This window comes from Episyrphus balteatus, chromosome 4, assembly GCF_945859705.1.
Source record: "Episyrphus balteatus chromosome 4, idEpiBalt1.1, whole genome shotgun sequence".
Taxonomy (NCBI): Eukaryota; Metazoa; Arthropoda; class Insecta; order Diptera; family Syrphidae; genus Episyrphus; species Episyrphus balteatus.
In genome coordinates this window covers 4,880,515-5,024,693 of record NC_079137.1, presented here as the reverse complement: position 1 = coordinate 5,024,693, position 144,179 = coordinate 4,880,515, and the positions used below count along the sequence as shown (strand labels likewise).

At 32.6% G+C, this 144,179-nt stretch overlaps 3 protein-coding genes across 3 annotated transcripts in view; 2 read left to right on the top strand and 1 right to left on the bottom strand.

The window, feature by feature from the left end:
• Positions 1 to 16,549, top strand: part of LOC129919500 (serine proteinase stubble-like) — a 33,264-nt gene extending 16,715 nt beyond the window's left edge. The window contains exons 2-10 of the mRNA XM_056000395.1: positions 6,801 to 6,848; positions 12,751 to 13,384; positions 13,447 to 13,718; positions 13,775 to 13,980; positions 14,895 to 15,249; positions 15,316 to 15,505; positions 15,565 to 15,862; positions 15,928 to 16,077; positions 16,398 to 16,549. Of these exons, the coding sequence (XP_055856370.1) occupies positions 6,836 to 6,848; positions 12,751 to 13,384; positions 13,447 to 13,718; positions 13,775 to 13,980; positions 14,895 to 15,249; positions 15,316 to 15,505; positions 15,565 to 15,862; positions 15,928 to 16,077; positions 16,398 to 16,532 (2,253 nt within the window). The 5' untranslated portion in view covers positions 6,801 to 6,835 and the 3' untranslated portion in view covers positions 16,533 to 16,549. The remainder of the gene's footprint in view (positions 1 to 6,800; positions 6,849 to 12,750; positions 13,385 to 13,446; positions 13,719 to 13,774; positions 13,981 to 14,894; positions 15,250 to 15,315; positions 15,506 to 15,564; positions 15,863 to 15,927; positions 16,078 to 16,397) is intronic.
• Positions 16,550 to 22,783: 6,234 nt separating this feature from the next.
• LOC129918468 (UDP-glucosyltransferase 2-like) lies at positions 22,784 to 48,975 on the bottom strand. The gene is made up of 4 exons (XM_055999052.1): positions 48,120 to 48,975; positions 38,373 to 38,881; positions 26,443 to 26,662; positions 22,784 to 23,096 (listed from the first exon to the last, which is right to left on the bottom strand). Exons 1-4 carry the CDS (start codon positions 48,779 to 48,781, stop codon positions 22,796 to 22,798), a joined length of 1,692 nt encoding a protein of 563 aa, XP_055855027.1. The 5' UTR covers positions 48,782 to 48,975; the 3' UTR covers positions 22,784 to 22,795.
• A 19,856-nt stretch (positions 48,976 to 68,831) lies between these two features.
• On the top strand, positions 68,832 to 141,775 carry LOC129917815 (trophoblast glycoprotein). The gene is made up of 3 exons (XM_055997989.1): positions 68,832 to 69,540; positions 108,978 to 109,005; positions 140,510 to 141,775. The coding sequence occupies exon 3, from the start codon at positions 140,522 to 140,524 to the stop codon at positions 141,704 to 141,706; it is 1,185 nt and encodes a 394-aa protein (XP_055853964.1). The 5' UTR covers positions 68,832 to 69,540; positions 108,978 to 109,005; positions 140,510 to 140,521; the 3' UTR covers positions 141,707 to 141,775.
• The last annotated feature ends 2,404 nt before the right edge of the window (positions 141,776 to 144,179 follow it).

Genomic DNA, 144,179 nt, shown 5'->3' with positions numbered 1-144,179 from the left:
ATATTAATTTAATGGTGGTTGAGCATTTTGTATTTTGTATTTTGTGATGAAGTGTGGTAATATCAATTTTTATCTTCTCTTCTCAAGTCAAAACGATTAAAAGCAAGTAAGATAATTGATTTCGTTTAGACGCTTCTTAACAACTTTTACCCAAATAATTGAAACATGGTAGAAGGCATTTGCTCGAACATACGTAAAACGGCTCTGATGCATGTTAATAGCTTTTGAAGCCAATTATTGGTTATTATTTTAATTTGAATCTAACAGAAAAATATATAATTTCGAAAAGTGCAGAAGAATATGTGTTAATTGAATTGAGTTACTAAAATATGTTAATTACTTGCATTTCCATAAAAATCAATTAAATGATGAGGTTAATAGATTTGATTTTCTAGAAGCCCAAACGTTTACAATTTTTAACCGCTTTGATTTTGTTTCTTTTTTTTTTTTAATTCATTTATTTTCCATTGCAAGCAAAAAAAAATTGTTGCATTAAAAAAATGTTATTGCAAATGAAAAATATTTGCATTGAAAATGAAATTTTTATTGCAAATAAAACCAATTTTGCCATTAAGAAAGAAATTATTGCAAACTCAAAATTTTCTGCATTAAAAAAAAAATAAACGCAAAATGTGTGCCTTAAATATTATTTTAAATATTCGACAAAATGTTCAATATTATAGTTTAAACTCTTAAATATCTAATGTATTGTCAAATAGCTAAAAATGTAAGAAATTCGACGAATTAAAAAAAAAAAAAATATTTAAGACACACATCTTGTGTTGATTTTTTTTTCTCGATGCAGAAAATTTTGTATTTGCAAAAAATTCGTTCTGCCCTATGTGGGTCATGCCCCATGACATTTGAAATGACCCTTATGGGTCATGCCCCACGTGGGGCATTTGAAATGCCCCATACGGGTCATGCCCCACGTCGGTCATGCCCCATATGGGTCATGCCCCACGTGGGGCATTTGAAATGCCCCATACGGGTCATAACCGACGTGGGGCATTTGAAATGCCCCATACGGGTCATGCCCGACGTGGGGCATTTGAAATGCCCCATATGGGTCATGCCCCACGTGGGTCATACCCGACGTGGGGCATTTGAAATGCCCTATATGGGTCATGCCCCACGTGGGGCATTTGAAATGCCCCATATGGGTCATGCGCCACGTGGGGCATTTGAAATGCCCCATATGGGTCATGCCCCATGTGGGTCATGCCCCATGTGGGTCATGCCCCACGTCGGTCATGCCCTACGTGGGGCATTTGAAATGCCCCATATGGGTCATGCCCCACGTGGGGCATTTGAAATGCCCCATAAGGGTCATGCCCCACGTGGGGAATTTGAAATGCCCCATATGGGTCATGCCCCATGTGGGTCATGCCCCACGTCGGTCATGCCCCATATGGGTCATGCCCCACGTGGGGAATTTGAAATGCCCCATATGGTTCATGCCCCACGTGGGTCATGCCCCATGTATGTCATGCCCCACGTCGGTCATGCCCCATATGGGTCATGCCCCACGTGGGGCATTTGAAATGCCCCATATGGGTCATGCCCCACGTGGGGCATTTGAAATGCCCCATACGGGTCATGCCCCACGTGGGTCATGCCCCATGTGGGGCATTTGAAATGCCTCATATTGGTCATGCCCCACGTGGGTCATGCCCCATGTGGGTCATACCCCATATGGGTCATGCCCCACGAGGGCCATTTGAAATGCCCCATACGGGTCATGCCCCACGTTGGTCATGCCCCATGTGGGGCATTTGAAATGCTCCATATGGGTCATGCCCCACGTGGGGCATTTGAAATGCCCCATACGGGTCATGCCCCACGTGGGGCATTTGAAATGCCCCATATGGGTCATGCCCCACATGGGGCATTAGTAATGCCCCATATGGGTCATGCCCCACGTGGGGCATTTGAAATGCCCCATATGGGTCATGCCCCACGAGGGCCATTTGAAATGCCCCATACGGGTCATGCCCCACGTTGGTCATGCCCCATGTGGGGCATTTGAAATGCTTCATATGGGTCATGCCCCACGTGGGGCATTTGAAATGCCCCATACGGGTCATGCCCCACGTGGGTCATGCCCCATGTGGGGCATTTGAAATGCCTCATATTGGTCATGCCCCACGTGGGTCATGCCCCATGTGGGTCATACCCCTTATGGGTCATGCCCCACGAGGGGCATTTGAAATGCCCCATACGGGTCATGCCCCACGTTGGTCATGCCCCATGTGGGGCATTTGAAATGCTTCATATGGGTCATGCCCCACGTGGGGCATTTGAAATGCCCCATAAGGGTCATGCCCCACGTGGGGAATTTGAAATGCCCCATATGGGTCATGCCCCATGTGGGTCATGCCCCACGTCGGTCATGCCCCATATGGGTCATGCCCCACGTGGGGAATTTGAAATGCCCCATATGGTTCATGCCCCACGTGGGTCATGCCCCATGTATGTCATGCCCCACGTCGGTCATGCCCCATATGGGTCATGCCCCACGTGGGGCATTTGAAATGCCCCATATGGGTCATGCCCCACGTGGGGCATTTGAAATGCCCCATACGGGTCATGCCCCACGTGGGTCATGCCCCATGTGGGGCATTTGAAATGCCTCATATTGGTCATGCCCCACGTGGGTCATGCCCCATGTGGGTCATACCCCATATGGGTCATGCCCCACGAGGGCCATTTGAAATGCCCCATACGGGTCATGCCCCACGTTGGTCATGCCCCATGTGGGGCATTTGAAATGCTTCATATGGGTCATGCCCCACGTGGGGCATTTGAAATGCCCCATACGGGTCATGCCCCACGTGGGGCATTTGAAATGCCCCATATGGGTCATGCCCCACATGGGGCATTAGTAATGCCCCATATGGGTCATGCCCCACGTGGGGCATTTGAAATGCCCCATATGGGTCATGCCCCACGTTGCGCATTTGAAATGCCCCATATGGGTCATGCCCCACGTGGGGCATTTGAAATGCCCCATATGGGTCATGCCCCACGAGGGGCATTTGAAATGCCCAATACGGGTCATGCCCCACGTTGGTCATGCCCCATGTGGGGCATTTCAAATGCGCAACGTGGGGCATGACCCGTATGGGGCATTTCAAATGACCCACGTGGGGCATGACCCATATGGGGCATTACTAATGCCCCACGTGGGGCATGACCCATATGGGGCATTTCAAATGCCCCACGTGGTGCATGACCCATATGAAGCATTTCAAATGCCCCACATGGGGCATGACCAACGTGGGGCATGACCCGTATTGGGCATTTCAAATGCGCAACGTGGGGCATGACCCGTATGGGGCATTTCAAATGACCCACGTGGGGCATGACCCATATGGGGCATTACTAATGCCCCACGTGGGGCATGACCCATATGGGGCATTTCAAATGCCCCACGTGGTGCATGACCCATATGAAGCATTTCAAATGCCCCACATGGGGCATGACCAACGTGGGGCATGACCCGTATTGGGCATTTCAAATGCCCCACGTGGGGCATGACCCATATGGGGCATTTCAAATGCGCAACGTGGGGCATGACCCATATGGGGCATTTCAAATGCCCCACGTGGGGCATGACCCATATGGGGCATTACTAATGCCCCATGTGGGGCATGACCCATATGGGGCATTTCAAATGCCCCACGTGGGGCATGACCCGTATGGGGCATTTCAAATGCCCCACGTGGGGCATGACCCATATGAAGCATTTCAAATGCCCCACATGGGGCATGACCAACGTGGGGCATGACCCGTATGGGGCATTTCAAATGGCCCTCGTGGGGCATGACCCATATGGGGTATGACCCACATGGGGCATGACCCACGTGGGGCATGACCAATATGAGGCATTTCAAATGCCCCACATGGGGCATGACCCACGTGGGGCATGACCCGTATGGGGCATTTCAAATGCCCCACGTGGGGCATGACCCATATGGGGCATTTCAAATGCCCCACGTGGGGCATGACCCATATGGGGCATGACCGACGTGGGGCATGACATACATGGGGCATGACCCACGTGGGGCATGAACCATATGGGGCATTTCAAATTCCCCACGTGGGGCATGACCCATATGGGGCATGACCGACGTGGGGCATGACCCACATGGGGCATGACCCATATGGGGCATTTCAAATTCCCCACGTGGGGCATGACCCTTATGGGGCATTTCAAATGCCCCACGTGGGGCATGAACCATATGAAGCATTTCAAATGCCCCACATGGGGCATGACCAACGTGGGGCATGACCCGTATGGGGCATTTCAAATGCCCCTCGTGGGGCATGACCCATAAGGGGTATGACCCACATGGGGCATGACCCACGTGGGGCATGACCAATATGAGGCATTTCAAATGCCCCACATGGGGCATGACCCACGTGGGGCATGACCCGTATGGGGCATTTCAAATGCCCCACGTGGGGCATGACCCATATGGGGCATTTCAAATGCCCCACGTGGGGCATGACCCATATGGGGCATGACCGACGTGGGGCATGACATACATGGGGCATGACCCACGTGGGGCATGAACCATATGGGGCATTTCAAATTCCCCACGTGGGGCATGACCCATATGGGGCATGACCGACGTGGGGCATGACCCACATGGGGCATGACCCATATGGGGCATTTCAAATTCCCCACGTGGGGCATGACCCTTATGGGGCATTTCAAATGCCCCACGTGGGGCATGACCCATATGGGGCATTTCAAATGCCCCACGTGGGGCATGACCGACGTGGGGCATGACCCACATGGGGCATGACCCACATGGGGCATGACCCATATGGGGCATTTCAAATGCCCCACGTGGCGCATGACCCATATGGGGCATTTCAAATGCCCCACGTGGGGCATGACCCATATAGGGCATTTCAAATGCCCCATATGGGTCATGCCCCACGTGGGGCATTTGAAATGCCCCATATGGGTCATGCCCCACGAGGGGCATTTGAAATGCCCAATACGGGTCATGCCCCACGTTGGTCATGCCCCATGTGGGGCATTTGAAATGCTTCATATGGGTCATGCACCACGTGGGGCATTTGAAATGCCCCATATGGGTCATGCCCCACGTGGGGCATTAGTAATGCCCCATATGGGTCATGCCCCACGTGGGTCATTTGAAATGCCCCATACGGGTCATGCCCCACGTTGCGCATTTGAAATGCCCCATATGGGTCATGCCCCACGTGGGTCATGCCCCATGTATGTCATGCCCCACGTCGGTCATGCCCCATATGGGCCATGCCCCACGTGGGGCATTTGAAATGCCCCATAAGGGTCATGCCCCACGTGGGGAATTTGAAATGCCCCATATGGGTCATGCCCCATGTGGGTCATGCCCCACGTCGGTCATGCCCCATATCGGTCATGCCCCACGTGGGGAATTTGAAATGCCCCATATGGTTCATGCCCCACGTGGGTCATGCCCCATGTATGTCATGCCCCACGTCGGTCATGCCCCATATGGGTCATGCCCCACGTGGGGCATTTGAAATGCCCCATATGGGTCATGCCCCACGTCGGTCATGCCCCATATGGGTCATGCCCCACGTGGGGAATTTGAAATGCCCCATATGGTTCATGCCCCACGTGGGTCATGCCCCATGTATGTCATGCCCCACGTCGGTCATGCCCCATATGGGTCATGCCCCACGTGGGGCATTTGAAATGCCCCATATGGGTCATGCCCTACGTGGGGCATTTGAAATGCCCCATAAGGGTCATGCCCCACGTGGGGAATTTGAAATGCCCCATATGGGTCATGCCCCATGTGGGTCATGCCCCACGTCGGTCATGCCCCATATGGGTCATGCCCCACGTGGGGAATTTGAAATGCCCCATATGGTTCATGCCCCACGTGGGTCATGCCCCATATGGGTCATGCCCCACGTGGGGCATTTGAAATGCCCCATATGGGTCATGCCCCACGTGGGGCATTTGAAATGCCCCATAAGGGTTATGCCCCACGTGGGGCATTTGAAATGCCCCATGTGGGTCATGCCCCACGTCGGTCATGCCCCATATGGGTCATGCCCCACGTGGGGAATTTGAAATGCCCCATATGGTTCATGCCCCACGTGGGTCATGCCCCATATGGGTCATGCCCCACGTGGGGCATTTGAAATGCCCCATATGGGTCATGCCCCACGTGGGGCATTTGAAATGCCCCATGTGGGTCATGCCCCACGTCGGTCATGCCCCATATGGGTCATGCCCCACGTGGGGAATTTGAAATGCCCCATATGGTTCATGCCCCACGTGGGTCATGCCCCATATGGGTCATGCCCCACGTGGGGCATTTGAAATGCCCCATATGGGTCATGCCCCACGTGGGGCATTTGAAATGCCCCATGTGGGTCATGCCCCACGTCGGTCATGCCCCATATGGGTCATGCCCCACGTGGGGCATTTGAAATGCCCCATATGGGTCATGACCCATGGGGCATGACCCACGTGGGGCATGACCACTTTTTTTTTCTGTGCAAAACATTGTTGAAAAACTTCAAAAGTAAGCAGTAAGAACCTTCATATTGACTGCAATATAAAGATTTTCTACAAGATAAGTTCTTCTCAAGCTCTTTTTAGGTCATGAACTTTTTATCCAGGGGTTGCCTTATTAAAAAACTTATGTTGGGCTGATTTATAGACGCATTCTGATATTCCATACAAATTTAGACAAAATTGTACCTTTATTATAATATGCATTGTAAAATAACTTTATTTTGTATTTCTCTTTTTCTTTCAGTTATGCGCCCTAAACTGGATTAATGTTTGACACGCATGCCGGTCATAGGTGAGTTTTTATTTTTTATCAAAACTTGTTAAACTTTTTTTTTCAACCTGTTGTAAAAATGATTTCTAAAAATCTTGACACACTACTTAAGCTTCCTCTTATCTTTCATCTTCAATTTAACTTTTTCTTTCTAAAAGCCTTTAAAAAAGAATAACAACTATTAACCTAAAGAACACTTTCATCATCACAATCAAAACATTAAGCTACTCTCAGTTCTTTCAAGTCTCATAGTAAATCACTGTACAAATAGAAAAAAAATAAAACCTCTGAATACTGATCAATCAGCAGCATTCGGCCCTTTCTGGGAAAAGTAAAAGTATTTAAATCGCTCACTGATGGATCGCTAACATAACATTGCCGATCGCATATCACACAGAGCACTCGCGTGTATATTTCCGATCATTATTACATCCATAAAAGGGTTATAATCAAATCGGCAAGTCAGCAATCGATCAGAGACGAGACGAGACGAGACGATCGGATCGCATCCGATTGTTTCGATTTTCAGTTTCACTTTTCCCATCAACCTTGTCTAGATGGTGGAATTGGAATCTTGAAAAGTTCTTTTTGACTTTAGCCGACACACGTCAAGATCGTTAAATTAACATTCAAAGTGAATCAACCAGCCAACAAAAAAAAGGGAAAACAATAATTTAATTGACAGCGCGCGAGACATTCTTGGTATTCCCTTTGAGGGCTTAATGAACATAAAGTTAAGGTACTACAGTAAAATGCATTAAACTTTTAAGCAAATAAAAAAAAGGAAAGTAGTTTAATAAAAAGGTTGCTGACTGCAGCTTTTTTGATATGAATCAATAAAATGTCAGAATTGATGTGTACACTCTTCATAACTGTTGGCATAATTAAAAATTTTAACTTCCTAAACACGGGCTTATGTCCAAAAATATAAAAAGAAGAGTAAAGTAATTTGTAATGCAAAGACTGTTTAGACCTTGATGTCAATAAAATTTAACCATCACTTTTTTGATCATGTAACGTAGGTAATAAGTTTTCAGGTGTTGGACGTTGGAATTTAGTGTCGCAAAGTGGATTATTTTTATTAAGCGGAGACATATTATGTAATAAGTTTTTGTCTTCCTAGCAAATTTTATGACATTTATTCTGAGGTGAAGAACGTGTTTAGGTTTTTTTTAAGACAGAAACTCGAATAAATGAAAACATTTACACTTAACATTCTTCTCAAAAAACGGAAGACATGAAAATTATAATTTTAAAGTAAAACTTCTTTAACCGGAATCAAGATAATAAAAAAAATCGCTTGCGTTACGCAACAAATTGACATAAAACCAGTTTGAAGACTCTTGACAACCCAACTCACGGTTTTGCTTCTATAAAGCTTTACGGAACCTACCGTTGCGAAGCAAAATTGTTTGTAGCGCTTTTGATAGTTTGTTTAGTAACTCGCTATGTTTACTTAGTGTAACAAGAATCATTTGGACCTAAAAATATCAAGAATATCCTCTAGGGTTAGTTTATTGCATATTCAGTGATTGCGGAAATTAATAACGCGTTCTTACTCCTGAACACTGATTGAAAAACATAGCGACATGGGGGCATTGCGACGTTCGTTTTTCGAAACACCTATGATTCCGCAAAATGAGTTCGAATACGGAATACTCGGTAGAAAATAGAATTCGAATGAAAATCAGAGCAGTCGTGAAGTTTTTAAGAAAAAAAGATTTGCAGAGTGGAAAATTTTTCTCCCGAAGTATTTTTGATCGCTCGCAATTTTTAAAGCTGTTGCAAGTTTACCTAGAAGCAAATATACTGAAATAAACTGAGATAAGTTTTGCCAAAAACAATTGAACACCGAAGGTACAACATTTTATAAAATCCCATTCTCTTATCATTTTTACTCATTGGTTATTCCATACTTCTAAAACATTCAAAGCTTTACCAAATAGTAAATCACATTAAAGTTACTACCACCTCGAAGTCATGTCCAAACAGACTTGGTATCTGCCAGACAACACATTTTTCCACGTTATACAAAAATTGAACGATTTAACAAAGTAAATTGTTCCAAATTTGGTATGGAATTCAAATAAAACTGCAAAGCAATTTGTCAGCTCGTATACACCTCTCTATTTTTTTAAATTGAATGAATTTTCAAAAAAAACCTAAAACAACAAGCAGAAAAAAAAGTGAAAGACACACCACCACCATGTTGCAAAAAACTAGAGCACATCAACCAACATGGCGCGCAGAAAAATTTAATTTAATTTCCTCTTCGTTTTGTTGTGTCGTTGTGATGATGTTGATGGTGATCGTTGTGGTTTGGTCGTGCAACTCGTGTTTGGTGTGCTAATGAATTGTGTTTTAAGTCCATCTCGCGCGACCAAACGCTCACACTATTCCTATCCTATTGCCTATTCTGTATGCTTGCTTTGTGTTGTCTCTCTATCCGCCTTGAAAAAAGTAGCACCAAAAGACTTTGACCATAAATCACACCAATATGCCATTGTAACTCTCTTATATTCCAACTCCCGTCCACACCTTCTTTCCTCCTTCTCCTATTCTAATGCATGCTGGGCGACTTAAAGGCTTTTACAAGTTTGCCGGTGAAATTCACTTGCGCGCACCTCCCGAACAGAAGCAGACAGCTAGACTATGCCTCCCATCTTCCACCAAACAAAACTTTATGCCACATACAAAATAAGATCGTGTCGGACAAATTTGTGATCTGAGATCCAACAAAATGTGCAACAGGCAGCAGCAGCTGGTATTCACAAACGCCCCGACAACAATTCGCCGCACCAAGCACAGTCACACAACCAAGCTATCACCAATCCAAGAAAGTGTAGAAAAGGCGGATTTCTTAACGCGTTGTGTCAGACTTGGACACAACACACGCCAATTGAACTTTTGTTGCTGCCACAAATAATGGTTGTTCCCTCTGTGACTATACGATCTTACCCCGCTTATAACATCGAATTGAGACTTTTTTTTGTCTTGCCACTGATTTCGGCCAAAATAGGCGAAATTCTCTGTTTTCTGCATGGTTGATTAGATGCAATTTGCAACAACAACAATGAAGTGTAGTTGCCGGCGTGGTCGCGTGCGTTGTCCGTCTGAATCTGAATCTATGCCTCCCACTTGGCCATAGTCTCAAGTACTTCACTCACCTGCTCTTCGTTGATGGTTCAACTTGTATCCGCGCTTAATTAGTGTTCGATATGTTTTGTGTATAGCAATTAGGTGGAAGTATGGAAATACCTCACTAACTCGTAACTATGGGAGTTGTTTTGATGTCCACCAAAACCGGGTAAGCAATTAGGTCAATTATCTTGTCGTTTTTTTTTTTTTTTTGTCGTCAATAAGTGGGTTTGGAATATGTAACGATCAGAAACTAGGTAAAGGCTTTTAAACTCCCACATCTTGCAAATGAGAGGTTGGTAAAGTTGTTGAAAAATTGTAGAAATTCAAGAAAAGTGACAACACTTTTTATTTTAGAAGCACTATATATAATATTTTTAAACATATAGAAAATAAAGCGGGATGGAAGCCGCTGTACAATTATTTTTTTATATAAGGCGTTTACAAAACAAAGAAAAACTCGCTGACATTGATTTTCTGTTGAATATATTTATCCAACACGTTCATTTAACAAATTATTGAAATTTCCCATAAAGAAATTGTTCGTTCTTGTTGATTCTCATGGAATTGAGTCACCTACGATTTTTTATATTTTTTCGACGAAAAAAATCCCAGATTACGTGGTAGAGTTTGATGGCGGTTCGATAGCCTGAAGAACGCCGTGATTCACATCCCTTACTTTGGCGGACACTTTGTGGTGGAATAAAAAAAATTATTCGCATTAATTGAAGCTAATTAAATGCTAATTTGTTGCGCAAACCAAAAATGTGTACCTAGCTCGCATATTTTTTGAATTATTGGATTTTCCCTTAAAATAAGTCTGAAGTTAGCGGACAAAATCTGAAATGATTAAAAACAATGAGTTTAGTTGACCTCCAAATTTGTAGCTTTTAAAATGCTTTTCATAAACTTTTTGCAGCCTCAACAGTTTTTTTGATATTTGAAGTTCCACTAAAATAAGATTGAGTTTAGCAGACAAAAGTAGGAAAATTAATATTTTTTGATGCCTAGAACTGTAGCTCCACCCAGTAATGTTTTCTTTCAACTTAAAGTTTTAGAAGTGTTCTTCCGGTTTGATCAGGCCAGTGGAGACATTTTTAAAAAATCACATTTTTAAGTTTTTTCTTTTAAATACATTCTTTTTGATATAAACCCCAATTTTGTAGCTAAAACCGTTTTTAAAATATTCAAATTTTTCTTTAAAAAAGATACATAGCTCAAAAGTAACTTTTCAAAATCCAAAAAAAATGCGAAATTCAAAAATATTTTTTTTGCAGAAATTTGAAGTAACCTAGACTAAGACGAAACGCAAAAACCTTGATTTTGTAGCTCGATTATTTTCTTGTTATTCAAGATTCCGCTTAAATAAGACTTATTACATACATATGTAACGGTCAAAATTTTCAGAATAATTTAATTTAATTTGTTTTTTTCTTTTCTAGAAAATGTAGCTTTGCAAAACAAAATTTGTTGCGCAAAAATTTATTTTGCAACTCATCTCAGTCATTTTCTATTCCAATTTGCCTTTTTATTTATTCAAATTGGAATAGAAAATGACTGAGAGGAGCGCAACAATTTTTACAACAAAGCTACAATTTTTTGAAAATTTTGACCGGGACGTCTGTGATTCCGTGAAATTTTCAGTAAATGTTCGTTCTTGCTAATTTTCATAGGGTTGTAATTTGAAAAAATAAATATTGCAAATGAAAAACAAAAAAAATTGTATACAGGTAAAAATGTTTATTTAAACTTAAAAAAAATTGCATTAATTAAAACATTTTTATTGCAAATGAATCGTATATGCTCCAAAAAAAAAAATTACTGCACCTAAAACTATTTGTTATTAAAAAAAAACAAATCTGCATTAATTTTTTTTTCAACGCTGAAAATTTGTAATAAGCAATAACATTTTTTTATTGCATATATTTTTATTTCGATAAAAATTGTATTTTCAATACAAATAAATAATTTTCAGTTGCAATAATTTTGTTTAATGCAATTTTTTTTTTCAGTATCAACACAATTTTTTTAATGGAAATTTCTTTTATTTGAAATTAATATTTTTTTTATTTGCAATGAAAAACAACTGCATTAAAAAAATGATCCCGGTTATGAAATTTTGAAATGAACAAATATTCTCAGCTTCAAACTTTTAAAAATGTCTAAATTTTTTCACATGCTAGGCCCTAAGTAAATAAATTTAATTTATATTTTAAAAGTAAAAGTTTAAATAAAGGACAGAAAAGCAAGTTTACAATGGTTTATTAATATAACCTTTTCTATGCATTTTCTAAAAATATTCTTCTGATCTATTGGTTTGCAATAATTTAATGATTATTTAGCCATTTCGACTGCATTAAAGTTCCACGAACTTCTTCTAGTCCAACACTTCCGAGTTCCGTTTGTTAGCAAAAGTCAGAATTTTAGAAAAATTTAGTTTTGAATCACTTTTTCGAAAATAAATTTACATTACCGACTTCTTTTGTTTTGGTTATAAAAAATCTTCAGTAAACTGCTCCTCTAGCTTTAAGTTTCGGTTTTATTAAACAGAGCTTGCACTTTAAATGATCAAAACTTACAAAATAAATATCAGTTTGAGGTTAAAAGAACCAGTTCCATTCAAATTTCAAACGAAAACATGGTAAGGTAGTGCAGATTTTAGGGCGCCTTATATTGAAAATATTAGATACATGGTGACTGAAAATATATCTTAAGTGTCGGTTATTTTATTTACATTCAAGTGATGCCAAATACTAATTTTTACATTTTTCTCTTTCTTTTCTAGGAAATCATATCTTCTCCACAATGTGGAGTAGATGGCTAGTCAGCGCTCCAGTCATATTACTCTATTACCAAATAGTATTAACAATAATAAATTGCCTTAGCACAGTGCCACTGGCAGCTGAAGCTGCCTACAATAGTGGTCGTGGTGGTGGTGATTTCATCAGTGGCAGTAGTGGTAGTAGCAGTGGTATTAGCAGCACTGGAATAAGTAATAATAGGCATCTTCGCTATAGCGACAGCCTTAGTGATACATATAGCAATAGTTACGATAGCATAAGTGATAATAGTTATGATGATCATCTACCTGCCCCCGAACCCCTGCTACCATCCTTATCCGCCCCCTATCAGCATCGCAGTCAAAGTTATAAAATCAGTCCGAAACCATGTCAGATTGGTAACATTGACGGAACCTGCATGTTCGTCTGGGAGTGCATCAAGTCCGAGGGTCAACACGTTGGCATGTGTGTTGACACATTTATGTTTGGATCGTGTTGTGCGCACAATCTTACCCAAAATGTTGTGTTGCCTCAGACTTTCTCGTTCACACGACCACCACCATCGCTTACCTCGTCGGCCTATCAGCCGTCATCGTCGGGGGGACATCATCATAAACCCAGACCACCATCGAGTATAAGGTAAGGTATAGTTGAACTTTTGAGAAAAAAAACCTTCAAATTGTACAAATTTGTCTTCAAAGTGGAGTAACAACAATCGAACGACCGCATGGTGCTGGCACTCTTGTGGTCCGTCATCCGCCTGGACCCCATCATCAAACTGTCATCACCCATCACCATGGTAGTAGCAATTACTATCAACCGCAATATCAAAAGCCAGTCACAACTTCATCATCATCAACATCGTCTCCATTATCGGGTCCAACGTCGACCCTCACATTTGTGTCAACAACGAAGAATCCTAGTCTTACCAATTCATTAGTTGATATGGAAACATCTGCCAGTATTTCTTCAAGTAAGTTCTTTTAGATTTATACCTTGTAAGTTTCTTCATCGAACTCTTTTTGGTAGGTCTTTGGAATACATCACCGCAGACAGTACAATGGCATATGACGACCGAACCGAATTTCATAACGAAACCAAGGCCTCCGATATGGGAGAAGCCATCGAAACCAATCAAACCTTCGAAGAAGCCTATTCAAACGCAGGCTTCGTTTATGACGACACGAAGACCAATCGTCACATCGGGCAATTTCCCAACCAAAACGAAACCTCAGGTAGGTCTCTGAAAAAGGCTTAGGCCTAGTTTAATAAAATTGAGTAAGTGTCTAAAACGAGGTCTATAGGTATTGTTGAACTGTCTTCCCACTTATATATGTCAAACTCGCTCTAAGAAACTTAACACGTGGTAGAAGTGAAACCTTAAAAAATCCATTTTTTTTTTTTGAAAAAAAATCTAACTTTTTTTTTCTTCCATGACCTTTAAAATCATTTTTTTATATTACAGCCTATAACAAATTTTATATCATATGAAAGCTTATTATTTCACCTCAAAACATTTACCTAAATCATGTCTGTACGACATCTATACAAAAAGAATTTGAAGATTTTTGGAATGCAATCAGTTTTCATCAAAAAAAAAAGCAATAAAAACAAATAAACTAAATAGAGGCTTCCGAATACTAAAAAAATAATGTGTGGTAGAAGTGAAACCTTAAAAACCATTTTTTTTTTATTGAAAAAAAAAAATCTAAAAAATCTAACTTCCATCACCTTTAAATCCATTTTCTTATATTACAATCTGTAGTAAATTTTATATCATATGAAAGCTGATTATTTCACCTCAAAATATTTACCTAAATCATGTCTGTACATTTACAAAGAGAAATTTGAAATTAGAAATTTTTGGAATGCAATCAATTTTCATTAAAAAAAACAATAAAAACAAACTTTCTTTTCTTCCATTACCTTAAAGTCCATTTTCATACATGACATCCTTCAATAAATTTTATATCATTAAAAAGCTTATTATATCAATTTTAATTATTCATCTCAATCATATCTGTACTACGTCTAAAAGAAAAGAAATAATTTTTCAAAGCCAACCATGACGAAATTTCACTTTTTCGTTTCATCGTATTTCAAATCACTACGATACTAAAGAATCTCTCACTCTTCCAACTTCTTTTAGACTCTTGGAACAAAACCAACAAAACCTGTGACAACAACTCGACCCTATTCACCATACTCCAGCAGTTCGACCATTTCCGCCATTTCTTCTACGACCTCCCGACCGATTTCCTCATCAACCCAATACAACCCATCAACTTATCATTCATCCCCATATTCCTATCCAACTTATGCCTCACCTCTAACCTTCAAACCAACAAAAGCTCCCATCAAACTTACCACAACCACGTCAAGTATTTTCCCCGTTCGACTAACTCCACCACCTCTAAACCTCACAACCATCGAATCCAATGAAATCCTAAACCATGTCACAACGAATGACAATCCCATAAAGACAATTTCTGCAGCTCGAAGTGGTAAGTCTTTAAACACCGAGAAAAAACTCCTGACATAATTAACCATATTTTCGCACACATCATCAGAATGTGGTGTCCCATCTTTAGCTAGACCGGAAACCCGGATTGTTGGTGGCAAGAGTGCTCCATTTGGACGATGGCCTTGGCAGGTGTCAGTTCGGCGGACATCATTCTTTGGCTTTTCCAGTACACATCGTTGCGGTGGAGCGTTGATTAATGAAAACTGGATCGCAACCGCTGGCCATTGTGTCGATGAGTAAGTTGTCTCCAAATTTGGTCTTCATTGAACAATTTTTTCATCTGTTTTTTCTTCAGTCTTTTAACATCACAAATCCGCATTCGTGTTGGAGAATATGATTTCTCTCACGTCCAAGAACAACTGCCATACATTGAACGTGGTGTTTCGAAAAAAGTTGTCCATCCAAAGTATAACTTTTTTACGTACGAGTATGATTTGGCGTTGGTGAAACTGGAGCAGCCGCTAGAGTTTGCTCCGCATGTTAGCCCAATTTGTTTGCCGTCGACGGAAAGTCTGCTGATTGGAATGAATGCAACTGTTACAGGTTGGGGTCGATTAAGTGAGGGTGGCACATTGCCATCAGTTTTGCAAGAGGTGAGTTTGTTGTTAAGATGGAGAAGGAAAGTAAAGATATTGATGGTTCTCGTTTTTTTTTTAAGGTATCGGTACCGATTGTTAGCAATGATCGTTGCAAGTCGATGTTTCTGCGAGCCGGACGACAGGAATTCATTCCGGATATATTCCTTTGTGCTGGCTATGAAACTGGCGGACAAGATTCATGTCAGGGTGATTCTGGTGGACCATTGCAGGTAAGAGGATTTTTAGAAACTTCATTTGGTTTGCTGGAAACTAGTTTGTAGGTTTGCCGAAAGAATTTTATCGGTTTTAGCGAATTTAAAGGAATTTTGTAAGACAAGCAACCAGTTCTTGTTGGGGAAAAAAGTTTTGTTGTCCAGTTTGTGACCCTTAAGTGGCCACTTTTTGAAACTTGGTTGTAAATTTTTCCGCTAAACCATGAATTTTTTTTAAAGGTATTTATTTTAAGTTGTCGATTAGAATTAATTACAAAATTTTAGCTTATTCCTTTAAAAATGCATTTTTAACGATTTTTCTATGTGTTTTTTTTTAGGTTAAATCACAAGATGGTAGATTTTTCCTGGCTGGAATTATATCATGGGGTATTGGATGTGCTGAAGCAAACTTGCCTGGTGTCTGTACGAGGATATCAAAATTTGTTCCTTGGATTATGGAAAATGTTGTATAATGGACTGAACAGAAAAACATGAAATATTGTGTAAATAAAATTTTATTTAAATATTTTTATTTAATTAATGAAAAACAGAAAGTTAAAAAAAAAAACAAAAGCAAAAACAGTTGCTTTGAAAAATGTGTGATTTTATTTCTTCTCATTAAAAATGAATATCTTGCTACCACAATGTCCCATAACTTAATTATTTTTTACTTACCTAATCTTGTTTTGTAAATAAATTTTTAATATGTATCTTAAGTTAAAAAATAAAAAAATAAAAAAATAAAAATAATTTAATAAATAAATTATTTAATTCTGTTGTTATATATTTTTATATTTTAAATTAATTATAAAAGTATGCAATTAAATGAAATAAGAAAAAAAAATATAAATGAATATTAAGAAAATGAATTTGTAATGTAAAATATTTATTTAGTTAAATAATAAAATAAATATTATTTAGAAATATGTGTAAAATAATTTAAATAATATTTAATAATTATTATAAATAATAAATAAAATAAATAAATATTATGTAATTTTCTTGCCCAAAGATGCAAAATTAGAGAAAAAAAAAATAACAAAAAAGAAATTTTATAAAAAAATGTTTTGTAATTGCAATTTATAAATAAAAATAAATTAAAAAAAAAAAATAAATAGAATTAAAAATTATTTACTTTGAAAATTGATGTAGATGTAGTTTTTTTTTTTTTTTGTAAAAAATAAATAATTTAAACAAAATGTTAAGAAAACTTAATTATTTTTTACTTTTGGGACTCATTATCCCACAACTTTTTTTATTTAAATTTTTTTTTTCTTTATTTGATTTGAAGTAATCGGTTAGTCTAATCTAAAAAAAAATTTTTTTTTTTAATTTTTACAGTGTTATCAGAATCCCCATTATTCCGCTACCAAAATTGAAGTATTTAGCAACGTAATAGAAAGCGAGCGCAAATTTTAATAGTTTAACATTTTTTTGTGCTTCACCCAAACTCAGAACATCTTGTGGAAAATGGAGAAATTTAAGTTTATTTTAACCCTCTGTAGGCACACCTCTTTTTTGTGACGTGATAGGCACACAGGTGCGAATTTGGTTCGAAAAAAGTTGTAGCGACATGAAAAAGTATTTCATGTCGCTACAACTTTTTTAGGTCTCAATATTTTATAGAGAATCTAATATGAAATTGATGTAGAATCTTCCGAGGAATTCGAATATTGTTTTCACAATTCCAAAAAAAAATATTTTCACCCTAATAAAGAGACTTTTTGTGACCACTTTTTTTTTTAAATCGTAATTTTTTATTTTTGTCTTGCCAAATTCGCACCCGTGCGCCGACAGAGGGTTAACTTTCCAAGAAAAAACAGCATGAAAACAGCATGAAAATGACTCTTGCACCAGGCGATCATGATATCTAGCAGGGATCTCCACTTTTGAACGAAAAGGGGCGTTAAAAAAAAAACAGGTTTTCTTCATGAAATTTGTCAACGTTGCATTATTCAATTTAGTTTTAACTAGAAATGGGATCCGCCCCTTTTAACGGAAAGATTTCGTTCGTTCAAAAGTGGAGATCTATGCTAGATATCACGATCACCTGTTGCATGAGTCGTGTTTATGCAGTTTTGCCTTATTTGTTCGAAGGGGCAGGTCAATGCTAGAAATCATGATCGCCTGATACGTGTTTTATTCTTATGATGTTTTTATGCTGTTTTTCTTGTTTTCTTAAAACAAAATACCAGAAAAAGTTCATAGACAGTTGTAATAGAAAATGGGGACATCCTGCGTTATAATCATTAAGTAAAACCAGTTTTGCTCGTGAAATTTGTCAACGTGTGGAAATTGCGAATGATTTTTTTTTTTTAAAGAGGAGAATGGGCGTGGTCAAATTTCGAATTAGGTGTGGTGAAATTTTCGAACTGCGAATAGAAGTTTGTTACAATATCCTTCTTTCTTAAACATGAGATCCTGATAAATTGTTGAAAATTTTGTTTGACATTCTAGGTATTTCGTTATGTTTGGGGTTAAGAAGAATTTATTTTGTATGGCTTTCGGATGAAGTTCATCTTTTTTGGGGAGTTCTTTCAGAACTTCAATAAAATTTTAAGCAATATTGAACAAGGGAATTTATCTTGATAAAATAAAGTTTTTCGGAGTTGGATTACTTAGAAAAGAAATAATTTTTTTTGTTTATTGAAATTAAAGTAGGTACTCACTATTTCGCTACCAAAATTGAAGAAATTAAAAACATAATAGAAAGCGATCGCAAATTTTAATGGTTTAACTGTTTTTTGTGCTCCACCCAAACTAAGGACATTTTGTTAGGCGTTTAACAAAAAAAAAACAGGTTTTCCTCATGAAATTTGTCAACGTGGCATTATTCAATTTTGTTTTAAATAGAATTGGGATCCTCCCCTTTCAACGGAAAGATTTCTTTCGTTCAAAAGTGGAGATCCCTGCTAGATATCATGATCGCCTGTTGCATGGGTCATTTTTATGCTGTTCATATATTTTTTTTTTCCTTAAAACAAAATAGTGAAAAGTTAAAATTTACTTGAATTTCTAAAACAAACAATCGTCGGCAATCATTAAGTTAAAGCTATGTAGTTTTCCCCGTGAAATTTGTCAACGTGGCAGTTATGATTATGTTGTTTTATTTTAAAAGAGGGGAATGGGCGTGGTCAAACTTTGATCAAGGAATGGTAAAATCTTGGAAAGATTAGTAGATTTTTACCATACATCCTTCTCCAACATGAGCTCCTGGTAAAGCGGTGGGAATTTTGTATGAGTTAATATTTTTTTTTTTGCAATTTGTCTTGCTCTTCACGAGTCCAGCGAGTGAGATATCAAAAGAAAGTTCTCTTTAAGATCTTTTCAAAACCGAAAACTTAAAGTTTCTTGGAAGTCTGGTTACTGAAACAAAACATTTTTTTCTTTATTTTCTGTACATTCCAGCCGATATATTTTGACCAAAATCAAGGTTAACCCCTTGCCAAAAAAAATTCTATTTTTATAAATTTGTTCCAAATTCGTCGAGTGAGACATCAATAGAAAGGTCTTTTTAAGCTCTATCCACAAATGAAATCCAAAAGTTTCTTAAAGGTTTGGGCACTGAGTAATGTGCGATCGAATTTTTTTTTTAAGTCTTAGCCAACAGTGCATTCTCAATTAAATCGACGCGACGATCGAACGTAAAGATAAAAAAAAAAAAAAAACAAATACATTTTGACTTCCTTCGAATCTTATTTCTGACCGAAACCCTTAGGGCATTAGAGATAGAAAGGTAACATTACACCTATTTCTCCCCCTTCTTGAAAGCAATCTTTTCTCCTTCAAGTGTCTATAGAAGAACCATTAATTTCGAAACCGATATTTGATCATGGTAATCACTTCAAATTGCTTTAGCAAATGCGTAGAAAAAAGTTTATGTGCATGTTCATGTTCATTTCTAATGAAAACATCAAAGAATAAACAGTTGTGTGTCCCTGGAGGCGATGATGATGGCTTTGCACCAGCTTGCAATGTGTTGCTGCACGCTCTTTGGACTTTTTAAGTGGCTTAGAATTGATCAAGTAAAAAAAAAAAAAAATTAAAAAAAAAGTTTAAACTCTCCCACACGTTAGATCTATTGCAACAGAAAGTGTACACAATTGATTCTTTAACTTTGAGAAAGTAAAATTTTGTTGAGACACTTTTTCTACTTAGCATTCTAACTGTGACAAATTCGTGAGAAATACTAATTAAGACTGCAATCGATAATATATTTCTATTTGCTTAAACAACTGTTTACAATATTTGTGTTAAATATTCAAAGAATACAATTTGACCTATTGCAAAAGGGCATTATTCGGCTTAAAAAAAATAAAGACTTCTCCCAACATGCTTGTGATCCCATTTTTTGATGAGTTCTGTATGTTTTCCATCCAAAAGCCATTATGATGTGGGTGTCAAATAGTTAGAGACAAAATTGATTTATAGGTGGAGCTCAAGTGGTGATGATCGTAAAAAAAAAGAGAAACAAAAACTGATCTTTATTTATTCAAAGAGGCCAAGAATTTTTTTAGTTTTTTTTTTTTTCTTTAGCCAATAGAAGATATAAATACGTCCTGTGACTCCTCTAACCAGAAGATACATTTATTGCAACATGCTTGTTCAATTTCAATTTGAAGCTCAACTTTATTCATCACAATAATAAATTGTTCTAAGAACTCAAACAAAAGAGTTGATGCACGAACCCTAAAAATTTCGTTCGATCAAAAAGTAGCTAATTGAATGCTAATAAAGTTTTAACAAAATATTGACATCAGATTAATAGAAAAAACTGAAAAATGCAACACATTTGAGATGAGAAGAACAAAAAAAAAAGATTTCATGGCAGACAACACACGAATCTACAAATTCTTTTGCATTTCTATTTTAACACCCAAACACTCAATTGTATCTACTGAAATTTCCTTGGCAGCATTTTAATCAAAGCATCATTTGAGAAGTAAAGTTATTAATAGATGAAAGTGGTCTGTCTTTGGCTCAGTGGATTTATGATATATGTATTCAGTGTTAAATCTAGTCAAAGTGTTGATTTACTTCGGTAAGCCCTTTCCATGAATTCCCTTTGGTTTGACACGCTAACCTGGATAGATAGATTCAAATTGTGTCATGAAAGATTAATCACTTTTGAATTCATGGCATAAATCGATTGATATCTCAATTGGATATTGAATTGGGGCTGCATAATATAAGGGACAGCTGTTTGAATTATTGCGAGGGTTAAGCTACTTGAGCTTTGAGATGTGGCGGTATAAAAGAGACAACAAAACATTTTTTTGTTTGAATTGTAAGTTTTGGAGCTCATGAGTAGGTACTGAAAAAAATCATTGTTTAAATCCGTAATTTCTAATAAAAAAATTGTACTACTGTACTTTGTATCAGTAATTGAATTTTCAATTTTGTATCTGAGCCACGAAAGGGGAAATGGAGGAAGTTTTAAAAAACGGATTTTTTGTACCAGCTATGGGTTTCGACAAAATTTTTAAAAATGGAATTTTTTTTCTCAAAAATCTGAATAAATAAATTTGTAATTTTTTTACCGTAATGCATACACCAATCCAGTTTACTGTGAACTCAAGACTTTGGTCAAAAGATATCGGTAAGAAAAAAAAAAGACAAACAAAAATTGGTTGGAAATATTTCAGGAACCAGACCTCCAAGAAACTTTTAGTTTTCAGTTATGCATAGAGCTTAAAAAGGAATTTCTTTTGATATCTCGCTCGATGGATTTAAGGAAATTTTTGAAAATAGATTTTTTTTTTGCAAGGGGTTTGATTTTTTCTCAAAAATCTGAAAAAAAAAATTAATTTGTAAATTTTACCATATTCGCTATAGCGCTTATTATTTATTGTCTATCACAAGAGTTTAAAAATAAAAAACAACCAATTTACCTAAAAATAACAATTCATAATTTTATTATTAAATTCGTATAGGATTTTTGTTTTTGTTGTATTTTTGTCTTAAAACTAAGTCAAACATTTGTATCTTAAAAATTAAAATTGTATTTGGTACGTCATTGCTTATTTATCACTCTTAAATCTACGGAAAACAAAAATCATGGCATTATTATCACATTTACAATGTAACAAAATTATAAATTTTAAAATATTTAATATTAATTATATTTAATCATATTTAAAATATTTAATATCTATTTTAGCAACCAAATTGCACCGAAAAATCAACTGATTTCATTAAGGTCAGCGATGTACAAATTTATTCAATAAAAACAAAATGTTACGCATACGCCATAGTGACCGTTTAAACGTTAGAACTTGATTTACAATTTTCTATCAGTGACCAAATAACGTAAACAGTTGACCTTTATTAATCTTGTTTTGACGTTTTAAATGATACAGTTGGCCTTAGTAAATTTTTGGTACCAGGTGTGAAAATATCTTGAAGCTATCTTCTAATCATTCAATTTTATTTATTTTAAATATAATTTTCTTAAATATATAAAACTTTATATGTATTTACAAACAATTATTTATCAGTTCTGTTATCACTCTTAAAATTTATCTATACATCAAAAAAATATCCTTCGACAATCATCCTGTTTCTTAATTTTTTTATAAATTAACAACTTCAAATATTACTTAAATAATAATAACAAACTGTCTTTGCTTTATAAGCATCATCAGTTAAAATAGTTTGAACAAAAATATTTTAAATATTTAAATATGTTTATTTTTTCACAACATGGCGTCGATTTCCGGTTATGTTCTTCAACTTTTTACATCATTTTCGCTTTAGTTCGGCGCGTCACTTTTTCAAATGGTAAACTTTTCGAATAACGGCGAATTCGTATACACGTCCAAACAACAGCAAAGACAAATGCTAAAGTTGTCAGCGATATAGCTAAGACAACATCCAATAGCAAATACTGCACCCATGAAAGCTTTACCCATGAATGACGTAAATGTTGAGTTCCACCATTTCGTAGAACATATTCAATCCACCAGATACCACGTTCCACTGGACGCATTGGTTCATCGGTAAGGATTTTATTGAGTTTATTTATATTCTTTTGATATCTGAAAATAAAAAAATAAAAGAAGATTTGAAGATAGTTAATGTTTTTGTCATGGGAAGTCTATTTTAAATTATTTTTTTTTTACTTAAAAATTTAAAGTTAAGAGTTTTTAAAGTTTTCTAATTTGTTTCTACACTTTTATTATTTTTGTTTATATTTTGTTTATTCATTTTTCATAATTTACCTAAATTTTGTTCAGTTTTTATTTTTCGTTGTCTGCCTACTTTGTTTGTACAAACTTTTGCAACCACCTGTTATAATGGTTTTTTTGTTTAAATGTCAAATAATAAATTTGCCTTTCTGCAAAATTTGGAACAAAGAGGTGTTTTTTTTTTCTTATTTTCCTGTTTTTTATAAATTTTTAATGAATAAACAAAAATAGACGCAGACAGTTGAATGTGTTTTATTGTTTACTTGCGAGCTTTAAAATAGAGTGAGACAAAGTTGTAATAAGAAGGTACTTGCAGAAACAGTGAATAAAAGTGTTTATTATTGTATTTTGTTTAGGATCATTTTGGTTATAATTTAGAGTTTTCATCATTAACAGGAATAAATGGGTAACCATGGTGTATGCGTAACTTTTTTTTTTATTGAAATTTTCTTTCGTCGGTTTCGGTTTCAAATATTGAAACGAATTAGCAGCATTTCTAAATAATCTCAGACATTTTAAATACATAGTTGAATTATTAATATTTCATGCAGGATGTGATTATATTTAAGACCATAAGCGAGAAAGGTTAACAAAATTAGGCCTTGAAATGGGTTTGAACAAGTTGTATCCAAGTTTTATATTTTTGAAATGATAAAATCTTATAAATAGATAAACGCAAGCTGCATGCACAAAATAGCGTGACAGAGCCCAACACTTTTTTGAATTTTAACTTGAGTTATAGGAAATATAGGGCAATTTTAGGATTCGTAAAAAAATCGAACTCAATACAACAATGAAGAATACCAAAGTGGGTCCAGCAGGAGTAATTTTTTTCAGACTTGGTAGTTAATAGTTTTGAGTGATTCACTGGAGGACAAATTGAAAATTTGTTGAGGGCGAAATCTTACGGAAATAGAAAAAATAATATTATTCAAAAACTGCTCTAACGATTTTTGTGCAGCGTTCCGGTAAATGTTTTTTTCAAAATTTATAAAAGGACCCCGCACATTTTGTATGGGAAGTGGCCTTTGGTGAAATTGTCTGAAATTTTAGTATGTTGTTCTCTTGAAGTTCTTGGTCAAAAGTTGATGTAAACAAAAAGTCGAAAAATGGACAGTTTTTAAAATAGTGGTTTTTTCCGATGATCTCAAACCTTTTAAAAGGGATCGTAACTCTCTATATTGTGTTTTGGGCTATTTTTTAGTGGAATCCATAGGTTTCGAAGGTTGCTGAAACCGAATCTGAAGTCCATTTCGACCTATCACGTCAGGTTTTCAATATAACCTCAAAAAATGTTACAGCCTCAAAAAAAAATTTTGTTTTGATCTGGGAGTGCGACAGTGCTTAATATATGTTTTTTGGGTCGCTAAAACCAGATTCGAAGCTTATTTTGCGATATCACGTCAGGTTTTCGAGATAACATCAAAAAAGTAACGAACATCTTTTTTGAGGTTATCTCGAAAACCTGAGGTGATAGGGCAAAATAGACTTTGAATCTGGTTTCAGCGACCCGAAAAACATATAATAAACATAGTCTCACTCCCAGATCAAACAAAAAAAATTTTGAGGCTGTAACATTTTTTGAGGTTATCTCGAAAACCTGACGTGATAGGCCGAAATGGACTTTTAATTCAGTTTCAGCGACCCTAAAAACCTATGGACTCCACTAAAAAATAGCCCAAAACACAATATAGAGAGTTACTATCCCTTTTAAAAGGTTTGAGATAGTCATCGGAAAAAAAACCGTTATTTTCCAAACTGTCCATTTTTCGACTTTCTGTCCATATCAACTTTTGATCAAGAACAACATACATACTAAAATTTCAGACAATTTCACCGAGGGCCACTTCCCATACAAAATGTGCGGGGTCCTTTTCAAATAACACATTTTTAGAAAATATTGAATTTTTCCAAAATTTTGGTTTTTAGTGTTGATTAATATTTTCTTAAAAATGGCATGCTAACTTTTTTTTTTAAATGTAAGAAATTTTGTATTTTTATTTTTTTTTTTCTTCTAAAATTTCCTTTTTATACAAAAACTCAAATAGCATATTTCTGGTTATGGTTAAAATCATTTAAAACGATATTTATTTAGTAATAAAAACATATTTTACATTTTTACCAATAGGTACCTACTTATGAAATTCCTTAAAAAAATAAAATTTTAATTTTTGCCTATTTTGTTCATAAAAAGCTATAACAGTGGGCAGTGGATTTTATTTTTTTCAATGCATACAAATTTTTATTTGCAGTTAATTTTTTTAATGCAAAATATTTTTTTTTTTTTTTTCAAATGCATTTTTTTGAGTTGATATTTTTGCTTTTAATTTAAATTTTCTTAACTAGTCAAAATCAATTTCTCAATATTAATATTTAAATTAATTTTATAAATTGCTATAGATTTCAATATACAATTCTACAAGCTGCATCTTCCACAAGGCCTTTAATTAATATTGTATACGAATTCATGTCATTAATAAAAAATTAATCTTATCTCAATTGCATTTGTTTTATTAACATTGAATCAGCAATATATATATTTATCAGCTCTGATATCAGTGAATCAATATTAACACAGCTACTGTCATAGCCGCGTTGCTCTTGAACTTAGATCCTTAAGACTTGATAGTATTTATTTAGTTTACATTGCAATTTACAATAAAAAAAAATAAACAAAAATTTGTTTGGCACATGCAAATAAGGAAATTCCTATCACTTTTATTTGCTTACGTAAAAACAACGTGTAGTTCGAAAAAAAACTATCAAATAAACAGAACAGAAAGAAAATTCTAAAAATAGAAAAAAAGAAACGTCGATCACCTCAATAACAGAGACAGACAATGTGTCAAAGTTAAGTTTATATTTTGATTTGCATTTAAATCATTTGCAAATAAAATTCCTATAAATTGCCCACAAAGCACACTAATTCATTAGAATCACGCAATTCCACAATGTTCATTAGAAAAAAAAAACTATCTCTCTTTTTCTATTCTATGTTTGTACAAACTACAAATGTTTTATATAACAATTTTATTCAGAATTTATCAGAAAATAGAATAAAATAACAATGACAATCACTCAATTTATCAATTTATACGTCAATACATTGTGACATTTGATAGACTACTACTGAATCATTTTAATTAATTAACATAGTAAAATTATTCATATAAAAGCTTAAATCATATAGACTTACCTTTGTGTAATAGCAAATGCTTCAATTTTTGCCAACAATTCTGCTGATGATTCCATATCAAAGTTTGACACCAAACCAGCATCATGTTTAACAATTTGTAATAGATAATGTTCCAAGCTGCTGGAGAAGGAAATTCCTAGAATTGGTACTTTATGATGGATGGCATCTTCAATGTCCCGCTGACCACCTGGTGTTATGAAAAGTTTTACATTTTCATGAGCTGCAAAAAAAAAAATAAGAAAGAAAATTAGGAAATACTCATCAAGAAAGTTGAATTAAAAATGGAAGAAACCCAGGAGCGGAACTAAACTATTTATTTTTCAATACTTTCAATGACACTTTTTCAAGACTTTTCTATATAAAGAGTAGATAAATGAAATTTCACGCAACTGAAAATAAACTAAGCCATCTCTTCGTTGCCATTCTGTACATTAAATTCATTCATTTGCAAACCAAATTCACTCTTTTGCAAATCAAATTCACCTTTGAAAATCAACTTCTTTTGAAGAAGATAAACAGAAAAGCCTTCAACACATAGAGTCATTTGGGGTAAGATCGCTCAGTGGGTAAGAGCGCGCAGTGCTTATTTCTCGAGTTGTGGCCAAAAAAAAAAACTAAAACAAAAAATGAGGAAATCAGCGCTTAGTAAGACGTCAATAAGTGATGACCTTCGCGATTGTGTGCTCAGCTCCATTTTATTTTAAAAGCGGGAGGAAAAAACAGGGCTCAAAACAAAAAAAAAAAAGTTGTGCGGGAAAAGTGTGTAGCGTCGGCGTGTGAGCATTATATACCGAGAGTAGTACATATTTTGGAATTGTGCATATTTATATTTGATTAAAGTCAAAAATTTGTTAGATTTTGTTGTATTTTATTATAAATTTGGTAAATAGAAAAAAAAGTACCTTTATGGGTAAGAACGCGCACTTCTCCCCATATTAAACTTTTCTTTTTTCAACAGGACAGAAACATTTAAAACTTGAATTTTGAAAAAACGAAGGCTGTTATTCATGAATTCGAAAAAAGAAAGGCCGTAATCTTCTAGTTTAATTCGAAATATTTTTTTGTTTGTTTTGTTTTATAAAATAAAGTTTAAGTTTTTGTATTTGAACTTAATTTGTTTTTTCGTAAACATTTTCATTCATTTTAGTGAAAACTTGAAAGTTTTGAAATAAAGTTTTGTTTAACTAAGTATAACATTGAGTTTTTAGACATTTAGTTGTCGTAAACTGTCAAGATTCCTATTAAAATTATGTGCGCGCTCTTACCCAAGAATTTGCGCGATTTTACCCTGACTTTGGTGAAAGAGTGCGCCACTTCGACTTCATTTGGTTTTTGTTTTTAATCATATGAAATATTTAAAAAAAAAAAGTTTTTTTCTGTGTTTTCTTGTTCCCAAAGTATAGGTTTATCAAATCTAAAAAAAAAAAAATGATACTGATATCTCTTACAGAATCTTCACAATTTCGCCTTAAAGTGAAAAGTGCGCGCACTTACCCCAACTGACTCTAACTGCTTAAAAGACAACTTATATCTTTATTTTTATTCATCAGATTACCAAGATTGGGGTCTTCAGGCTTGGAAAAGAAAAGAAAATGCACGACTGGGTTGCACGAACTTGCTCTTAGGCTAGGAGCACACATGCGATTTTAGTCGCACGATTATTAAGTCGCAAAAATGGATCACATGTATTTCAATGCCGGTTAACACACATGCTTCTAAAAAATAGCCGCGATTAAAAAATTGAAAATTGTCCCAGTTTTTTGGCGACGCAATTGTCGCAAATTAAAATGGAACAAATGGACCAGTATAGTTGTGCACACACTTGCGACTAAACCGAAAACGACTAAAAAGTAGCAGTCGCAAAGAGGCCAAAACATGCGCACAAATGCGATTTTCAACCACTCGATTTTTTAGGCGCAAGAAATGAAACACATTATTTTAAATGAGAGCGCACAGACTTGCGATTTTAAAATCGCAAAGTTTAAAAAAATGGATCCGGTTCTGTTTTTCGCGATTTTTTTTTTGCTGCACATAAGGATATATTATGCAGAATATAATGCACCTGCCCGCACGTGCGACACTCGGAACAATTGTTTTAAGTACAATAATGGATATTTTTTTTATTATTTTTGTTATTTTTTCTTCGTTATTACTAGAAAGTGTTGTATAGTGGCTCTTTTTTTATAAACGATAGGAAATTTAAAAGGACAATTCCATAAAATTCATAAGAATTTAAGAGAAGACCCTCAGAAATTTACCCAGTACTATAGAATGAGTATTCAATGCTTTGGTGAAATAATGGTACTCGTGGGGAATAAAATAAGATACAAACATACACATTGCAGAGAATCTATTTCTATTTCTAATCTGGTAAACAAGCTGTCAAACCCTTCACAAATTTTGACACATTTATCACTTTACCACTTTTACCAGAGCTTACACCGTTTCATGAATTCACCTTATCATAAAATCCGATCGTAGATACCATTTGTATGAAATTTTTCATTACGAACGGATTTCGTGATTGTTTTCTTTGCGGTCATTTGACCATTAGATTTGAACAGTGGCTCTTTTGATCTTGAGACGATGCATTTTTTTTTGTATCGAAAAACGATCAAATTTTTTTCGACCAAACATAATGTTTTTTCTTGCATTAAAAAATAGTCGCGCGATTTTTTAGTAGGAATGACTGAAAATCGCATGTGTGCGCCTAACCTAAGAGTTAAAGTGCTTAAATTTTTAAAACTTTTTATATAGAAATTTGGAAAAAAAAATAAAATTCGTTTTTTTTTTTTAATAAAATAAAATCTGAAATCAATTTTCCCTCCAAAACAAGCATGCAGTTTTGATTGATATGTTAAGATGCATTTTTAGAAAAAAAAAAAAATTCAAAATCGTTAGAGCCGTTTTTTAAAAATTTTTTTATAAATAATTTTTTGGAAAAAATGTTTAAAAATAAAATTGGTATGCTATTTCGTTAGAAGATAGACCTTAGCTTTAAACTAACATTTGAATTTTTTAAACAAAATCGTTGGAGCCGTTTTCGAGATATTTCAATTTTACTAAAATTGGTATACGCAACAAGTTCCGTTATTTTTGGTCCAAAAAAATTAATTAAAAAAACCCCTCTGGAGAGTCGCCAAATAACGCTACATACCAAGTTTGACATTAATCGGTTCATACGTTTAGGCTGTAGCTCCTTATACAGACAGACTGACAGACGGACTTCGGGACCCATTTTTTTGGCATTCTCTACCATCGTAATGTCATGGAAAAATGTTATCTCAACTTTTTTTTTTTTTGTACGAATGCGTAACTTGATATATAGTACCTACAATCGCAAGTAAAAATAGAGCATTTGGTTCTATATTTGTAATTATACAGTAAATTCATATGCTGAAGCATTTGATTTTCAAAAGGTGAATTTGATGTGCAAAAAGGTGAATTTGTTTTGAAAAAGGGTGAATTTGATTTGCAAATTAATGATTCTCCCTTGCCAGTTATGTTTTGACAATATTTTAAACTGGTAACAAATACTGATTGCTATTTCAAATTGGAAATATATTATTTTAAGTCTTCACTAAGCTATAATTTATATATACCTAGATTATAATCGGTTAAGGTTGAAAGGCCTCAACGAGTTCTTGTCGCGACTTCCTACATACTCAAGTACATCATTTTATTAAGCTTCAAACACAATGGAAATTGAATAAAAAATAGTAGACATTAGGCTTAAAGAATAGATAACAAGATAAAAGGTGGAACAATGATGACAGCTATTCCCAAGAATACAACAACAACAACAACAAAAACTACCTACTCAAATGTCATTAATTTCACACTGTCGCGCGGCAACCTAATTTTTTGCTACAAAATAGAATTGTGACAGTTAAACACGCACGTTTTGCAATCCTCATTCTCCCCAAACAAAAAAAACTATTTCTAAACAAAATAATAATAATAAAGTACTCATATTCAAAACTCTGTATGGTACGCCCGTGCTCATACCGTCTGTCATATATGCGGTATATGTCATTATACAACAATTCTTTTGATGGACACAGAACCGAGAAAACATGGTGTACCTCTACTATACTTCGACACAAGTGTATCTAAATAGAAAAGAATGAAAGAAAGAAAAACCACTCAATGCCTATTGATAGAGCTGGGAACAAAGCTAAGTAGTTTCTTTCATGATGACGAGTTTTCTTTTCATAAAATCTAATTGAAACAAATTCATATTGGACAATAGCTTGGCAGTCAGTCACTCACTTTACTCAGTCAGTATTCCAGAGTATTCTCCTCAGTTAGTCAGTTGTAGAGTATTTACGTCAATGCAGAAGAGATTTGTTTCGTTTAACTTTTGTTTCATATTTTTATGTAGAGAAGAGAGTAGGTACACGAGTATTGTGTAAGCGAACACACCCCTAGCAACAACAAATCATCACCATCATCTCCACTTAGCGAATCAGTGAGCTTATTTTTTTGTAGTTCAAGTTAAACGAACTGCAGAACTATAAATAGCTATAAGAACGGTGCCGCTTGATGTTGGGTTGATGAAAGAGGTGGAATGTTTTTTATTTCAATTTTCATTCCACAAATGAGGTTTTTGTTTCTGTTTTTTTGTCAGCACCTTTACCATCAAATAATTGACAGCTCGGAAATTCCCTTAGTCGAGTAGTATCCTCGAGCGTGTTAGTTTACAAATAAACCAAACGAACTGAACTAAAGAAGACAAGTTCAAGTACATTTTTGTCATATTGATGGTGGCGGATGGCGGTGTGTGGTTATTTATTGCTGGCTCATGATTATTATACAGTAGAGCAACATAATATTTGTAAATAGCAGGTTTATTAAAATTACAATAAATTGTAGACAAGAGCATTGAACTGAATTGAGATTAGATTATAAACTTGAAAACCTAAAGAACGAAAATTTAAATACAGTTGGAGTCATAAGGTTAAATTTCGTAGACATATAGACTTTAAGTGATAAGTAGGTGAAAGAGATTCAAGAACACACAGAAAGATCTATGAGTCTTAAATCAATTTTTTTAAGAAAACAAACAAATTCTTGAGGTTAAAGTTCAACACAGTCCATTTTAACTAACCCCTCAAAACAAGCAAGCGAAAATATGACTTTGTAGTGTTTTTTTTTTTTTAGTTTTTACTTAATATGAAAATTTCAAATCAATAGTATAAAATGTCACACCCGTAACATTTTTGTCACACCCGCAACATTTTTATTGTCACACCCGTAACACACTTTAAACTATTTTTTAAAGTATTTAATTCTTTTTTGTTTCTCATAGTGGAAGAGATGAACATTTTCTTCTTTGTAGACATTCAGTACTTATTCAAAAATCGTGTATTTACAGTCACTCTGAAATTAAATTTTATTTTCAATCAATTGTACATATTATTTTTTAAGGGAACACTTCACTTTTTTATTGTTTAAATTGAATTCTAAGTACTGGTTCATAAAATTACTATAATGTAAAAAAAAATGTCACACCCGTAACGTAGTTGTCACATCTAGTGTCTTTTTAAAGCAAAATGTTTAGCTATAGTTTGAGTAGAAAGGCTAGTACCAAAGCAATATGAACTGAACATTGCTCTAGCAAAAAAACTTAAGCTTTTAGACAGAATTACAAAATTTAAACGATTGCTAAAATTTTGGAAAACAAAATTTCATTGGAGGTCCGCTGGGACGACAAGCATAACCAATGCAATTTCGAATTGCCCAACTTCAAACGGCTATATCTCGGAATATTGAAAAAAAAAAAAAATGAAAAAAAAAATGTTTGATGCCAAAAGATAGCGGGGACTCTAACCTGCATTTGGGTACAACTCCCATCCCTGTAGGTGCACGCGTTCTCAAACCGGGAGAACTTAAAGGTAAAAAAAAGTTAAGACCGATTCTGAAAAAATAACGGTTTAACATGGAAGAAGATTTTTTAAAAATCTGACAATTTGCAAAGCGTAGGCCCATGACACAAGCTATCATTTGGCATCACTTTAAAAAATTGCTCTCAAGCGGTTTAGCTTCCAGGAGCGTTCAAAGATTCGGGGATTTTTCGAAAAAAAATTTTACCCCAACTTTCAAACACGATTTTCTCGGAATTTTGACCGGGTTTTTGACCGAAATTTTTCTTTTTTTAAAAATAAAGGTTATTTTATGACCTTTATTGAAAATGGCGATAAATAAGAGTTATTAAGGAACCTTTCAAAAGGTTGAGATTTATTTCTGATCTCTGGTAAAAACTAATCGCTTTCCAAATAAAATGCACAATCACTGGGTCGCACGTAAGAAATTTAAAAATTACAAAAATTTGATATAAAGTTAAAAAAAAAACATTCTTTTAAATGGTTTTACCTTCAAACAAAGTATGCCATTTAATTTTTTGTACATCAAAGAGTTATTAAGACAAAGCAAAAGTATGACTTTTGTAGTAGTTTTTACATAATGCAAAAATGTCAAGCAAAAATATAAAATTTTCTAGCAGAATTGTTCACTATGGCGTATGCGTGATATTTTTTTTTTTCTATAGAAAAATCCAAACGAGTTCCATTGATAATTTAACACATAAATTATATTAATTTCTTCACTATTTGGATTTTTTAATGAGTAAAAAAATAACAGTAAACAAATATTTTGGCTGAAAGATGTTTAAAGAGCAACAAGTGCATTCTTAAAAAAAAAAAACGCTAAACGAATTATTTTCAAACTCGAATTGCATATTCGTTATTATTTTTTTTATATTTTTTTCATTATTTTAATATTAATTTTATTTACTCTCAGATTTTATGCAGCTCCAATTTTTGTTTTTTTTTATAAAAACTAAAAAAAAAAATGTTCTCTGTTATGCAAATTTTAAATGCAACAATTTCTAATTATGCATTCATCACAAACAGAAATGAATAAATAAAATGCAATTTTTATTTTGTTTTGGTTTTGTTTACACAGACATGAAGTCGCCATGTTTAAGCAGCGCCACCAATCTCTTCCTGTTTTTGTTTACTCGATAATATCTATTATTTTTGTTATTGTTTTTTGTTTTTATTAAAATATTTTTACTTTTTACTTTTATATTTATTATTCCTATGTAATTATTTTAATCTATCTAAACTTACTTGAATATGTCCTTGGGGTACAATTATGCGTTTTTTTTTTTACTTAGCATTGTTTTGAAATGAAAAATATTATTATTTATATTTTGTTTGTGATGCAGAAAATAGAAACACGTGTGTCTGTTGATTTGCATATTAAAACGCAGGCAAATGCGTTTTGTAAATAAAGTTATTACGAAAAGAACAAACAACATTATTATGTCACTAATTTTTAACACAATTTATGCATTTGTGAGAAATTCTAACTCACAATTTAGTTACTCTTATGAAACAGATTAAATAAAAAATAATTAATTAGTAAATTCTTTATGAAAAACGTTAAAAGACTTTAAGAAAGAAAATGTAACAAATTATCTGATAGTAAAGAAAATTGTGTGAAATTCGGTAGGAGTACTTGCAGTAAAAACCTGGCCATAAGTCAATTTTCTGAAAATCAAAATTGACACCAAAAAGTTTGGCAAAGTGGGTGCAAAATAAACATGTGTCAATATGCTGCACTCATTATTTTGTTTTTCGATCGTGTCTTGTTAAAAATTGAGTTCAAAGTTAACTGTTACATCCACCTCATTTTTATTTGAATGCGAAGTATTTTGGTAAGTGTTATTCTATATGCGATATCGAAGTGTTGTGAAAGAAATCTAAAAATGGAGAATTCTTCTTCAGTTATTTATTAACGATATTAATAAAGTTTTGAAAATGTTAGATGGTTTTTTTTATTTTAATTCAGGCTTAGAACTAGTATCTACAAACTTGATATTTTTGGTAAGTTATTATTTGAACTTTAATGATTTTGTTTTAGTATACCCCATTATTCTGCGATGAATTAAAACTTATGAGTTAGTTTATATATTCTTTAACACAATGCAACACAAATTGGGTGCTCTTAGGTGCTCTTTAGAGAATCGAGGGTCAAGTTTTTCACTTTCTGATAGAAAATACTCCTTACTTTATGCAACGTTTTTTTATTTTTAAACTAAATTTACTGATGTTATTAGTGTATTTTATTTTGGGTGATCATAATTAAGGTTGGGGAAGAGAGAAAAGAAACTGAGAATTGCGTATTAGGCATGAGGAAAAAAAAATTGAGAAAAATAATGACGACAGGCGGAGTGCAGGCCATTAATAAATTTTTTTAGTTTTTGGTAAAAAAATAAAAATAACAAAAACTAGGTTTATATTGTATTTTCTTGTAGGATTACTCATTTCAAACAGAAATAATAACAAAAACCACAAAAAATAATTATGGCCAAGTTTTTGATGACAACACTCCTATGTGCGGCGAGAAGAATCATTATATAGAGTGTTTTGTCATATTATAAAGATTTTAATTTTTGCTTTAATTTTATCAAAAGGACAACAAGATTTGAAAATCGAACTTTTAAAAATACGTCTTCATTGATTCAATAGCTGCCTTCTAACCGCAAAATGTACATATTTCCTGCACAACATGGCACTTATTAAACCATCTTCAAATTAACTTTTTGGTATTGTGGGTGGAATTTTTTTTTTTTTTTGGTGCCGTCGTTAAAAAAAAAAATAAATGCATTGTTTTTCGGTCAATATTGAAAATAGAAATTAATGATATTTAAAAATCTTGGTGGCTATATGAAAAAATACCAACTTGAGACCTCGGATTGGGAAAAATCAAAATACTACGGAATAAATATATATTTTGGATTAAATATTAAAAGAATTAGTTGTAGTTTAGCATTAAATCATTGATTTTTTATGACTATGAAGAACCTGTTGTGACAAAACACTTCTTTAAATGAAAAAAAAAACAGAAAATAATGTTACGTATACGCCACAGTGACCATCTTAGATTCAACTTTAAAACTGTAATAATTGTAAGAAACATGTATATTTTTTTTGTTTCGTTTGTCATTTACTGACCAATTAATAAAAATTTGTCTTTCGAAAGGGGCTACTAATATCATATGCTTGAAGTAAATGGCCTAAGTGTCATACGTCATAAAAACAAAATTCTATTTTAATACCTTATTGCACAATAAACACACTACTTTGTATTAAATTACCTAGAAGATTAAAAACTTTTCTTATCTAATAAATTGTATTTATACTCTTATTAACAGCACACGTTTCCATTGTTTATGTTTAGTGATAGCAAAAACTAGTAGTTTAGGGTTATTAAAAGTTCAATTTTGTCATATTTTAAACTCTCTCACGTAAATTGCATAATTTTCATTTTAAAATTTAATAAACTAACTTATTATGTGCTCCCAGTAATTTTTTTTTTTTGTTCAAACAAGGAAGTAAAAAATATTTATCGCTATGGTTTTATCACCAAAAACCTTGAATTGTTATCAGTCTGACAGTGAAAACCATAAAAACCTATATATACTATATAAAAATATAGTGTTTAATATTGAACACAAATATTCTCATACATATATTGACGTAGATAATGCAAAAATAATTTTAAGCTGCGATTATGAAAAAGAAGATTTAACCCGAATTGACGTTAAATGATAAATCTGTGCCCTAATATGCATCTGATAGAATTCACACAGTGACTTAAAGATCATTATTCCAAAAATATCTCTCGTACGTTAATATATAGGATAAACAATTATAGTCAAGGTTTTTTTGGGCAAAAATGATTCAGAGACTTTTTTCGAGGGAGTGATAGTTTAGAAGATAATTACGTTGAAAAAGAAAATTATTTGAATTTCTCGCAAAATTGAAATTCATGCATCTTTGTCTTCGTCTATTTCCAAGATGGTAGCCCATAGAAAATACAGATCTGTTTCTGTTTGTGGAAAATTTTTTGATCTACAGAATGAATGAAAGATTTTGAAATTTTTTTTAAATCTGTTCGGAAAAAAAATAAAAACTAATACCCTATGTTTTTAAAATTTTCATGGAACAAAAAAAATTATTTTTTTGATTTTTATAACGAATTATCTTCAAGAAGAAGAAGAAAGATTACATAAAATTTTTCAAGCTAGAAAATTGATCATGAAAGATTTTTCCCTAAAACTGATGTTTACCAAGATATTCCCGACACACTTCCACGTATAATTTTTTACTTGCGATATAGGTACTATAGGGCAAGTTTAGGATTCGTAAAAAAAATCGAACTCGAGATAACAATTTTACATGACATTACGATGATGGAGAATGCCAAAAAAGTGGGTCCGGCAATTCTGTCTGTATGTCTGTCTGTCCGTCTGTCTCTATCTGGAGCTGCAGCCTAAACGAGTGAAGTGATTTTCTTCAAACTTGGTAGTTAGCAGTTTTTGGTGATTCCCTAGAGGGAAAACTGAAAATTTTTTTTTATGACCAAAACTAACGGTACCTGCCATATAACGGAAATAGAAAAGTTAATTTTTTTCAAAAACGGCTCTAACGATTTTGATTAAAATTTTTGTGTGTAATACTACACGTAAGGGCCAACTTTTTAAATAAAAAAAATATTTTTTGTACCGTTATTAACGGTACCTATCATAGAACGGTTTTTTTCGTTTCTGAATATCTCGTACAAAATTAACCCGATTTAAATGAAAATTTTTATACAAAAGTGTGTAAGTAACGATAATATTAAAATTTTAGAAAATTTTCAAAAAACGCATTTTTGGTTTTTTAAAAAATATTTCAAAATTTTTTTTTGAAAAATCAATTTTTTGAAAACGGATCAATGAAAAATTTTGAAATTTAGTTTTTATGTGTAAATTAATTATTTCTTCAAAATGGCATACCAACTTTTTTTTTGAAAAATGTTAAAAAATTTTACATATAAAAAATTATTTTTTTAAAAAACGGCTCCTACAATTTTCAAAATTTTTTTTCTAAAAATACCTTTTTATACGAGAAATAAAATGGCATATTTGTTTTTTTTTTTTTTAAGATATTTTAAAACGGAGTTTTATTAATTATAAAAACAGATTTAATTTTTTTATACTACTTATGAAATTTCTTCAAAATATCGAATTTTAAATTTCTTGAATAAAAAGCTTTAACATTATAGTTACTTTAAGCATAAGAGCAAGTACGTGCGACCCCAGTCGTGCAATTTATTTAAACATAAATCACTGTCAACATCTTGCAAAAAAAAAAAAAAATAACAAACAACAGAACTCCTAGTTTAAAAATCCACTGTCACAATTTTTAACATACGTTTAGGGAATAAAATGACAAGTAAAAAAAAAATCCCCGTCAACTGTGTTAATGGAGGGCTTACTTTCATTTCATTAACAGTACGAAAAAAATGTTAGGGGGATGATACTCATAAAGTCATATCCCCTCATTAAGGACTTTTTTTTTCCAGAAAACTTTATGAGCTATCGCATTACTCACACAAAATGCTAATGCTCTTCCAGTTGACGAATTAATTCTTTTCCAGTTCGCCAAATAAGACCTGTTGCATTGTGATATCTTTTCAAACTTCCTTTCAAGCTGAAAAAAATATATATTGTGTGGGGGAACTTACAATTAAGCCTAACGAGCCATGAGATATCACAAAAAAAAGTGGGTTTTACTTTATTGGGTTCAGAGAGCAAGTCGTCAATATATCCTTACAAAATATGTACAAGTTCGTGTCAAAAGTCCATTAGACTTTGGTGTGTCCCTGAATAGCTCCTAATATGCCTATATTCACCCTGGTTAGGGTAGGTTGGTATATTTTCTTATTATTTGTCATGGCCTAAGCTTTAATCTTCAATCTTTCAAACCTATTTCCGACCTTCATAAATCTTCCCCTTGATTGATTACGTCCCAAAAATGTTTCCCTCACACAAATTATATCAAAAAAAAAATTATTCCCCCCCTCCGTCAACTTACCTAACAGACTTTCCTGTTCAAAATCTGACCCAAGATACATCTTTGTCGTCGTATTAAATGCGTAGCCATCATCAATACCATTCGTATTAAGCACAACATCAAAGCTAGATTTTTCCAGTATTTTGACGAGCTTTTCCATCCGGTGCGTCTCCACAAACGCACGTGTAAGCATAGCTCCAAGATTAATGTATGCCACCATGTTATTTCCGCCAGCATTCGTCCCTTGAGCACCGGAACCAGTACTCCCACCATTTGTATTTATATTTGCTTGACTCTGGAGGAAATGTTGCAAATGCCACGGCAGCGATTTGTCCTCAATGATGGCATGAATGCCACCCATGTGAATAGTTGTTGGACCAACTGGCCGGGCATTACCCAAAGCCTGGTAGCAATTCACCAAAAGTAGATCTGCATTCGATTCAATTTCCCAAATGGACGGTGTGCCAGGACCGAAGAAATTTTTTACAATTTCATCTTGTTTGGGTAGCTCTTCATTGAAGTAGAGATATCTGTAAAGAGAGTGAAATGTACGAGGGGATTTAGAGAGAGAGGGTAAAGAAGAGAAAATAGAGAAAAAAAAAATAAATTTTGTGAGAGATGAATTGATAGCAAATCGATTTGAAGGTGAATATGTAAAGTGAAAAGCGTTTGATTGATGGGATTTTCCTCCGATTTAGATTTTTTTTGTTCTGCAAAAAAAGAAAAATTTCAAAGTTGCAAAAAAACCCATCGAATGCGATGACGATAAGAGTACACTTGTGAAGTTCGTTAGAATGAATAAGTTTATTTAGAAGCTTTGATACGATGTGTGTATGATGATGACATCGTGACTAGTTTAGAAGTTTTCAATGAATGACTCGACTTAGATAGGAAGAGTGTTTATTGATTGAGATACGTATGCAGAAGCAATGAATGGATGGGGAATTATGGTATAAATGGTGTAAAATTCAATGAATTAAGGTTAAATTGGAACTTCAAAGAGTTATAAGATAACTTTTATAAGGTTATTTTGTAAAAGCCGGTCGCAATTAAGGTTGATAAAAAGACTACTTGGCTTTGATAATTTAGAAATTAAACTCCTTCTGGGTAATTGATAAGGCAGTGAAAAGTTATTGTTCAGTAGCTTTAAGTACTACCTTGTTTACAATTAAAAGGGGACTACCAATCAACTTTTAAACTATTTAATGTTTGCTGTTTTCCTCAGTAAATTTTGTAAAGAAAAGTTTTTGCTGCAATTTATGATACACCTACATTAATTTGAAAAGGAGGGTCTAAAGACCTACCTCTTGCTGTTTTATTTGATTGCTACAAGAAGAATTACACATTTTATGTTGTAAAACCAAAATTCGGATAAACTTCGGTTAGTGGGTTTATAGAAAAAATTTATGGTTTTACAACTTTTGAAAAAAAAAAAAATCTATCAAATTTGTAGCTTCGTTAAGGCTTCCTTAAGGCTTCTTATATACACTATACACCGGATGGAAAGTAATATAGCATAGGCTTTAGAGAAATTATAATGTAGCTTTTTTTGTTAGATCTTGTTAAATTCATAAAATCCCTAAAAATATTTTTGGTCAAAGGGTATTTTTTTTGAGTATGTAAATTGTGTATGTGAGAAAGAAGAAAAATAGCACCCAAAAAGAAAGTGGTAAAAATGTTTCATTTACCACAAAAACAAGAATATAAGCCGTTTAAAAAAAAATATTTTATGTAAAAGCTTTTTTTTTTTTTAAACCGAAAATCTAAAATAAACAAATATTATAAATGCTACTCAAGTAGCACACTGGTGTATAAATTGGTGTAAATTCATTAATTTTGGTGTAAAATTGAGGAAATTGAAAAAATATGGTGTATTTCTCAAAATTAGTGGTATAAAAATTATACCACTGTCTTTTCTGTAAAAAATTTCAACATTTTTTTAAGATTCCGTGCAAAAAATACACCGATATTCAGTTGTTTTTATAATATACCATTAATTGTGTATAAAATTATTCGATTCTGAAATCAACCAAAACGGTACATTTTGTACACTCTCTTTGGTGTAGAAAGCACACCCTTTGGACATAAAATTCACCAGAAGGCATAAGTGGGAGACGACATATATTTCAATGGCCGCCATTTAAAAAAAGCAGACAGCAATTAATTAGTTTTCTATAATAGTATATTTATCGACCTAATTATCCCGCAATTTGGTTTTTTCAATGCGGTATATAATATTATAAAAGAACTCTTCTAAAAAATGTAAAAACAACAAAAAAAATATAATTTTTGAAAAACTGATTTTTAAAATATAACAAAAAAATCATTAATTCAATGGCATTTTTGAGGCGCTCGAAATTTAGAGGGGGTAGTATGTAAAATAAGTAGACAGAATGTGTTTCATTTTTAAATTAGGAAAACAAATTCATATATAACCATTAGTTTCTTATGGCAATATTATGAAAGTGAATACAAATTCATTTTCATTTATTTCATAAGAAATGGTGTGAATTAGAATTCATCAAACTGTTTGAGGTAAAAAATAAACTTTGGTTCAAATTTTAAATCAGAATAATTTAAATGGTGTATTTTATCCGTAGATTTATTGTGTATTTTTCAATTTCAAAGGGATAATTTTCACCAAAACCAGATCATTTAATATATCACTAGCGCCATTTATACACCAAAATAGGTATATTTTTTTAACCACCGGAGTTTATTATATACGAGAAAATGGTGTATTTTTTATATTCAAAATGTATATCACGAAAGTGCAAAAAATACACCAAATATTTTGGTGTATTTTAGACTTTTGTGCTACTTGAGTACTTTAACGAACTTTATTAAAAATATTGTCTTTCCGATTGGGAATTTCGAATTGAAGTCTGTAGCTCTTTCAGGTGAAAGGAAATTTTTTAGGGGAACAGAATATGTGGAATTATTGCAAAAATAAGACACCCTATTGAAATCTAGCAATAATGTTACGTTTTAAATTGTAACCAAGAATATTTAGTGATCATAGAGATAACATGAATAAAAGGGTGTTTTATTTTGTAGTGGAAAAAATTAGCAGGGTGCATTAAAAAATTTAAAGGCTGTTCTTAATTCTTTTAGGCCCAAAAACCAATGATTCATGTTGTTTTAGATCTTAAGAATAACGTTTTATTTGTCATAAGAACCAAAAAATAAAAACCAAAAATAAAATAGATGAAAGGTTTTTTTTTTCTGGCGAAGGAAATGTATGTAGATAATAATTATAATAATTATTGCCAAAAATGCGTGGAAAAGAAATATGAAGATATTCAACTGAAATTTTATTCGGAATAACTTTTTGTGTATAATGTACAGCAAAATTTCATGAGCTACCTATTACACTGGTCAACAAAATTGAAGAACCAAAATACTTATATTTTCCTGAAGGTTTTCAGGACTTCGAATACGAAGTCAAAAAAATTTTACTAGCCTCCGTTTTTGAAATGATATTTTTATAAAAAAGGTTTTTCTTCATTTTATATCGGTAATATTTCAAAAATGGAAGCTTACAGAACTTTTTTTACTCCGGATTAGAGTTCAGCACTCCAAAAACATTCAGAAAAATTTATTTTGAATTTCTATGTAAAATTTAAAAATTCAAATCCCTAAATAATTGAAAGTTCGAAATTTTGAAGTTGGAAAATTATTCATTTTCAAACAAATTATGTTTATGGGCATTAGGGTGTCCGTTATTTCCCAAAGTGATGTTTTCGGGGGAGACACCCCCTAGATCGAAAGCTTAGGGCCTAAATAAGGGGAATTTAGCAAAAAAAATTTTTTCGGAGGTCATTAACCCGTGCCTCTAGGGTCATACTTTCCCCATACAAATTTGTATGGGAAATTTTTAACATAACATAAAATTTTTTTTCTCTCGAGTTAAATCATATTTTTTTTTAATGTTTGATAATTCTGGATGGAAAACAGTTACTTTAAAAGATCACATTCAAAATTTCCCGTTAAAAATTTTTTTTATATTTTATTTCGGTTTTTGAAATTATTAGCTGTTTTCGTAGTTTTTGCTTTCACCTATCACACAATTTTAAATGCAGTTTTATTGGTTTTTAATTCTTTTCAAATATTGCATTCAAAAATTTGTGAATAAATCAAAAATGTCAATTTTTTGAAATTTTTTTTTTGAAATTTTTGCCGTTTTTATAATAAATAAATGTTATTAAATACTTTACCCTTTCTTGTTTGCAACTTTTTTGATGTAATTTTTTAGGTGAATATTTTTTAAACAAAATTCAATAAAAATATTGTAAACATATCTTTTGTAGTTCGAGAAAAATAAATTTAAACGTATAAAAACGGCAAAAATTTCCAAAAAAAATTTCAAAAATTGAAATTTTTGATTTATTCACAAATTTTTGAATGCAATATTTGAAAAGAATTAAAAACCAATAAAACTGCATTTAAAATTGTGTGATAGGTGAAAGCAAAAACTACGAAAACAGCTAATAATTTCAAAAACCGAAATAAAATATAAAAAAAATTTTTAACGGGAAATTTTGAATGTGATCTTTTAAAGTAACTGTTTTCCATCCAGAATTATCAAACATTAAAAAAAATATGATTTAACTCGAGAGAAAAAAAATTTTATGTATGAGTTAAAAACTTCCCATACAAATTTGTATGGGGAAAGTATGACCCTAGAGGCACGGGTTAATGACCTCCGAAATTTTTTTTTTTGCTAAATTCCCCTTATTTAGGCCCTAAGCTTTCGATCTAGGGGGTGTCTCCCCCGAAAACATCACTTTGGGAAATAACGGACACCCTAATGGGCATGAACAAATTTTCGTAACTTTTTCAATACGTTCGGATTTCTTAAACTTTTTTGGAATTTGAAATTTTAAAACTATTTCAATTCAAAGTTTATCAAAGACTAAAAAAAATCTAAACTTCGATTTAAAACCTTGCAATACATACATTTTTATATACAAAATTAACTTGATTTATAAAATGAACCTCACTGTACTTAAAATATTATAGGTACCTTCTTTAAATTTCCAATAAATCTCACTGATTGTCTTTATTCACAAATCAAATAAAATTAAATCGTATAACAATTCCTGACCATGACCTTTACTTTCTGGTTTTTCGGGTTCAATAAAAGACGATAAATATATTAACTTTATTTTGAATTGGCAATGATTTGGTTCATTAAACATTATTTCTTCTTAATGGCAAACTTTTCTTACCCTCAAAAGTATCTTAAATATTTTCTTAACCATCTCCTTAGAAATTCGAAGAAAGTATCGAATTTTGGCTTAGTGAAACTATATGAAGAAGAAGATATATTTATACGTTAAGGAAAATTCCCAAATAACTGAAGTGTTTTGTCAAGACATTTCTTTTGTTTGCCCCCTTTTTGTTATTTATTTGAAGTCTGAATAGTTAGTTAGTTATCCAACATATCGAGGTTAAATTTTATCAAAACAAAAACAAATGAAATGTGTGGCAAAAATAAATATTTTGGTTAGGATATTTCATCGTAAACTTATTATTGAAAGTTTTTTTTTTAATGAATAACACACGATAATAAGTCGCATGTGAAAAACAATATCCGTGTCAATAATAAAACGTATTCAACAACAACAAAAAACAAAGGAAACAAGTCGAGCCCCCCAAATGAATGAATGATAAACAAAACTATGATGCATACAATCTAAATACATAATAAGAAAAATATCTCACAAGTTATTTACTATAATTTTTTGTTTTCAAAACAAAAACACACACGTCGTCGTCGACAATCGGCATATAGATACAGATACTCTTGTTTTCAACCTACGCGCAAAAGTATCTTTATCTACACAACATTTTTCTATGAAAAGCATCGCTATAAGCCGCATGTGTTGAGAGATAAGTTGTTTAGTTGTTTACCAATTTTTATGTAACATTCGCCTGTGTATCTGCAAAGGCAAGTGTTGTTTGCATAACAATCTATCTTAAGACTTTACCTCTAATACTCAAGAGATAGTATTTTTTTGTTTTTATATTATTTTTTTCTCCCAGAGTTGGGAATTTTTTTTATTTTTCATAAACAAGTTTTATTGCAAAAAAATATAAGTAAACACAGAAAATATACATACATTTCATAAAATGAATACAAAAATAAAAATATCTTTTTGACACTGTTAAAGTATCTATAAGATTGTCAGTGATTTGAGTTATATCCATCTACCTTGTGGTAGTTTATTTTTATGCAATTGAATGAGTTTTAAGAATTAATTTAGGCCGGTAGCGGTAGAACCTTGTTAATAGCAAGTTAATGGCTCTGGGTTTACTTTTAACCTTTTGCATTCAACCAAAACGAGTTTGAAGGTGGTTTTATCTGTCAAGCTTTAATTTCACGGGTTTTTAATCGAAAATTATTTAGGGGAGATAATAAAAACTAAAGATGCTCTTGCAATTAATTTAATTTTTGTTTGAAGTAATTGAACCACTTTTTTGATAATTGGGAAAGTATGAGCTGTATTTACGATTTCGATTCGATTGAAAATATGATTTGTATCTTCTAAAAACCTCTGGTGGCTTAGTAAAAAAGATCTATTAACAATTTTTATCATCGGAAATTTCTGATTTCAATTAGTTACGAGTTCAAAAACCCCATTTATCTCGTTTTCATTCATAACTGGCGCCCAATCATGGAATAAATTATTACATTTTTCATTAATTTTCCGTTTTATAGTTTTAATATTTTAAATACTTGAATTAAGTAAAAAAATTCATTCAAGATTAATCGCTTCTGAATGTAAATTTGTCTCCATGAACTTTTATTTTTCTTTTTTTTTTAATGAATTGTATAATTAAATCACCAACAACTCTACACCGCATTTAATTTCTGTCAAGAGATGAAATATTTTTTTATATACAACAAGCTTAATGATGTAAATATAAATATTTACCTCAAGTGTCAGGATATAATATGAGTGAATGAAAATCAAAGCCCTTAATTGCATTTAACTGACAAACCCATTGCATATTAATTTATTATTATGAAAGGTTGAAGGGAATAAAAAAAATGAAAAATTAAAACGATGCGATGTGATGGTGACAACTGACAAGTGTGTGTGTGATGTCTGAGTGTCAAGCCAAGAGGAAAAATCATTAAAATTTATTGAAACACACAAAAATTACATCATTTTAAATGGGTTCAAGTTTATTGTTGAATGGTTAAACAAGAAATTATTATAGTTTTATATTTGTCGGGTGTTAACTTTTTATGTTAACTTCTTTATTAGCTTAGTTATTAAAGGAAGGTTGAAGTAGGATTTTTTTTACTAGTTATTTTATTACCTGCTAATGTGTAGAACATTTGTGAACTCTGAGGTAAACTAATAGACACACGCAAGACGCAACAAGTGATTATGAACAGTTTAGGTAATATTTAATTAACCTCTAATAGGATGGTATGAGACTTTTTGCTGAAATTAATTAGTTTTCCTATAATGACTTCCTACTATCCTAAAAATGTTTTTATAACTCTAAATTTTATTTTCCCTAGATTTTAAGTTTTTAAATTGCTTTGTATTTCTTTAAAATTAATTTGTCAATCGCTTTAATTTATTTCGCATTTTCATCTAGAAAAAAGTATACGCATGATTTTTTTAAATATTTTTCTGAGTGTAGCTACTCTTAATCATTTTCTGAATTATTCCAGAATTGGACTTTCAACTCTTTTTCAAGACTGACGTTTGATTTCACAAAAAAAAATAATTAAAATTTGCTATCAGAAACACGATAGACAAGAGTTTCGCACTTGAGTTTTTAAAACAATGAAATTGAAAAAAAAAAAAAAAACAAAACAAACAAAAAAAAATGTACCCAAACAATGACTATTCGGTAAGAATTTATTTTTAATATTTTTGATTCAAATTTGATACAGTTTTATCAAACAAAATCGTAGACAAAACGAAAATTAAATTTTGAATAATTTCATAATTTTCAATGTTTGGAAATTTTTATTTTAGATGCAAGATTAAAACGTTTTATTCATTTATTTATTTAATTTTTTTTTTGTGTAAAAAGAAGGAGAATTGTAAGAATTTTCTTATTTTTCTGAAAATGTAGGTACTATGTTTTAATCTAATTGTTGAGATTAAAACATAGTATTTTTATTTCTATCTCGAATGTAAGTGTCACAAAACGCTAATTGGTATGTGTAATCTTAAGGTTTTTTTTTTAAGTTGTTCCCATTTTCGACGCAATAGTTTAATCTTTCTCCGAAAACTTTCTTGAAATAATGCTAAAATGACAAAGAATCAAGATCTTGCATTAAAAGAAGATGGGCATTTGCATCAGAGGTCTGGGGTTCGAGTCCTAAGACAATTCAACCCTTTTTTTTTACTTACAAACGAAAAATTATCTCCAGTAAACCAACTTTACAGAAAACCATTTTTTTTTTGTAAAAATTTGGTTCGTTAAATGGATTTTACTGGTTTGTACGCGGAGAAAAAACCCATGCGACAAAACAAATGGATTCTGTATTAGGTAAATTAAACAGATCTCAGAATATTTTTTTTACAAGAAGACTGCCATCTTGAAATAAACCATCTACGGTACTAAACGAATGTCAAAAACAAATAATCCTTTTAAATTAAAGTGAATCTTTTAATTTTAATAAGAATACACATAAAATCAACTAGAAATCATATCATTTTTAGCAGATTTTTTTTTAAGAAGAAATTTCTTATTAAAATGAAATGAAGTTCACTTTGGTTTTATAAGAGTTTAAACGGACTCAATTTATTTCTATAAGAAATCTTTGTTATTTTAAGAAGATAAATTTAAAATAGATAAAAAGACTCATACAGTTCCAGAACGTAATTTTACGTATAATAATTTTAGAAAAATTTAAGAAGAACATTTTCTTTGCTCTAAGTACCTTGTTAATATGACAAGATATGTCTTGTAAATTTGACACGATCGATGGTGTGATTTATGATATCCCAAAGGGCAATAACACAACTTTTAAGTATACACTAAAAAAAAAAAAAATCAAATAAAAACTAATCGACCCAATTTTATTGTTTTGTTAAAAAGCAAAAGAAGGGTTTCAAATCTTTATATAAGTATAAATTTGGTTCGAGGTTCTTATAGCTCGAAAGTCTAGAAAATTTAATCTTTTTTGTTTATGACAAAATTTATTGTTGGTCTACCGAAACTAAAAAATTCCAATGAAATAAAAAACCCACTCCAAACCTTATCTTTATAATCAATCAGATATCACAATGAATCATAAGTCACCAACTTACTAAGTTCAAATTTCATTCTGTTATCAACAATTCCCCAAAAAAAAAAAAATTTAACAAATTTGCTAGTTTTTTTCCATCAAAATAAATGTGATCACGCATAAAAAGAAACAAAACAACACTCATAAATACAAATACTTTTTATCTGTCTTTTTTTTTGCACCAGAAATGAACAAATGTTTAATCACAAACAAATGTTTATTTAACCAAATTCAGATAAGTAAAAACAATTTCACTTATCCAACTTAAAAAAATTCAACAAAACTACGGAAGCAAACTTGCGTCAAGTGAAATTTCACAACTGAACAAAAAAAAACTCCAAATTCACGTCATAAAAACCAAAAAACACAACAAAACAAAATAAAATCAAAAAAGAATTAAGGTCGAAATTTATAAATTTTAATTTGCGGTAAGAGAGAGAAAATGATAAGTGAAATCGATCTTGTATGCATGAATTTAAATCTTCTTCAAAAATTCTTACCTTGATTTCAATGTGAAGATAGTACTGGCAACTCGTTGAAACAACGACAGATCTTCACTAAATGGCATAAATACACTTGGAAACGCCACCGGATGATTGGGATTTCCAATTACTTCATGTGTCGTAATATATGCACCACCTGGAGTTATACCAATAAGTGGCGCCCGAAATTTATGCGCGAATGCATTCATTAAAGCTGGTCCTGACCAATCTACCAAAACTGCACCATATTCTTCATCAGCATGATTATTACCCAAAAGCCCTTGCATTTGAGCTGATTTCAATTCTTCATTAGCAACAGTCCGCATTACATGGAAAACAGTCAGTAACATCTCTGATCCACTCATCATGTTCTCTTGATTCTTGAGCATATTTAAAACACTCAAACGATGTGCGAAACTTAAATCGATCAATTCAATTTGTTCGGGGGTAATTGAACCCCCACTCGACGCAGATAGATTAACGAAATTCTCTGGATCGGTTGTGACGATCGTTAGATTGTGACCACGTTTTGCTAGCGATTCGATTAGGGGACGAAAAACGATTTGATGATCGCGTAGGGGAACTGGTAGAATTACTAAAAGTCGTTCCCCTTTTGTGAACTGAAGACCGGCGAGGAGTAAAATTGTTGTGGCAAATAGAAATTTCACGAACAAAGGCATTTTTACCAAAATTTCTTATTTCAACCCAAAATAATTTAAAGTTTTTTTTCTTTTGAAAAGATCTTTTATGATTTTCTTTGTATCTATATAGAAACTGCACTGTGAGTTATTTTGCTGATTGTATTTCACTCAAAATTTTATATGATTCTTGCAAAATCTTCACAATTTTTTTTTTTTATCTTCAATATTTTTTTTTGTAGTTTTAAAAAACAGCACCTATCTCAACGATATACAAACTAAAACTGATCGTGCAGCATATTCAAGCAAGGCATAGTCATTTTCCGCACACATTCAAAGGCCAATTCGAATCCAAGATACATTTTGAGTTGTAGACTGTTGAAGATATGAAAATCTTTGAGTGTATTTTTTGAGTTTTTTTTTTTTTTTTCTTCTTTTTATTCATAACAAAGAAAAAAAAAAACAATAACAAAAGGGAAAATAAAAACAAGAATACGTTATCTTCTATGAAATGAAATTATGTGAAGGCGGGTGATAAAAAACAGTAGGAGGAGGAATCTTGTCTAAAATTGGATTAGAATTTTTTTTTTTTTTGTAAGTATTTTAGCAGGAAGTTTTGAGGAGGGTGAAAAATTGTTTATAAAAAGAAGATTCACTCTGTCTACAGTTTACATCGATTGAAGTCAAAGAAATTGGTGGATGGGTGGTGAGTGCAGGGCAGAAAGTCTGTGTAAAGGGGACAAGACAACAAATTGAATCAATAAATTAGTGTAAAACTCATGAATGGGTTGGACAAAGTTGATTATAATTTGGTTGAAATTGAGATTTTATTGGAAGAAAATACTTCATTTCGAATGTTTTTTTTTAGAAAAAATTAACATTTTTGTAAAAGTTTTTAAAGCAAGCATTATTCAAAAAAAAACCTTGGACTGTATTTGTTCAAAAAAATTTCGAAAATTTCATACAGTGTCACACCCGTTATAAAAATATGTCACACCCGTTACATTTTTGAATTCTTATCAAAACACGGGTTTTTATAAATATTTCTTCATGTTTAAATATTGTATAAATACGTTCTTTCATACAGTGTCACACCCGTTACAAAATTATGTCACACCCGTTACATTTTTGAATTCTTATCAAAACACGGGTTTTTATAAATATTTCTTCATGTTTAAATATTATATAAATACGTTCTTTCATACAGTGTTACACCCGTTACAAAAATATGTCACACCCGTTACATTTTTGAATTGTTATAAGAACACGTGGTTTTATAAATTTGTCTTCAAATGTATGAGTAATAAAATTTTCTTCCTCGACTTTTCATTCAAAAATCTTAAATAAAGGCTTCTAAAAGTCACCGAAGTAGACTGAAACTATTTTTTAACGTCACACCCGTTACCTACATCTAATGTTGGTAAAGTTGAAAGACAGGTTAAAAAATCTATTAAATACTTTATTCAGTGAATGGTACACAAATAAGGATCAAAAGAATGAAGTAACTATGTCACACCCGTTACAATGGAATTACCCTTATATTAAATTTTTAAGGCAATTAAGCGAGAAAAAAAACTTTCTAACGAATAATTCGTTTAATTTAAAACATTTTAGTTTTAGTTTAGGAAATCCAAAAATACTATACAATTTATTAAAAATTGATAGTTCAAAATATTAATTAAGATATTTTTATCAAAAGCAATACCTTACCCTTAAAAAACATAAAAGCCACAAAATATCGGAAGTACCTACCTAAATCTCAAAGTAAATGTAACAAAAGTCACAAGTTAATTAAACCACAGGGAAAGGGATCAAGAAGATTGTTTAATTCTAAATTAATCTTTTTCATGTTTCTTGTTAATCGACCCATATTTTTTGAATTGAACACATTTATTCATGTGGAAAAGATTTGTTCCACCGATAAGTTTTTGTAAATAACAACAAAAAATCAACGCAATTCTAAAAAGTAAACATGTTTATACTCAATTTTTTTTTTGTTGTTACTTACAATAATGCAAAACTATTATTATGATAGGATAAATCGCAATTTGAATATTGTTTTTTTTTTCAATCTATGCAAGAAGTTTGTAGGTGTAGAGTATAAAAATACCTACTTAAATCCAAAAAGTAGATTGCCAAGCTTTGATCTTAAAAGCTCTTTGAATCACTGTGGTTCTCCTAAAATTATGCTACAATAAAAAATTAAGTTTTCAAATTCAAACAAAAATTGGAATAATACTAGAAATATTGTGGATTCTACTGTAGACAGAATGATAACAGCTTTTTGTAAAAAGGTTAAGAAAAATGTGGAATTGCTAATCAAAAAAAGCATGGATAGAACTTTTTATAAAAATATTTAATTTTTGAAAATATGTAGCATTTTTATGTAAATATTTTAATCATTTTTTAAGTTAGAATCAATATTTAATTTTTAATAGTTAATTTTTTAAGTTTGGTTAACGTTTTCTGACCAAGCAGTTCTTTTAAAGCACCAAAACATTGTTTTCTCATTCGTTTAAAAATTGTTGGAAATCCATACACTTAGAAAAGGACCACCTATTAACAAGCGGATCTCTGCTTAAATTAAGTTGAAATCCACTTAATTTCTTACTATTATAAAAATAAGAAAGTTTTCATCTTTAATTAAGTGGATTTCCGCTCAAGTAATCTTGGCCAAAGAACATGCAGAAATCCGAAATTAAGTGGATTTCTTTTGAATTTACGCATTCAAAAAATTAAGAACATATTCCGCTTAATTTTAGACATGGGTCATCTTGGCAAAAAAAACATGCTGAAATCCGCTTATTTAAATGTGGAATCCGCTTGTTTTGTGTGGTCTTTTTCTCCGTCGTGTGAGACTGATTTGTTGCATTAGTTAAATGTGAAATTGTTACATGTTGCTCGGATATTGGAAACTGCAATTTTTCGGTACCTACTAGAACATTTTCTGAAACAAAACAGTAAAAAAAAGTTTTGACTATGATTCAATAGTTCCAACTACATGCATTCAACAAGGTAATATAAATGATCATTATTGATCCTTAACTACCCTTGCACAATGCACAGTTTTTGGCAGTGGCGTACGTTGAGTCGCCGGGGCCCCGCACAGTGTGGCCAATCACGAATCTAGCTGGACAAAATTAATAACTCGCTTTAAATCGACTTTTTTTCTAAACAGTTTTGAACAAATGAGTGTGAATAGATAAAATTCTATAAAAAAGAAAGATTTTTTAAAAAGAAATCTATAATTTCTGCAAAAAGTGGGTCAAAATAGTGATGAAGAAAATGCATTTTTATAGTATTTATGTTTCCGTAAACATATTCTATGATTGGATATACTTAATTATTTTAAAAAACGCTTGAAAAATCTCAATAAATAAAAACTCTATTGCTATTCACGAAAAAAGAGAGGCAGAATAATTAGTTTTTATTAAGAAATAGAACTTTTACACACGTTTTTGACAGGTGACATACATGATTTATTTTCTCAATATCATGCTTTAAATTAAAATTTTAGCAATGATTTTAATTAAATATGCTTCACAATCATAAAAAATGGCATCACCTTTAAAAATATCTGCAGATAATTTAAAAAAGTAACTCCTTTTTGTGCGATGCAAACTTGAAACATAAGAGCCTATTAAAAACAGCTGTGTTTATATTACCTTCTATGTTTTTCAAGATAATAATTCTCTAAATTTCTTCGTGACCCTATTTCTGGCCTTTTACACTTGCTTGCTTTTTGCATTTAACTTGTTTTATGTGTTCCGACAGAAAAGCATCATTCATCAATGATAATGCCTCATTAGTTGAAAATTCCAGTGGTTTAGTGGTTCCAGAGGATCAGAACTTAATCTTTTATACATTTTGATCCTCCACTCAAAGAAAATTCCAATAAATCCTTTACGGTTTTATTGGAATATGCTTTTTCAATTTTGCGGAGAGCGGTTCTACTGATTTTAACTATTTCTAATGGATAGGTACACTTTTAACCTTCCGTTTGTTATATTTTTCCCGTTTTTTTATTTTTAAAAATTCTTTTCTTCTTTGTTTCACTATCTACTGTTTTTGTTTAATTAGTTACCACCTAATATTGGTCAAGCAAAATGAAATTCATGTTTAAAGAGCGGTCCAAAGTGTCTTCCACCTTTTTTGTTTTTTTTTTTTCGCTTAACTTGAAGCACAAAACTTTTATATATGTTTTTAATATTTCTTTATTGTCAAAAATGTTCCAAAGATGATACCTGCTCATTAAAAGATAAAAAAAAAACTGTCTTTTCGATCTTATTTGGCAGTTTTGACACATTTTTCGAAAATTTGTTTTTTTGAAAATCTTGACTTCATTTTGAAAAGTGAAAAAAGTTGTATGGCGGTCGAGAAAACGCGAGACATGTAAATAGCTAATCTCAATGACAACACTCCACAATACATTAATTAATTAATTTCAGACCGGAAAAATGCGGAAAAATTAACTTTACCTCTAATTGAAAAACAAAGATATTTTTTTTTTTGCACTTCCTAGCCTTCTTACAGAATTTTTTTTTTTAAATAGTTGCAATGGTAATTAATAAATAAAAATTATAATACTTTACCTCCAAATGTAGATTAACAATTAAAAAAAACAATTACAACAAAAAAACTACCACAGCGTTTTTAATCGTCAACCAAACTCAAGCGAAAAATAGAATACTTTGTATTATCTCCATCCAACTGTTGACAAGAACCAACTTTCAAGCTTAGCTTACGCTAATCCGAGATGGGAACCAAAAAACCAAACATGAATTACAGTTACCCATTGTATTGAGAAGCTCAACTCATGATTTAAAATCATGTGGCTAAACTTTTTTTTTTCTATTTTGTCCAGTCAGATTGTCGAATTACCACACTGTGCCCCGGGGCAAATATTTAGAGACCGTTAAAATAATTTTTTTTTAGCTTAGAATTGATAGTTCTTGGGGCCTCTGTTCTGAAGTAATACATATGTACACATTTGATTTTCCATCATCAAACATAGTTTATTTCTTTCGGGGCCCCTGAAAAATTATTTTTGGGGCCTCAAAATTAAGTGCTTAGAGGCCCATAAAATATAATATAATTTTTTTGGAGCCAAGAATTAATAGGTATTGGGGCCTCTGTTCTGAAGTAATATTCGGAATGCCACCAATAACGTAATTTTTTTTATTTTGGACCCTGATATATTTATGTTGGGGCCCCTGAATTGATGTTTAATTTTCCATTTGATTGTTTTGAACCACTGATCATCAAATAATATTTGTCATGCCATCAGAAAAGTTGATGAACATTTTTGGGCTCCTTAGTAATAGATATTGGGGCCCCCAAATTAATATTTGCTTGCCCCTCAACTAACGGCAACGGGGTTCCTGAAAAATTATTTTTTGGAACCCTTCATATAATATTTTTGGAGCCCCGAAGTCATATTTTTTTAGTAATTCATCAACAAATGTAATTTAATTTAAAAAACAATTTTTTTAATTTAACTTTTTTTTTGACGCTTTGAAGTAAAGGCGAAGATTTTTTTTGCGTTTTTGGGGCCCCTAATGTATTATTTGTGGTTGCAAAGATTTTTCAAGTAATATTTTTTGGGGCCCTAAGATAAAATTATAATTTTTCTTCTAAAAAAGAAGTTTATTTTTTTGGGCCCCCTGGGGAAACCTTTTTATTAAATGAATATACATACATATATTGTGTGGCTACCAACGCATTATACATTACACTGAATGACATAATTTTTTCCCCTTGTATCTGAAGCGATTCAAATACATTTTAATTTATTTCGAAACTCAATTTATGCTAACAGTTTCCTTTTCTGCATTGTCTCCAGTAGGGGCCCTAGGGTTGGTCGGGGGCCCCGGGGTGCCGCCCCTTTTGCCCCAAGGGAGTGTACGCCCCTGGTTTTTGGTACTGGAAGATTGTAAATATTGATTTCACAACCCTTTTTGAGTGCTTACTAAAAATTAAATTTTTACAAAAGTATTTTCCCATGATTAACTTTGATGAAACAAACTAAAAGTTTGCTGTTTATTCTCCGTATTAGCTTACTGCTTTGACTAAAATTGTTTATCTGTGTTTATCGTTCCTTTGCAACAACGTCTCTTTAAACTATCTGTTTTATTTACCTCATAACTCGACCCCAAACTGAGGGGAAGACCAAATTCTCAGAAAACAGGAAATATCACAAGGAAATTCAACGGAATTGAAATATTATTGTTGACCCCACCGTTTATTCCGTTTAGGAAATTTATTTGCTGTTGGTTGAATTAGAGGAAAATTGCTTAAGTGAAAATATTACTCCATCTCTTTTTTCATTTACTTCCCCAAAAAACTTTACAAAAAGATTGAAATCCAATCTCTATAGTTGAAATACCAGGCACCTGGGGTTCACCGCATGAAAATGTGAGTTGGGAAGACAGACAGTAAAATCTGGTGTCCTCTCAGCTCTCACTTTCGGAAACCAAATACAATCCTTCCCGTTGGCATATACAAAACCCATATTTTTTTTACCAAAAATATCTCAAACAATTAGAGAAAATTACTTTTTCCCTCAATTCCCATCATAAGGATTCAGAAAGGGAAACAGGAACTCATAAAATATCTGTTTTCTCAATTACACCCACTCTGGTGTAAAGGTAATAAATATTAGACCCTACCAAACTATCATGATAAGAGTAAGAATGCCAAATTGGTGTATTTAATGCTATCTAGTATATCCACACGGACTGGAACGAAGAACAAGGGCATGCGTTTTATTTTTGCCTTGATTTTGATGGAGCATATCCTCTCTCTCTAAAGTAAATCAGGAGTCATTCGTTATACGCTGTAGGTTTTTGTGGTTATTTTTAGCCCAATTTAAGATGGGGCGCAAATATTGTAAGTTTGTTACAAACGCATATTGTATCTATTTATACCTACACGGAGAAAAAAGACCACCTAAAAACAAGCGGATTCCACATTTAATTAAGCGGATTTCAGCATGTTTTTTTTGCCAAAATGACCCATGTCTAAAATTAAGCGGAATATGTTCTTAATTTCTTGAATGCGTAAATTGAAAAGAAATCCACTTAATTTAAGCGGTAAATCATCTTGTTTTTATGTGGAAACTGGAGATCGAACTTATAACTGTTAGGTCACTAAGCGAGTGCTTTACCATCAGCCAATGCCACTCACAGTTGGAAAAATGATAAAAACGCAATTCACCTTAAATTTAAAAGAAATTAAGCGGATTCCACTTATTTTAAGCAGAATTGTATTATTTTAAAAGGTTGGAATTTAAAGTGGGCATCATTTTAATTTTAAGGTACACTTTTTTGATCAGTGTATAGTATGTATCATTTTTATATAGCTTCACAAATTGAATGTGGGAGAGATGTGAAATTTTATAAAAATAGAGGTACCTATATTTCTTCGTGTAGCGATTGGTGTATGTCAAAGAGGAAGATATACTTTCAAATTATTTTAATAAGTGTCCCTCCTTTTGGAACATAAAATTAGTGAAAATGTTTGTGATGGGTAAGCGATTCTGAGATTCACTACTGGGAGGTGGACTATAAATAGGCGTATTGGAATTTAAAAGATGCTGAATGGAAAAATTGAAGACGAAATTGCACGGGTTGATTTAAGTTTTTTTTTTTTTTAATTGTTGAAAATAATTTTTCAAAATAAACTTCGCAAAGGAAAATACTCAAAAATATATTGAAAAAAAAAACCAGGGGTCGAATTACGGCACACAATTACGATCACACGTTAACGTTTTGACTATTGCTGTCTCTATTTGATTAGATAACGAACGTATGCCGTAACTCGACCCCAGTATCGATACTTTTCGGGGACGTTTTGGACGTGTTTCGGAAGCGTTTCGGACGCGTTTTGGACGAGTTTTGGATGCGTTTTGGATGCGTTTCAGAAGCGTTTTGGACGCGTTTTGGACGCGTTTTGGACACGTTTTGGACGCGTTTTGGACGCGTTTGGACGCGTTTTGGAAGCGTTTCGGACGCGTTTCAGAAGCGTTTGGGACGCGTTTTGGACGCGTTTTGGAGGCGTTTCGGAAGCGTTTCGGCCGCGTTTCGGACGGGTTTTGGACGGGTTTTGGACGCGTTTTGGACGCGTTTCGGACGCGTTTTGGACGCGTTTTGGACGCGTTTCGGACGCGTTTCGGACGCGTTTTGGACGCGTTTCGGACGCGTTTTGGACGCGTTTCGGATGCTTTTTGGATGCGTTTTGGACGCGTTTTGGACGCGTTTCGGACGCGTTTTGGAAGCGTTTCGGAGGCGTTTCAGAAGCGTTTTGGACGCGTTTTGGACGCGTTTCGGACGCGTTTTGGAAGCGTTTTGGAGGCGTTTCGGAAGCGTTTTGGACGCGTTTTGGAAGCGTTTCGGACGCGTTTCAGAAGCGTTTTGGACGCGTTTTGGAGGCGTTTCGGAAGCGTTTTGGACGCGTTTCGGCCACGTTTCGGACGCCTTTTGGACGGGTTTTGGACGCGTTTTGGAGGCGTTTCGGAAGCGTTTTGGACGCGTTTTGGAAGCGTTTCGGACGCGTTTCAGAAGCGTTTTGGACGCGTTTTGGACGCGTTTCGGACGCGTTTTGGAAGCGTTTTGGAGGCGTTTCGGAAGCGTTTTGGACGCGTTTTGGAAGCGTTTCGGACGCGTTTCAGAAGCGTTTTGGACGCGTTTTGGACGCGTTTTGGACGCGTTTTGGAGGCGTTTCGGAAGCGTTTTGGACGCGTTTCGGCCACGTTTCGGACGCCTTTTGGACGGGTTTTGGACGCGTTTTGGAGGCGTTTCGGAAGCGTTTTGGACGCGTTTTGGAAGCGTTTCGGACGCGTTTCAGAAGCGTTTCGGACGCGTTTTGGACGCGTTTTGGAAGCGTTTTGGACGTGTTTCGGCCGCGTTTCGGACGCCTTTTGGACGGGTTTTGGACGGGTTTTGGACGCGTTTTGGACGCGTTTCGGACGCGTTTTGGACGCGTTTTGGACGCGTTTCGGACGCGTTTCGGACGCGTTTTGGACGCGTTTCAGAAGCGTTTCGAACGCGTTTTGGACGCGTTTTGGAAGCGTTTTGGAAGCGTTTTGGACGTGTTTCGGCCGCGTTTCGGACGCCTTTTGGACGGGTTTTGGACGCGTTTTGGACGCGTTTCGGACGCGTTTTGGACGCGTTTTGGACGCGTTTCGGACGCGTTTCGGACGCGTTTTGGACGGGTTTTGGACGCGTTTTGGACGCGTTTTGGACGCGTTTCGGACGCGTTTTGGACGCGTTTCGGATGCTTTTTGGATGCGTTTTGGACGCGTTTTGGACGCGTTTCGGACGCGTTTTGGAAGCGTTTCGGACGCGTTTCAGAAGCGTTTTGGACGCGTTTTGGACGCGTTTCGGACGCGTTTTGGAAGCGTTTTGGAGGCGTTTCGGAAGCGTTTTGGACGCGTTTTGGAAGCGTTTCGGACGCGTTTCAGAAGCGTTTTGGACGCGTTTTGGACGCGTTTTGGAGGCGTTTCGGAAGCGTTTTGGACGCGTTTCGGCCACGTTTCGGACTCCTTTTGGACGGGTTTTGGACGCGTTTTGGAGGCGTTTCGGAAGCGTTTTGGACGCGTTTTGGAGGCGTTTCGGAAGCGTTTTGGACGCGTTTTGGAAGCGTTTCAGAAGCGTTTTGGACGCGTTTTGGAAGCGTTTCGGAAGCGTTTTGGACGCGTTTTGGAGGCGTTTCGGAAGCGTTTTGGACGGGTTTTGGACGCGTTTTGGACGCGTTTCGGACGCGTTTTGGACGCGTTTTGGACGCGTTTTGGACGCGTTTCGGACGCGTTTCGGACGCGTTTTTGACGCGTTTCGGACGCGTTTCGGATGCTTTTTGGATGCGTTTTGGACGCGTTTCGAATGCGTTTTAGACACTTTCTGGTTGTGTTTTGGACGCGTTTTGGATGTGTCTTAGACGCGTTTTTGACTCGTCTCGGGCGCGACCAAGACGCGACCAAGACGCGAACAAGACAAATAGTTCAAGTTCTTTTGTTTCAATTGTTTGCTTTTTTAGAGAAAATTAGTTTAGAACTTGTTAATTTTAAATTATTTAAATTATTAATTTAAATTTTTTTTTACGAAAAATTTTCTCTGCAAAATTAAAAACTTTAGGAAGTTACCAAACATTAAATTCAAAAATGTACATTGCAAAATATTAAAATTATATAACGGGCCCTTTTGCCACAAGTTCCTATTTAAAACTAAATTCTAACTTGCTTCCCTCTTGCTTGAAATTGATTCCTTTATTATCACCGTCAAACAACACAAAGACAAAAAACACTACAATCTTTCTTTACGAGTGAGTTATAAGTGCGGCGTCGGCAAGCTTCATCTTGGGAATAATGTTTACATACAAATTAAACATGCTAATAAATTCTGTTGATGATTCAGGAAAATTTAAAAAAAAAAAACATTTTTTTTTGTTCATTCTTTTTATACTCAGTAAAGATTTTCGATAAGATATTCATTGTATATCACGTCGTCGTAGGCGGTAGGAATGAATTTTATATTTTTTTTTATTCTAGGTGCATCTATGCGGGCAACGTTAACTATAAAACCCATCCATATTTGTCACACTATATAACTCGCACAGTTATTTTTTTGTTGACATATAAGTACATCAAATCGAAGTAGAGGTATGAGGTAAGCTCAAAGCAAACATTAAATTTCCACAACTAAACAAAGAAGAATGTATTTGAATTGCAATTCCGGTGTATTATGATCTTTCCATCTTGATGAGCATGGTACAACGAACGTATTGGAATGATACATCCAGAGAGGTATTATAAAATTGTCATTTGAAATTGAAAACTATACACAGGCACAGAGATACCTTGTAGCAGAGGAGTGTAATTTTTGAATTCCAATTCAGTGCTTTTGCAGAGATAGAGTATACCAGTACATCATATTGCGAATACAAAATTGAGAATGAGACATATTGAGATGAAGATGAATTGCAGTGCACAATATTCTAATCGGTTTTACGAAAATTTACGAAACATTTTTCAATCTATACTTGGTCACAAAGCTGACAAAGAGCGGGTTCAGATGGGGGATTATATAGGGAGTCATAATAACCCCTTAGAAACAAAAAAAACTTGGCAATATTCAAAAGAATTGTAAAAAGCAAAGCAAAATGCATAGGAATGCGAAAAAAGCAAAATGCAAAGCAATGCAAAGCAATGCAAAGCAATGCAAAGCAATGCAAAGCAATGCAAAGCAATGCAAAGCAATGCAAAGCAATGCAAAGCAATGCAAAGCAATGCAAAGCAATGCAAAGCAATGCAAAGCAATGCAAAGCAATGCAAAGCAATGCAAAGCAATGCAAAGCAATGCAAAGCAATGCAAAGCAATGCAAAGCAATGCAAAGCAATGCAAAGCAATGCAAAGCAATGCAAAGCAATGCAAAGCAATGCATAGCAATGCAAAGCAATGCAAAGCAATGCAAAGCAATGCAAAGCAGTGCAAAGCAATGCAAAGCAATGCAAAGCAATGCAAAGCAATGCAAAGCAATGCCAAACAATGCAAAACAATCCAAAGTAATGCAAAGCAATTCAAAGTAATGCAAAGTAATCCAAAGCAATGCTAAGCAAGGCAAAGCAATGCAATGCAAAGCAATGCAAAGCAATGCCAAACAATGCAAAACAATGCAAAACAATGCTAAATGTACAATTTTGATTGTCCCCCACTCAATCCAGTATCAGAAACCGTTCCTGTATCCTAAATAAACCATCACCACATATAGCTACATACATATATCCACTATTGTCATCAATAATATTGTGAAACAGAAACTCTGGGAATCTCTCTTCTGCATAAATGCATGATATCCATATCAAATACCACACCACTGTACCGCACCATTACCATTTACCACTACAAACAAATATATGAAGAGTATTATGGTACCTCTACGAGCTCTACGAGAGAGTATCTATCATTTTAACAAAACGAATCCTTCTAAAGGATGCTTTTCCAATGAATGGATGATACATTGTGAAACAGTGCCAGTATAGAAACTTTCACTTTTTCCATATAGAGAACAAATGTGTATGGTGATATGGAAGCTGCCTCATGCATGCATTGATGTGTGGGTTTCTCGGTTTTTCGATTAAGAAGGTTTCCATGATGAAGGGTTTTTGTAGGTCGAAAATGACACTGATGGCGGTATTATATGTGTAGAGAGAGGAAGCAAATGAGATTTGATAACAATGTGAATGGAAACAATTGAATTATAATGATGCCAAGTTTACACACTGAAACATCAGGGTCAAAAATTAAGTACATATTTAAGTTTGCTAAATAGAACGCATCAGTGGGGTAATGAGTTATGCGATGGAATGTGATTTCGGAGGTTCTATTTATTGAGCCACAATTCAGAAGTGGGATGATATTTGAACCCAGAAACCAGGACCCAAGTCGGTTCAACAATGAGACTAGAAGTTCATGAAAATACGAGTTTTGAAAGGCGAATCGAAACTGAACAACAAGTCATGATGGAACGGTTTGTTAAGTCACTGACTCTGTTGGGCGCCGTTTTCATGGTACAGCGAGAAGAAGAGATGTCTTCAGCGTTAGAAAAGAGAGGCTTTTAGCTTGTTTAAGACTGGACAAGTTAATGTCTTGTGATCACTTAAAATAATTTTCAAAAAATTCAATTGATATTATTTTCATTCCATTCGTTGGGCGCCATTTTCAAAAGTCTAGTTAGCATGTCGGGAAAATATATTTTAAATCCTTCAAAGAAAGTAATTTCTTCCTCCTAAAAGTGTCCCTTACAATTAAAGCAAAGCTAACCTTCAAGGCAACCCAGATTCTTCAAAAAATGGCGCCCAACGAATTAAAAAAAAAGAGTGATTTTACAGGATAGAAATGCATCTTTAATATAAATACACAGAATAAAGTGCTCTATTTCTTGCCTTTAAAATCACATGTCTGTTAAAGCTATACGGATCACAGTCTTGCCCTTAATCCTTTCATGTTTTTCCACCATCGAAATGGATTTTACACACGAACTCTCCTCTTTGCGATTAATTTCAAGAAAAAATATCCAATTTCTTAGAAACTATCTTAAAAGAGTTGAGTAAATAATTTTCCTTTTCCTAGTTCAAGAGCATTTGGCTTTTTTGATTAATATTTTTTCAATCTTGTTTAAAGTGACAACTCCTTTATTTTTCCCCCAACTTTCTTGTTAACAAGTTTGCAGTTTTCCGGGTCAGTAGTTAGTGTTTGAAATCAAATTGAATGTGTGTCAAAAGAAGACAAAAAAAAAAGAAAAATCTAAAATTCCATTATGTGGTATAGTTTGTATATTTTCGCTTGAAGTAACTGTACTATTAGTTTTTATCTAATTTTTCCACAACTTCATCCTCACCCATGGAAATGAATGAAAAACTAGATATACTAAATTTTGAGCGAGAGAACGAAAATAAATCACAAAAATAATGAAAAACGAAAACACATAAAAAACAACAAAAACTTTTTCAAACGAACTTTATACTCAACGAGTTTATACAGCTCTTACAGAGCCAAAAACGACAACAAAACACACACTAAACCATCATCAAACTGCTGGTAGTGCTGGCCAAACAAAAAAACAGCTACAAATAGGTTCTTTTTTCCTTTTTTTTTAGTTTAAATGTGATTGCATTGGTTTTGAATTTTGTTTGATTAAGAGAGTGAAGAGGGTGCTGGGGTGCCTAACCAGCAACTGCCAACGGTGGTGGTGGTGCTTCGGTGGCGGTCGGTCGATGGTGTGGTGCCGGTTGTTGGTGAATATGGTTTTGGTTAGTTTGTCAAATAATGTTTTATACATAATTTTTGTCTTCTCTCTTTGGTGTGCTCGCTGTGTGCTGGGTGACATCAAAACGCAAAAGCGTGCGATACAATCGGCTAAAGTGTCATTTTCTTTTGTTTGTTTAATTCTAACAGAACTGACAAAATGATATATTAGGTCAGGGTAGTATTAACAAGATAGGTAGTGCAAGAGGCGCCTTAATTCGTTTGCCAATAACATTTCAATTCAAAAAATGTCTAATACTAATAAGTAAAAATGGCTTAAATTCAATATAATTCCTTAATATATTAAGTAAGTATGAGCAGAAAGAACCGTTTTGCTTTTTTTTTTTTTGAAAACACACTTACAGCATTGACATACAAATTATACAAAATGGCGCCCAACGATTAAATGAAAATGTCACGGTTTCGTCGATTGGTGTTTTCCTCTTTTATTATCCTCAAAACTATTAGCGATGAGATGAAAAGAGTCGTTTCTTAGCACTGTTTATGTATAATCTTATCTTAATTCTTAAAAATGGCGCCCAACAAATAACTCGCAAAGAAGTAAGTAGAGATGAAAACCTCACATTTAATTTGTAAAAAAAATCGTGAAGGTGCCTTATTACAAGATACTTATTCCAGATTATCAAAAATGGCACCCAACGATTAAACAAAAAAACCTGTCACACACCAATTTTGGAAATGTTTAATTTTCTCGAAAACGATTAGATAAGATCTTTTTTTTCGTGAAAAAAGTTTTTTTTTTTCAAAAATCGTTATTAACGGTACCTCCATAGAAGGTTTTTTTTTTATCTGATTTTCTCTCAAGCGATTTGTTAAATTTCAACGAAATTTTTAAACAAAAACACCCAAAAATTAAATTTTGAATAAAATAATTTTTGAATTTTTAAAAAAAATTTTGAAATTTTTTTTAGAAAAATCGAATTTTCGAAAACGAGACATTGAATTTTTTTGATTTTACGTGTTGAATAATAGTTTCTACCAAATGGCATACCAAACCAACTTTATTTTAAAACATTTGTTTACAAAAATTATTTATAAAAAAATTAGTGCTTTAAAAAACGGCTCTAACGATTTTGAAATTTGTTTTTTCTAAAAATGCATCTTTATTAAAGAAATTAAGCTGCATACATTTTTTGGAGTTTGATTTCATTTAAAGAGTTGTTTTTTTTTTAATTCTTTAAAGAACGAATTGTTTGTTTTTTTTTTTTATTTTCATATGAATTTACCTATTTTTTAACATTTTGAATTCCAAGAGCAAGTACGTTCGACCCAGTCGTTCATTTTATTTTTAACATTTAAACGAATTTTTCTAAAACTGTCTTCAGACCATCAAGACATTAGTCTTCAAGAACTGTAACACAGCTTTTCAAGACTTGATTTATGTATAATGAAATAAAGTTGGGCGAATGAAAATGAATATTTAAAGTTGGTTTGTCGGATTCGTTTGTTGATTTTCCGGGTTCGCCAGTTGATTTCCTAAGTTAGCCTGTTAATTTAACTGGTTTGCATGTTGGTTTACTAGATTCACCTGTTCATTTAACAGGTTCAACTGTTGGTTTACTGAGTTCGTCAGTTGATTTGCCAGCTTTTCCTAATTATTTGTCGGTTTAGTTCGTTGATTAGTCGGGTTTTTCAGTTAATTTGCCGGGTTCGCTGGTTGTGGCTGGTTGTGTGCTGGATTGGCAAATTAATCTTCCCAAAATCTTTTGACTGTCGGAATTGTCCCTTTTTATGCTGGTTTTTTCATCTACCAGGTTCACCTATTTGATTCCAGACTCATCTGTTGGTTTCTCAGATCGATTATTCTTTTCGCGAGAGTTCTTTTTCTCCTAACAAACTTTTTCCATTTTAACTAGAATAATAATAAAGTAATGAAAAGCGTGTTACTCCTTGTGCCAGCTATACAACAGCTGTTCTGTTCAAAAAAGTCAAAAAAACAGACAAAATTATGAGGTTAAGTTATAATTCCTTCTTCCTTTAGTCCAATGTAAGATTAACGTCCTTATTATGCTATCAATACCATGAGCTTAAGGTGTCTGCTTAACATATTACTATCCCTTCTATCCCCAAATTCTTATTTTTTCATTTTTTTTTTTATTTTCCTGACTATACACAAATGTGTTAAGCTATATCCAACCACCTAACAGAAACAAAAAAAAAAGAATAATCCTTATAATTGGCTTGTTATCCTTTTATCTTATAAAAATGTTATAAGGAATTTTCTATTCACGTATGCACATTCACTTACTACATAGAGTTACTATACCCACCAACCTAAACAAAAAAAAAAAAACGAAACCATAACCAAAAGCAAACCCAAGACAAAACAAACGCAAACCTTCTTTTGCCAGCCAGAACCCAGAATCAGCCAACAAACAATATTTTTCCCTCCACACAAAATATTCCCAAAAATCATATACCTTTTATCCTCTGAAATTTTTGTTTCATTTTTATTTTTATATTTTTTTGTATTGTTGTCTTCTTTCAGTTTTTTGTTTACATATTATACCCAAAATGAAATCCCTCGCCCTGACCTTATGCACGCTGCCTCTGCTGTGTATATGTTCAGAGCTTACCCCAACTACACCCCTGTGTATTATTCAGCATCGTCATATCACAGATGATGATGATGATATGGTATTTTATACCCATACCCAAATCGACGACCGACCAAAAATACCCGGTGCCAGTTTTATAAATGGATTTTCTATATCATACCCCCCCAAAATACTATTATACACAGAAGCATACACAAATACAAGGAAATGCGAGTTTGTCTCTCCTCTTTGGTATAATGTAAGTATAGTATCTGGTCGCTTCGGGCTCCCCTTTTTTTTTGTCTTCTTGACTATCTGTGTTTTTTTTAGTTTGACCAGATTGGTAGTATATGTCGTCAAAATTTGAAAATAAAAACAAGTTTTTTTTACAAAAACATTATTTTTCAGTAAATAGATTTTACATACAAATATTCGTTCTTGTTGATTCTCATGATTTGGTGTGACCAAAATGAAAAACAAAAAAAATTAAAATTGGTCTGTAATCCAGAGAACCCGAGAAAGCCACGTCAAATCTTATTAATAATTTCCATGTTCTTTTGTATATTAGAACAATTTACTCATAAAATACAAAACTGAACAAAGTCCCTTACTTTGGCAGACACTTTGTTGCGGAATCAAAATAATTAATCTCATTCGCACACCAAAAAATTTTAACTCACATGATTTTTGAGTAATTGAATTTTCCGCCAAAAGAAAAAGATTTGGCTAACCTCCAAATTTTTAGTTTTTTAAATGTTTTTTTTTAATTCCAAAAACTTGGTTTTTGTAGCCTCAACATTTATTTTTTCAAATTCCACTGAAATAAGACTGAAATTTGCAGACAAAAATATTTGTTTATGCCCGAAATTGTAGCGAATTAAATGCTAATTTGTTGCGCAAAAATTAATTTTGTAGGTCAACCCAGTCATTTGTATTTCAACTTAAAGTTTAAGAAGTGCACTTCCTGTTTGATCAGGCCAGTGGAGCCATTTTTAAAGAATAACTTTTTAAATTTTTTTCTTTTGCCAGTAATTTTAGCTTTTGAAAAAAATTTTTTAAACAAACCCCAATTTTTTAGCTCCAAAGCTTTAAAAAATATTCAAGGTTTGTTTAAAAAAGTTAGCTCAAAAGTAAGCTTTCAAAATCCAAAAAAACGCGAAATTCAAAGAAATTTTTAACAGAAATTTGAAGTGAACAAGACTCAAATGAAATGCTTCAACCTCGATTAGTTTTCTTGTTATTCAAGATTCCGCTTAGATAAGACAAAATATGTTACGGTCAAAATTTTCAAAAAAAAAAACAGCATTTTTAAAAAATTGTTTAGTTTTCTAGAAATTGTAGATTTTCAATATAAAATTTTTTGCGAAAAAATCAATTTTGTAGCTTCCCTCAATAATTTTATTTATAGTGCTTTTAAGAAATTTATTTTTCTCTATAAACAAATTGAGGACACTTTTTTAAGACGTCATTTTATTTTTTTTTTTACTATTTTAAAGTTTTGTAAAGGCTTTTTGAAATTGGTTCAGTCATTGCTGAGAAAGTTCAAAGTGAGGAAAAAATGGTTCTATGGGAGCGGGAGCTACAACAATTGTACCAAAAAGCCAATGATTCGTTTGTAACGTCTTAGAATTTAAGTATATAAATGTAAATGTTCAATTTGTCACTGTTACGAAAAAAAATAATTTTTTGAGTAAAAGGGAATTTTTTGGGACTTTTTACAAAAAAACAGCCTTTTTCAAAAAATTATTTTATGAAAACTCCTTATTTTGGTTTATATTACTTTTACATAAATTTTCATTAGGAAGGCTTGGCTAATCATTTTTTTTTTCGTCAAAAAAAAAACCCTTTTAACCATGAATTTCTTGTCGACACTATTGCTTTTAATCTCAAATGTAACAAAACTGCTGAATTACAATAGAGTATCATTATTACCTTATTCTTAGTTTTTGCAAAAGGTGCAAATTTTCTTTACATTTCAAAAAAACACCCTTTGAATTTGGAATAATGAAACTATTTTGACATTTTTATCAAAGTTCGAAAGGGTACTATTTATACTATAGAGTTTATCGGACTTATCGCGAATTTTTCATATTTGCCCAAAAAACACACTTTCATCAAAAAAACTTTTAAAGAATTTTTCGATTCCTGGTAAAAGTTATAAATGTAACATTTTTACCAATGTTCTTTGAGGTGCCATTTTTGTCCAAGTTTTTGTGGTACTAGTTCGAAATTTCATTATTTCTTTAAAAAAACACGCTTTCACTCAAGATATTTTTTTAAGGTTTCTTAGATTCTTAATTCTTACAACAACAAATTAACCTTTTTCATCAGGTTCAAAAAAATTAAAAAGTATGTCAGGTTCATCCCAAATTTCATTAGAGCATCATATTTTCACATTAGAACCTGTTAAGACCCAATTAATTCACTCTCCCTTATATTTCAAATCTCCATTAAAAATGAAAAATCTGTCCAAAAACATACAATTTTTTTTTAATTCCCCTTTTTAAATTGCGACTTTAAATTTAATGGAGTGTGAATAAATTGGGCCTAAGTGTTTTTTAAATTTGAACAGAGTTGCCAGAACAAATGCAATGATAACTCCTCTAAAATGGCCTTAAACATGAAACAATTTAATTCTACGAATCATTGCAATCTACGAAAAAAAAAAGAAAACAGGGTTGCCATATAATTCTTACTAGATACAGGTTCCTCACACACCATTTTGCAAATTAATTTCACCTTTTCTAAAAATTCATTTGCAAATCAAATTCACCTTTTCTAAAAATTATATTTTTTTTTCTGTTTCGCTCCATATAATTCACATTATCTTATGTTTTTTTAATATTAATAATTGTAGGAATTTGTCTCAGTTTGCAAAAGGTGAATTTGATTTGCAAAATATTCGTTCGTATTTTTTTCGTTGGCTCTTACACAAATATTTGATATTTGGTCACACTAATTCAATGTTGTGGTCTTTGTCTCCCACCTCACACATCAACTCTATACCTACTCCGCACCAACATGAATACGCATTTAACACACCGAGACCGACTGGCTCTGTGCGCCTCCACTCTCTCCCAAAACTCCAACCATCACCGGCATGGTGGATGACGGCGCGCGGTATCCACACACATAAGCTGGTATGTGCAAATATACAACAAAAAACCAACAACAATTTGAACACCCTACAAAGTTGTGAATGATTTGTATGTGTTAAATTTGGGGGGACAGAGTAGAGACAGAGAGTATGTAGAGTCGTCGTCACCAGTTCACCACTCACCATAATCATAATCATCGACATCGTCATAGTCAGAAAATCGCCCATTCTGGATACTATAGAAGTCGGCTTTTTCATCAACGTGAAACAACACAAACAAAACAGAAAAAAAACTTACCTCACTTTGACTTTATTCCAGTCGAGTTGGGTTGTCGTTAGTTTGTCGCTTTGGCATGGTAAACCAGCTTCAGTCCTAATGTGATGGTAGTGCTCTGCTCTTTGGCTACAACAGCTTCTACAACTGGCTCTGGCTGTCAGTCTGTTTATAACCGGTATACGGGTGGGGTTATGCTATTCCGTTCGTTCCAATAACACTCCGATAAGACTTCACATTTTCACGTTATTTTTGTCGTCGTTGGTTTTTCTCGTTTGTTTCTCGCAACAAATTTTTAGATTCACTACGAATTCTCTCGTCGTTGGTTGAAGTCGAGTCGTTTGTTCATTCGTTTGGTGTTGGTTTACGGAATTCGCATTTTTTGGTTACACGTTTACGTAGTTTTTTTTTTCTTGGTTGATGATGATTTTTGAATAAATTGAAATCATAATTCGCTAGATTTTGTGATTTTAGTGGATTGCAAACCCACTTTGGTGTGTTTGCGTGGTGTGGTGAATTTTTTTTTAATTTTTTTTGGGCTTTTACATTGAATTAATTTTTATTCAAAATAAATAATGCATCATTCCTGACGAGCATTCTGCATTTTTATGTGAATTTTTTTGATATATATCCTATTGTCGAATTGCATATACTACATCACCTGGGTACAACTCTGGTGGAATAAAAAAAAGTAATTATTCAAAGTGACACTTTTAATTTCGAGGTGAAATTAAAATTCTACCTGTCAAAGTAAATAATAAAATACAAATAGTTGCTCCATTTGTTTGTTTTATTTGTTTTCTCTGTTTCTGTATCATTTTTTTTATTTCTTGTTTTGTGTCTATTGTATTTGAATTAAATGTGGATTACGTATGGAATGCGTAATTAAACCGTTTTAAAATAAAACAAAAGTGGCGCCCAACAGAAGGCTATTAACTGTCAAAATACAACTTTCTCTATCTCGATAGATAGAATTTGGGACAAGGATTTAAAAAGGATTATTTCTTACAATTGAGAAGGAGACCATTTTCATTATTATTCAGAAGCAACAAAGAGGAAAAAGGAAACAGGAGGTGAGTTCTTTTAGTAACATTTAAGTTTAAACATGCGGTGGCGGGAAGAGAGCGTTCCCTGTCTTTAAAAAATGATAAATCGTGTTTTAAGTTTTTTTTTCTATTTGTTATCTTTTGTGGGACAACGTCATTTTTCTTGAATTCGTTTTTGCTCCTCAAACTGAATTAAGTGGAATCAAATTAGCAGGCAAATTCTTTCAAAAGAAAAAAGAAGAAAAACAAAAAAAAAAAAGGATGAAAGTTGATTCCGCGATAATAAAGTACCACAGAAAGAGAGGTGGTTTGTCGGTTAGGTAGTGTGTAGGTAGATGAAGGTAGGCAGGCATATCGTCAGTCCGGTTTAGGAGTTATGTGGGCAGGTTTCCGTTTTATTTTTGCTGGTTTATTTTGAGTGGAGGTCTTGAGAGAGAGAGGATATTTTTTTGGTTTCTTTTTAGTTTTTTTTTTCTTGTGAATTTGTATCCTCTTTTTGAAACCTGCTGTGTCGTGTGGTGAAGTGGGAAGATGGTCATAAAGCCCTCAAAACGCAACGAAACGCAGAATATAAAATCGTCATTATCGTTCCGTTTATAGCAAAATTGTGTCCAGTGGTAGGGATTTTTTTTTTTTTGTTTATTTTTATTTATAATTTTGTTTTTTTTTGCATTTTTGTGTTACTTTTTTGATATTTTTATTTTGTGTGTTAGGTTTACTTTGAGAAGAGAGATATTATTGATGGCCATGTGGATGGGAATTGGAATCTCTGGTTGTTTTAAACTCGTTGTTTTTTTTTTTTAATGCTGGCTGTCTGTTGGTTTTGGTTTGGCGGTTTTGTCATTTTTTTTTTTTTATTATTTTTTACTGTTTTTTTTTTTTTATTTTTGGTTGGGATTCGATGGAAAAACTGGATTTATTTCTTTGACTTTTTTTTTGTTTTGTTTGTGGTTTGGTTTCATACATTTTTTTCCGTTTGTGCCTATTTTTTGTCTTCTTGGGAAGTTAAATATAGTATTGTTAACAGGTTGGGATAGCGTTTTTTTGGTTAAGTTTCATTATGGTAATAAAAATGGTTGTAGATGATAGGTATCATCTTATATAGGTTGTTATTATGAGACAGACAGATATAATGAAGGTTTTGACTGGGTTTGCAAAGAATTGAAAAAGAATCAAAATAAGAAAGAAGAGGCTTTTATTAGAGATCAGACATATTTTTGTGTGTGAGTTTAGATGAATCATAATTTCATGATTAAACGTGATACCTGATTTGGAAGGTATTGATACTTGAAGATTTCATTGTTTACGAATTATTGTTGGCTTTTTGTTCAATAAGCGTGTTTTTTTTTTGTCAAATTTCTGCATTCAGGCCGAAGCCGACGGTAAAAATGATTTATTAAACGGAGAAAAAAAACACCTTCAACAAGCGGATTTCTGCATGGTTTTTTTTTCAAGATTACTTCCGTCTTAAATCAAGCGGAAATCCACTAAATTTAATATGAAAACCTCCCTTTCTATGATAATAAGATGATTCAAATCTTAAATTAAGTGGATTTCCGCTTAATTTAAGACTTAGCTCAACTCGGCATAGGAACCATGCAGAAATCCGCTTGAAGGTCTTCTTCCTCGTTTAGCTATCCCAATTTAGAGTTGCAAAGTGAACGGACTTGGCATTAATTTATAAGATGTATGCAATGCTATCAATTTCAATGTTTTCACAAAACCGCTATAAAATCAATCAGATTTTAAAGCTCTTTTTGTTTACAACTCATTTTTAGTTGAAGAAAAAAAGGTGTTAAATTTTGTTTTACTCGATTGAGAAACATTTCGAAGCTCAAGGAAACACAGCTGTTATTTTTTTTCAACCAAAAACAGTAACTTAAAGGTGGTATTTCATGTCCTTTTCATTTTGGATTTGACAATAAATATGACTTTCCTCGTACTCTTGTATTGTTCAAAAGGGGAAACCGACGAAGTTACGAATACCAGAGTTACGGGCGACAGAGTTACGAGCGTCAAAGTTACGCGAAACCGAAGTTACGAAAAACTAGAGTTACGAATTCTAAAGTTATGTTAAGCTATGACATGTGATTTTTGGGTTGGCAACAATTGCGAGGAACGACATGGAATTATGGAAATACAAACAAGAGATTAACATTTTTCTCATTGGTCAGAACTAAATGAGTAAAGCGAAAATGGGTGTTATTTAATCTTGTAGATAATATGGTTTTATTTTTGTGAGAAGATCGCAAAAACGTTGAAATAAAAAAAAAACATGAGTATACTTATGTAAATTTGGGGGACATAATTGAATTTAACTTCTTATTTGTCCAACTAATATTGCAAATACGTATTTTTTTTCTATTAATTAATATAATTATTCATAGCCACTTTGTTATTATTTATATTAAAATAATAACCAAACCACCCATTTTTTTACAGACGTTATTTTGGTGTGGTGAACTGTTGTTGCAATTGTTGCCAACCCAAAAATCACATATCATAGCTTAACATAACTTTAGAATTCGTAACTCTAGTTTTTCGTAACTTCGGTTTCGCGTAACTTTGACGGCCGTAACTCTGTCGCGCGTAACTCTGTTATTCGTAACTCCGTTACCATTTCGTTCAAAAGCATTCGACATGGTGCAATATAATGTCCTTATTAATTAACTAAGTTTTTCATTATGTTATTCCCTGCGAATATAAATTGAAAGAAAACAGGCAGTGATTCTAGAGAACGTTTCATTAAATTAGGTATGCTTATTTCACCCGTGGTATTCCTCAGGGTTCTATACTGGAACCATTTTTATTCTCAGTTTACATAAACGATACTGCCTATTGTATGCCGACTCTATTTCTTTAAACACTTTTATGCACGCACATGAAATTTAAATTTATTATTATTGTCCACAAGAACACATCGAAAATTATTCATTTGAATTTGAAGTAAATTAATGTCTTTATAATTAAATCAAATTTCTGTTACCTAATAGTTTTAATTTTACTTCGATTCCATTATTTTATATAAGAAATTCAGTTCTCCATTGCAATACATTTTGACACTTCAACGATAACTTAGAGAATTGAACGACAAAAAGGTATTTAAGAAGGAGTCATTTGTAGTCAGGGTTGTAAAAAATCATTATATTTTAAATGCATTTAAAAAATCGCATTAAAAAAAGTATTCATTGAAACTGAAAAATATTTGCATTAAAAAAAAATTGTTATCGCAAATGAAAGAAAAAATTCCCTTGAAAATAAGATTTTTATAACATATAAAAATATTTTGCATTAGAAAAAAAAAAATGATTGTAAGTAAAATTTTTCTTAAAAATATTCTTCGAGTATTAAAAAAAATATCTACATTACCTATTTCAACTATAATTTTGAAGCTTATATAGACTAAAATTGTACGATATTCGACGAATATTAACCCTCTGTAGGCACACCTCTTTTTTGTGACGTGATGGGCACACGGGTGCGAATTTGGTTTATACTTTTTTATGTCGCTAGAACTTTTTTCGGTCTCAATATTTAATAGAGAATCGTATATGAAATTGATGTAGAATTTTGCGAGGAATTCGAATATTGTATTCACATTTCCGAAAAAAATATTTTCACCCCTATAAAGAGACTTCTTTGTGACCACTTTTTTGAAAAATCTTAATTTTTGTATTTTTGTCCTGCCAAGTTCGCACCCGTGTGCCAACAGAGGGTTAAAAAAAAAATAAATTGATGCACCAATTTTACAGAAATTTTTTTATTTGCAATAAATTTTTTTAATGCAAAAAATTTGTATTTGCAATTTTCAATGCAATTTGTTCGTTTTCAATAACAATTTTTTTAATGCAGGATATTCTGTTGCAATAAATATTTCTTTTCTATAATTTTCTTTTCATTTGCAGTAAAAATTATTTTTTGCTTTTTTTTTTAAATTTATATTTATATTGTTTTTTTTAGCAAAATTTAAGATTCCTTCTTGGGACCATTTCCACATTACCGTAGGTGGCCATTTTCTTGTATTAAGCTTTGGATTGGAACAAATAAATCATCCTTCCTTAATAAAAAAAAATCCTGATCCTATTTATTACGTATTCCATCACCATAGTAAATAAAAAAAAATCCAATCTCAATTTTAATTGCATAAATATTTTATCATATTTCAATTATAATTTCCCAAATGTGTCAGTCCATAATTAATAATTATCCTAATTATATCGATTGAGTGTGTGTCTGTGTCTGTGTTTACCTTTAACAGAGTATTTATAGTATCTAAACTCTTAACCTTAAACCTTTTTGCAGAATTAAATCCTATTATACACAATCTATGAATGTTCGTTTGTGTCAAAATGTTAAGGATATAATACAACTATAACATCCCATAAATTACCGAATTCTAAATGACTTTTCCCAATGCCAATGCCCTTCTGACATCTCATTCCATCTCTCTGTCTCTCTATTTCTCTTTCATAAAGACCCCAAATATATGTAGAATAAAATACAGTTATTCCATATTTGTATTGTGGATATCGCATTGGTTATTATGGAAAGGTATATAATTTCGTAACTGACAATTGACCTTTTCCAAAAGTGCCAATGTCAGACAAGATAAGGGAACAAGCAAAAAATCATATCATCATCCAGTCCAGAGGGATATAGGAAGAGAGGAGAGTTGTGGGCCTAACGAGTGTAGGAAGGAATGTGTGATAATATGGTTGGAGTAAATCCTCAATTATGATTCAAGGGAAGCCCCATAAATGACTCTCTGTGTGTATACGAGTATAACAGCAAAACGATATTCTAGAAAAAGATTGTTATATTTATCTTTCCCAGGGTTTCATTGATAAAAGCTGCTTATTATGTGATAATTAGTAAAGCAATAGTATTGGTCGAAAGTTTTTAGACGTCTATTCAATATTTTTTTTGACATATCAAAAATAATGAAAATAGAAAACTGTTATACTGTTTTGTTTCAAAAACAATTTACACTTCTATAAGGCTTTTATAAGATTTTTTTTTATTCTTTAAGGCATTTTTAACAGTTCTTTAAAACAAAATATCAAAACAAAAGCTAAGGCATTGACTCTAGAAACTGAAATTTTTATCAAACTGTTATACTTAATTTTGACAGCTAAAAGTTCATATGGCAACCTTATCTTTGTATATGTTTTTTCTTTTGTTAAACAAACGTTTATAACTTTTGACAGCAACTGTTCACAACACTGCCTGTCAAGTGTAAAAAGAGAAATTTTCCTACATGCCACGTTAAAGGTTAACTCTTGGGTTAAAAGAATTCCCAACTCTTTTCATCCTACTCCACCTCCAACCAACTTTTGAAATAAAATGTGAACTTTTGTTCAGTTTTATATAAGTAGTTTTGTTGTACCTAGTCGTGTGGTATAGATGCTACGTGAGAATTTTTTATTTTTCCATTACATTCCTCGATTGGGTTAAGAAAATGCAACGATTGTGTAACATGTGCAAGCCATGTCGCCATGTTAAAACAAATATTGAAAGAAATTGTACAAAAAAAAAAATACAAATAAATTCCTGACGATTCGACTGAAATTTTAATTTCCTTTAATCCATTTGGATTTTGTGAATCTGCAGGGTGTGCCGGATTAAATGACCAATTATAAAAATTTCACGCCATTTATTAGGTTTAACGGTTAGGAGAGAGAGTTTTTGGACATTTTTAATTTGGCTAAGATATGCTTGGTGATTGTGTGGGCCATTGAAAGTCAATATTGAGGGTTCTTCAGATTTCTAGACTTTGCGATTTTGGTTTTTCGGGGTTGCGAGGTTTATTTCGCGAGTTGTATTTCCATGTTTTTTATGTGGTTTGTAAAATCTTTAGAAAATCCGCTCTAAATAAAGGAAGACAGTTCACCAAACTGCTCATAAATGCGAAATTATGTAGAAAAAAATGTTTCCTTTGTCTAGAAAAGTCTTGCAAAATCATTTTGTTTCGTTATTTGCATGTTTCTAAGTTTGCAAACAGTATTTCAAGACAAAATATAAGTAACAAGTAACAGATAATTTTAATTAGTCCAAAGTTTGCTTCGCAGGTCTTCGTAGATGTTTTTTTTTGTTTTTTGCATTAAATTGTTTGCGAAGAATGCGAATTGAAAAAATTAATTTAGAAGTGAAATTAGCAAACATTTAGCAAAATCTGCATAATTGACAGAAATGAATTGCGGATAAATACGAAACATAAAATTAACTCAGAAGCTTAATCAAAATCAAATACGAACTTTTGAAAAGTCGCTGCTTCGCAATTCTGTAACTAAAAATCTATGCCAAATTGCATGCGCTTACAATGGATTCATTTTGATTATTGTTTGCATTTCTTTCATTAAAAATGTTCGGAAAATATGATGCATAAAAGTTGCTTTAACAAAATATGCGAAATTGTTTAATTGATGTGCGAAGTTGAATGAACATTTGCGAAACATTTAATTTTTTTATTTGAAATGAAGTAGAGTAGAATAAATAAATTAAAAAATATTTGAACAAATTATTTTAAGTCTTTTCATAAAATTTCACTTATCATTTGATTTCGATTGAAATTAAAACTTTGCAAAAAGTAGTATTTTTTTAATTGAAAAATAAGTTTAATGAAAATTTCAAAATAAATACTAAATATTGGTTAAACTTTGCTAGGGTGACAGTTAAAAACAAAAATTCACTCAAAATGTTTTGCGAAATCTGAAACTCTTTTGCAAAATATACTTTTGAATGCAAATTTGCGAGTTTTCAAAATATATTGAATGGAACTTTTGGAAATAAATTGTATCGAAATGATAATTTTGCTATACCTATATATATAATTCTTTGAATAAAGTAAGTTGAGTTTGCGAAAATGTTAAGAGACGGAATAAAATTTCACAATGAAAATTCTTGGGTCTATTTTGAAATTTTCACAATATTCTTCAAAACTCCAAACTCCACATTAAAACAATTATTTGCTAAAGCTCTTCCTTTCAGATGCTCACATCATAACACACATTTCACCATTAGCCTTTTCGTATTTTGAAAATATTTGACTTTTATTTAGATACTTAAAAAACCACTGCACTTAACTTTTATCCTTATTTGAGCAACTAAACTAAAACTCTGTTTGCAAAGAGAGTTTAATGATTTCACAAGAGTTACTCATTTAGTTTTCGTTTCGTTTCGAAACTATTTACAATCAAAAGTGATTTTAAAATCCTTGACAGAGTCCTCTGCTGCTCCACACACCAAAGGAAACCAAACATCACATCCCTGTGTGTGTGTTTTGTTTACCTTCCACTTTTATTTATCATGCTTTTTCTATTTAACAACGAAGTGTGCAGAATTCAAGGAGTCAACGTGTTTTTTTTTTTTTTTGAAAGAACGATGATACTAGTAGAGAGGGAGTTTTGTAGCTTTTTGGAGAGTAGCGAAGTAAACGTCAAAGTGATTTAAGGATTCCCCATCAACATTAGGTACATGCTACTTTTCAGAAAATCCTTTTTTTTTTTTGTGCTTTCCTTATAACTTGTTGCCAAATCCCTTGCGGCAGATAGTTTTCCCAAATTGAATCCTTCAACCGAATGACGGAACATAAATCTTATCAAACATAAAATTCACTCAGAAGTAAAGTATGTGTTTGGCCACCATTACCACCACCAGCCAGCACCACCATCATCCAACAACGGAAACAGGATTCGGGTTACTTTAACAACATCTTGTTTAGTGTTGTATCCGGGAGAATAGGGGTTACAATTCTGTTTATATGGTATAAAAGGACTTATAAGGTTTCAAATTATATATAGAGAGAACCCGTTAAGGAAAAACATCTATTCACTTTGTTGGATGTGACGAACATGGGTGATCCATCACGACAAAAATATCAATTTCAGTTTCTAAGATTAAGACATTCTTTTTTTGGGATTCATTTTATTTTTATATCATTTTCAGTTTTTGGGTAAATTTGCTGATATTACAATTTTATACTGTCACGTAAAATTTATTGACATTTGTCTACATTTCTTACTGTTTCATGATTCAAAGAATATCAAGATTTTCCGATCAACTAATGTTGAAAAAAGCATTGGACCTAAAGCACAGCCTTGTGGTACTCCACTATGAACTTTAAGTTCTTTTCATACTTTACCTACTGTTGTGGAAAATTTATCAAGTTGCATTTCCACTATTCTATGTTATGTTTATGATACTTGTTTTGACCTAGATAAATAGTCAGTTTTTAACCTTTTCAGACAAAGTAAGGAGAAATCTGTTTAAATTAACCTTTTAACCTGTTTAAATGTTAATTAGTTTAAATCTCTTAATTGAATTTAAACGAAAAGTCTTCATTAGACTTTTTTTTAGCTTAGTTTGTCTTACCTTAAACTGTATACTAAATAAAATCTACCAAGGATATTCTTTTATAACATATCCTTTTTTCCTTTTTTTGTGATTTTTTTTTTTTTTTTTTTTTTTTGTGACTCGCATTCATTCCTTGTGTGCACCATAGAGAGAGAGAGTCAGATATACGATGTGTATTTGCGTATATAAACCACAAAATCCCAAGGCTTATGTTATCCGCACCGCTTAGCAACTGCATATGAAAAGTTATTGGGCAATTATACAGACCGGAGCAAGAGTAAAAAAAAAGGATATATACAACAACACGTTTGCATATTACCCAAGTGTAGAGATATTCTGTTTTTCTGTATATTTTCATGATTTTATTTTTTTTTTTGTTTATTTATTTAAATCCTTTTATAATCTTTTGTTTTTTTTTTTTTTTAACATTAAATCCTGGAATTTATGTTTTCTTAGTTTTTTTTTTTTGCTGTAAGTAAAATATATAGGAAGAAGGAAGAGGAAAAGAATTTTTTTGTTTTTTTTTTAGCATAAATTTCAATTTGAAAAAAGAGTTATATGGATAAAATGAGGGGTAAAATAATAACTTGTGTGTATAGAAACGAGGAGGGTTTATTTTGGATTGGAAATTAATAGATTATAAGCAGGGATAGGATCTTGTGGACCTAAAAACTTAAAAAAAGGCAAAATAAAACTCCCAAAAAGGCATAAAAAGGCATTTATTGAGAGAAAAAATGAAATATAAAAATTAATTGTAGTAATTTGAACAATCATGATTTTTTTAACAAGTGCCTGTGATTGTCCTTTAAGAGTACTTTAAAGGGGCTTAAAGAATTCTCTACATCTGTAGAAACGAGTTGAGCCGAATTAAAGCACTTTTTTTTCGAGGGTGCTGTTTTCAAATCAGTTATTCTTTTCTTCTTCTTTTTTTCGTTGCTGAGATATTCACGTATTGTTTGACGTAAACACCAAATTTTAGCATTTACGTCAAAATTTTTATTGCAATTTATGAAAATTTTGAGAATTGTTTTGACATACATACGTCGATGTTTTTTTTTGACGTACAAACGTGTATGAACAAAAGAAACTTCTGATTTTCATGGCGTATACGGCAAACTCATTTTGGACAAAAATTTAAATATTTTGAATACTAAACGAATTTCAGATGTCCAATTACATGTATGTAGAAAAGATCAATTTTAACTATGTATATATTAACTAAAAATCAAAAAATGCCGTATACGGCACTTAAATACTAGGGCGACGATATGCATACATGAATATTGTAAATTGAGTAAATCCTAGTACGCAGCTGAAGCGAGACGAAATTTTCCATACAAAATTTTCCATACGAAATTTTCACGAAATTTTGAACGAAATTAAATTTGTTTTGTTTTTGCTTTAAGACTTATTTTCTGATGTTTTTTCTTGAATTTTTTTATTTGTGGTTTTTTTTTCTTTAATGTGTTCGCTATTGACTTTGGAGACTTCAAAATTTTTCGTTTCGCTTCAGCTGCGTACTAGGCGTAAGTTAGCTTGAGTAGTTAGCTTTTGAACGTGCCGGTTGACGGCCGCGCAATAGAACGTAGAAGGCCTATCGAGGTATCCGTTCGGAGAATTGATGGCCCGTTCCGATCGGAACTTACATATCTTTCAAGGTATCCACTTCTGAACAAAAAAATAAAGTATACAATCGCATTCATTTGACACATGTGTCAGCGCGATTTATTCAATAAATAAAAATCCTTGTGATGCTCAAGTCTTCTTAATTTCAACCAACCTCTCTTGCTATTTCCATTTTTATATTTCTTTCTGTGAAATTCCACTTTTCTTAAAATATTCCGCAACTATTTTATGTCGGAGAATTTCCGATGAAATTCAAAGCACAACTGTCAAAAAATCTTTGTTGAACACACTTCATCGCAATGCGTTGATAGGAGCCTAGTTTCATCGGAAGATTCTCCGATATGTCAATCGGAACGGATACCTCGATAGAAAATTTCTCCGAACGGATACCTCGATAGGGCTGATTATATTGAGAAAGTAATATATTGAGTAAATTATCTTTTTGTTTGTATATTTGAGTGTTTTGTGTGTAGGCATTACTTTAAAGACTCTAAAAAGATAAAAAACATAGGAAAAGGCAAAAAAAAGGCAAAAACAGGAGAAAAGGCAAAAAAAGGCAATAACGAAAGAAAAGGCAAAAAAAGGCAAAATAAAATACATATATTTGGCACGAGGGGGACGTGAAACGTGTTTGTTTTTAATCTATAATGTCGTAGGATTAAGCAAGAAAAAAAGGCAAATTCCACAACATCCTATCCCTGATTATAAGCATACCTATATTTTGAGAAGAATGTAAAAAATATGAATTTAATGGGAGGGTGGAGAACAGAATCGAGACAGACAATAAAAAAATAAAAAATAAAAATAATAACAATTTATATTTACTTTTCTAATACTCAACACAATCTTGATACTCTTTGGAACCTCATGGCACTTAACAACTTCCTTTTATAATCTGTTCACTTTAAGAGTCTTTCAAAGTTTGTAATGCAATTTGTACACGGCAATTCCGTGTACAACCGCTATGACCTACCGAAAATTTTAGAGTCGTAATCAAATGGTTGCAATTTCTGATAGACCATTCAAGAAATATTTCTTAAAAATAGTTGGGACAGCAAGGCGTCGCACATAGGAGTATTTGCAGTAAAAACCTGGTCATAAGTCGATTTTCTGAAAATCAAAATTGACACCAAAAAGTTTGGCAAAGTGGGTGCAAAATAAACCTGTGTCAATATGCTGCACTCATTTTTTTGTTTTTCGATGGTGTCTTGTTAAAAAATGAGTTCAAAGATAACTGTTACTTCTACCTCATTTTTATTTGAATTCGAAGTATTTTGGTAAGTGTTATTCTATATGCGATATCGAAGTGTTGTGATAGAAATCTAAAAAAATTTAAATGGAGAATTCTTTTTCGGTTATTTATTAACGATATTAATAAAGCTTTGAAAATGTTAGATGGTTTTTTCTATTTCAATTCAGGCTTAGAACTAGTATCTAAAAACTTGATATTTTTGGTAAGTTATTATTTGAACTTTAATGATTTTGTTTTAGTATACCCCGTTATTCTGCGATGAATTGAAACTTATGAGTTAGTTTATATATTCTTTAACACAATGCAACAAAAATTGGGTGCTCTTATGTGCTCTTTAGAGAATCGAGGGTCAATTAGTTTTTCACTTTCTGATAGAAAATACTCCTTACTTTATGCAACGTTTTTTATTTGTAAATTAAATTTACTGATGTTATTAGTGTATTTTATTTTGGGTGATCTTAATTAAGGTTGGGGAAGAGAGAAAAGAAACTGAGAATTGCGTATTAAGGATGAGGAAAAAATTTTGAGGAAAATAATGTCGACAGGCGGAGTACAGGCCATTAATCAATTTTTTTAGTTTTTGGTAAAAAAATAAAAATAACAAAAACTAGGTTTATATTGTATTTTTTTGTAGGAATACTCATTTTAAACAGAAATAATAACAAAAACCACGAAAAATAATTATGGCCAGGTTTTTGATGACAATACTCCTATGTGCGTCGGTCCTGCCTTAAAAGTATTCTTGAAAAAAAAAAATTTGAGACCCAAAATAAAAAGTGGTTGAGATTTTTCAGACCCCGTACCAATTTATAGACAAGCTTTCAACAGTAAAATACTTTCAAAAAAATCGTTAAGACCCTAATTTGTAATCCTCATAGGTACATTTTAAATTGCTTTTTTAAATTAAAAAAAAAAAGAAACTTTTGACACTTCGAGTTTCATTTAAAACGATGCTATGTCCTAAGTAAATTTAAATTTATTATTCACGAGATATTTTTAATTTTTAAGACCCACAACAAATTTTTCACCTTCTTTTTCTAAAGTAATTGTTTACAAAATATTGAAAAAATAAAAGATTTTTGGACCTCATTTATTTGGTCACTTCCGCAATAAAACAAAACATTCTAAAACAGTATTCATAAGTAAATACATGGTAGATCTTATGTCTATAGGTCATTTTTAAAACTACGAAACAAATGAAACATTCATTAAACTAAAGTTTTTGGACCCCTTTTTTTAGTTGTAGGTACTAATAACTAAATAAATAGATACTATGACCCTTCTGAAATTTTAAGTAAGTAGCATATTGAACGGTGTAGGTTGTATTAATTTTTTCTAAATAATCACACTAATCACAAAGATGATATTAAAACCCAATGAAATATCAAAAATATAAAGATATTTGGGGTCTTTGGAAAATTGAAATCAATTTTGAAAAGAATGAAAAAGTTTTTGGGCCATTTAAAACAGTGACACGTTTTTCTTTCTTTTCCTAACATTCCAAAAAATAACAATTTTATTTTTTCAGGTTTTTTGACAAAAAATCAATCAATTTTTAAAAAAATCCTCCTAATCCATCGAGTGAGACATCAAAAAAAAGGTTTCCCTAAGCTCTATTCATAACTGAAAACTAAAAGATTTTTGGAGTTCTGGTTCCTGAGATATTTATAACCAAACATTTTTTTTTTCTTTCTTTTCCTACCGAAGCCGATATTTTTTGTCCAAAGTCTCAAAACAAGTTTTGGTTTACGGATATGAGTTCGCAGTGAACAGGCCTAAGCATTTCGGTTAAAACATTTTTTTCACATTTTTGAGAAAAAATAAAGGTTTAACCCCTTGCCAAAAAATTCCATTTTTTTAAATTTTCTCAAATATTATTTTTTGTACATATCTATGACCTTTTCTGAGGCGTACGAAATTTGTCTTAAATCAATAGATTTCTGTTTAACTTTGGCAAGAGAGCTGATAACAAGGAAACGATTTATCAATATTTGATCGACTTTTAAACTTCAAATTGTATATTCAACACATAATCAGAATCTTTACACAACAGGGCAAAGCATTAAATTTCTTTTGTAACCCTAACCCTTTTTATGACTAACCCTCAAGAGGACAAGTATTGGATTTGAACAAAAAAAATATCAAAAGAAACTTCCTGAATTCCATAAACAACCTTACACATTACATTAACCAACAAACAGATTGGTTGGACTCTAAAACACTGCACTGCCTTACCATAAAATACATCCAAATTTTGTAAAGGTGACTACCTAACGCATTTATAAATTCAGGTAGAGACTAAGCCTTGGAAGATTTTATAATTTATCTATGATACCCATTGTTTGACGCTGTCACTTTGACAGTTCATAGTCACAACACTTTTATTCCCTATTGATTGACAGATCGTTAAGATAAAATAACAATCTACATTACCGACTAAATGTGTGTCAAATGTATTAAGTAAGCAAAATCTTTATCTTATCTCAAAATAATATCAAAAACACCCACAGCACGTAACTACGTGCGACCTAGTTGTTTCTTCTTTCTTCGTCATTTTCTTATTCTTCATTTATTTATCCACACACTGACTGAGTTGATTATCCTGGTCTAGCAAACAATAATGCTTATCTCTTACATTAATCTCTAAATAAGTAGGCGTAGACTTCAACGATGACGATGCCGATGTCGATGACGATGAGGGCGGGATATCTAATTTAACTCTGACACTTAAAATCCACCCAACTTCAAGTAGCTCTAGCATACAAAAGCCTTGCCAACTACTGACTTCTATAATATTGTTTGGCCATTTGGCGTCGTCGTCGTAGTTTTACTTTGGAGAGAATCTTTCACAACATCCGGCTATTTGGGTCAATAGCAAAGCAATGCCAGCACAAACAGCTAACAGGCAACATATGTATTATATATTGGCCCAGAGAGAAGCTACTTAATTCCAGATTGAAATTTGAACTTACACTCCACACACATGTTGTGTGTGTGTGTGTGCTTGTGTGTGTACTTGATGTGTGTATGTCATGTGTGCTGGGCATTATAGCGAAAGAGGTCCTTTCGGAATCCCAGGATCACAAACTAACCCAAACCACCACTTCTGCATGTTGAATAGACGATTTTTCGATATATAATATTTGTGACAAACTGCAAATTGGATATTTTTAGCAAAAAAATAGAGAGGACGGAGAAGGCTGGAGGAAGCCTCGTCACCAACAACGACGACGAACATGTTCTATTGTCAGGAGTAAATAAATGGTTGACTTGTGTTGTAGCACAATGCACTTTTTGACTTATTTCATTTTCACAAAAGAGTTAATGTTCTATAGAGGAGAGGAAGTAGGGAAGGGTTGAAATGGATAAATGGTACACGTAGAAAAAAGACCAGCTACAAACAAGCGGATTCCACATTAAATTAAGCGGATTTTTCCATGGTTTTTTGCCAAGATGACTTCCATTTTAAACTAAGGGGATAAATCTTCTTAATTTCTTGAATTCGAAAATTTAAAAAATTCCGCTGAATTTAAGCGGAAAATCATTTTAAATTTATGTGAAAACATTTAAATAAAAAAAAACAAAAAAACTGGCAGCCACTGGAAATCGAACGTCCAACTGCTGTGTCGGTAGGCGAATGCCTTACCATCAGGCTATCTCGATGTTGAACGAAGAAAAATACCATGTAAAAACAAGTGGAACCTACATTAAAAAGCGGATTTCTGTATGGTATTTTACCAAGATGACTTCCGTTTTAAATTAAGCGGACAAATCTTCTTAATTTCTTGAATGCGCAAATTTAAAAGAAATCCGATTAATTTAAGCGGAAAATCATCTTATTTTATAAATTAAGCGGATTTCTGCATGTGTTTTTTTAAGTTACCTCCTTCTTAAATTAAACTGACAAATCTTCTCAATTCCTAAATTAGGTAAATGTATGTTAAATGTTCTAATTTAAAAGAAATACACTTAATTTAAGCGGAAAATCATCTTATTTTTATGTGGAATAATTTTAATAAAAAGAGTTTTGACTATAGTTTTTAAATTTTTAGTTTTCTGTCGATTTTTTAAGTTGAAAAATCACTTAACAAAAAAAATAAAAAACTAGCAGAATTTAAGCGGAGTCCACTTATTTTAAGCGGAAATCGTATTGTTTTAAGAGGTTGGGATTTAAGGTGGTCATTATCTTATTTTGGTTGCCCCTTTTTTTCTCCGTGTAGAAGAGAGAAAGGACGGAAGGCTTGAAACATGGATAAATTCTAGGAATGAACTTTAAGAGGATTCTGTGGTTAAGTTTTTTTGGGAGAAAATTTATACACTGGACTTGTGTATAACCAAAGAATAATTCTGCTGAAAGAAACGTTTTCCAAGAAGAATGGTTTTTTTGTTGGTTATTTATTGTGTCAGGATGTTTGCTTATTTTGTGCAACAAGAGGCATTAAAAGTAGGTACCCACAGATACTAGAGAGAGAAATAGTTCTCTCTTTTATATACATTCAATCATATGAGATAATTTAAGTTGCTATTGTATTTATTTTGAGGTTAAAAACTTGTGCACAGAGTATCCAATCCAATCCATTAACTAAAAAGAAAAAAATAAGAAAACAAAAATGAAGGAATAAATACACGCACAAAGTTAAAATAAATATTTCTCAACAAGGATATCGACGAAACCAAAATCGAAACACACAATACTGCTTTAGGGCTAATGGACCAGAAGAGAGCAACAATTCGCTGCTACTATATTGAGTTTATTTAAGTTCAAGTCAAAGGCAGAGCATGTGGCATTATATTGCAAAAAAAAAATCAATATGAAAATCCTGGTTTTCATTTGCATCGGATTAAAACTAGAAAAGAGAACAATCAAAGCTGGATACTATAGTGAAAGCAGTAGCAATCAGAATTGCAAATCTTCAATCAACTTGGTGAAGCAATTGTGATTCTGATTGGAAAATTAGCTTTGACGTGAGTAGATTTAGTAAAATGATAAAGGAAAATTACATGGTGAAAGGGAAGTTTAATTAGAATCAAAGTGAAATGTCACTAAAAAAAACATTCAACGTAACTTTGTGATCAATTCAATATGAACATTTTTATATTCTTTTGAAACAAATGACAAATAGAGCTTTCAAAAACTTCAAACAAACGTCACTTTGACAATTAGTATAAATTGCCGTAAAGGCAGAACCACAATTTTTTTTTTTTCAATTTTGATAGTAAAGTACTGATGCATTGCAGATAAGGCATTGTTTGAAGTTTCGAACCATTTATAGCCAAGTAAGTGCCACTAGAGTCATGAAATATATACTGCTTTAGTGCTTTGCCATCGTTTTCAGCAATTCAGCAGATTAAAAACCTGTTTTTTTCTACGATTATGACTTTTTTTTATTATTCCACGTCTTCTTACCTCTTTTTTCTTTTCAAAATGTAAAGCTGTGATTCACCTCAGCAAACCCCGAATTCAACAACAATTTAGCACTTCAAATATTTTTTAAAAACTTTTTGCATTTCTCATTATGGTCACTCAGCGTGAATTCAGCAAGTCTTGAATGTTATCTTCAAAATTTTGTTAAAATATTAGGATAAAACTCATTTAAAAAAGAGGCAATGAACATGTACGTAATTTTAATTCAGCAACAATTCAGCTCATCAATAGTCTTATGTTTCTATTATCAGAATCGTTTTAGACAATTTGAATACATAATAATCGAACCATTTTTCAATAATCTCTGTATGTCATTGTCTCAAAATTTCACTTGAATATTTTCACTCAGCATAAATTCAGCACGAATCTTCTTTCGTTTTCTTTATAATTGATTTAAAATATTTATAATTTGCACTTCTATGGTCACGTTTAGATATGAACACAACAAAAATTTAAGAACAATTCAGCACAATATAAAAGTTAAGTTTTTTACGTCAACTACTTTTCTTTTTCTTCAACAATTATAATAAATATAGAATTATGTTTGCATTCAGCCCATACTCAACTCAATTTATATTCCATTAAATCTATTTTTCATACTTTGAAAATTTTTAATTCAGGATGTACTCAGTACAAATGCATTCAGCACAAATTCAGCTTGGCTTATTTTTTAATAAAAATATATTTTTAATACTACTACTCTTCCGCTTCAAAATTTCAATTAAATGACTTGTTAACATGTTTGAATTTCTTATTCAGCTCAAATGAGGCCAAAAACACAAAGAAATATTTTTAATATTACAATTAAAGTATATTCAGCAAGAATTCAGCAAATCAAATCCCTGTTGTTTTTGCTATGTTAGCTATTATCCATAATCTGGAGTAAAATTAAATGATATTTTAAAGTGCTGAATGTCTAAAACGCTGTTAAATGACATCCCCTGTATCCTTAAATCGCATGCGTTTAGAACTGCAAAACAAACTCTCACTTTCTGACATCCAAAAAGTTTCCATTAACTTTAAATTAACAATTTTTATCTTTAACTAAAAAAAATTCAGACCATTTCTTCTTCTCAATGTGATATTAAACAAAGAAAACTTCAAGAAATCAAGAAAAACTCAAAGAGTGAAAGTTGCATATACAATTTTTTATAGCTCGCATGCATCCAATCAGAATTTCGAACTTGTTTAGAAAATAGAAAATAAATGAATTCCAATCGATAAACGACTTTTTTATCTTCCAATTCCTACCCACGCACAATCACATTCTGAGAATCCAATTCAACAAAAAAGCAAAACTCAACTCAACGCAGTCAGACAATGATTTTTCATCTTCCAATCTCTGCCCCATGCTGCGATATACTTTTATAATTGCACTCAATCAAACCAACAACTTTGAGTTTGACCGTAAAACGTGTTTCTATTTTAACGAACCAATGAGAATGTCACCTGGAACTGGAATATAATCTAACAAAAAAATAGATTGAACTAAAGGTGGGCGAAATTGACATTATTAATATTTTCTAAGGTTTATGGTTTTGCGATGAGACTTTAAGAACATGACACACATGATTTTGAAGATAATTATTTGGTTTATGGTTTTTTGGTGATTTTTTTTTTTAAATTGTTAACAAATGAAGTCATATTGTTCAACGCATAAAGTTCAACTTTATCTTTTTAACTGTGGTTTTAAAATTAAAGGTGACCATCTTTCATGAGGTGACCATATTCTTCAATATTTTAAAGCGAAAAAAAAAACACGAGCCACCGCTTTGCAGAAAAAAAGAAACCAAAATGTGGTTTAAAAATTCCTACAAAATTAATTTTATAATTCAGAAATTTATATTGTACAGCGGCTTCTACCATATGTATTTTACTATACAGCGGCTTCCACGTAATTGTTCTCTTTTGGCGAATAAAATTGAATGACTCATCTTTTCCATTTGTACAGCGGTTTCTTTAACCTACATTTATATTCTATACAGCGGCTCATTTTTTAATTCGTTATAAATAAAGTACACGATTTAAGAAAAACAATAAAAACTTCAATAAGAATTCCCTAAAACTTAAAATTTATAGCTTATACTTTGCAATATATCAAGTTCGTTGACATAATGTCAAATACTTTCACGTCTTTCTCTAATTTACCATTTCTCACTGAATTTACACGCTATAAAGCTAAAAATAGGAGGCGTCAAAAAGTTTTATGGTACGTGTATTTTGAGAATACAAAATTTGATTTACTCATTTATCTCATGTTCTGCTTGTCTGCGTTTTCTGAGTTATATTATGGTCACCCTTTTTGCCGTACCTTAAAAAAAATGTGCCTGAATGGCATATCGGTTGTGGTCTATTTATTTCCTCTCTTCAAATGACAGAATAGAAACTCATTTTTTTTCTTGTTAAAAAGGAAAAAACTGACTGATTCACGCAGTTAAGCATGAAACGATAAATATTATGGGTATGACACAATTTTGTGTCACAAAATGTAATTGATGTGAAATGGGTTATTACAGTAAAGGCATAAAGCCCTTTTGTTTTAATTTTTGACAAAGCGGAAATACATTAATTTTGACAAAATGTCTATTTTTCTTTTTTTTATTTGTAGCTTCTTGTAATTAACATAAAAAGGAGGAGATATGGGTCTATGGAAATAGAAACTTAACAAATTAAGTTGTTTGAACGTATTTGGGGCGGAAAAAGTTGATTTAAATGAACTTTACAAGAAGGAACTTTGTCGATAATGACACTTTTAATAAATGGAAAGTTAAACCAAAAAAAGGAAGAAGTAGGTTTGAGGATTAATCAAAGGTTAAAAGTAGAAGAAGTGTTTTTGAGAATGTTTGCCGATCTACCTTTTATTTAAAACCTGATATAATTTTAAGACTTCTTATAATATATGAACGATGATGCTGAAAAAATATTTTAATTAGTTTGTGTTGACTTTCTGATTACTTAGTCAAAGTTTACAGAATTTAATCGTTGAAAATTCTTTACATATCAAAATTTAAGCAGGAAAAATTTTCAATTACATTTTCTAGCTTATATTGTTAATTGGGATCTAAGTTTGCTTACATAAACTTTGAACCCTCAAGCTGAGAACCCATAGTTTTTTTTTTATATTTTTTAGTTTAAACTTCATTGAAGATTTTCAATTAGATATTTTTTGCAGGTACACAGAGAAAAAAGAGCCCTTTAAAATAATACGATTTCCGCTTCAAATAAGTGGATTCCGCTTAATTTTCTGTTTAATTTAAGGTGAACTTCATTTAATTTCAATATGAATTTTCATCTTTAAAAAACTTAATTAAAATTTTTTCACATAAATCTAAGATGATTTTCCGCTTATATTAAGAGGATTCCGCTTAAATTCTGTTTAATTTAAGGTGAACTTCATTTAATTACAATATGAATTTTCATCTTTAAAAAACACAATTGAAATTTTTTCAAATAAATCTAAGATGATTTTCCGCTTATATTAAGAGGATTCCGCTTAAATTCTGTTTAATTTAAGGTGAACTTCATTTAATTTCAATATGAATTTTCATCTTAAAAAAACCTAGGTAATTAAAATTTTTTCACATAAATCTAAGATGATTTTCCGCTTATATTAAGAGGATTCCGCTTTAATTCTGTTTAATTTAAGGTGAACTTCATTTAATTTCAATATGAATTTTCAACTTAATAAAACCCTAATTAAAATTTTTTCACATAAATCTAAGATGATTTTCCGCTTATATTAAGAGGATTTCATTTAAAATTGCACATTCAAGAAATTAAGAAGATTTGATCGCTAAATTTAAGGCGGAAGTCTTCTTTGCAAAAAACAATACAGAAATCTGCTTAATTTATCCGCTTGTTTTAAGGTGGTCTTTTTTTTCGTGTACTATGTACATTATTCCCTAAAGAAACTTTCAAAATTTTATAAACATGAAACTATTAATCGAATTTTAAAGACAAAAATCCCAAAATAAACTTTCCTTCAAACAATAACAATTCTTTTATCACCACAAAAAAACAATTCGACCAAATAAAAATAAAAAACAAAAACAAACAATTTCGAAAAAACGTATGTTTACTCCTGCAACATACATTTCATGCTTTGTCATACCATTTAATTTTTATTATTTCCCAAGAAAACACGTTAAACACATCAGGTGAAACTTTTATGAGAACCATCAACGTGTGTATGCAATGTTATTACCCGCACAGAATTTCGCCACCATCAAAAATTACTCCTCTCGTATTAAAGCTCCACTCTCATATTATAGCTCTACTCATTTTTAGGATGTCGTGAAATGTCTTCCCCATCAGTGAAAAAGAAAATGCCTTTCTGGCATAAGGGTTAGACACATTGAAACCTTTTTCAAATTAATACTTTTTTACACTCCAAGTTACGAAATGAGGTTTGTAGTAAATATTACAAAACTATTAAAAGTCTGAAATTTAGATGAAAGTTCAAAATTATTTAATAACTTTTAGAACACTGTTCTAATATCTTCTAAATATATTTTATTTGTTTTTCTAAGATGAAAAACAACAAAACTACCAACAACATCAATCAAATGACTGGGAGTGTTTTAATTTTACTGTCAAATGTGTGCGTTCCCGTCATCCCCTCATGTATTTCCCATCTTGTCTTTATTTTATGAATAATTGAGTAAATATATTTTGTATTCAAAATGAGTCGCAATCACATTAGTTTAAAATGTCGTCGATAAATGTTTGGCGTTCCCTTTCTCTACACGTAAATGAAATTCCTTAACGTCGTTTTCATCTTTGTTGTTTATATACTCCCACATAAATACAAAAAACCAACCCCCATTTTGGTTAAAGATGAAATTTAAAATTATTAACTATCGACTTTTTTTTCGTGCTGAACGGGCATAATAATACAAACAAGGCCAGGAAAATAAGTATCATGACAAAAATGATTCCTCATCAACCATCAGTCGCAGGCAGAGCATGTGTACACTGTACACATAAACTTCAACTCAAAACATTGTATCTCGCATCTTTTTGTGTTTTTACCCAAAATCGATATAACGAAAATATCAAATTTAACAAACTCCCAGAGAACTCTGAACGAACTTTCATACCAAAGATCCGGACGGAAAAAACAAACCAACCATGAAGTTTGCGTTGCGTGCAATGACACTGGCAATCTTCTTACATCAATTTAGTTTTTTTTTTTTACTTTGTATTTATTTTTTATGTGATACCAGCTTTCAAGGTGAATTTCTATAACTTGATACTTATCTTAGTATAATAGAAAATCTATTTGAGTTTACCGTACAAATTCGTACTGTAAGCTTTTAAAATGATTTGTTTTCAAAAATAGTACGCATACGCCACAGTGACCAAACAAATTATGATAATGAATGATAATAGAATAGAAGTTTTGTAAACATATGTATTTGGAAATTCTATTACTTGCATTAAGAGTATAAATTACCAAAAAAATTGTACCAATAAAAAGCCAAATATTTCTTTTAAATATTAAAACCATTTTTAAATTTTTACAATGCCCAAAAAGTATTAAAATTAATTTTTTGATACATATAACAACCTATAATAAATTTTATACCACCTGAAAGCTTATTGCTTCAGCTCAAAATATATATATATATCGATCATGTCTATTAGGCATCTACAAAAAGAGCTAGAATTTGTTTAACTCGATAAATTTTCATCAAAAAAAGCAAAAAAAAAAACATATAATTTTATGTTCTCACGCTATTGAATCAATTTTTTTTTAAGACAACCTATAAAAAATTTTATATCATGTAAAAGCTTATAATTTCACCTTTCATATGACGTTTCAATCTTATTTCTGCGATGCGTAGAAAGAAAGTAAGAATTTTTTAAAGCCAACCATGTCGAAATTCCAAACTGAGATTCAGTGTTGCCACTTCCAAAAAAATTTGAGCAGTAAATTGTAGATTGTGTAGCTTGTAGTGAATGTACAGTTATGTGTGATATACCAAATGAAAGGTAACATCATCAGGATGCTCAATAAAGTTAAATCAAATTTGTATTTGCTTTAGATCAAAGGATAGAATCTGTTGAATAGTAAAACTTTATTTTACCGTCATCTCAAAATTGTGACTACAAAATTGATTACACAGATATAGTCCTGTCTATTATCTATCTACAATATAAATTTCATTTATTTATCTGTTGAAGAAAAAAAGATAAAAATAAAAAACGGTTCAAAAAAGTCAAAAAGCTTGGGACAAAAAAACTTGTTTTTCCCGTTATTCGGTCAAAAACCATTTTGATATACCAATTTTTTTCACATGCTACAAAAAATTTAAACTCACCCAAAAATACCCAAAAATAAGTAGGTGTTTTTCAAAAATTCATATTTCGAAACACAGAGACTTAAAAAAAAATCCGTATCAGAACCTTAACTTTTTTTTTATTATCTTTCGAATGACGTTTTTCAAATTGTCAAAAAAAAAAATTCCCTTACCTGTAATCACTACTTTGTCAAAGGTCTACCTCATGTTTTAGTTTTAGAAAACCATTAATAGCTTGGTTTTGAAATTTTTTTTTGAAATTTTTCAATACCATTGTCAGTCGTGCAATAAATTTATCTATTGATTAAAAAAAATTCAACTCTTTATATTGTCGGGTTTAGAAAATAGTCAATTTTTTGAAATTTTGTTTTACCCCTATTTACCCTATTAAAATATAGAATTTTTTTTAAATCCATCAAATATATTTATAGTCCAGTAAATAAAGGAGTTTTACCCTACAAAAGGTCCGGTAGTTCTAAATTTTTGATATGTTGTTAGGTATGGTTAGTAGATAAAAAAAACCAAATTTCCACAACCACGCCCCCTCCGCCCCCTTCAGCATCACCGAAAAACCATAGAAATCTGGCACTTTTTTCACTTTTATGCCCATTACTTTCTTCTGGTGCATTTTATTGAAAAAAAGTTGTTGGTAGACTTGTAGAAAACATAATTTCCTACGAAAATGACCTTGGTAGTATTTTTATACAACCAAAAACAACGAAGTTATGAAGTTTCCAAAAACATATAAAATTTCGGATTTTGCAATATTTTCAGTTTCTTGTCACTTAACAGTGCTATAACTCTTTAACAATTGACTTTTACGCAAAAGTCTTCATAATCAATCTTATAGACAATTTAATTACCTAAAATAAAATGTAAACCACTTTGATTTTGTGAATCAAATAACCGAGTTAGGGCTAAAATAGTAAAAAAGTATTTTTGATAGTTTTCGACACTTTTTGAATTTATCCATTAAATGAAATATTTGTATCCCACAAAAGGTCGGGTGGTTCTTATTTTATATTTAATCAGGTTTTAGTGGTAGATTTATAAAAAAAATTCATAGCCACGCCCCCTCCGCCCCCTTAACCATACTCCAAAAACCAATTCTGTATTTTTTCAGTTTAGGTTATTATATTTTAAATAAGCTATAGAAGATTTTTGTATCTCTAATAGTTTATTTTTAATTTTGAATTGAAATTTTTCGCACTGCGAAAGTGCGAGAGTGGAACGCTAGAATGGTTCATCGATTTATAAGACGTTATCACGTTAAAAAAAAACTGCGATTTTTGCCAAGGTGGCTCTTGATTTTACTGAGGAAACCCATGATTTTACTGATGCGATCAATGATTTCAGCAAGCAAATCCGTGCTTTTTCCGATACAACTCTTAATTTATCCGAGGAAACTCTTGATTGTACCAAAGCAACTCATGATGTTACGAGGGAATCTGTGATTTACGACGCGTTTTGCACTCGTTTTGGACGAGTATTCAACGCGTTTCAGACGCCTTTCGGGCGCGTCTTGGACGCATTTTGGACACGATTTGGACGCGTTTCGGAAGCGTTTTGGACACGTTTTATGCCTGATTTACAATATTGCGAGACGACGAGACGAGAGCGAGATTTAATTCGTAATTGTCTATTTTTGACAGGAAATAGAAGAATGTGTGTAAAAATAAATAAATTATTTGGCCAAACATCAAAAACTAGATATCAATTTTACTCTCGCAACGCTCTCGTCTCGTCGTCTCGCAATATTGTGAATCAGGCATTAGACGTGTTTCGGGTTCATTTCAGAAGCGTTTTGGACGCGTTTTGCGCGCATTTCGGACGAATTTTACGCGTTTCAAACGCGTTTTGGACGCCTTTCGTGCGCGTCTTGGACGCATTTTGGACGCGTTTTAGGCGCGTTTACGACGCGTTTTGGATGAGTTTTAGATGCTTCTTGGACGCATTTTGAAAAATTACTGATGTTTAGAAAAAGCAACAAAGATAATAAAACTAAAAACCAAATTTTTAACTCAAACGCTGAAACAAAGTGATTAAATTTAAATGTGACGGTTAGAAATTCGTTTCCCATATGAAAGACCTTGACTAATGTTTTTTTTTTAGCTTTCTTTAACTCAATTACCCGCTCAAAACCACAATAATTGAAATCGCTGGCATTGAAATACAATAACCTCTCTATTGTTGTTAAACTTTCTTTTTTTGTGGAGAAATTCACCCTCTTACGTTTACTGCTACAACACATTATTACTCTTTAACTGAAATATGATAGTTTGCTTCATGACGAAGCGGTTTTGAACGTAATTCTTCATCGTTTTTCTGCAAAGTTAGTGAATTTTTATTTTGTCATTGTACATAATCTACTTTTCTACATAGCCCATTGGGAAATCCTAGAATATGGATAGAGGCTATGGTTACACAAGTTTTTTTTGCTACTGGCTGCTTCCATGTGACATATTTTGTACATTTTGTACGCATAGAAAACGCAGTGAGAGAGCAGTTCTACATTTTTTTCTTTTTATGTTTTATTTTTTTTACCTTGGAAATGTAATCTCCCTTGGTAGTAAACATTATCTTACTCTTCTTCATTTTACTTCCCAACTTTGCTGTTTACTGAAAAAAAAAGAAAACCAACAACAAGAACGGAAACCGCCCGCCGCCATAGCCAAAGCCAACACCATCGAGACCCGACACAGTTAGCCATTGTTTCTTCATTTTTTTGTTTGTTCTTATTTCTCTCTTTTTTTTCTGTTAAGTTTTGTGAGATAAAATAGGGAAGGTAAGTTGATCCCGTGGAAAAGAAGAAGAAACTTTCCAGACCCCTGAGGGTAGAAGTAATAGTACGTTTTTCGGAAAAGCAAAAGCAGCAAGTTTTGCCTTTTGCTCATAACATTGATCTCATTCCGTCCGCCTTAGTCCGTGTTGTACACATAGTTGCAAAAGAGTCAAGTCAAGTTGGGAGAGAGAGAGAGAACACTTCCTTTCGCTTCTTGTCTTGTTTAGTCATTTTACAGTTGGTTAGCCCTTTTGGGAGTGACACAGTGGTTTTGATGACAAGTTGTCATTGTTAATCATGTGGGCCAGCAGCAATGGGAAGAGAAGAGAGACAACAAACCTTTCGACACCAACCCAACACCTCAAGAACGACACGACAACGATGAATAGCAGTTTGCTTAAAACTTTCCTCGGGAAATGATGAAAGACTCGAGTTAGAAACCCCCGAAACCATCAGAAAACTCAAAGTGAGAATTTTCATTTGTCCTCTCTCTCTCTCTCTCTCTCTAGTAAGACCGACCCGACCGACTTTATCATCATCCTTTAGAGAAAAGTGTATGACAGAAATGGGCATTGAATGAAGGCTAGGCGAAAGTTCTTCTTCAGAAGTCGTGGAAGTTGCCTGTCAACAAATATATCCTTTTCCTTTTTATATAGGTGTCTCTGTCTCAGTCTCAGTCTAGTATAGAAGGATAGAGATTGCAATTAGGAGATTGAAATTGAATTGACGGGACGTTTGGTGGTGCAAAGTTGTTAGCAAGCTCCAACCATATATAGTCTTTACACAGTCAAATGGCTTTCAACATGAAAAACGAAAGACAGAAAAACGAGGTAGAAGGAGGTTTGGTTGGTTCGTTTGGTTCATTATTTGTTGTTTGTTTGCACAAAAAGTTTCTTTTGTACCTTCGTTGGTTTGTTTTTATTTTGGGGGAGAAAAGTTTATTTATCTATTCGGAGAGTTCGAGAGAGAATGAAGCAAGGTTTTAGGCAAAATGTATCTTTTCAAAGCGAGTCTATTTCAAAAACGTGCTTGCAATACTTTATTATTATTATTTTTTTTGTTTTTCAAAAAAAAAAAAAAAACAGGCAAGAGTTTTGTTTCAGTTTTGTGTGTTTGTTTTTTTGTTTATGTTGTTGGTCGTGTTGTTGGTGCAATTGTGATTTTAAGGATCTCTATTCTCTTCTGTTTCGTTCTGAAGTTTTAAATGAAATAATCAACAAAATATGAGACACGAATTCCTAAACTATATATGAACTAGGGTTTTGCAGATGCACACAGTCTCTTGAAAGTTTTAAAAGGTTTTTTTTTTGGTAAAAACATAAAAGTTTAGATATTTATATGGAAATGCAAGTCGAATAGGTAGAATATATTGTTAATGATGGGTTAGTAGTTGAAAGTTTTTGTTGTAGTATTTGTTTACATAAAATGGTTTCAAAAAATGGAAAAATATCCAAAAACGGTATGAATTTTTTAAATTTTTCAAAATTTCAATTTTTTTTGAAAACTTTTAATTTTCTTTGGTTTACCTAAAATGTTCAAATAAACTCAAAAGAATTTGATTTTGCTCATAAAAAAATGATTAGAAGTAAGTCATTTACAGCTGCAAAAATGTCGTGTTTTAAATTATCTCAAAAATTCAAACCCTCACAACAAAAAAACTGTTTGATGAATAAGTCTGAAACTTTGAAAAATTAATTTTAGTTCTTTTAAGCCTCAGTTTAATCTTATCACCCATAGTTATGAAATAGCGGCAGATTTTCTAAAAAAAAAAAACTGTAAAAATGCCTATTTTGATAGCTTTTCTAAATTGATATCAAATGTACGAAAACACTTTTTTTTTTAACAAAGCAAACTTAATTTCTTTGTAGAGAATTAAATGAAATTTTCAAATGTATCCTTAAATTTTCTGTGGAGTGATCCGTTGTTGAGATATTGATAGTCAAAGTCAAAAGTATGGTTTTTGGTTCGATGACTGATATTGTAGTCTAAAAAAAAATCATAGAATTTTGAAACAAAAATAATCTTGAAGCCAAATAAATAGCCTTTCTAAAAAATTATTATTATTTCATCACAAAAAATTTTCCAACTTTTTTATGAGAAAAGTAAAAACAAAAAAAAAATTTTGAAAATGTTGGTTTTTGAACAGTTTCAACGATTAACCTATTTTACCGTTAGAAATAAAATAATTAGTCATAAAATAAAACTAGAAGAATGCAGGTTTCACATGCTTTTTGATTTGTCATGATGCGATCATTTTTAACTGAGATACAGTTTGTCGAAAATTACTAAAAAAAATCACAATTTTTTTTGTTCCCTTAATTTTTTTGGGCTAGTGTATTTCTTTCTCTGAAAATGGCTGCAAAGAGGACAAAACAAAGATTGGAATTCGATGAAAAAAATAGAGCCAAGCCATTAGGTAGATGCTGGGATACGAATATAGACCTTTGGCGCCATAGTCCATTGCACTAACCATTGCGCCAAGGGGTACTACAATACCTGGTGATGGTAAGAGATAAAGTTGGTTATGTACTTGGTTCGGATCTCGGATGAAGCCCAACTCAGTAGGTGAAAGAGCATTTTTTACGAAAATGTGCAACCAATAATTTCTGACCCGCCAGAAGCAACGAATTACCGACAACCAACCAAGTCTCAAGACTGAAACCAAGCGAAATACTCATAGAGATAGCCTGGGTCACCGAAAGCTTCCCCGAACTTATATTCAAGCTTCTTTATTTTTATTGAAGGTAGGTTCCATTTGATATTCAGTCGCTGAGAAAAGCATCGAACTTATCAAACTGTACCTACTTCTAAAATAAGTGTTGATCTGGAGCTAAGTTTATTGGGCTATCAGTTTTTCGAAGTTCGAAAAAAACTAGTTTTTTTGGTTGAAATATCCAGGCTTTAAAAAAACTGCAGGTGACCTAGGACGTTTTCCTCTCTCAATAAACTTGCTCTTACTCAGACGTCAGACCTTAAGGGAAAGTTTAACATCCAAACTTAAACCTAGGCTCGTATATAATTCAGGGGCGTATACAGGTATGCTTCTTGGGGGGGGTCATGCCAATTTTTTTTTTATCAAAAGTTTTGATAGCAGGCATAAACCTGAAAATGGGCTTTTTGAATTATTAAACATTAAAATTTGTGCGTCTTGCATTTCGAATCGAAAAGTTCCGAATGTATAGTTCTAAAAATAACCAAACAAAAACGCTATGAGATTCGTTTAAGTTTAGCGTTAAACCTTAAAGCCTAGAACGCTGCTGATGTGAAACGAAATTTTTCGTCGGTCTCCACGAGGACAACGAAATACTTGCGAAATCTGGACCGAAAAATACTCAAAAATTGCAAAACATAAATGAAAAAAAAGCAAACACGCATCGCAGAAAGACATGCAATGACAAAATGAACAACAAAAACAAACAAAATAAAATGCACGACTGGGGTCGCACGTACTTGCTCTTGCAGTTTAAAACACTTTTATGTTGGTTTACTTGTAGATTTTAAAAGCTGCCTCTATATAAAATTAAAGAAATTTTGTTGACGTTGGGGAAGAGCCGACATTTAGGGCAAAATTTTGTTAAATGAAAAAAAAAAATGTTTTTTTTATTTGACTTTTTTGAAAAAAAAAAAAAAATAGAGATGCAGTTTTATTGCAATTGCTTTGAATATTACGTTTGCAAAGTTTAATCAAAATCGTTAGAGGCGGTTTCGAGTTATTTGGTTTGAATTGAAAAATTTGTATGGGAGGTACACTTTGTAAGGGAGATACAAAAAAAACAAAAAAAAACCAACTTTCAGAATTCCATAAAAATCATCTGTACCAAATTTGAAAAAAAACCGTCCACCCGTTTAGGCTGTGGAAATGTGTACAGATGGACGCACAACCGCACGGACGCACAGACGCACAGACGTACAGAAGCACGGACGGAATTGCGAGACCCACTTTTTTGGAATTCTCCATCATCGTAATGTTGGTTTTGATTAAAACCTCAAAATTTTTTTTTCGACACGAAACCAATACTTGCCCTATAGAGCAAGTAAAAACTCAAAATGTCATTTTTCCACACACAATGAATGTCCCCGGCAATTGTTTGTGTGCGAAAAAGAAGTTTAGACTATCAATTTCGTTGTGCCGAACAGCGTACTACAGAACGAAAAGTTGAAAGAAATTTTTGGTTTACCATTTCGTTGTTTCATTTTTGTATGGGATTTTTCGTTTCTTATCAGCAGCGCACTTGGCTTTAATTTTGACCAATTGAGGCTATCCTCTCCTAAAAATAAAATGTACTGTACGAGTACTTCGATTGAATAATTTGCCTTAAAACAACTGTTCATTGTTTTCCGCTTGCCCAGAAAGTTAAAATAAAAATCGTTTTTACTTAATAACTTTTGAATTAAGTCTTCCTAACCTCAGGCAAACGAATAGCAAAGTTTTGTAAAAAAAATTGCATTGAAAATATAATTTTTTTTTAAATTTTGTTTTAAAATTGTATGGGAATTTAAAATACCTCTATTAAAATAGTAAAGACAAAAAAAATAATTTTGGCGATATTTTGAAATTCAACCGTTTTCAGGTATTAATCAGCGGTTTACAATATAAAAAACATTCAGTTGTATTTATTAGATTAAGCCCTGCTTTTTCAATCGTCAGATAGACTATCAGAAGAATAAAGGTCACTATAAAAAAAAAACTTTTATTCGTAGGAATAAGCTCTAACTTAGGTTTATCTAACTATTCAAAAAATTAGCCCTAAGTGATATTTAATAATAATATTTAAATTGCCTTAGATAAGGTTGCTTACATTGCTTCTATAATTGGCTGGCCATTGATGATTAACAAATCGATAGTTGTTTCAAAAAATGCAACAGATCTAGCAAATTAAGTATGTACAAAATACTGTTATATTCTGTAAGCAAACAAAATTCACCAAATTTTATCAGACGAATGTATTGAACTGGAACATTGCAAAAAACTAAAAAGATTTGACAAATGATATCCTTCTTTAACATTTTGCCGATGACGAATTTTATCAACAGAATTGACCTCCACACAGCAAGGCCACAGAAAGCTTCCCTATTTAAAACATATTTTATTCACTTCATCATATAAAAAAATAGAAGATATGGCTGCTTCTTTTATTTGCTGGTAAGCAGTGTCTTGCCCTTAAGATATTATTTTTGTGTACCTACTAGATTCAATTTCTTTTAAAAAGCTTTGAATATAATACTTATCCGGATTTTGTTTCCATACAAAACTCTACAGCTCAACTAATATTATCGAACGAATCAAAATAATCCTAATCCAGCATAGCGTTCGCTAAAAATATGACCACATCCCCAAAATATGGTAAAATAGTTTGTTTGAAAACCAAAAATTTTTTTTACCTTTAATTTTCGTTCTAAAACTTCAACATTTTAAAAATAATATTACTCAAGAGATTTCAGTATCACATAACAAATTCTTTTTTAAGTTCTGAGTTCTTGGGGGGGGTCATGACCCCGTGACCCCCCCCTTGTATACGCCGTTGATATAATTCAGGCTACCAAGAAACTGACGACAAACACCCTAAAGAAACTTCAATCACTCTCCATGATATAGTAAAAAGTCGGAACTTGACAGTAAATCAAATTTAAATGTTTCCTTAAGTACCTTTATTACTATCATCTTCCAAGGTTGTTGAATAAATTTACCGTTAAATAAACTCCAGCTTATATAAAATTGGAAACTTCTTCTCACACTTGCCGCTATTTTCTTTAAATTGAGTCATAAATGTATAAAGGTACCGGCACTAATCCAAAATCCATTTTTCTGGCATAATATCCTACACTCATATACTTATTTTATTTATTGCACTTCTTGATGTGCTAAACAACATTAAAGAATGTCATTAAAGCCCCTTTTCAAGTCCCGTCGCCACCCACTTATACCATTGAAAAACTTGTATTATGTATGTATATTCCATCACAATCTCAAATAATCTATTCATAATAGGGTTCTATTTTATGACACAAGAAAATACCGCAACAAAAACACCATAAATCATATGCCTCGAAGGCTTCAAGGCTTTATTATATCCCACACTCCTCCCTCCCCCCTCCTCAATTTCACTCTTCCTCTATGCGGACTCGCAGGATTGTGGATTGTATAATGTATATGGCGAATAATTTTGAAAAAAAGATAGGTAGGTACAGAAGCTTTTTTCCAGCTTACCCGACACCCAATGCGTCCCCCCCCCCCCCCAACCAAATCCCCCTTCAAACCGAATGATTTATTAAATTCATGTCACCATTAAATCTCTTCATTACCTCTTTCTGCCAAACTGAAAAAAAAATACCCTCCATTCGAAAAACTCATTTCCCAACACCCAGAGAGTAAAAACCTCATCCTTCATTCTGACTAAAAGGCACACATTAAGGAAGGAACAACAACAAAAAAACAGAATAACGGAGATAAACTGCCAACAACAAAATGCTGAATTAATGCTGAATTGTTGGCTGGATAGCTGGTTTGCAGCTCAAAACTATAGTTCTACACTGCCATTAATATGAGGAGAGGTGGCAACGTTCTTCCTCTATAATATCCTCTGTCTGTGTGTGTGTAGTTGTCCTCGCATGCCGACTTCTTTCAAAATGGCTTATCAATGTTGAATTAAATTTTGTTTGCCTATATACGTGTATTTTTTCTTCACATCTTCATCCTCTTGGTTTCTCTTTCCCAATTCTCCATAAATAACACACACATTTGTGTGAAGAAAAAAAATTAGATCCTCGCACAAATTAGATTCATAAATTCAAAAAAAAAAAACATGGAATTTATTAACGTGTATGCATTGCCAGGGGGCGCCAGTGTCTAGTTCTGGTCTTTTAGACTCTTTTTGCAATTACAGTAAAATCTAATTTGAATTCAAATGTCTTTCTGCTCTCTTGCAGCAGCAGCATACGCAATGTCGTCGGTCGGTCGGTCGTTGTCAGAGGTGGCAGGTGGCTGACATGTGTTATACCTTCTAGAGTACAATGATGTGCAAGAAATCTAGTGATTTGACTAACTTTGAAGTGGTATAACTTTTGCTCTTCTTGACAGAAACTGACATTTTGAAGGCTAAAAGAAAGAAAAACTATTTCTAAACCAAACTGGTATAATTTAATTAACGGAATTAATGCATTGCAACTAAATTTTTCCATTAGACCAGTTTATACCAATCAAAAAGTGGATTAATTTGGACAAATTAAACAAACCCTTTGCATCTTGTACAGAAAATTGTCCAAAGTACGTTTTAAATATGAATAATTGGTCATATTTGTGGTATAGGTAAGGCTAAATGGTATAAACTGGTCTAATACTTTTTTACAAGTGCCATGCATAGTTTTTTTATCTTAACTACTTTTTCGTTATTTTCAAATGTTAAATAGCAAAATCTCGTGAGTTTTATTTACTAGAAGCTGATTGGTATAAATTGTTTTACCGCAGATACAATTGGTATAAACTGGTATAAAACACAAAAATTCCAGATTTTTTTGCACAGTATCGTACATATATCTCTATGAAAACTCTATTCAACTCAAATAGAATCTCATTATTATAAACTTTTTTTTTCGTTGTTTTGTTTAAATAGTTAGCTGCAGCAAAAGGCCCTTTAGGGTTTTAAACTTTTTGTTGTTGACTCTATGTGTGGTACAACATAGATGGTTACCTTTTGGCGTCTAGACTCTATAGTACGTGCACAAGCACATCATTTGTCATTTTGAAATAATTTTAATAATAATGTTGTTGTTTGTTGTTTTTTTTTTTGTGAGTACTTATTCAAGTCACATGAAAAACTTATCCGTTCATTTACATTTTTCAATTGAACAAACACACACACAAAAAAAAAGGAAATTAAAATATTAGAGGAGTAGGTAGGTAGTTTTGTATGTTTTAAATTCATGGTACTTTTTGTTTTGTCGTTTTATTTATTTTGAAGTTTTGTGTAGTTCAGTGACATTTTTTTTTGTTGTAAGTATTTATGTTTTGGTATGCCCTAAAGCAATTTGTTAATTAGACCAGTTTTTATGAGGTTGTTTACTTTGGAATTATTAACTTAGAAGACATAAAAAAGGGGTGTATAAGTTGAAAAAAAAAAAATGTTAAAGCCCCCCCCTGACCACAAGAGGTACTTCAAAATTGTTCTCAAAGACTTGAGAATTTGCGGGTTAACTGGTGGTTAACCCTTTATTCAAACAAATCAGGAATCAAGACTAATCTGAATTGTAAGTCTTTAGTGAAAAATTTGGGTTTTTGAGTTAATTTCGTTGAAAATTTTGACTGACAAGCATTCAATCAAATTTTCGTTGACAGTAAAACATTTTCGCCGACTGTCAACTGCCAATTGTCAAATACAATCTGTCTAATATAATACTAATATTTACATTTCTCTGTTGCTTTCTCACTTCATGGTGAGAAGGGGGCAGGAAATGATCTCTATAAAACATTGGATTCATGTAAAAAGGTGGACTCTAAATGAATAACTGTTATAATCAGTTTATCTCATTTCTTCTTTTGAAAAAAGTGAGATAGAACTGTGATCGAGTGCATTTCTGAGTACAACATCTTTTTTGTAATTTATCTATGGCATACAAAGATGTTTTTTTAAAAGTACAATATGTCTCTATCTTTCATTTGTTTAAGCATCAAAACTGTTATACTTTGTAGGGACTCCACTATTCAGTGTTTTATAGCGATCAGCAAGAAAAATTTAACTCATTTAGGCCCAATTTATTCACTCTCCATTATTTTTAAAGGCTCCATTAAAAATTATAAAACTGTCAAATCGCATACAAATTTTAAAATTTCCCTTTTTTAATGGCGACTTTAAATTTAATGGAGTGTGAATAAATTGGACCTTAAAGTCTAGTTAAATTTTGTGCCCAAAACTGGAATTCCAGCTCATTATAGTCTTCTACGTCCTTTCTCTTAATTCCCCATTTACACGATTGACAACTTGCCAGTAATTTTGCCAAAAACTGTCAAAAGCGTTTGTCATTCTTTCGTTAAAATATATGAGATCTGTTTAAATAATATTTTGTAAGTAGAAAACTGTTTGACGTTATTAAAAGTTCATCGAATCAATAAAAATAAATATTTTCCACAAAATTTTGTAACACTTGATTGACAGTTTGGAATTTCTAAAAATTTTAACGTCAGAATTGACAGATGTCACTTTGCCGAAACTCACAAGTGCAATGTAGCAAGAAAAGACATCTTTCCATCAAAATGTAAATTATTTGAAATAACAGAAATAACAGTATTTTCTATCTAATATATTTTCATACGTCAATTTCATCAAACTGAAGATTTTGACATTTGGAAAATAAGCGACAGAGGAATTTTTTGTTATTTCCTTTAGGACCTTATCTGTTTAGCACTCTTTGAAATTTGCCGCGATATTTTTGTCGACCTCAGTAACTTCATTATAAAAATAATAGAAATATTCATTTGATAAATCAAAGTTTCAAAGTGTCATTTTCGATGCTTTATCAAACGCCATTCAATAAATTTGACACTAATCATATAACTGTCATCAAATTTCCAATCACCATAAACTCTCCATTTCCATTCTCCATAATTTTTATTTGTCTCTATGACAAGACAATTTTAATATATTCAATTGCAATCTTTTTTTATATTTTGTCTCATTATTTGAAGGTTTCAAGTTTCAACTATATTTATGTGTCATTTTTTTTTTTTTATTTCTGTCTGGCTGTCTAAGCAAAACTTCAATTTTCAAAAAATAAACAATATCTTCATATTTGTCCAGACAAATAAACATAAAGTCCACGTGCCGTTTGGTAAAATGTATATTTTTATATTTTCCCTCATACTATATGAAGTCATCTACCTCTCGATAAAGTTGGTAGTAGCCCATAACCATATAAAATTGTTGGTTCGAATGTAACAGTTGTTTGTCTTCCTCATCCATATATTCAATATAAACAAATATATTATGTATGTATAGATAAATTATGTAGGTATGTAAATATAAAGTTGATTGACTTATTGGCTGATGGTGTTTTTTTTTTTATATATTTGGGAAGTTCATTTCCATATGAAAATATTTTATGCTTGGAATAGTAATTTTTTTCAGGCACCAAAAAAAAAAAAACAGCACACACGCCTGATGTTGGAAAATTATTTATATTTCCTCTTCACATCATCATAATGTGCACAATATGTTACGTTAAGAGTACATATTTTTCACTTTAAACCATCGGAAATGTTCAAAGAGGAAGTTAGGTTTTAAATTCACCCAAAATGGAAGCTTTGACATTTATAACAAAATGGCCGAAATAAATTAAAACTTTATAGTGACATTTTTGATTAACCGTAAATACATATTTGTCATATTGGGTTAACACTCACGTTTTGTTTTAACAGTGACTGAAGTCCTGAACGTCAAAAAAGAGCGTAAATTTCACATGACCCCGAGAAATTGAATAAACAAAAAAACAAATTCTTAGTCGCCGCACCATCGCGCCATTTGGCGGAAAATTTTGCCGCATCACCGCCGCACCACCGCTGCACAACTGTCACACTCTTTTATTTTATATGAAATATTTCGCCGCACCATGGCCGAAACAATTTTTGAACATAGTGTAGCGTGGTGTTTTCAGCTTTTTCACCAAATTGCCCTTAACCAAAATAATTTCTACTTTTTGCAAACGATTTCCGCTTAAAATAAGTGGAATCCGCTTTAATTGTGTTAATTTTAAGGCGAACTTTATTTATTTTTAATGTGAATTTTCATCTTAAGAAACCGAAAAATAATAAAAATTTTAGAATTATAGTCAGACTTCAGATTTAGTTGCAGTTTATCATACTTATATCCAACCTTGGACTCAACATTAGTTGTAGGATCGATCCCCAGTGGCTGTCAGTTTTTTTTTTTTTTTAATTAAAATATAAAAGTAAGATGATTTCCCGCTTAAATTAAGTGGATTTATTTTTAATTTGCGCATTCATGAAATTAAGAAGACTTGTCCGCTTAATTTAAGACGGAAGTCATCTTGGCAAAAAACATGCGGAATTCCGCTTAATTTAGTTAATGTGGAATCCGCTTGTTTTTAAGTGGTCTTTTTTCTTCAGAGAAACATGGCTGTTAACCTAAACTATTTTTGGATTTTTCAATTCAATTCCACCAAAAATACACTACTGACAGCTAGCTTTGTTCTCGCGATGATGTGTCAAAATCATCAGCATAAGTTGTGAGCTGAAAGAACGTTTGAAAAAGTATAACTTTTGTGTTAAATTGTAAGATTTTTCATACCATAATGTTTCTTTTTCGTATTGATCAAGCATTTATTCGACAAATCTTTGTCCCTGCTGGCACTTTATATGCTTGAAGCCATTTTAAGTTGCCTTGACGGTAACATTTCTTTACCTTCAAGAAGTTTACTCCCAAAAGCTCTGAAGTACCAGATTTGTTATCAAAAAAAAAAAAGGTTCATACATAGCGTACAGTAGTAGTTTTATAAAAATTTCGTTATATAAATTACGAATGTGACACTAAGGTACCCTTACAGAACCTCCTAAATCCTCCATCAGTGGATGAAAAAAAAACTTGAGCAACAAAAAAAAAAGGACGAAAAAGGAAGCCAAGGCTGTGCCAAGCACTTTTTTGTACCTCCATGGCAGTCGTGTGTTTCTCTCTGCATTTAAACTTCTTTAAGATGCAGCTTACCTGTCATCCTACTCGGTGTTAAATTTACTTCTGAAATGATGTTTTTTTTTTTTTAATTCATGAACATTTTTCAATTCGTCAAAGGCGTTTTTATGTTTTCTGTTTAAAGAAATTGCACAAAAATAAAAAAGTTTATGTCTGTGGTGTTAGAGTGCGTGTGAAGCAGTAGTAGAGAGAGAGTTGAGGAAAAGTAGCGTATAGCAAAACATTGCCGAGCTCTTCCACATTTTAACCAACCGAAGACGTAAACAAAAAGCACTCTCAAATAAAAATCCCACTTCTGAAGAAAAAAAAAAATTTTTTTTTTCTCATTTTTTTTTTTTTTTTTTTTTTTTATTTTACACTTTTGTTCTTATTTTGTTTTTGTGTTGTTTTTTATTATAAAGTTGAAAATGTATTCACGAATTGTTTTCCTCAGAGTGAAGAAAGGGATTCAAGATGTAGGTTTCGGGTTAAAAACTTCCCGGCTATATATTTTTGTTTGTTTTTTTTTTTTTATTATTTTTTTTTTTTTATATTATTCCTTGAATGGTATTTGTTTTGCAATTTTTATTCCACTCCTTTGCAATTCTGCCTGCATCATTCTGCATGCATAACTCATGCATCACAATGTGTGTCTTTGTTTGTGTATTTGTGGAAAGGGCTGCTGAAGATGCATCATAGTCATTCTCATTCACATATATGCGCCGAAGAATGCATTTTGTGTTGTGATATGCAGTGCATATGGAAATGTTGGTTGATGGTTGAAATATTTTGGTTTGGTGGGCCGCTAGCTGGCTGGCAGAGATTCCTCTGGGTGCACATAACATTTAACATATTTTGACAAAGCCTCGCAAATTTTGTGATTCAAAAAGTTTTGTTATAACAGAGAGAGAGAAAGAGAGAGAGAGAGAATGTGTGCGGTGAATCCAGTAGGGACATACCTATCCTGTATAGGAAAGGAATTGTGTTGTGCTTGTGGGTTAGTAAGTATTTGAGATGCAAATTTAAAATGCAAATAGGTTTTTCGTTTTCAAATGCATTTGTCATAGATCCAAAACCCAAGTGTATTTTCTTTCTATATTTTTTTTTTCTCTCTCTCTCTCTTCTGTGTTGTGTCTGTTGTGCATTGTGGATATAATATGCATTGAAATCGTGATGATGATGATTTATCTGTGAGTCAAAAAATACCAAACTATACGTGACTTGTTGATTGTTCAAGCAACAATTTGCAGAACTACTGAAGAAGACGATAAAAAAATATATTGAAAAGTTTTATGGAATTTTTATGTTTTGCAAGTTTATGTAGAACAGTGATGATGCATTGGAAGAAGTTGAGACTAGCTTATCCTGACTTATGACTTAAGAGTATTTATTTAATCAACTCAATGTGTTGGTAAATTGCAAAGAAAAATTATTCTAGGTGCAGTTCTGAATGCATTTTCTACCCGTTCGTTTGTTAGAATGCTTTTATAGAAACCGAGTTCTTTATTAAAATAATTAAATAATAATTTGTAACTTTATACACAGTTGAAGTATTTTTTTTTTAAGGCAGAAAGATTAAGATAACAGTTTGTAAAGAAACGAATATTTCCTAAAACGTACATACAAACGTTGGGCGCCATTTCTATGTATATTGGTTTTTTTTTTTATATACTTAAATTGTAGGTATTCTTTTCAATACAAAATTTTATCGATAAACTTTAATCTTTGCTTCATTTTTCATCATTTTCATCAGTTCCAAACAAATGAATAATGTTAAAGCCTTCGTTGGGCGCCATTTATGATGTAATTTTAAATACCGAAAACTTTGTTTATTTCTTCTCTCAAGCCTATCATTAAACCTGCACGGAACTTCGTTTTCGAATACTGAATTGAGATGCCCCACAAGCTTTTCTTGTGGGGGCATCGATATCCTAAACTTTTTTTACAGTGTTAAGCGACTATATTTCGCAGATTTAATTTTTCCTCATTTTATTGATATCTATTTCTACCATTTTTTATTAATTAATTTTCTTTTCTTTTTTTCTTTCAGATAAAAGAGACTTTCAATCAAAATTTGCGTAAGTTTTTAATTTGTTCATACAATACTGTTTTTCTTATTTTAATATTTCTACTGTTCTACTGTTTTTATAACAGTATAAGAGTATAAACCAACTAAAATTTTTTTTTTGTTTTAAGACCAAAAAAAACTAGGGCTTAAATATTCTAGTTTATAATAGTATAACAATTTTTTTTAAATAGCCATACGACTCACGTCAACGTGCGTTTAACAAGTTTTCAGTGTTATAACTGGTATACATCGGTATGTTTCTAAAGAAAGTAGATCTGATCTTTTATACACTTGATTGTAGTCATATAACTAGCTTAACTTCAATTGAAAAACTGTTATAATCAATCTTTTCTTCACTTTAATGCTGTTTGTATAACAGTATACTATAGTATAATTGTTTTCAACTCTCCCATCCTTTCAATAATAGAGCGAAATTCAAGATTCTTTCTTAAATATCGTTTTCATTTGGATTAAAGAAAGTATACATTTTTAGAGAGTCTACTATCCAATGAATCAGTAGAATAGTGATCCAAAAATGTACTTAAAACTAAGATTCTTCTCTCAAAGTACCAGTATAAATTAATTGTTAAGTTAAAATCAGTCTTTCTGCTTGGCATAATAATAAATTCTTATCCCCATTTATGTAAACTATACAAACTGACTATTACATGAGAATTGTTTCCTATACTTCTTCTTCATAATAAAAATCTTAAAATAAAACCAGAAATGTTTCGAAACATAATAACTACCACTTGCTGCCTTTTCTTTTACATATACAGACTATACACATTTACTGATACTTGAACACCATTCTAACGTAAAAGGCTCCCATGTTATTACCAAAATAATCCTCAACTTTGCAACATCAGTCTCTGGCTGATAAACTGTTGTATAGTGTAGTATGAAAAGTTGAAAGTTTATTAAACTCCTTTCAAAAACAACTACAAAATGTTCATCCTCAAAAAAGCCCTTTTTACCCAACGACGACGAGCCAAACCCATGCCAAAGCACGCCACCAATATAGCCTCCTCAAAAACATGTTAGAAATTTTGCCAAAACTAAAATAATTGCCTAGAGAACCAGACAGAACGAGAGACGATATGTGCAACTGACAAGTCATGAAATTTTAATTAAAATCCCCTATAGAACTTTGAGTGAGGAAGTTTTTTTTTTTTTTTTTTGAAGTCAAATTATTATTCCCCACAAGAAACTAAATTCTCGATGATGGAACCTTTCAGGGTTTCGGTTTTTTTTAGTATGTGGGTTTGGGTTTGGTTTGATTTGATTTGACTATAAAAAAAAAACTGTTCCTATAAGAACTAAAAGAGTTTTATTATAGAAGTAGTATGCATCTTAATTAATAAACTTTTCAATCAAAAACTTATTTTTGTATATGTATATTGCTCTCTTTGACACACATGTGTGTGTGCATCATTTTTGAAAAGAAAAAGACAATATGACAGACGTCAAAATTTTAATTTGATTGGCACCGATAAAGTTATTTATTTTGTATATATTTTTTTACCATTTTGAAGAAGTCTTCACTTTTGAAGAAAAGTTTTTCTAATTGCTTAAATGAAGTTCTTAAATTTGTCAAAAGTAATGAAAAAGAAAAATAGAAAAGAAAATAACTGAAGGGCTGAATGAGATGAAATTCAGTTCGATAAAATATGGTTCGCTTTCAATTTATTATAACCAGGGCTGGAGTAAGGCTTCCTGAGAGACCCTTACTTTGATCTTAGGTGTATCAAATAGTGTTATACACGAACCACTTTTCGATATAGTCTAAATTCAATTAAAAAAGAATTTTGTAAGAAAGTTATATGACAGTATAACAGTATAACAGTATGTGTATTTTTTTTAAGCCAAACGACGCTGCTGACGTGCTTTAAATGACTCTTAAGTATTATAACTGTTATACATTGGTATATTTTTGAGGACAATAGATCTGATTTCTTATACACTGGACTGTGAATTCATATAAAATGCTTAACTCCAATTGGAGAATTGTTATAATCAATCCTTTCTTCACTTTTGCACTATTTGTATAACGGTATAATAGTATCACAGTCTGGATTTAACGATTTTTTACTAGAGGCAGCTACCTGAGTCGTAAGTTTTTGGGACATAAGTCTCAGCGCTTTTTCTTTTTCCTAAAGCTCTTCACGCGATCAGGGCTTGAAATTAGAGTTATTCTTAATCATTCTTCTAGATTGATATATTTTTTATCTGGCAATTCTGTCTATAATTAACTTATCAACAAGTTAGCATAAGAGCACATAAATTATAAGACCTTTTTTTTCATTTCTTCAAATGAAAACATTTTCTCACGTAATCTTCAACTTGTTGAGCCTGAGGGCCTTGAAAAGTAGCTTCCTTTTTTCTGAATGCCTTACGGCACTGTATAAATAAAATTCTGCCGGATGAGGCATACTAAAAAAGTTTTTACTTCACTTTTGAAACTAGTTTCCCTCTCTTCTTTTCTGACTGACTGTGCTTCCCATGGCCTAGAACTGAATGTTAGAGCTATTGCAGCGCCACCTACCCCTCGCTCTCTTTTCATGTCATTTTATTATTCTGTCATTATAACTGAAAGTGCACTTCCTTTCAATTTATGCAGAGCACCTAACCTTTACATGGCCCACACACTCTCTCAAGAACCAATTGAAGTGCAAAATTAAATTTTTATCCTTCTTCCTTTTCTTCTTCTTCATCGCACTAAAGTTAAATATAAGAACCCGAACTGAACTTATGAAACGAACGAACGAACAAACTTGTCGCGCACGTCTTCTTGTGTGCTATGCACGTCGAGCCGGTTGGAACCCATTAAAAATTGCAAAATTATAAAACGTTCAGAGATGGATATGGATGGATGCTAGGTAAGGCATAGAGCTGAGACGTGTATAGTCAGGGATAGAGTAAAAAGTAATTTACATGCTCTATAAGTTAATTACCGTCACCTGGGTCTCTTTTTTTTTTTCTAAGTGTATGTAGTAGAGAACTACTTAGAGACTCTGTAAAAAGAGGCAAATAATAATAAGAAATTGTGCACTTAAAAAAGAAGGTGAGGAAAAAAATAGGATTACAAATAGAAAGAAAAAAAAAAAAATGTTATAATCGCTTTTACAATGGCAGGAGGCGCCTGGCAGAGAACAGAGAGTGAACAAGAAAAATGAATTTGCTTTGGAACATAAGTAAAAGATTGGCACAGCCCTGACACCTGAAGGAGTGTGTCTTAAGTTGTCCTACAAGAAACTATACTTTATTTCTTACTTAAGTCATTTGACACAGAAGATTATTACCTTGAAGGGTTATTCTGAAAGTACTTTTGTAATAATTGTTTCCGATATTAAAATTAGGTCATAATATTTGCTACACGAAAAATATATACATGTATGTCAGTTTATACCACTTAGTAAAGTAAACTATTTTCATATTTTATTTGTATGATGCGTGAAGAAAAGTAGCTTTAATTTGTTTAAGACATCAATATATTTTTGTTTTTCTATCAATTTTAAGATAGACCAGTTTGTTATAAGTTTTATACCAGTTTGGTAGGATTAGACAAGTTAAAGGTATCAAGACGTTTATTAGATCAATTTTATACCAGTTTTGTTGTATAAACTAGAAGATTAAATATTTCCATTCAATATTAAAGGTTGCTTTAACATATGCCAAAATATGATATAACAATTTCTGAAAACCGAGTTAACAAATAAAATTATACCAGTTGCTGAATTAGTGTTATACTATTAAATTTCATGAGTTAAGTGATGGACACAAGCTGAATTTGGTGATTAAATTTTTTTTCCTGGTGAATTGGTCAAACTTACAGTTTTTTTTAGATATTTTTTTTGTGTTTCAGTTGATAACACCATGTTTTTATTTGGTGTTTTATTGTAAGCACCATTCTTTTCACATCATAAAGAGAAAGCTAAGATTATTTGACACATTATATGATGCTGACTCATCAAATTAAGCTATTCAGCGCAGTTTTTAATCCAATATCTTCTTAAGTCACGCTCATCTCAGTTAAGATGTCTCCAGTTAAATTAAGAGTTGTGAAGCTTGTTTCGGCCTTTTTCATTTAATTGTCTTTTCTTGGTATTTACCTTTTGCAATTCACCTGAAAGCAATTTTCTCCAAACCCTTAGTGTCTAAGATCTTAACCTACTTTGTCCCCCCATTTTACTTGTCTTAGACATTGCTTACAAGTGCCTTTTCTTCATTTCACTTGTCACTTTCTCCGTCAAAACTTCAAACTATTAAATTTAAATTTTAATACCATCTTACACATAATTAAAATAGATGATAAATTGGGCCAATGAGATTAAATTTATCTTGCCAAAAACTACCATAATTTTACGTACCTGGAACAAAACTGAGAATTTCCATCAAACTTCAATTGAGGTAGAAAATCGTTTTAATTATATCCAAAGCTGTCATTAATTCTGAATTGCTGAATGATTAATAAACTACCGCTGAATGATGTAAAATATAACTTATCTTCTAGGAAAGTACATAACATCAAAACATTTTCACATCAAAGAGAAAAAAACACTTTCTACCGGAAATTCAAAAATTACTTAGCTGCTTTTCTAACTTATGCAAGTACACACATCCTTTTGATGATAATAAGCAATTTCCCTTTTTTTTCCCCATTTGTAGTATCTCCGTTTTATATACGAGTATAAAGACATTCATGTACGAAATATATATATATTTTTTTATCTTGCTTGTCAAGAAAAATACCGCCAAAGGACCTTTTGATGTCATACCATACATCGCTTTACAATTACGGTGCATGAATTTCATTACAAAAAAGCAAAAAAAATACCTTTCGGTTTCACCAGCAAAAAACCTCAATGCTATACTTTACTATAAAAACCTTTTCCGCATATAAAAATCATTATAATTATGACAGACCTCCCTTTAATATGTGAATTATATATTCTGCTAAGGCCATCTCCCCCTATACAGATGAGCTTGATGTCCCTGTGAAGATATACACAGTTCAGAGAGCCAAAAGGAAGGACTCTGACATTTCGCCTTGAGTTGGGCAAAGTGTCAAATGACATAGAGTGTATAGTATACACGAGCCAGTGACATAGATGACAGTATATACAAAAGTTGATCTCTGTCAAGTCAAAAAGGTTAAATATGTCAAAAGCAGTTAAGCTTAATCATCATCCCATTTGACTTAAACCTTGCTAAAAAGATATACATCTCTTACTCTCTCTGTGTAAGTACCACTAGTAAGTTGTGTTGTAGAATAGAGATAAGATGATGGCGACATTGTACCGTTGTATATCGAGCAATGTTCGTGTGTAATATGGCGCTGCTGGCTGGCAGGAATTGAGTCGTTTAATTATAAACGGCTCACTGGTTAAGGTAGTTATGTGTAGAAGGTAACATGTCCGGTGGTGTGCCACGAAATAAATCAAACTGGAAACACACTCTTTGCACTAATGGCTATAAGGTGGGGGGAACATTATTGTGGTTAGAGACGACAAAAAAGGGAGGGGGGATAGTGTAAGCTTTTGGCAAAATGCTCTTGTAGACAAATGAGCGCGAGGGCCTTGAGTATAACATTGTTGCTGGCAATGACTTGACTATGACTACCCCAACTACGAGCTTCGACTTCAAACGACAAGACTCGTTGAGAGAGCAGCAAGCAGATGCATAGAATGCACTTAAATACCTTTGTCGCATTAAGGGCACCCAATTCATGTACTTCTTTTTTTTTTTTCTATTTTTGTGGCTCATTAGTTTCTAGCTAAGCTCTACCTTACTTGTGTGTCTCTCTTTCTCTATGATGCACCGCAACTTTGGTTGTATTCTATCTTCTTGGCACACCGGAACGAAACGAGGAACATCAGGGAGGAGAAATAGATAAAAGGCAACGACAACGCACACGGAATATCTATCTACTACAGATTGTGTGATACCTTTTGACTTTGGCAAGAGTTGAGTTTTATATATTTTTAGGTTAGGTTAGTTATCTTCTTTAATTGGAGCAGTGGCGTATTGAGGGGGGGGCTCAGGGGGCTGAAGCCCCCCCCAAGCCTTCAAGATCATGTTATTATTTAGCTTATTTCATCAAAATGTACATGATTAACTGAATCTTTTTCGTAAATCTTAGAGATTAAGAGGTCGCTCAGATGCTCAAGCCCCCTCCAAATTCTGAATCGTCTGTTTTGTTTGAGTAAGAAGCTTAGCTGACTCTGAGGGTTGGGGTACATTTTTTTTCGGATTTTAGTCCAATTCGGAGTTTTTCACATCATATTTTTAGTCGCGTCGATTTAAATCACCGTTCAATTTTACAAAACTTCTTATGCAATCTCAAAACGCCGTATTTTATCGTCTTAAGTATATTTATTTTTATTTTTTCAAAAATAATATTTTTCTCAAAAATATTGCAAATAGAAATCTTTGATATCTTAAAATCCTAGTTGACAACAAACAAATTGTTTTTTTTTTTAAGCAGTTCGCGCTTCTGATTTGGATTAAAAAAGCAACACATTGCGAAAAAATATATATTTCGTATTAATCATCAAAAATTTATCTAAAATTCGTTTTTTCACTCATTTAGATTTTCTGTTCGAATTCAATTCAATTTGTTTCTGTTTGTGAATTTGGTGCCTTTTTCAAAGAATGTGCAAATTTTGGGAAAACTATTTTATTGTTTTGTAATGTTTACTTGTTGCTAATTTAATATAATATAAATAAAACACATGAGGCATGAAATATCATAATTCTCTGTGTTTCCAACCTCATTCTCATATCGTCCATGTTTTGCATTTCACTTACATATTTGATTTGTCTCGCAAAATGTGTCTTCTTCTTCCATTAAAGTTACCAATAAAATTGCATCCATGTTCAAAGCAGCAGTAATTTCACTTTAGAAACTTAACAAAAATGGATGATCCTTCAGTTTTGACATTTCGAAGCAATTTCGAAGTTTTCGAAATCGATCGAAATGAAGAAAATGATATTTCATTTCACGTGAAATTGAAAAGTGATTTCAATTCACTTTCGGTCAAATTGCGGAACATGGGCGTTTATATTGAATTAAGTTATGAGTTAAAATCAAAAACTAGACGTGAAAGGAATAAATCTGTAAACTGTTTTGAATTCAGCACATGACAAAGTTCGAACGAAATAAAGCGATCTTTTAACGATGACTCAACACCTTGCTGTTTGTGTTAAATGTTTGGGATACAAGAACTTTGAAAAAACAATACTTTGAATATTAAAGGAGGAGACAGTAGTACGAAGCTGTCGATCGAGAGCAGTAAAATCCAACTATACCACTTTCAGTACCGCAGCACAGCGCTTCACTCTCGATTACAGATTTATAAAAAAGAAAGAGAAAATTTTCGTAGGAACATTTATCTACCCTCTAACAAATTTTTGAAAAATTTTTCAGCACCCTCCAAATTTTTTTCTGGATACGCCCCTGAATTGGAGTGCATAGTAGAAGTAGAGCAAAAACACCGACATGGCATTAGTAGGTATATCACACGTCAGGAGTGAAGAGAGGCAAGAGGGGGGGACCTCAATGTCTGCTTGCAAAAACTATCTATTTAGATGTTGTGGGGGTTATTATCATGAAATTGGGCACTTCACGTAATTTGAATTTGTGTTCCGGTTTAATGATGAACCAAAAAGAGTTGCCAGAAATAATTTAGACAATTTTCATGATGGATAAATTTAAAATGAGCTTAAATAGCTGAAACAAAATTGAGCTATTTTTGGGCACAATTTAAAGACACTCTTGGAGATAGCCTAAGATGAGGAAAAATAAAGATGTCAAAAGAGATTCTTTTCTAATTCAAAATAATTTTAAATTTGAGTTCTGAAAAAATTGAGCAACATTGGGCACAACAATAAAAATATAGGTACGCAATCTTAAAAAGGCAATCATATTTATATTCGTTAATTCGTTATAAGATAAATTGGTGTTGAACTTATGTTAATTAAGAGATCGTTAAATGAAAAAAATTGAGCAACTTTTCAGCCCACAAAAACAATACAAAGAGTTTAGTGAGTTTGGTGTATTTCAATATTTTGAAAGCTTCTATACGAAAATTGTTTCACGGAATAAGCATATAGTCCAGTAATTTTAGGTTTTATCTGCGGAAAAATTCCTACTGGGCTGAATTTTGGTATACAGCTTAATGACGGCTTTGTTATGAAGATGTGAAAAATCGACATTGATATCGTGTCCGCGTTAAGAGTTATAGGGGTCAAAAGGTCACAAAAACTGGTTTTTCACGATTTTCAGCAAAACGGTAAGTCTTATCAAAAAATTTTCAAAGAAAGAATTGTAGACCAGATTATTATATATAAAAAGTGTCATGACACTTTTTTTCCTAAGACCCACCGTTTCTTAGGTATAACGATTCAAAAAGTTGAAGTTTAGTTGTAATCGTCATAATCCTATTCCTGAAAAAAAACTCCTAACTGAAAAGTTCCTGAAATTTCATTATTTTTTTAGCTTGAATTTCGTTCCTCAACTGTTAAGAATATGGGGAAACCAAAAAAAATGGAAATTTTCGCCATTTTTCCGATTGGGGCCCTTCTCCCGAAACCATTTCCCTGGGAATTTTTGTTTAGAATATGTCTGAAAATATACAGGGTGTGCAATAGAGAATGGACAACCCTAAAACGGCTTATAGCTACACTTATGATTGTTCTAAAAACAGATAGAAAAAAGTTCTATCGCAACCAGTTCATAAAATATGGACTTTTTTTCGTTCAGTGTATTTTAAATTTTATCATCTTATGTTTTCGTTCACTACAACCACGAATGAATGAATTGTATTTATTTCTTTTTTTTATAATTTTCTACAATAATTGGATGAGTACATAAACACTTTAAAAATTTCATAGCTATTGCACATTTTCGTAAAAAAAATTTTGAAATCTGTTTTTTGATGCAAAATGTAAAAAAAGTATTTTATGAAAAATTTTAAACACCTGTGATATAAAATAAATCTATAGAAACCTAGGTGGCCATCTTTCTTAAAAATATTCTCCTTATACCAGAATATTTTTAAGAAAGTTGGCCACCTAGGTTTCTATAGATTTATTTTATATCACAGGTGTTTAAAATTTTTCATAAAATACTTTTTTTACATTTTGCATCAAAAAACAGATTTCAAAATTTTTTTTACGAAAATGTGCAATAGCTATGAAATGTTTAAAGTGTTTATGTACTCATCCAATTATTGTAGAAAATTATAAAAAAAAGAAATAAATAAAATTCATTCATTCGTGGTTGTAGTGAACGAAAACATAAGATGATAAAATTTAAAATACACTGAACGAAAAAAAGTCCATATTTTATGAACTGGTTGCGATAGAACTTTTTTCTATCTGTTTTTAGAACAATCATAAGTGTAGCTATAAGCCGTTTTAGGGTTGTCAATTCTCTATTGCACACCCTGTATATTTTCAGACATATTCTAAACAAAAATTCCCAGGGAAATGGTTTCGGGAGAAGGGCCCCAATCGGAAAAATGGCGAAAATTTCCATTTTTTTTTGGTTTCCCCATATTCTTAACAGTTGAGGAACGAAATTCAAGCTAAAAAAATAATGAAATTTCAGGAACTTTTCAGTTAGGAGTTTTTTTTCAGGAATAGGATTATGACGATTACAACTAAACTTCAACTTTTTGAATCGTTATACCTAAGAAACGGTGGGTCTTAGGAAAAAAAGTGTCATGACACTTTTTATATATAATAATCTGGTCTACAATTCTTGCTTTGAAAATTTTTTGATAAGACTTACCGTTTTGCTGAAAATCGTGAAAAACCAGTTTTTGTGACCTTTTGACCCCTATAACTCTTAACGCGGACACGATATCAATGTCGATTTTTCACATCTTCATAACAAAGCCGTCATTAAGCTGTATACCAAAATTCAGCCCAGTAGGAATTTTTCCGCAGATTGGGCTTAAAAATGACTAAAATGACTGGGCTAATATTCATCTAAGAATATACAAATATACTAGAATATCACTAGTGAATAATTTGAGCAATTTTGAGCACACTCCAAATTTTTTGTGTAAACACATAGTAACTAAGTTGACAGCACCCTAAACTTCTTTTTTATATTGAAATAGAGACGACATACAACTAAGGAACAAATTTGCGCTACTTTTGAGCACATCTAAACGATATTGAAAGATCGCTTACTTTTGGGACATCAAACAGCTAAAAAAAATCCATTTTCAAAGCGAACAAAATTATCAGAGAAGACCTTTTGAACGACATCATATACAATTAAGAACTAACTGAAAAAAACGGTAAGGAAACAAATTGAGCAAATTTTTGGACACACATAGAAATGATAGTCTGTGTATTGAATTCTTAGAGTTAGTGACCTTTTTAGTTTAATCGTTAATAGGAGAGATATGCTCTCCAAATATTTATTAAATTGAAAAGAATTTTAACTATCTTCCAAAAAGTGAGCTACTTTTGAGCAAACTTCCCAAAACAACCACTATCACCTCTCAATAAATTTGTTATTTCACTTTTTCCAGCTTTTCAATTCATGAATTTCAAATTCCTTAATGTTTTAGTAATTACCTATACCAGTCAAGGCATTTGGCAGAGTGCCAGTCGCTTGGATGCTTTTCAAAAAATTGGATTAATTTGAGAAAAAGAGAATGAAACCTAGTTAACGAAACACAACACATCGCACATGACATGACATAAATTGCATTTCAAAACATTTTTTTTCTCCAACACAAAAAAAGGACTCGTCGTCACTTCAAATCAGACAATTTTTTGTTTTGTCTTTTTTTTTTTTTGCTGGCCTGTTTTCTTTATTCATGTTTTCATATAGATAATAAAGCTGTCATCCATAGAACCCATCTAAAGCCGCCCAATCGATTGTTCGAATTCGAACTGATACAAGGATAATCTACATTGTCAGAAGAACGCACCCTCTCGACACCACTCGAGTGTTTGCGAGCAAAAAAGTTATCTCGCCTGCATCCCTTTCCAAATGTATTGTACTAATATTTTATCATTTTTTTTTTTTTTTTTGTTGCTGTGTTTTGCCTTTGTTCTTTTCCTATTTTCACGAATTGCAAATGCCATTCAGCACGCCATTGGCAATTTCCTGTGTCTTTGTCAGGCAACGTCGAAACAGGATACAAGTCGACTCTCACAACCCGACTCGAAATATAAAATTGCATACGCTTGCAGTTTTAATTTTTTGTATCCTTTTTTTTTTTGCTGCCCGACAGCTGTGTGTCGGAAAAATTTTTTTCTGTCCAACACCTCGACGCTTTCATCTGCCATTGGATGGTTGGTGTGGATGAAAGCAAAGCGTTTTTACCATTGTTTCGCTCGCATGCTGCAAGGCTTTAAAAAAAAAGTAGAATATACGTTTAACAACATGCAACCAAACAAAAAAAAAATCTTCGTAATTTTTATCGTTGCAAGGATATTGTGTTCTGTTTCTCTCATTTTTTTTTTGTTTCATCCGCATGAATGCAAAGGAAGACGAAGAACACAAACAAAATAGAAATTCCCTTCCTGTTCCTGGTCTTTGGAACCTATGGCTTGGCATTGGCAAGCCGCTTCGCGTCGCGCAATGTGCATTAGGGTGGGTCAAAAAAATCGAAATTCTTTTTTTTGAATTGGTACTCCGAAAAATCGATTGCTAGACCCCTCTAGAATATACACACCAAATATGAGCTCTTTATATTAATGGGAAGGTCCTCCGCTTTGCAATTTTCCATTTTTACATCAAGCTTCTACTAAAAAAAAATAATTTTTTTATTAATTGACTTTTTAGCAAATTTCTTTTCATATTCTTGTAGGAAATTGAACGCTCTACAAAAAAGGCCTTATACACTTTTTTCGTTTATCTAACCGTTGAATAGATATTTGAGGTCCAAATATCGAGAAAATCTTTAAAAATTCGTTTTTTGTTCTTAATTTTGTAACAAATTGAAAAATTATAATGATTAAACGCGCAAGACATATTCTTGTTGGAAATTGATTGCTCCACAAAAAAGGTCTTATTAACTTTTTTCATTAATCTAACCATTCTAAAGATATTCGAGGTCAAAGTTAAAAAAAAATATAAAAACATTTTATATTTTTAAAAAATTTCTAATTCACTGAAACTTTATTATTTTCAAATTAGCAAGATATATTCTTGTAGGGGCTTAAACGTTCTACAAAAAATTCCTTGGAATGAAATTGATTGCTTTAACCGTTTAGAAGATATTCGTATCCAAACCAATGCTCACTGATTTCAATAGTTTTCTTATGACCCGTATGCATTGCGATTTGGATACGAATATCTTCTAAACGGTTAAAGCAATCAATTTCATTCCAAGGAATTTTTTGTAGAACGTTTAAGCCCCTACAAGAATATATCTTGCTAATTTTGAAAATAATAAAGTTTCAGTGAATTAGAAATTTTTTAAAAATATAAAATGTTTTTATATTTTTTTTTAACTTTGACCTCGAATATCTTTAGAATGGTTAGATTAATGAAAAAAGTTAATAAGACCTTTTTTGTGGAGCAATCAATTTCCAACAAGAATATGTCTTGCGCGTTTGATCATTATAATTTTTCAATTTGTTACAAAATTAAGAACAAAAAACGAATTTTTAAAGATTTTCTCGATATTTGGACCTCAAATATCTATTCAACGGTTAGATAAACGAAAAAAGTGTATAAGGCCTTTTTTGTAGAGCGTTCAATTTCCTACAAGAATATGAAAAGAAATTTGCTAAAAAGTCAATTAATAAAAAAATTATTTTTTTTTAGTAGAAGCTTGATGTAAAAATGGAAAATTGCAAAGCGGAGGACCTTCCCATTAATATAAAGAGCTCATATTTGGTGTGTTTATTCTAGAGGGGTCTAGCAATCGATTTTTCAGAGTACAAAATCAAAAAAAAAAATTTCGATTTTTTTGACCCACCCTAATGTGCATGTTCCATTGATGATTAAAATTCATTCCCTCAATTCCAGAATTTAGAAAAAAAATATAACGTTGCGGTGGCAAAAGACCTTAATGGTGAACTGGGTGGGAATTAAAGGCCCGAAAGTTTGAGGGGCGCCATTCATATTCTACCAATTCTTAAGCTTATATTCTTTTTATCAATTCTTGTCACACATTCGCCATGAACTGTCAAAATAGATAACTGTCATCTTTTGACAGAACTGTTATATTATATAAAGTAACCCAGAGAATCATCGAATTGTTTTTCAATTCTCACTGTAAATTGATTCTATCTATAGCAAGTCATCGATTGACTCAGTATGTATTATACTGTTCTACTGTTATACTACAAAATGTACGATCAACTCAAAAATGTTATAATCAATCTCAGTCGATTTTATGTTGAGCAAGATAAAAGACTGCGATGTGGTGCTAAATGCCATCTTCAATTGGAACTTACAAAACTGTTATACGTTGTTAAGTGATATAATTGAAGATGACATAATGAGTAAACCCACATTAGCGGCTCACACTAAGATAATACTTAAGTAGTTATACTGTTTAACTGTTATACTACTGAATTCATGGACGTTTCTCTACATACCAATATAAAAGTGTTATAAAAATATAACAAATCTTTTTATCAATCATGTTGAGCCAGCGAAGGATCGGGATGCGGTGCTGTAGCATCTTCAATTGTAGCCATAAAATAGTGCTATACCTTGCTAAGAAATATAATAACCGTGTCTAAGAACTGAAGTAAAAGTAAGTAGTTATACTGATCTACTGTTATACTACACAGTATTTTGTATGAATTTATTATAACACTTGTTCGTCTGGAATAAAATTTTGTAAATGAATCATCTCTTTATAGTGGATTAAAGACATCAGTCTTCATCCAGTTACGTAGATTTGTTGGCTTTGGGTGAGCCTTAAAGATCCTTAGTTTTGACGTTTCTGATTAATGATTGAAGCATAGGTGGCGCTGTTAAATATGCCTGTCAAAGGTTCTAGGCACAAACATATCATAAACCAGCACCGTTGCCCCACTGAAAAGGGAAGTTAAAATGACAGAAGGAGATAGTTTACATACTTTGTGTGCTAGCCATCGCCATTATGATATCTCTCCACATGGCAGTTGCACTCTGCCACGTTTCAGCAATAGGTAAAAACTTTGCCATCAAACAACTTTTGTTGTAAAAAAGACCACTTTCAACTGTGTGTGGACCATGGTTATAGAGGAGTTATGAGCCCAGGAGCACACACCAGCGGTGAACTTCTATACTTCCATAAAATCCTGCCGGTTAGTTGCCAATTAAAAATCGATTATATCGTACACTCAATGAATTTTAGCCAACTGTCGGGAATGATGATAAATGGATTTCTGTTATATGAGGGGTCATCGTGTCGTTGGTCGTTCGTAGTTAGATCCCTTCTATATAACTATGATGTCATGCGACTAGTGGTTGTATTCGTATGAATCTGGATATAAAGTGGGTAGCATAATATCAGAGACTCCCTATATTTTTAATTGAGTTTTTTGTGGGTGGAATGGATGGAAGCAATTCTATGAAAGCGAGGGATTTCTGTAAGCTTACATTTAGGGCAAGAGCGAGTTTATAGTAAGTATACTCATAGAGAGAGAGTGTGATCCTATTAAATATTTTCACACTCTTGTCATTCTGGATGGGTGAAAAGTGAAAAAGTGGTGTGGTGGAAATGGATGGTGGAAAAAATATAAATTTTGAGGGCGACAATTAGTGACATTCTGAATATTTAAAATTTTGCTATCGCAGGAAGGGCGGGAGCGATATTTTTAGTACTATTCATACCCGTTGGCGTTCGTTGGTTTTTGGGAAGGGAATGGATATGCAAAATTTTGTAGATTCTATTAGATTTTAGTTTTGTGTTTTTTTTTTTCATTTTTTAATTCCCCAGTGGTATAGGTAACTATATAATTTAGGGAAAAGTAAACCTCAGTGGGTAAATAAGTGTGATTAAGGTCAACCCATGTTTTGCTGACAGGATACTAATTTAATTAAAGAGCTGTCTTTTTGCTCCACTAAACGAGAAACTGATTGATTGGTGGATTTAAATTGTTGGAAATGAGAGCGGGCGGGGCAAGATATAGGAATATTGATAAAATTAATAGCAAAAGCATTGAAATTATCCATGTGTGTAGGTATGTTGTATTGTATAGGTAATATAAAGTCCATTAGACCGTAATTCAAGATTAGGCCTTTCATCAGTGAAATGTGCTTTGTAATCAGATAGTATTATGTTCAATTACGATTACTACTAGGTTTCACATTATAATATATGTGTGCGGTTTCACAATTTTAGATGGAAATGTTATTTTTTCATTTCATTTCATTTATTTAGGTATAGTAGAAAGTGAATAATATATACAATATGATATTCTTAAAATAAGTGCTGAAGACAATGCTTATTCAACTTTAATATTATTTTATAGTGTAACAGAATAATCTTAATTTTTAACATTCAATTTTGGGAAAGCTTTAGTTCATATGAAAACCCATTGACAATTTTTATACAATTTTTTTTTTTTTTTTTTTTTTTTTTTTTTTTGTAACTTAAAACTAAATAAAAAATACTTATAAACTAAGTAGGCAAAAGTTCACCTATAAGTGGATTTTCTGAAAAAGTGCATTTATCAAAAAACTTGTTTGCTAGGGTATTTAATTTATCTAAAACAAATTCGACGTTCGACATATTATGTAGATCGGAGGTGGAGAAATGCCATGGTAAGTCAAGAATCATTTTAAGAATTTTATTTTGTACGACTTGTAGTTAGAAATGTTATTAAACCACACCAAAGGAGTTGAATATTGCCTTTGGGACATGATGTTTTTTCAAAGTGTCAATTTAAGAATTTAATAAATTTAATTGATTTAACATATTTAGTGTTTCAATACCTTACTTTGGAAATCTTTTTAAAAGTAGTCTTTCAAACACAAAAAAGATCCAACTTTTCGAAAGGCAGATTTTTGCGATTTTGAGTAAAATAAAACTATTTGGTTAACGATCTATTTGATATTTCGAGAAGAAGCGAGTTAATTGCGCTAATGTGAAGAGCTTTTAGCAATGCATTGATACAAAATGTTCATACGATTTTATCCTTTGTATATCCCAGTTCACATTCACTTTTTTTTGTTTAGTTTTAACTTAGAACAAAGGCATTCAGTGACCAGAGAAAACACACTGAAAAAAACTTTGGTTATGAAATTTGGCTTTTACGTTTGGGATATTAGAATTCCCAAGAAAAAACCTTCCTTTCAATTTTCAAAGATTTTTCTCATATAGAGTTTTCATGCAAGGTTAGAAAAACAACATTTTTAAGATCAATTTATGTGAGCTTGTCAAGTTTGCTGCTGATCCAAAAAATAATCTCCGGTAATAGTGGTCCAATAACTTACAAAGTCCTTATTAGTTTTGAACAGTGTTGTAAAAAATCATTTTTTTAAATGCATTTGTTTTCCAAATTTGAAAAAAAAAAATATTTATGGCAATTAAAAAAATTTTGCATAAAAAAGATGTTATTGCAATTGAAAAATACTTGCATTTTTTTTTTTTTTTTTTTTTTTTTTTTGACGGGAGGAAATCTTCAAAAGACACTTGGCAGTATTCGACACCAAGTAGTGTGGGACTCTTAACCACTAAAACCACCTCTTTATCAGGACCAATCTTGAGAGATCGGCATCAGATTTTTCTTTCTTAACTTTGTAAAATCACTTTGGGGGAAGTTTAAACTTTTAATACTTTCCCATGTTTTTTTAGACCATAAGCTCATGAGGCTTGGTTCTTCTTAATCTCCGAACATGGTTTCTTGTATTCAAGACGGACACCATTTCAGAATTGGTATGACTTTGCAGTCTCTGATTATGGGATACAGCGTATTTTTTTTTTATTTCTTATGTACCAAGGTGCATTAACTATTCCACGAAGGACTTTGTTTTGGAATTTTTGGATGATTTCGGTATTTGTTTTCTTTGTACAGCCCCATAATTGGATACCATAGGTCCAAACAGGCTTTAGTACTTGATTATACAGCATTATTTTGTTTTGGGTTGATAAATCAGAGTTGTTACCAAGTAACCAGTACATTTTTCTATATTTCAAGTTTAGTTCTTCTCTTTTCTTTTTGATGTGATCTTTCCACTTTAGCTTTGCATCCAAAGTCATTCCAAGGTATTTGGCCGTATTGGCGTAAGGTACAGCTTGATTATTAATGAATATTGGAATATTGTTTATCTTTTTATTTGTGAAGTTTATATGTGAAGATTTTGTTTCATTGAGTTTGATACGCCATTTTTCGGTCCAATCTCTGACTGTGTCGACGGCATATTGCAGCTTTACTGCTCCCCTAGAGACACATTTGTCGGGTACCAAAATTGCGGTATCATCTGCAAAAGTAGCCATTATGGTGTGATTCCCAACTGGGATATCCCTTGTGTATAGTAAATACAGGGTAGGACCTAGGACACTTCCTTGTGGTACACCGGCTTCTATTTTCTTCAATTCCGAATATTCTTGATCGTATCTTACTCTAAACAATCGGTCTGAGATGTACGATTTTAATATTTCATAGTACTGTCTGGGAAGATCCCTTGCATTGAAAATAATTTTTTTATTGCAAATACAAATAATTTGCATTAAAAAAAAATTACTGCTAATACAAATTTTCAATTTCAATGTAAAATATGTTCATTATTTCTTACAATTTTGACAATTTGACCATATATTAGGTTGATTATTATAGTTGAAATAGCGAATGTCGTTCAAATAGCCAAAATTGTAATGAATTTGATGAATATTAAAAACAAAATATTAAATGTACATATTTTGCATTGAATTTTTTTTTTTCTAGGTAATTAAGAAAATTTTTTATTTGCAATGAAATTTTTTTAATGCAAAATATTTTTATTTGCAATTCAAATTTTACTTTCAATGCAAATATTTTTCTGTTGCAATAGAAATTTTTTTCAGTTGCAAAAAAAAAAATTTTTTTTTATTTGCAATAAATATTTTTTTTTTTTTTTCAATTGATATTTTTACAACCCTGGTTTTGAAATTACGTCAAATGTTTGGCGCTGTTTATAAGAAATAGTCATTTAAAAGTTGAGTGTTATTTTTTTTTTTTTTTTCTTTCTACTGACAACATATAAGTTTAGGACTATCCAATATATACTTAATTTTTTGTTTCCAGTAAATAAAAATTTTAAATCCAGTTAATAGTTTGACGTTTAACCATGGTCATTATTTTCTCATTCAATAGAGTAAAAAATATTTAACAGAGCCCATAAAATTCAATTGCCAAAATATGATATGTGGTCACTGTGGCGTATGCGTAACATTTTTTTTTTTGTATACTTAAACTATTTTTTTTAATTTCTTTTCTTAAATAATGAAAGAAACTGACCCTGACAGACGTATCAATTGTAAGGATATAGGGCTTCATTTCACAAACAGTAAATTCATAATATAAACTCTCCTTCAAATTTCTTGTAAACTGACCAACAATGATATAAAAGAAGTAAAAACCTAGTTTTTAAGCATAAATAAATAATAAATTGCTAACAAAAATTTGCCCCAAAAACATTTTGCTAGCAAATATTTGTATGCATTATACACGCTGAAGCATGTTTTTCGATTAATGGAAATTAATATTTAAAATTCGAATATTTGTAAATTGGCAACTCGTTTTCATTGAATACTCCTCTTGTGGCAATATAAATCAACAAGATTTTCAACTCATTCCCAACACATCTTAATTGCTTCACCACTTCATAGCCTTGAAACATGAGATCCATCAGCTTGCACGTGTCATGCATTTCAGTATATCCTTATGCATGAACTAGAACAAAACGATATAATTTCAAGCCAAGAATCTATAATTTATTACCTTGGCTAACAATTCAACACGTCTTAGTTCTAAACACCGAAACACCTAAACACACTCAATATAACACTCTCTCGCATCATCATGTCTCAGTTTCAAGGATGTCAATGTATTCACATTCACTAATTGGAATGACTTATCTCAATCTAATTCATTTTTTAAAGCACTCTATCTACATTCTCTTTCTCTCTAAGAATCTGTCCCATTTGGCCCACAAAATAACTCTTCTCTCTTAATCCCTTCGAGAATATCACTTTTTTTTAAATATTTTTTCTCTAAATCTTAAGAAAGTAAAAAAAGAAATTAGAAAAAAAAAATTCTCCCATGCGAGAGAAAAATATTTCTTTAGTGATTTAATTCACCGTGAACATAATCCTCTTCATCATTTTTCATTATATCCCTCAGGACATTGATTGCATAAAGACAGAGAACACATTTTGTATATATTCCAATTAATTAAAAATCACTTAACCTTTCTTTAAAAATGAGAAAGAAGAAGACGAAAAGAAAAGGAAGAAAATCTTTCAAATCTTTTTTTTTTTTTTTTTTCTTAAATGCAATTTTTTGTGATTTTATTTTATATCCTCGTTGTATTCGTCTTTATGTTGAGGAACATAATCATTCTCTAACAAGCCCCATTATAAAGTTATGATCGCATTCCTTTCACAACTCTGATTTTTTCTATCAAAAGATACATTCAACTTAACCGTCACCGTCTACTTCGTTTCATCGTTTTCGTCGTCGTCGTCGTAGTTAGTGTAGTTCTTGTCAAAGTATCTCCTTCGTTGAGTTGGTGGTTTTCTTAAAAATCCATCGAAACTTCTTAATCCAAGTTGTTTCTTTTTTTTTTTTGTATATAATTTCATTGGCAAAATAAATATACAAACTTTGAGGTTTTTCTGATTTTCTTTTTTGTTTTATTTTTTTTTATTTTTAAAAGAAAAACAATCTTAAGGATATTATGCTGGCTAGAAGGATACGCCTGAAAACAGCTCAAATGTACGTGCTTTGGCTGGTTCATAAGAAAAAAGAAGGATATCTTCATTTTATGCTTCAATGGAGCTTTGTCTTTGATTGGATTCTATTGTTTTTTGTTGTTATTTCTTTAATTTTATTTTTATGCAATTTTTAAAAATAAAAATACACCAAAGAGAGAGAAGGTGTCAATTGTTTCAAATCTGTTTAACATCTTTCTAACAAATGAACTCACTTTCATCTTAAAAATGATTATATCAGGTGCAAAATATTAAATACAAAAAAAAAAAAATTAACAAAGACAAGCGAAAAAGTCAAGAAAAAATATTAATAAACATATAATTTTCATTTGTATCTCTGAATATCTAATGAAAGTGCAAGGATACAAACACGACACGAGTACAACCATCAACCATCACCCACCGCCACCATGTGTTTTATACAGCACCCAGTTCTTGTTAGATAATTTTGTTCTGTATGATTATTTATTTATGAGAACTACGTGTTTTCTTGCTCGTTTTTTTTTTGTTCCAACAAGACATCAAACAGAACTAAGAGAACTACGGTGACCATACTTTTTTTATCACAAAATCTTGTATCAGCATAGTATTTGAGTAATCATAACTTACTTTTGTCATATTGAAAAATATGAACTTAGCTTGGCTGTTGGCTTTTTCGCTCAGTTCGTGTGAACTTAGCGAAGCACCTCCCCTGAAACGAATTCAAACTACGAGGTCCATATTTTATTGCTATTTTGTTGCAAATTAGTTAACGCAATTTTGTTGATTCATTAGTTTTGGTATTTCCTATTCATTATTTTGATATTCCTCTGAATCGAATTCAAACTAGGTCCATATTGTGTTGCTTTTTCAAGTTACGGCAATTTTTGTTTTTTGTTCCGATAGTTTTGGTTTTAATGGCTTTTTCGCTCAGTTCGTGTGAAGTTAGCGAATCACAACCGATTAATCGAACCCATATTTTATTGCTATTTTGTTGCAAATAAGCTACGGCAATTTTTGAATTTTTTTGCTCCGTTAGTTTGGTTTTATCGGATTTTTCGCTCAGTTCGTGTGAAGTTAGCGAAGGATACTCCATGAATCGAACCTAAACTTGGTCCATATATTATTGCTATTTTCTTGCAAATTATTTTCAGCAATTTTAACTTTTTAGTTTTGGTTTTATTGGTGTTTTTCGCTGAGTTGGTGTGAACTTAGCGAAGTATCTCCATTGAATCGAATTCCAAACTAGGTCAATATTTTGTTGTAAATTAGTTACTGAAATTTTAACCTTTTTTGTTTTTTTAGTTTTAGTTTTATTGGATTTTTCGCTCAGTTCGTGTGAACTTAGCGAAGCACCTCCCATGAATCGAATCCAAACTAGGTCCATATTTTATTGCTTTTTTGTTGCAAATTAGTTATGGAAATTTTAATTTTTTTGCTCCGTTAGTTTTGGTTTTATTGGATTTTTCGCTCAGTTCGTGTGAACTTAGCGAAGCACCTCCCATGAATCGAATCCAAACTAGGTCCATATTTAATTGCTTTTTTGTTGCAAATTAGTTACGGCAATTCTTTGCTCCGTTAGTTTTGGTTTTATTGGCTTTTTCGCTCAGTTCATGTGAACACCTCCCTTGAAACGAATCCAAACTAGTTCCATATTTTATTTAAACATTTTTTCATTATAATTTAGAACAGATGGTAACATTACCCAAAACAAATCATTTGTACTTCAACTTTGGTTGTAGTGTTTATTTCTTTCACGTTTTTATCTCTGTCTTTTCGGCCTCTTATTTTTTCTTTTATACCTATTATTTGTTCGTTTTTGTTGGATTGAGCAAATAAAAGAAATCGTAAGTGACTGCTATTGTTGATATTGTAACGATGAACGAACTACTTTTAAGATAAAAGTCTGAACACACTACCTGCTACAGTAAAGGTAGAAATGTGAACGGACCTTTAGTAATTAAGAAACTACCCTCTGAACGCATCCAAAGAAATTCCCTCGACTGCTGAATATCCCAAAATATCCCACTGGACTGGAAGTATGAAGCGCCCCCTCTTGGAAAGGAAGCTTCGAGAAGCAAAGACGAGAACCTTCGAAGACATTCTCGAATTCCGAATTTCAGGTATAAAAGGGCAGCGTGGACACCGACCGGATACAGTTTAATCTTGAATGTGAAAGAGTACAGTACAAAGTGAAATAAAGTGTTGGAAATTGTTAGTAGTAAATAAAGTGATTGAAAAGTGTGTTTGTTTGAGCGAATAATAAAAGTAAATTGATTTGAAATAAAGTGTGTTCTTATTTGAACGGAAAGATAAGTGGAAGTTAAAATAAACGAAATAAGTTTTATTGTGAACCCGGAATAAAACGTTACATTGGTGTCAGAAAAGTGGAATAAAACTTATTTATTTGTGCGAATCAGATAATTTCGCGAATAAAATAAAAAGTGCGCGTGTGTTTTAACAATAAAAAAAAAAAAAAAAAAAAAAAAAAAAAGTTTAAAACATTTTGAAATAAGTAAAAGTGCTCGCGTTTAAAAAAAAAAAAAAAAAAAAAAAAAAAGTTAAAATGGGTAAGACATTAAATCAGTTAAGTTTGACTGAGCTGAAGGCGGAATTAACTAAGCGAGGTCTTCCTACTGCTGGATCGAAAAATGACCTCATTATTCGTCTGCAGGATCATTTAACCCAGATAAACGAAAATTTGGACACATTTCAATTCGAAATTGAAATGACAGAAGAACAAGTAAGTAATACTTCCGATATGTCGTCCATGGTGGCTGTTCTCCTTGCCAAATTGGAAGAGCAACGTAATGAACAGAAGGATGAACAGAAAAATCTTCTTGAACAAATTGAGATACAACGCAAGGAACAGAGAGAACAATTAGAAAAACAACAGAGTAGTGTTCTCGAGAAAATTGAGGCACAACGTACCGAGCAAAAGAACCTTCTAGATGAACAGAAAACCCTCATCGAAGGTAAGCTTGATACGATCGAGAACAAGTTTGTTGCTCTTGATGCTTCCATAAAAGACGTTGCAAAACAATCTCAAGAAAAAATTGAGAAAGTTGAAGAAAAACTCGAGCAAGTAGATGGAAAATTCGAGAAAGTGGATGAAAAATTTGAAAGAATAGAAGTTAAAATCCAAAGTTTTACCGAAGAACTTGACAAAGTTCGGAAAATTAAGATTCGAGAAAGTTCTGCTGAGTATCCAAAGAAGAAGGAGATGCATCCACCAACCTTTGATGGACAAAGTTCTTGGTCAATCTACAAGAAACAGTTTGAGGCAGCTGCCACAACCAATGGCTGGGATGACGAAGACAAATGCATAGCGCTGACTCTTGCTCTTAGAGGTCCTGCTGCTGAGTTATTACAAACTTTACCACCAGAGAAGAATGGTAACTTTAACGCTCTTGTTCAGGTAATTGAAAAACGCTTTGGAGATGGCCATATGCAAGAAGTCTTCCGCGTCCAACTGAATACAAGAGTCCAGAAAAGAGGAGAAACTCTGCAACAACTCCAAGCTGATATTGAAAGGTTGGCTCATCTGGCATATCCGAAAGCAGGAGACGATATTATCAGTCAGTTTGCGACAGAAGCCTTTATTCGTGCTGTATCTGATACAAATCTCCAGCGAGCGATTCGGACAGCCGGAAAACATTCCCTTCCTGAAGCATTAGCGTTCGCACTAACTATGGAAGCAGCAGAACAGGCTTCTCAAGGCGTTCATCGGGTAAGAGAAGTTGCAGTGGAGGAATGCTCTTGTCAAAAACTCGCATTCCAAAGAAACCAGCGAGACGGAGCTGCTCGATGCTGGAACTGTAACAAGACCGGACATCTCCAGCGGCAGTGCAGATTGCCACCAAGAAGAACTGCTTGCCAACACTGTGGAAACAGGAATATTGCCCAACAACAGGTAAGCGATACAACCAACACTCATCCTCAACTTGATTCCCATTCGGGAAACGAGTAAGAACCAACTTCGAGGGGCAGAAGCTGGTTTCTGGTATCGATGGCCCCAGAACCACAATTCAAGTCTCACAGACTAAACGAGACAACAAAAGTCTGACAGTAGAGGCAACCATAAATAACAACCAACACGTGGCTACAATTGACACCGGTGCCACTGCCTCTATTGTACGAAGAGACTTGGTGAAGATGACGTGGCTACATAACACCAACAGCTACCGTCTGAAGACCGCCACAGGAGAAGCAGCAAGGGTGTACGGTGAAGTTCGTCTTACGATCCGTATGGCAGAACTAGAGTTTTCGCATGTGTTTTTGGTGGCAGATATATGTGACGAGTGCATCATTGGAATCGACTTTATGAAGGAGCATGGAATCATTTTGGATATCGGTAATCAAGTCCTGAAATACAGAAATGTGGAGATCCCAATGGTCTATGGCAACGAAAATTCAACAACAATTAGAACTGTCATCAAAGAAGATATGTGCTTGCCTCCTTCTTCAGAAGTTTTTGTGTGGACGAAGTTAAAGGGGAACTGTGGAAGCCATCGATACCTCATGGTCGAACCAGAAGTTGAGCAAAGTTCCGAAAACATCTTCATCGGGAAGACTCTTGTGGCACCAAAGAACAACATGGTACCTGTACGGATACTTAACATCAAACCGTACCCAATCAAGCTTAAGAAAGGAGAAGTTGTTGGGCAATGTGAATCTGTGTCCGCAATAACTAAGATCAATGAGATGGACATACAGATGACTATGAACTCTGAGAAACTAAAGACTCAAATTCTCAAATCAGACAACTTGAGTCAACATCAGCTTAATGTTGCTGGAAGGCTTCTTCATGAATATGCTGATATCTTCTCTTCACCCAGCGGGCAATACGGCCGAACACAACTGGTGCAGCACCGAATCGATACAGGAGACGCTAGGCCGATTCGTCAACCAGCAAGACGTCTCCCCTTGGCCAAACAAGGTGAAGTTGAAGAAATGATATCGACAATGAAGAAAGACGGGCTGATCGAAAATTCCAAAAGCCCTTGGGCATCACCGGTAGTTCTCGTCAAAAAGAAGGATGGAAGCACTCGATTTTGTGTCGACTACCGCAGGCTGAATGATGTGACGAAGAAAGACAGCTACCCACTGCCAAGAATCAGCGATACTCTAGATGCAATGGAAGGAGCACAATGGTTTTCGACTTTGGACTTGAAGAGTGGCTACTGGCAGGTAGAAATCCATCCAGAAGATCGAGAAAAGACGGCTTTCTGTACAGGAAATGGTCTGTGGCAGTTCAATGTCATGCCGTTTGGGCTATGTAATGCCCCAGCTACTTTTGAGCGCTTAATGGAGTGCGTTTTAAATGGATTAACCTGGAAATCTTGCCTAGTCTATTTGGATGATGTCATCGTTTACGGGAAAACATTTGATGACCATTGTGAAAACCTAAAGGCTGTATTCCAGAGGCTACGAGAAGCACATCTTAAGTTAAATCCAAAGAAATGTGCACTTTTCAAGACCGAGGTTAAATATTTGGGGCATATCATCTCATCCCAAGGAGTAATGACTGATCCAGAAAAAGTTGACACTGTGAAGAATTGGCCAACCCCTCAGGACAAGCATCAACTTCGGAGTTTCCTCGGTCTGGCAACGTACTATCGACGGTTCGTGAAGGATTTTGCGAGAATCGCCAAAAGCTTGCACCAGCTTACGGAGAAGGGTAAACCCTTTAAATGGTCAGGTGAGTGTGAGAAAAGCTTTCAGGAACTGAAGCTACGGTTATGTGAAGCTCCTGTGTTGGCCTATCCGACTCCAGGCAAACAATTCATCATTGACGCAGATGCAAGTAATGTTGGAGTTGGTGCTGTTTTATCGCAAGTTCAAGACGGAGAAGAAAAGGTCGTTGCCTATTTCAGCAAGGTACTCTCGAAACAAGAAAGAAACTATTGCGTGACCAGAAGGGAACTTCTAGCTCTGGTATTGGCAACAAAGCACTTCCATAAGTACATCTATGGACAGAAGTTCCTTCTTCGCACAGATCATGGTGCACTAAATTGGCTTTTGAACTTCAAAAATCCAGAGGGTCAAGTAGCAAGATGGATCGAGATACTCCAGACGTATCAATGTCAGATTCAACATCGAAGAGGAAAGCTACATTCAAATGCAGACGCATTATCTCGGCGCCCGTGCAAGCAAGACTGCAAGCATTGCACACGGCTAGAGGAAAAGGAAGTTGTCGCTGTAAGAAGAACGAGAGCTGATCCCATTTGCGGCTGGAGTAATGAAGAACTCAGGATGGCCCAACAGGAAGATTCGGACATCGAACCCATCCTTGCATGGAAGGAACATGAAGAGAAACCAGAATGGGCCGACATCTCCGACCGAAGCCCCAATCTCAAAGCATATTGGGCACAATGGGACTCACTTCATGTGCAAGAAGGGTTACTCAGGCGTAAGTGGGAATCCGCAGATGGTAAATCTTATGTAATGCAACTAATCGTACCTCAGTCAAAGGTTAATAATGTTCTCCGAGAGATGCACGAGGGAACTTCTGGAGGCCATTTAGGCATCAACAAGACGCTGGAAAAGGTACGCCAGCAATTCTACTGGTTACGTATGAGAGAAGACGTTGAAAAGTGGTGCCGAAAATGTGATACTTGTGCCGCTAGCAAAGGACCAGCTAGAAAAATGCAAAGCAAGATGCATCAGTACAATGTGGGCACACCTTTTGAGAGGATTGCAATAGACGTGGCAGGTCCTTTTCCCGAAACCAACAAAGGAAACCGGTATATCCTCGTAGTGATGGATTACTTCAGCAAGTGGCCTGAGGCATTTGCCATCCCAAACCAGGAAACCAAAACAGTTGTGGATAAGATTGTCTTTCATTGGGTGAGCAGGTTCGGAGTACCCATGGAACTTCATTCCGACCAAGGAAGGAACTTCGAATCTAAGATTTTTCAAGAGGTTTGCTCACTCCTTGGCATCAAGAAGACGCGAACAACACCGCTTCATCCACAATCTGATGGGATGGTTGAGCGATTTAACAGGACACTTAAAGAACACCTGTCAAAAGTAGTCAACGATAATCAACGAGACTGGGATCGACATATTCCATTATTCTTGATGGCTTATAGAAGTGCAACACATAGTTCCACTGGACATACACCATCGGAAGTCCTTTTTGGTTCTACAATACGGCTGCCAAGTGAGATAAAATTCGGATGTGTTCCAAATGAGCCACAGGAAATAGATGAGTATGTTGATAACCTGAAAGAAACACTGGCTGACATTCACCAACGGACAAGGACAAATATAAAAGCGTCTAGTGACAGGATGAAAACAAGATATGACGCGCGAGCGACAGCAACAGGGTTTCAAGAAGGAGAACTTGTGTGGTTTTACAACCCCCACCGACAAAAGGGACTATCACCGAAGCTACAACAAAACTGGGAAGGCCCTTACACAGTAATAACCAGAATCAACGACGTGGTTTACCGTATACAGAGAGGGGTAAGAGGCAAATTAAAGGTAGTTCATTGTGACCGTTTACATCGTTATAATGGTGAAAGAAGCAATGGAGTTGTTCGGGACGAACAATCCTAAGAGGGGGGCAATGTAACGATGAACGAACTACTTTTAAGATAAAAGTCTGAACACACTACCTGCTACAGTAAAGGTAGAAATGTGAACGGACCTTTAGTAATTAAGAAACTACCCTCTGAACGCATCCAAAGAAATTCCCTCGACTGCTGAATATCCCAAAATATCCCACTGGACTGGAAGTATGAAGCGCCCCCTCTTGGAAAGGAAGCTTCGAGAAGCAAAGACGAGAACCTTCGAAGACATTCTCGAATTCCGAATTTCAGGTATAAAAGGGCAGCGTGGACACCGACCGGATACAGTTTAATCTTGAATGTGAAAGAGTACAGTACAAAGTGAAATAAAGTGTTGGAAATTGTTAGTAGTAAATAAAGTGATTGAAAAGTGTGTTTGTTTGAGCGAATAATAAAAGTAAATTGATTTGAAATAAAGTGTGTTCTTATTTGAACGGAAAGATAAGTGGAAGTTAAAATAAACGAAATAAGTTTTATTGTGAACCCGGAATAAAACGTTACAATATAATTCTTGGAAAAAAATGTGAATTCACAGCGGGTACGAAGAATAATGTTACACACGTTAATGCGTTAAAGCTGATAAATTATTATTATTGAGTTGTTGTTGTTGTTGAGGGAAATTAACGTGGTAAATCATGAATGCAATAAAAAAACACTATGAAAGAACTCCAGAAAGATCCACCAAAATGTATATTTTTTGACATTTTTACGTTCTTAAAGCATGTTAAGTGTTCCATTATAACCGCTAGAAAATGTAGGATGATGTCATATGAAATCGAAACATAATAACAGATTTCTTCGTCAAGTTTTTGTCAACTTTTACTTTCGATGGAAATTTTTCAGTTATTAGTTCAAAGCTTTGAAGCGGATTAGCTTCGTTAAGTTTTGATTTTGACCGTATAACTGGGAAAAGTGCCTACATATCGGACTCATAATGGATTTCTCAGTTTCGTTTAGTTTTTTGGAGTGAAGTATGTTCAATATCGCATCTTACGAAATTAAATATGACACTTCACTGCATGTTTCACTCAATTCTTCGATTTGACATTTGTTCAATTTTGGCATCTTGTTGTGTCATGAGAGCGTTGTATACACCCTGAACTTATCACAATTTTCCAAGCTTCGTTAAGTTTTGGATACTTATGACAGAAATTAACCATACTTTTCATTCGTTTCTGCATTAGGTTCTGTTTGATTTTACTTATTAGGTGTGCTACATTATTCGAGTATGTTTACACGATGACATGTATATCATCAATGACATTATTTTAAATTTTTACCCAATGTCGAAATGTCAAAACCTGACGAAACAATGCTTCTGTTTACTTTTTTCTTTTCTAAAGTACTGGAAATGTTCCTAATTTCTATGTTATTTATTGAAACATAAAAAAAGCACGTCCGAATCAAATTGTCACAAACTGTTTAGGGAACCCCTTCTTTTCGCATAATTCACCTTCTTTTAAAGAAAGACAAAAAAAAATATGTGGAAATGTGGATTTTAAAGATGCAAGGCATTTCAAACCAGCACATTCAGGAAAACAAGAAAAAACGTTACATTTCCCTTATTTTTCTGTATATTTGTTGTATATTTTATGCTTTTTAAAGCTGAATGTTTATTTATGGACCATCAGCATCTGCAGATGACAAAATATAATATACCCATGAAGTCTATATGAAAAAAAAGGGATGACAAAAACAGAAAAAACACCCAACAAACAACAAAAAATCAAGAAAAAAAGAAAAAAATTGAGAATACAAAATAAATTTCACAGTCATTTCTTCGTTCTTTATGATGTTTCTGAATTTTTATTATATTTCGTTTTTTCTTCGTTCTCTCTGATGCGGTGGTGTGGCCCCGTTAAATAATAATACTACAAAAGAAAAAAAAAAAAACTATCAGCAAATAAATAAATGGATGAGAGTGGGCGTGTGTGTTGTAGAATAGCATATTTTTTTTTTGTACAATGGAGAAAAAAAAAACTGATTCAAATGTGGTTCTTATTCATGCAGGAAAGTGGATACAAGGATTGTTGTATGTTTTTTCTCCCAAAGCGATGCTATTTTATTGTCCCGGAATTTTTGCGGTTTTCTTGTTATTTGTATATGTCTTTTATTTATTTATTTTTCATGTGTGGTTGCTGTTGTTAAATAGTGTAAACAGAACATCATCGACAAATAACCAGCAGTGTTTGTGTAAATCCAATCAAAATTAATGATGTTTACACCTGTCACCAAAAGTCAAATTCATTCTGGTTTAACTGTCAAATAACAACTATAGATATCGCAAAAGCCACATTCAGCTGAACTCTCAGAACTGATTTATTTGTGTCTAAATTCAAATGAAAGACTGAAATGCAGACAAAGCGTAACGAAACACACCAAAAAAAATCGTATAATGGACCCATATTCACGGATTTCTATTAGTTTCGTTAAGTTTTGATTTCGACCGTTTAAGTGCTTACGTCGCACTTATAATGGATTTCTCAGTTTTGTATAGTTTTTGGCAGTGGAGTATGTTTAATATCAGACTCAACGAAAGTAAATATGACAGTTCACTGCATGTATCACTAAATTTTTCAATTTGACATTCGTTAATTTTTGACATTTACATCCCTTTGCCACCATCTTGTATTATTGCACCTTGATAATGTTCTATACAAACTAAACCTTTAACAGTCTACGTAAAAAAAACTCCAAGCTTCGTTAAGTTTTGGATACTTTTGACAGAACTGAACCAAACTTTTTTTTTGTTTCTGAAATTAGGTTCTGTTTGATTATAAGTTTCCATAAAGAGGAATTTTTAAGGATGCTCGTATTGAGCAAAAAAAAATTTTTGCTGGTGGAAAACTTGAAAAATGTCCAATGGGATTTTTTTGATTTTGCCATATGACACTTCTTATTCATTTTGCTTACTTTATGCTGCCAGTCAGTATTATTAGGCCAAGTGTAAAATTTTTACATAATGTAAACTTTATCTTACCCTACCTTTGAATACAATTCAGCCTTTGATTATAAAGTAAACATACATAGAAACCAAATTCTAAAATAAACTGACATTAGTTTAGTGACAGTTCAATATAAAAAAGGTAAGTGGTTACCATGCTTTAGAAAGTTTTGTTGTTTATGGTTTTTTTTTTTAGAAGTCAACTTGCTTATCGATAGCCAAAATAATATATAAAAAGAGATATGACACCAATCGATCTACTTCAACAGATAAAACAAATTGAAATGTATTTTTCATTTTTGTAGATACCTACCTTTTTTTTGTTTTTTTTTTTTTTTTGATTTTCTCATACAAAAAAAAAAAAGAAATGACAAAACCCTTTTTTTAAACCCTTTGGGTGGGAAGGGTTTTCTTTTTTTTTATGATTTTTTGGCCTTCAGTATAACATCGTTTTGTAAAGCTATCAAATGTGTACAAGTTTCAATGTTTACGATGGTTTTTTTTTTGTTTTTTAGACTTTAGAGTGTCTAGTCAACAAACTGATGATGGAAACGATATCAATAAAAAGCCAATGAAGGCAGAGATTGTTTTGTTTTTAAACGAGGGTATCAACATATCGATTACGAAACGTTTAGGTTTTTTTTTTGTGTCTACATTTTAATGAAATGACTTCAATTATTGGATTTGGGATATTGGGATCGAAAGAAAAATATTTTGAATTTTATACGTTTTCATATGGAATTGATTGATTTCAATTCTTAATACAGCTTTAAATTATAAAGGTTATTAGATTTTGACAGTTCATGGCGGCCATATTGGTAATCCAAATTTTATTACTTTTCGTTCTGACTACTTCCTCTCAACTAACAATTTTGTTTCTATAAAGCTTTACAGGAGCTACAATAGTATCTCTGTAAAGCTTTAAAAAAGTGAATTTGTTAGTGTCCTTAGATAAAGTTTTCATTAAAATTGACAGATAATAGGTGACATTTAACGAAGGTGAAAATATTTCCCTTAATATTGCAATTTTCTGAAGTCTTATTTGATTTAAAGACTATTTAAAATAAATTAGAAATTGTTGGGTCTCAAAAATATTAACGAAACCTTATGTTTTTTTCTTTTCAGACAAACGTCAAAATGTACCGAATCACAACGAGCACTCTAGTGCTGGCCATCATATTCATCAGCACAACAGTATTTGCCGGGACATGTGGTCCCAAATTTCCCACCGAATGCATATGTGGGAATGAGAACTACGAAAGTATGATACGCTACGTCGTAAACTGCACAAATGCCGGCCTTCAAAATACCAGCGTATTGGAATTTATGCCCCCTGAAGTGGAAATTCTTATTTTCACCGGCAATAACATACCACAGCTGCCATGGAATGTTTTTGGTACAATCAATGATTATACGTCTTTGACAATTGTTGACATGAGTAACAATCATATTCGCGAAATTCGAGGGAAAACTTATCATCATGTTCAAAATGTCAAACGTCTCATATTGAATCACAACAATTTGAGTATATCACGAGATGACGATGAAGTTAACCATCATCATCCGAGAGTATTTTCGAATTTTATGAATTTAGAGGCATTACATTTGACAGATGCCTTCGATGACAATACGTCACCCCATCTAAGTGAAGATTTGCATGATATATTTGTCAATAGTAATTTGGCGAAACTTCAAAAACTCCATTTGGAACAAAATGAAATATCACACTTTAAAGATCGTAAGGTTTTCTGTGATTTGCCGAGTTTACGTGATCTTCATCTTGGAGACAACAATTTGAAAGAAGTCAACTTTGACATCAAATGCCTTAAAAATCTTCGATTTCTCGATTTAGAACGCAACAAATTCGAATATGTCAAAGCTAAAGATTTGATTTTAATGGACGAACTAGAAGAAAGACCCGATCGTACAGCCAATCTGATTGTTGACTTCAATTTGAATCCGTTTGTTTGTGATTGTAAAATCAGTGTTTTACACGATTGGATACAACAGACAGCTGTGACAGTTCGAAATGAAGAAAATCTCATGTGCTTCCGCAATCACACAAAACCGGAACCAATTATGAAAATGCAATATGGCAAGTGTGCAAGTTCGAAATTGAGAGCTTCAATGACAGGCCATACAATGACACTTATCTTTTTGCTAATTGTATTGAGTATGATTTTAATTGCACTTGTTGCGGCATTGATATATGTTAGTAGAGATAGAATAAAATATATGATTACACCAGTGTTTGATACAGTTTCGAAAAAAGTGCATTATACATCGATCAAAGATGAAGATTGTCCGGAGGTTCATGTCTGAGAATTTATCCTATACACACATTTATATTTATTTTAAACTATACATTTAATTGAAAAAAAAAATGTAAAATTGTAAAGCATTAATTTTGCAGCAGCATAAATTAAAAATTAGAAAATAAGTTTTTCATTTTCAATTTTAAATAGCGTATAAGAGTTGTGTTTTGTTTTTTGGTTTTGTTTTTTGTGGAATTGAAAATGGTTTTCAGTGTAGACATTTATTAGAAGAGTTGAAAAAAAATTATAAGTCAAAATTAAATTAGATTATAAATCATTTATTTTAATAATTTTTAAACACTTTGAGTGTTTTATAAGACAACATATCACTTAAATTTAATTTAAGACATTTCATTGTTTTTTTTTAATCTTTATTAACTTTAAGGCATGTACAACATTATCAAACAATATTTTTTTTTAAATCATGCAATGTTCATTGCATTTCTACTTTTCGTTCAGATATCGATCAGTTTAAGTTTCTTCGTCAAAAATATAACTGATTCGGTTAAAAAAGAAAAAATTGACAACTGATTGCATCTTGTTATATCAGGATGTCACTCATATTCATTTGACGTATCAAAAACGTTACCCTTCGCATATTAATCATACCTAACTAAAGAGTTGAGCCTTAAAGCTACAACATGGTGGCACCGTTCTCCCCTAAATCTGAATTTTCTTTTCAAAAAATTAAAGCAGTTGTTTGTTTTTGAGTACATTTTCCACAGAGGCATGCAATGCAACTGCAGTGTCAGATCGATTTGGTTGTCGTTAAAGTATACGTTGGTTCAAAATAAAGCTGGGCCAGCATTTATCTGCGTTAAAGACGGTGTCCAAATTGGATTTACTGATTTTCACATTTATGTGCTACTTTATCACTTGCACTTTATGGTGGAAAAGAGATAGTCAAAAGAGACAGTAACTTTTAAACATCTTCGAACTCACAGAGATATCAAAATGAGTCAACGGAATGAGGCCAATGTGAACACTGTCCAAAGAATGAAACATGTCAAAACTGACGTAAGTTTGAATATAAATTTTTATTTTCTTAATATCTTGATTAAGATTAAACACTAACAGTTTAGATAAATTGTACTGCTTTTTTTCTTTAAATAAAATTTTATTCATACGCATGCACATTTCTCATGTTTGAAATAAAAAAAATATTATTTTTATTTTTAGTTTTTAAGTTTTTTTTTTTTAAATTAAAAATAAAAATCAAAAGTCAAATCATAAATCATAAACATTATTTTTTGAAAATAAAAACTTATAAAGCCATACTAGATTAACATAAATAATTTACATTTTTCTTATAATATTTTTTTTAACATTATTTTGAATATGAAAAAAAAAAAAGAAAATTAAATTGTAAAATAGATATCTGTGATTTAAGTTAATATAATTAAAAATAATTGTAAGATTTTATTTTTCATTCATTCTAACAACTAATACATTTATTTTTAAATTTCATGATCTTCTTTGTGTTTATTTTAAGTTTTTGTATTTTTCAATAAAAAAAAATAAATAAATAAATTTTTGTTAACAAAATGGATTGTTTTTAATTTCTAAAGAAAATCGAATGATTTCTAAGAAAATGTATGACAACACATTAAAATTGAGGCAAACAATCAGTTGAATAAGTGAGAAGTGATGGATTTATTTTAAGCGTTGACATGTGTCATTCATTCAGTCATTAGGACAATATTCCAAAAAGTATAGGTAAACTAATTTTTACATATATACATAAAAAGTATGGGAAATTTATTATTAATGCTTTTAGATAAAACAAAAAATAAATTGGTAAATTGCCAAAAACCGATATTTAAGTGACAGATGGCTTGAAATTTTAAAAATATTCTTCATTACTTTTTTTGCGATAGGTATTGTTTTTCTATTAGTTTAATGACAAAGAAAAAACTTTGAGTATGTGAATTTTTTATCTTATCAAACATTTATTTGTCAGACAACTTAAACAAAAATTCAAACATAAAATATATATATGTACATAGCTAAGCCTTAACTATAATTTGCCGAAAGTACAAAAGTGACAATTTTCGAACTCATTTTGTATGTATTTTCCGACCAGAGAACTCACAAAAATGATTTAGAAAGCGCATCATTTTGAATGCTCTTTTTAAAAAAAATGTTTTTATTTGAGAATGTCCTGACAAACAATTTTGGTTCTATAAAGCTTTACAGATGCAATTGTTGCTTCTGTAAAGCATTATAGAAGCAAAAATGTTAGTAGGGGTATTAGCAAATTTATGTCTCAATACCTTAAGCTATAAATTATTTCCAAAATTATTGTTCTATGCGCTAAAATCTACTATTGTTCCAAAGAACAATAGTAGAGATATAACACATTTACCCCAAATATTAAAAAAAAAATTGCTAAATGTAATGAAGAAATCAAGTTAAAGTGCTTTCTTCAAAACCAAAGAAGCACTGTAGTGCACTGGTTTAAACAGAAAACCTTTTATTTA

Bases quoted from the DNA above. Each gene is read 5' to 3' on its own strand.
- LOC129918468 (XM_055999052.1), bottom strand. From the start codon at position 48,781: ATGCCTTTGTTCGTGAAATTTCTATTTGCCACAACAATTTTACTCCTC. The intron at 38,882-48,119 runs GTAAGAATTTTT...CTCTCTTTACAG, and splicing joins ATCTTCACATTGAAATCAAG to ATATCTCTACTTCAATGAAG. The intron at 26,663-38,372 runs GTAAGTTGACGG...TTTTTTTTGCAG, and splicing joins TGAACAGGAAAGTCTGTTAG to CTCATGAAAATGTAAAACTT.
- LOC129917815 (XM_055997989.1), top strand. From the start codon at position 140,522: ATGTACCGAATCACAACGAGCACTCTAGTGCTGGCCATCATATTCATC.